The sequence below is a fragment of the Onychomys torridus genome, chromosome 21 (assembly GCF_903995425.1).
Source record: "Onychomys torridus chromosome 21, mOncTor1.1, whole genome shotgun sequence".
NCBI lineage: Eukaryota > Metazoa > Chordata > Mammalia > Rodentia > Cricetidae > Onychomys > Onychomys torridus.
This window is the reverse complement of record NC_050463.1, coordinates 53,007,280-53,151,458: the sequence shown is the minus strand read 5'-3', so window position 1 is coordinate 53,151,458 and position 144,179 is coordinate 53,007,280. Positions and strand designations below refer to the sequence as shown.

The following is a 144,179-nucleotide window of genomic DNA, read 5'->3' as shown; positions in this document are numbered from 1 at the left end:
ACTGACTGATGGCCCATTGGAGGCTACAAGGCTTCTTTTGGTCCAGGAACATAGGAACCATGACACTCAGAGCTAGTTGACATCCAGCTGAAAATGAGGCCTGGAACCAAGGGCCAGTGTGCAGGAAAACACTCACATGCCCAGTTCTTGATATGGACAGCACTTTCCAAGGCAGAAGTCTATACCTGTGGGCAGGCATGGCATGTGCTCTTAACTAGCACTATCAGTTAAACTCAGTACAACACACATGCAGTGTGCCTCAGGGCCAGCTCACCCCAACCTTTGGAAATTATTCTTTTAAAAAAATGAGCTATGAGATTTTTGGAGGTAATAATAAATCATAGTGTCTGTTTAAAATTTAATTTTTAATTAAAATTTAAAGATTTTATTAGTGACAAGGAAAAGCTACCCAGTTAGATGATCGGAAAGCCCTGAGTGGTTCCTTAGTCACATTCTTATGCCCCAGGGTCCCTTCTAGAGTACAGATACCACTCTCTGGGTACCAGTTAGGTTTTGGGAAAGGCAGAGAACCCCCACCTCCTGGAAGTGAATGTAGGCTAAAACATCAGAGATAAGGCTCTACCTGGAAAGAGGTGCTATCTAGAAAGCTAATTGAGTTCCTGGGAGCTTTATTAAAGGATTTATCTCCACATAAGAAGAGTACTCTGTCCTCACGGCCAAGCAACACATGTGTGTTGGACACCCTGAAGCATGGCTGGCCTAGCTGTACTTGCACATGTGTGCCATAGGCTCACTTTCTCTGTATCCAAGGAAACTGCCTAGTTTATACCTTTTACTCCCTGTCCATTTTATTAACCATTTTTCTTCTAATTATAGTTTATTAAATAACAGATTTTACAAGCAGGGACAGCTGGACCCAATTTCTATCTGTGTTGTGGAATGCCAGTGTGCTCTCATTATTCACTGGCCCTGGAGATGAGTGAGGGCTGAAGATGTAGGTTCAAAGAAACATCATTCATGTTACTGATAGAATGAAAAGTCAATATGAGCACTGTGTTTTTAAAGAGGGAAACAGAAGCGCAAGTGTTGGCATACCCCCAGAAGAGGGAGAAGGAGGTTACCATCTTGCTGTCCTCACTAGAACAGAAAGGAAAGACAGGAGGCTGTACTGGCCACCTTGCAGAGGCTAATGATTCGCCAAGGGGCAAAGCACATACTGGTGTGAGTCAGTGCCAGTCAGTTTTGTGTATCTGCAAATTATTTGTACACCAGAATAGCGGAAGATCTCTTTCCAGTGCATCAGTATCAATATTTCACCCTCTGGCATTAAATTAAAAATGAGAGAAATTTTATACTGTCCTTCAAGATATTGACCTTGGTTGAATAAAATGTACAGGAGTTATTTATCTTCATCAGAACTTGAAATTTCTAAATAAAATATTTACCAGCACAGGAAAAAAGAAGGGAAACCACAGACACTCTTCATCTCCAGCTTTCTTGCTCTCAGTGTGTGTATGAGTTACTCTGGAGCTACGCAAATTGAAAAAACTGAATTAATTAAAACAGCTTTGCCAAAAGTTGTTCATCTTAAAATATGTGGAAACAGCAAAAATGACAGAGTCAGGGTCCTTTGCAGAAGTCATTCTTTTTTTTTAACATCCTGCCAAGGTCAATAAAACGCATTAATTTGTAATTCTGTTATTTATTGAAAGAGGTAGAATAAGAATGTGAACCAGAGGTGTAGGCAAAAGTTTTCCTGTGTCTCACACTGTCCTGCAGCTGCTCAGTTCCAAGTAAACACAAAGAGCCTTATATTAATTACAATCTGTATGGCCTATGGCTCAGGCTTCTTGCTAACTAGCTCTTTCATCTTAAATTAACCCATTTTTATTAATCTATATGTTGCCACGTGGCCGTGGTGTTACTGGTCTGCTGTCATCTTGTTGCTCCTTGGGCGGCGAGCTGGCATCTCTCTCATCCGACCTTTCTCTTTCCTATATCTCTGCTTGGATGTCCTGCCTGCTTCTAAGCTGCCTTGCCATAGGCCAAAGCAGCTTATTTATTAACCAATGGGAACAACATATATTCATAGTGTACACAAAGACGTCCCATAGCACAGAGGTGCTAGCGAGATCGCTTCGTGGTTAAAGGCATATACTGTTCTTGTAGAAGACCCAAATTCAGTTTATAGGACCCTTCCCCTGAAACTTGCAGTGTTTATAACTCAACTCTAGGGGATCTGATTTCCTGTTTGGACCTCCACAAGTACCTATAGTCACATGTATATACCCCAGCAAAAACATAAAACCATACACATAATTAAAAAGAAAAATAAATCCTTCTTTTAAAAAAGGATGTGAACCAGAAAAAGTCTAGATTTCACCACCTAACACACACCACAGCCTGGAGACAGATTACAGAACCAACTCTGAAGGTGACAGAAAATGTTTTGTTTTGTTTAAAGAAAAAAAGCATATACACCTTCAAATCCTAACAAATGAACACTGTGGTAGATTGAATAAGTACAATACCTATGCCCATCCATGTATTTGAATGCTTAGTAACCAAGGATTGAACTACTTGAAAGGATTAGAAGGATTAAGTGGTATGGCCTTGTTGGAGTAGGTGTGACTTTGTTGGAGGAAGTCTGTCACTGGGGTTTTGAGGTTTCAAAACCCATGCCAGGCCTAGTCTCTTTCTGCCTCTAGATTAGGATGTAAAGCTCTCAGCTACTTCTCCAGTACCATGCATGCTGCCATGCTCCCTGCCATGATGATAATGGACTAAGCCTTTGAAACTGTAAGAAAGCCTCTAATTAAATACCTTCTTTTATAAGATCTCCCGTGGCTGTGATGTCCCTTCATAGGAATAGAACACTGACAAGGACAAACACGAGTTTGGCAGAAGAGATGACAGGGTCTCCATTTCCAGGGGCTATGTTCTTAAACATCCCCTACCCAGTTTCTACCAGAAGTCCGAAATAGTACCTGTTTGGAGTTGAGTCTGAAATGCTCCCTGCATGTGTTTGAACTCTTGGTCCCCACCTGGTGGTGCTGATTTTAGAGGTTGTAGAAACTTTAGTACTGAGGTCTAGCTAGCAGACTTGAGTTGTCTGGGGTAGGACATAAAGGTTACATATCTGCTTCTGGTTCTGGCTGAGATCTCTGTTTCATGATCTTTCAAGATGTAAGGAGCCACCACAGCTCCACACACTCCTGGTGCCTACCATGATGAATTGCAATCTCCTGAAATCTTGAACAAAAGTACAATTCCCTGCCTGGAGTTCCTTCTATCAGAGACCTTGCCACAATGATTAAAAAGTTACGAATTTAGTACTGAAATCTGTGCATCTGTATTTTCCCCAGCATATGCCATACAAGTACTCCTATACAAGTTTATGATAAACTTAATTTTTTTGTGTAAGGGAAGCACTTTATGGTTTCTTATTGACACATTTGAATTGCCAATATCACTATTTTGGAGTCACCATTAGATAAAGTAATGGTCATGGTGGTGTTAAGACAGTTGATCTAATTAACAGATGGTTTCTAAATGACTAGCATCAGGCAGTGTAGACAGTGTGTAGACGGTGGACAGAAGGAGGTCTCACATCCTGGGTAAGATGGAGGAGACAGTGTATGATTCCATCAAGTTGCATAGATTAGTGGGCAACTTAAAAACCTACAAATTGTTGACTTCTGAAAAATTCTAGTCTTTTTGTTACAGTGCACCACATGTAGCTAAGACCCAGACAGTAAAACCACAGTTTACCCCAGTTGATGCAATTAAATTCCAAATAAAATGAGAAGAGGGGCCTCCTTTGAGGAGAGCAGTGTATTCTTACACTCTCCATGAGTCCCTCCAGCTCCTTGAGTTGGATCAGTGCATTGAGTTGATCTCTCCTTCTCCTGCTCACATCCTCCCCTCCCTGCCTCCCTTTCCCCCTCTCTGTCTCTCTCTGTGTCTGTCTCTCTGTCTCTGTCTCTCTCTCCCTCTCTCTCTCTCTCTCTCTCTCTCTCTCCCACTGGTTGCTTCACCATTCCTGGAGAGCACACCTCTCTCTGGTGCTTTAGGGGAGTCTCTCGTCTGGGTTGTGCCAAAGAACACCAGTCCTGCATATATCTGCCCTCTCTCAAAGCTGGCATTGGCTTCCTTTCTAGTCTTTTCTCATGGACTCGTGTCCTCTTCTGACAGGAATTTCTATCTCTAGGCCTTCCCTTCTGTCTCATACTGGACAGGTATCTTTGCCCCACAGACACGATTCTGTCTCTCTCCTATACACCCTCCACCCATAGCTCCCTGTACTTCCTAAAGGGCTGTCCTTACAATGGTGTTTGTGGTTCTGTGCTATGAGCTTAGGGACCTCCCAGAACCTACCCAGCATGTTTTCTCCCTGATGGTACCCATACACAGACCCACAGCTATCACCTGCTTTTTGCTTTTGGTCCCTGGTTCCTGCCCTTTTCTGTAATGCCTCCATCCCTACCCTTGCCCAAATGCAGAATCTTTTGTTCAAGGATTGATACACATGGGAAGGTACCCTCAAAATCACCTCCTCTATTCCTTGGTCCCTTTCCTGTGGGGTCATTGGCCCTGTTCCCTGTTCCTCCTAGATGATAGCATCTGGCTTGTGTGTGTCCCTTCAACAGCACTACCCAGTCCTCAAGGTATGCCCAGGACAAAGACAGCTAGACAGTAAGGAGATTGGGTAAAGCTGAGATTCTGCACTTGAGAGAATCTCATGAATCCTGGTGATTCAGGGTTTCTCAGGGTGACTCTCATTCTCAGATGGCTTGCAACATGGTGACACTATAGTACCAAGTCCCTAAAACTCTAGCAGTGGGGGCAGGGAAGCCCTGTGAGGCTTCTTGTATTCCTGACTTCAAGTGACATTTCTGCAACTAATTGGCTTTGTCACTTTGGAAGATTGATTTGAAAGTCCATTTCTGCTTTTGGAAACTGGAAGTGGTAGCCTCTGACTTTTATCTTAGTTTATATGGTAGTTTTGAGGCTGAGGAAATGTTATTAATTATGTTGATAAATAAATAATATCCATCTCACACTGATGGACTCCAGTAACTGTCCCCTGTTCTCAGCCACCTCAGTCACACGGGGATGCTAAGGATGGTGTGGGGGCACAGTTTCATTTCATAGGGAAACTACCTCCTAGGTACACAGTCTTCAGGCAGCTCAGCTCAGTCGTGCACTGTATTTGATCAGAACCACACCAGATTCATGGAGTACATTTTCAGAAAAGTTTCCATAATTTAAAGACAATCATGGTAGAACAATTGACAGCAGAGCAAGTAACAAATGTCAGGAACATTGGGAGCAGCTGACAGTGTCCCACTGCCTGACTGCAGGACCAGTAAATGGAGGGGCCAGAGTCTGAATCGCAAGGTGATATCTATGTGTCAGGGACATGAACCATCAACTCAGCTCCAGCCTGAGCTGGCACGGGTAAACAAGCACAGATCTTGAGGACTTCTTTCCAGATTGGTGCACTTCACCTCAGAGACTGAACAATACTGAAGTGTTAGCTCTGCTGACAATAAGCTATGATTAAACATAGAAGTATCTTTTCTAACAGTATAATACATCACATCCCACCAAGAATCAGAATTATCCTAACCTGGGCTTCTCATGGCTCCATTGTACTGGTGGGCAGTGATCATCTAGAGGCCCACATTCTTAAAATGTCAAATATGTTTGAAAAGTACATATGACACTCTTGGAGAAGACAGCCTAGCTGATGTGGGGAAGGGGCAGCAACAGTCTACAGTTACAGACACTATCTGGCTTTTCCTGCTTTTCTCAAAACTAGTTTTGAAAAGAATTATCTTTATTAAATAAACCTCAGGCCTGTCAGACAAATTTGGAGAAGGTTGCTATGCCCCTGCTATATGTCTTTCTAGTCAATTGTAGATTCTCTTTCTCAGCAAGTAGCAGGTGGCAATACACCACCACCTGTGACACATGTTTGAGGATCAGCAGGGAGTGGCAGCCCCAGAAAGGCGCTGGGATCACCATGAATGTCCTGTTCAACAGAGACCAAACATGGCTTTGGTCAACAACACCTGCCCAGGTGCAATTCAGAATGGCCCTGCTGACAGAGTATGCTTGGGATCTAGGCGGAGCAGGGGGTGTCATGACTTGGCCCTTGGTTGAACCAAAGATTTTCTGTGAAATGTTCAGATGCTATATTTGGACCAAGACTGACTCCTGCTCCAGAGACTTACACTTGATTCCTGGATGGGAATGCTCCTGGATGAGATTTTGCATGGAGCAACTCTCTGGTGATAGTCTTTTCAAAAATTTTTGATGTGGCTTCAATTTACCATGCCAGGAAATACCAAGTCTGCTTTGGGATCTGTGCCTCAATGTCAGTGGCCATCTGGCGGCGGCTGCTGCTGCTGCTTCTGCTGCTGCTGCTTCTTCTTCTTCTTCTTCTTCTTCTTCTTCTTCTTCTTCTTCTTCTTCTTCTTCTTCTTCTTCTTCTTCTTCTTCTTCTCCCAGTGTGTCATGCTGTTATTGAGTAAATTGTAGGAATTTGTAAAGCAATTTTCAGTTCCCATACATAAAGCACAGCTGCTGAAATGCATATGATGTGGACTTTGTGGCTTTGTTCTTCTACTCATCCCATTGAGAAGATTACTACCAAGAGCATGCACAGATTGAAGTAGAGTTTTGTTAAGCTTGCAAGAATCTTATGTTTGTTCTAGAAGATTATTTGGTGGTCTTCTCTTCTGGAGAAAAATTATACCTAATAAAAAAAAATCCTGACTACCACCTCATGGTATGCAGAAAACAAGTGATTGGGCTGACATCAGGCAAAGGAGCTAGGTAACTCATGGATCCTACAAACAACCAGGAGGGGCCACCTGTGTAGCAAGTACAGAGCTTCACTATGAAACCCCTTCAGCAATATGAAGAGAAACCAAAGCACCTAGAATATCTTGTTCATTACTCAGACAAAAAAGAAGAAAAAAAAAGAAATCAAAGTAACATATTCTTTCATGCAGGTAAAATCAAAGTTAAACTTCACCTGCATGCAAAGGAGGATCTTACATTGGCAGAAAGAAAAGAGAGCCCTTTGGTCACAGGCATAAGAAGGTGGAGGACAGATTCCAAATACAAGGAACCCCATCCCCATGTCTTTTCTGTCTCTGGCCAGGTATGACTCCATGGGACTCATTTTCCAGCTGGCTCACTCTCTCCTTGTAGCAGCAGCACAATTTCTTAGTCATTCCAAAGTGAAATCTCCTGTCCCCTTTCCCAGGTCACCCTCCCGTGGTGCTCTGGTTGGTTCAAGGTCCTGAGCCCCAGGACAGGAGCAGTTTTTGAAAGGAATGGACAATGTCACAAGAGAGGCATTTCTGTGGAGTCTTTTGTACAGGACGGTAGAGGCTAGTTTTGAAATATGGAATCCTTGCCTTTAAGAAGAAAAATGTCTTAGTAAGACATCAGGGGTTCATGTTGGGGGACTTCAGCACCTGTGGAGAGCTCCATCCCTCCCTTAGGGAGGGGGGCTGACTTCCCCTCCCAGAGGTCCTGCCTGGCCAGGCTTCAAGGAACACAACTGGGAAACTGACAAGCCTGAGTGGGCTGTCCTCCTGAAAATGATGAAGCTTTTCCTGTGGTATTGTCTCAGCAGTTTAGAGTATGATAGAATTTGCTGAAACTGAATAAATAGAGTGTCAATAATTGAAGTCACCTTAAGGGAATTGTGCTGTTCTTCACCACATTGGAAAACACAGAAGAGGAAAACAAATAAAAACACCAATGATGTACTCAGAACATCTTTTCTGCCTGTTGGATGGATTTGTATCCCAAGACATGAAGATTGATTTTCCCAATAGCAGCATGACATTTGAAGACTGTTAAACTTCTGTTTAGCCTTGAAAGATCATTGCTGGTTTGGGCTGGGGACTTCATGTGGAGAAGTATATAAGGAAAGGAATAATTCCAGAGACTAGCAGAATGGCTCTGAGGCTGGAGACTTGCATTTGATCCTAGAAACCATGGTAATCTCTGCCCTCTGATCTCCATTACTGTTTGAGAGCTTCACAGTGGAGAAGTAAGGACCCAGGAATTTAAGGTATTTTTCATATGCTCTGTGGTGGTGAAGCCCACAATCTCCTAAAGAATCCTGTTCTTGAGTATCATTTCTTTTTTTTTTTTTTTTTTTGGGGGGGCATGACAACTGGATGAGGAGGAACCAAGGTCTCCCTCTATGTGTGCTACTCACATAGCAGGGCTCTGGTTGTCCTTCCAAAAATGCCCTTTACAAGCCACACATGGGAGAGTGCACAGTTGCAACCAGGTAAGCAAACAGCTAGCTCCGCTGCCATGGGACCCTCATCTAAATGTCACTGTTAGCCCTGGCATTTCCAGCTTGTGGTGAAGACATAAATCATCACTCTGATCTTCAGGTCTACCTAAGACCGAGCACAAACTAAGGAAGAATGTCACATAAAAGGATTGCATGTTACCCTGTATAGAATCAAGGAAACACATCCTGCATTGTCAGAGTATCAATACAAATGACAGTATAGCCATCTTTATAGATATATGTTGATTGTGCTATGCTGCCTTTATTTTAACACTACCTATTTCGATGTGTGTTTGTATTTATTTGAGGAAAAGTCTTGGCGTACACAAAGAGCTGAGTTTGCTAAAAGTTGCCACATTGCTTCTTCCTAGTGACCACAGTCCTGTTTCCTTTCCCCTCAGGAGCTGGAGTTCCAGGACTTGACGGCAGTCCTCCACTGTATCCACTCCTTCATTGCTGCCAAGGTGGCCTCCTTGGACCCTGTGTTCATGGACAGCCAGAGTATGACGAGAAGATACATGTGCAGCAGCTAAAATGAGTCTGAAGAGCACTACAAGCAATTAAATTATTTTCTTAAGAAACAAATCTTTCCTGCACAATGTTGCAACTTTGTGTGGTTTTATAATGAGCCTATAGTTGTGATACCAATAAAGACATCACTAGTTTCACAGATGGGTCAGACTGTTGAATCTGACAGTGGGGTACAGATCTGACCAGGCACAGTGGTGGTGGGAACTCAGGGTCCTCTGAAACCATCCCATCCCAGCCTGTCTCAAACAGACAGTGATGCAACACCACAGTCTACTGCTTGCATTCGTGAAATCCAAATTTTATTTTTGCAAAGAACCTGGTAGGAGAGTAGGAAGCCACCACTTACTCTTTTTTAGAAGGAATGGGCTTCCCACAGGCACGTTGGTAACTCTCCCTTTGTCACAGGTGGGACTGGCATTTGGGTTGAGAAATTAATAGGGGGATGAGGAATTTTAATTATTTAGTTTTATATTAAATGCTTACATGTTTGTTATGTAATTGAATTATATGTCATTTAAATGTGAAATTCTATTTTTTCCTAATTAATCAAATACAGCACATGCTTTGGTTTCCTTGTCTTTCATATTGTTTATAACTTCAAATCTGGGACTTTTCTATTTTCTTATTAAAAAAATTTAAAGGAATTCTTGAGTTTCCTTTCAGAAATTCAGGCTGTGGTTAGGAAAAGGTGTGACTGTGCTCTTATTTCTCCAGGCTTCTAGAGAAGGGTGAACATAAGCCATCAGACTGAAGAGCACAGAGGCCTAAGGAAACACATGGGCCCTGTGGGAAGCAGAGAAACATTGCTGGGGTCTAGCTATCCCTCAGACCTTGAAGCAGAGAAGGTTTTGGCAATCAGCCACAGACCTCTGACTGCCCTCCACCCATGTTTATCTGATATCTGGGAGGAAGGAAATAGTTTTAACATATCAAATATAGTATGTGTTTCTCTTGTTGAAATTACAACCTCCTTACTCAGTGTATATCCATCATGTATATAGAATATGTGTTGTACATGGCACCCCTCTGAACACTTAAGTTTTCTCTCAGACTATGGGAGTGGAGTGGTCCTCCCATTCCACCCTACAAATTGTATCCATGGAGGACCAGACAGCATTGTTTATGTGGAAGTTCGTTCTCATGCTTCTACTCAACTTCTGTTAGTGGGAATGTCTATAGCAACAAGAGTTAAGAGTTCTGTGAATATTCACTCAGGAAAAAGAATGATAAATTCCTTCTCTCCAAATCCTCTTTTGGGACATAATCTCAAAGCTTAACGATTTTTCTCTATTTAAAAATAAATAAATAAATAAATAAGCCAGCCAGTCAGTGATGCACGCCTTTAATCCCAGCACTGGGGATGCAGAGCCAGGCAGATCTCTGTGAGTTCAAGGCCAGCCTGGTCTACAGAGCGAGATCCAGGACAGGCACCAAAACTACATGGAGAAACCCTGTCTCAAAAACAAACAAACAAACAAAAAAGCCAAACCCACTCAAAATTAGAAGGTATTCTGGACTAGAGTTGAGGAAATGGGGAATTTTTTCATTTAGTTTTTATGAAAAAAAAAATCTCAGTATCAAAAATGGACCTTACTGGATACCAGAGAATATCATAGCATTTCTCAAGAAGATTATACCCTAAAGTGTATTTTTACATTTGTATGAGTGCATAACTCTTTCTGAAAGATACACATTTTAAAAACAACCAGATGCTCACTGCCTTCTGCACACTATTCAGGTGCCAAGTATTGCACCCTGAAATGGCCACAGGCACATTTTAAGTCTGGGCTCCTACAGGTGCCAAATCTTTCACCATTCTTAGAACAAGATACCTCTAGGATCTAAGAATCTGCTCCTGCTCAGCCCTTCACAGTGGGCATTGGATCAGAAATTGTTTTATTTTTATTTGGATTATATAGTTAATCTTAAGATCACCTCGGTTCTATGCTTCTATTAGAAAATGACAAAAATCACTGTGGTCTCTGATTAGAGGCCATTTGTGGTCTCCCGCTGGGTCCTTGGAGCTCACAGCTCACTTAGGTGCAGGTAAGATTAGTCTTGTCCTCTTGCTGCAGGGGGAAGACTCTGAGGCTTAAGAGGTTCTTCATACAACTGGCAATGAGGCAAGCCCAGCCTCCCCAGTGCCCATCACATCCCACTCAGTGTTTGTAGCCCTACCAAATAAACTGTAGACTCTAAAATGATAGCAGCGATTATCTTATAAACATGATCATTTATGCATATTATGTCTCATTTGAATAGTAAGAACAGAAAGCTTTCTATTAATGAAATGTGAGTAATGGTGAAGAATCTCATTTTGAAAATTATTTTAATCCAAGTTATCAACCCTCATTTAATTTAAAATTCAAATATGGGTAGAAGATTATTCCCACCATTTGTAGCATTTCTTGATAATTGTTGATCTTGATATTTTATTCACAGCCTTTCTGAGGAAGACTAGGAACACCAATGACCCTAAAAGGCAAAGACGAGAGACTACAAGTATTCCATTGTGTGTGTCATGGGGAGTGGCACCCAACCCATCTATGTGTCTTGCCTTCAGAGTGGGCTTATGTGGTTCATGCACAGCACCTTGGATTTTAACAAAGTGAAGCTAACAGATGTGAATGAACTCTATCATAGAGGGGGGAAAAGCTTAAGAACTTCATCTCTTAGAAAAAAAAGGCCAGTTGAGACACAATTTCAGCTTAACACTATGGTCTTAAGCCAAGGGGTAAAAATAGGTTTCAATAAGCATTAACTAGATTTGAAAAGAGAGGAAATAGATTAATTTCATAGTGGGTTCTGATAACTAACACTTGGCATATCAGGGTTAAATTTTAGTAAGAATCATATATATAGCAAATAGTTTTGAACACTAGGAATTTTTCAGAGCAGTAGGGGATACTCAGGATGGAACCCAGGGCTTTGTTCATTCTAGGAAAGCACTCTGCAATCGAACATATCTTCAGCTCTCTTTCTGCATCTTATTTTGAAGCAAGCCTTCCTAAATTTCCCAGGCTGGCCTTGAACTCACTCTGCAATCATAGTAGGCTACATTTGCCCAGCCTCAACCTCTCAAATAGCTGATATTACAGGCCTGCAAAATCAGACTTGACTTAGAAACAGATTTTAAAGATCCACATGAGTTTACTCTCATTTTGTGATCTGAATTTTGGTGACCTCTGAGTTCATTTTGGAATCTCCACAGCATTTGATTATAGAAAATAAAAGGAAAAATCATCTTGAGAATACCGGCAAGTCACTCAGAATCTCCTTCAGTAGTGCTTTGAATTTCTTTTCGAATATGTGCCTCAATCAACTAATACCTTTCAACAAGTCTTGAGTTCTCATCTTTACCTTGACTATTGTTTCGGTACTTAGGATTATCTTTACCTTGACTATTGTTTTGGTAACTAGGATTCATTTGTTTCTTTCTAGGTATCTTGGCTCTGCATATTCCTCTCTTCACTCCAGTCTTCTCCATGGGATTGTTTTGGTGCACATGAATGTTTTTAGCCTGTTTGTAGAAAGTTTTTTCTTTCTCCTTCAGCTATGGCAGATAGTTTTAGTTGTTACGGTAACCTAAGTTGGTAGGCATGGTCTTTTTGGATTTGAAGTTCTACAGGCTCTCCTGGAATTCAGTTTCTATTAAGAAATCAGCTATTCTGGTGGGGTTTTCTTCACATGTGACTTGCTGGGGTTTTTGTTTGTTTTCTTTTGCAGCTTTCGATATACTTTGTTATGTATACTTAGCATTTTAACTATGTTAGGACTTGGGGAGTTTCTTTTACGGTCTTGCCTACTGGATGTTCTGTGTGTTTCTTGTATCTATGTGGGTGTGTCTTTCCTAAATTTGGGTAAGATCTGGTCTATGCCACTGCCCTCAGATTTTTGTTGCTTTTCTATGCCTATAATTAAAAAATTGGGTGTGTTTTTTTTTTTTTCTTTCATGGTGTCCACAGTTCCTGAATGTTTCTTTTCTGTATTTTTCATACTTCTTGCTTATGTGGTCTAATTCCAGTACTTTGCCTTTGAGACCTGATATTCTGTCTTCTATTGAATCCACTCTCCTGAGTTTCTAATTGGGTTATTGGATTTTTCAAATCTATCTTCTTTCAACTTGAGTTCTCTTCAGTGTTTCTCTTTATTGCACTCAGTTTTCTATTCCTGGATTGCTTTTATCATTTCATTCAACCTCATGGCTGTGTTTTCTTGGGCATCACTCAGGCACTCTTTGAATTCATTCTCTCTAAGTTCATTAAGTTGTGTTTTCTTTAAACTCCTTAAAGTCTTTGGTGAAGTTTATTAATTTTTTTTTAATATTTTTGTCCTCTGATTCATCTAGGTAATTTTCATGGAAGTACACTTTTATAGGGCTGGTAGTATGAGTGGAGGTCATATGGTTTTAACCTTTCACACTGCTGTATTTTTTAAATGAGGCCTGAGCATGTGGACTTTTTGGTTAGTTGTGTTCTGTTGTGGACACAGCAGACTGGATTGTCACACAGGATATGTATCCTGGCCCAAACTTGAAGCTTTGGAAGGCACAGATTCTGAGTGGACCAAAGCACTGTGTGTGGTACCTGGGCTCGACTTGAGGACTGGGGTATGCATAGAAGCCTTAGGATTAGGAAGATGAGCTCACCAGGCTTGGGCTGGGTTGGCCTAGAAGAGGAATATGACAAAGGACTTGTCAGGGCAAAGTCTAGCAAACAGATATGTATCCTGTCCTGAGTCTAGAGACTAGCAGTGCACAGGCTTCTTAGACTGGATTGGAACACTGGGTATAAGACCAGGGTTCCATCCTGTGACAAACTTTTTAATCATGATTGATGTAGAATGCCTATGCCTATTATCATTGTAGAAGCCTTTTCTCTCCTCAGAAGGGAAGATTGTATTTGAAAACTCTTAAATAGGGGGCTGGAGAGGTAGCTCACTGGTTAAGAACACTTGTTACTTTTTCAGAGGATGAGCAATTAATTCCCAGTACCCAACTGCCTGTAAGTGCAGTTCCAGAAAGCCAACACCCTCTTCTGGCCCTCATGCACATATGTATGTGTGCTTACACAGGAAACACACACACACACACACACACACACACACACACACACCAAAAATAAATTCCTTTTTAAAGAAATTCTTCAATAAGCCTGATATTATGGAAACTTGGTGCATCCATCTGTCACAGCCTCCCCTTCCTACTGTCACTGGTCATGTTCAGGACTCAAGGGCAGGAAAGCCTTGAAGAAAGACAATCGACCCCATTTCCCAGAGCACTTCCATTCTGTCTGCAACTAAGTCCAGGTACTTCTCTCTGGATCATGGAGGAAACATTTGTCCCCAGTCAACAAAGACTGGAAACACAGAGACAGACAAAACAAATGAAACCTTTTGGAATCATAATCATGAGGAAGCTCCGAGGAATCATTTCTGCACTGTTGCTGCCAACCTTTGTGGACATCAAAACCCAGCTTCAGCATTCCAACCTGGACTGAAGATCAGTTGCTCTCTAGAATCTCCACCCTTTGGCATCAGATTAGGGCTGTTGAGGCACCAGGCTCATGAGACTCATGGACTGAGCAGCTAAGGGTTTCTCAGCCTTTCCAGCACACAGACTGTCATTGTTGACCTACCCAGCCCTTGTGTAAGTCAAGCTAACAAATCCCCTTTGTAATATGGACTCACTCTATCATTTCTGTCCCTCTAGAGAACCCTGACTCACCCAGCACTGAAGACATCTAACAGAAAACCTGCATCTCTTGACAGAACAGCAGCAGCATCGTTCTAAAAGCTGAAGAAACTAAATGGCTCTGCAAGTGAGTGGAAAGCCAAATTCATATCTCTACATTTAAAAATAAATCCCCCAACAGCTTTGGCAGTATGACAGCAGTATTAAAAGAACACTGCATGGGGAGGCAGTGGAGACAGCTTTAGTGAACACTTGACTTTTAAAAGAACTATTTTATATTTGGAAGTGGCAAAATAGATTCCACAGGATTTGGCTGGGTGAAGGATGGATATTTTACTGGTTCCTAACTCTTACATTTTCACCAGAGTAACAGCTAGGAAATTTAAACAACATGTATTTACCACCATGAAAAATGTTTCTCTTGTGATAAACTGTTCATTTAAAGCTGAGATACAGAGGAAATGCAAGGCTTGGCATACACAGCCAAGAGGGAAGACACCCCCCTTTCAGGTAGATTTGTGGCTGTTCTTCAGCTCAGCCTTCAGATCCAGCAGGGAGGAGAGTGCACACACAAGCAGGTTTCCTTTGTTTTGGGGGGGAAATTATAGGTTCTACCAGAATCCTGGGGCAGGAAGAGAGCGGTTAGTGACTTTTGCATAGCCATGACCAAAATGCTAGACATAAACATTGTAAAAGAAGGTCATTACTTTGACTCACAGTTTTAAAAGGTTTTAGTCTAGGATAGCTGAGACTAAGCATTTGGGCATAACATCGTGGCAGTACGAATGTGTGACAGAGGAGCTTTTCCACCTCATGGTAGCCAGTAAGCAGCTTCAAGTTTCTGTTGCTTTTCCTTCCCTACCATGATGAACTATAGCCAGTGAGCTAAAATAAATGCATTCTCCCATAAGATGCTATAGTTGGGGTAATTTATCACAGCAACGGGAAAAGAAACCAAGAGCCACCAAAGGTTGTACTTCCCCCAGATCAGTGTGTCTGGAAAGCAGTGCAGGTATGGAGCTGTAGAGTGGTACCCTTGTTTATGCACAGTCACTAAGAAAATAATGAATTCCTCTGGATGCATCCCCATTGACTTTAAACTTAGGACACACAGAACTTGTGTGGCTGTTCTACTATTTTAATTGGTCAGTGTTTTTAGTGTGAAGGGACTAGCAAACATCAGTAAAAGTGCAACCCTGGGACAGATCTGCTTTTATCGTCTGTTTCTGTGAATCCCTTCCCTAGATGCCCAGCTACATTCTTTCATCTCTGAATATCCCACATGCCTCTGCATTATAGTGGGACCAGGCAAATTTGACTAACAGTGAACCTCAAGATCTATCAGCACATGTACTATCCATTGATTTTCAAGTGTAGACTTCATCTTCCATTTACAAAAGGTTTCCAGGGCAGCTGGAATGCATACCATTGATGGGGAATCAGAGATAATGACATCTAACCCCACCCATGGTGCACAGTACACTCAGGTTTGCAGAAGGGATAGGTACTTGGCCAGAAGAAAATAATGCCAGTGACCAGGATACCCCAGAGAACAAACTCCACAAAGAGGGTGCACCCAGCAGAGCTGAGGAGGGCAGACAAGAGCAAAGGTCTGGAGAGGGACAATAAACACAGGACTGCAATGGCTGCCCCTTGCTGGGATGCAAAGTCAAAATGTCAGTGGAAGCCATAGGGGTTAGCAGGGGATGGGGAGCCAGGGTCTTAGGTGCCCTGCATCTGGGTACGGTCTCATCACTTGTCCTCTTGCATCCATCTGTCCTTTCCACATGTCCACTTTCCAGTCCAAGCATCCCAGGTTGCAGAAAACTCTCTTACTGACTCCTGTTCATTTTTACCACTACTGAGTGATGCCTCCCCTGGAATTTCCATAAAAATGTCCATCTGCTGAGGACTCTTCCTGTTGATATGTTTATCACTCTGCTAATATTGTTCTGCCTGAAATACTGAACCTTGAAAATAATTTATTTTATTAAGCAGCCTGTGACTTTTTCCATAAGAAGACTTTGACCTTGTTAGATATTCATTGTTGTATTAAACTTGGAGAAATATTTTTGCCTGGCTCTTTGAAAAAATAAGTTTTGAAACAGGCATGGTGGTGCCTGGTAATTTCAGCACTTAGGAAACAGGAGGAACACCAATTTGAAGCCAGCCTTGGCCATTTCGTGAGACCCTGTCTTAAGAAATGAAAAAGACTTCTACCTCAATTGTTTGTAGATTTTATAGACATAGTGCTAACACAATAGACGTTGATTTCTTTTTAGGAACATGTGTCATCTGTCTTCTTATTTCATTCTGCTTTGACAAGTACTCAGCAAAAAAAAAAAAAAAACCAAATAAAAAAGAAAGAAAATCTGTTCCTTATGTTATCTAATAACATAAAAAATAGTTTTCCCAATGAAAACCTCATTTATCCCATTATTTCCTTAGAAAAGCTGTATGACTTGGCCATAGGAAGCATTATTAGGCTTGTCATCACATGACACAGTGTTGCATCATCATCATCATCATCATCATCATGAGTTGAAACAGTACAAATCAAGTTCTTAATGTCCAGTTCAAAGAATTGAAAAGTACACATAAATAGCAAGGTAATAAAGAGATTTTACTCAAAGGCAAAATGAAAGTAGAAGAGATTCACTGCAGTAGAGCTGCAGGCCCTGAGTGAGCTTTACTCAAGCACTCTGGACTACTCCATAGGACTTCTTTCCACGGGACCTGGAGGAGCTGGTCATCAGAAGCAAGAGCATTGGTGTTTTCTGTTTTGATTGACAGGCTACATAAGACTTTCTTCTCTAGTCACAGTCTTTCCCAAGATGCATCTGATTTTAATAATGTGCATGGCCAATCATGCATAGGCATGAGATAGTAAATAGAGGATTTTCCCTCCCCTAAAATCTCATTTCAGGACACAGTTTGCTTTATTATGCACATGCTACAAACCATTCTAGGCTTGAATGACATGCTGATGTTGGCTCTAGGATGTAGTCTAGCATATGTTCAGCAAATAAATAAATAAATAAATATGTGTTTAGAGAGGTTCTAGTGGGATGCTAGGAAAGTACTAGGGAATAGTGACCAGTTGCTTTGTTTGGACCGGTGTGGTGTGTGTGTGTGTGTGTGTGTGTGTGTGTGTGTGTGTGTGTGTGTAGGGATCCAAGGTTGCTAAGTTATCCTTGTAAACCACCTGGTTCAAAATTAACATGTCATAAAATTTATACATGAGTGCAAGAATCTATTGTTAATTCTATACACAAAGCAATTAAATTCTCAAGGAGTTTACCTGGGTAGGATTTTTTTTTTTCCAGATTAGATCACGTCTCACAGAACTGTCTCCCACATCAAAGCAAGTATAGATAGTCTATTCCAGTGTTGCTTGGGTGTTTAGACAGGGTGCTGAAAGCTGTGTACCCAATGCTGGCAAAGCCATGCAGAGTTTAATGCTGTAAACCTCTTGAACATGTTTTGACCTTAACCCCTAAGGAGAGGCCTAGCAGGACCATGCACAGAATTCGGACCTTTTAGATTCCCCAAGTCTTGGGAATGGTGGTCTTGCAGATCAACCTTATGCTTGGACAAGTGCCCCCAAATGCATGGATATCCTCAGTTGGATAGCTACCCACAGTCCCTCTCTTCCTGACCCATGGGTGTAGGTTTTCCTTGTCTAGGATGTCAGCAGCTTGCATGCAGACCATTATGGAGTCACAATTTGTATCCACATCCCATTGGCAAAAAAGCTTTACATCTAAATGCAGAAACTACCCATCGAGAAACAATATACTCTGTTCACCAAGCACCATCCTTGTGACAGGTATGGAAATGGTTGAAGTTGATTGGTCCAAGGGTTTTAGGCAGGAAGACTGCCTGTGCCTTTTAAAGACTGTTTGTTACTTAATGGGATATAATGAACAATTCTGGGAAATTCTGAAATATAGATCCACAGGATAGGGAGGCTAGCCTGAATGTCACTTAGAATGCCAATAACTGGGGTTAGAGAGATGGCTTAGCATTCAAGTTCAATCTCCAGAACCCACAACTATTGGTTCACAACCACCTGTGACCAGCTCCAGGAGATCTGATACCCTCTGGCCTCCTCATGTACCTTTACTTGTGTGCACATATCCACACACATACATACAGACACACATACACATAAACACTTAAAAAGTAAAATGAATCTTTTAAAAATCAGATTTACTTATTTATGAGCACAGGTGTTTTGACTACATGTGTCAGCGCACCACATGCATGCCTGGCACCCAGGGAGAGCAGAATAGGGTCCAGATCCTCTGGAACTGGAGTTCTGGAAAGGTTATGAGCCTGGGAAATGAACCCAGGTTTTCTGCAGGAATAACAAATACTCTTAACCACTGAACCATCTCTCCACAAAAAGAAGAAAGAAAAAAGGAAGGAAAGAAGGAAGCCCACAACTAACCCATTACAGAATCTTAGCGAGAGAACGTAACTCCTTGCCTATGTAGAGACTGCACTCCTAGCCAGTCACCAACTCCCACTGGGAAAGATCAGAAAAGCACTAAGAAGTGTAAACACAAGGAGTCTATGTCGACATGGATGCTGTGTTGTTCTGAGAAGCATAAAAATGAGACTTGGTTACTCATCATCTTCAACCCAGATAAGATCCACATCATCTGCTATGCTTCCTGGAGAGGTGAAGATGCTGAGCCTTATTCTGGCTCCTGTAGCCATGAATCACCTTGAACCCCAACCAAGAAGTGTAGCCACTCATATGCTTGAACTATGACCTTGTGATACCTGGGTCCAGAAGCCAACACCAGAGGAGATGAGTCAGTTTGGCAGGCTGGCACATGCAAATGAATTTGAACATGATCCAACTCTTCTCAGTGCCTGGGATTAAGGAAGAGCCCCTTTCCTAAGTAGGACTTAAATGGTCCTTCTGTCATTAAGCACCTCTCTATACTCTCCCATATCAGCTCTAGTATACTCAGAATTAGCACCATTCTGCCTTTAATGGGAAGTTGTTTAAAAGCAGGAGATTAAAACCATCTGGAGTCACAACACTTATCATTCATAAAGTTTTCTCTAAGTAGCTTGGAACACACTAGGAATGGTGTAAACCAAATCAAATTTTAGGTGTAGCAGAAAGTACAAACTTTCCTACAAGGCTGTAAGTGTGTCAGTAATTTCTCAGAAAGGAGCTGTGCTGCATGAAGATTTGTTATACAAATAACAAAAGCTTCTTTTCTGTGTTCAGATGTGTTATTGTTGGGTTTTTTGTTTGTTTGTTTGTTTGTTTTTTGGTTTTTCGAGACAGGGTTTCTTTGTGTAGCTTTGCGACTTTCCTGGATCAGGCTCGGTAGATCAGGCTGGCCTCGAACTCACAAAGATCGACCTGCCTCTGCCTCCCAAGTGCTGGGATTAAAGGCGTGTGCCACCACTGCCTGGCCGTGTTAGTTCTTTATAGAGCTCAAGTCTTCATAATTTGTATGTCACACCACTTAAGCAAGGACACACACACACACCACCACCACCTGGCTGCCTCAAAAGCAGTAACTGAGGAGTTTCATCCCTGAACACTTGGCATGTGGGTTGTTGTAACCTAATAACCACTGCCTGGAAATGCTGACATGGGGAGAGGAGTTTCTCTCTTAAAGGAGATGTCCACCTGTGGATCATGTCTCCTAGTCTGCCCTGAAAAATGAAGAATTTGCACAGCTCAGCTCAGGGCAGAGGTAGTGACTCTAACCTCAAGCCCCTCTCCTGGAGGACATTGCCCCACCTCTGTGCTGGTCACCCTCCTACAGCCACTTCTTCCAGCAGCCAGAAGTCCTTGTTGTCCTTTAAACCCAAGCCCTGAGCTCCCCAGGCGTGAGATGAGGTGTGCACCTAAGCTTCTACTTGTGTTTCTCCTTGGCTTCACCTCTCATTTACAAGAGAATCAAGGAGGTATGGAGAAAGATTTCTTCCTCTATATTATCTGCATTCTATCTATACATTGCCAGAAATGGCAGAAATGACAAGGGAAATGGACTGAAAGGGAAGAAGTTGGAATTTAATATTCACTGCAGGGTGTGTGCTACAGAGTACTCAGTGTATGAGTACCCCATGGGCTTATCCCCATCTGCAGCACTCTGTAATGTCCTAATTCCCATTTTAGTGAAAGGAAAGCTGTGATCTACAGTGAGTGTTACATGTGGTTCAGTGCAAATTCAAAATCCCCGAAAGGTTGGGGCCTTGGGTCCAGCCATCAGGAGACAGGATTAGAAGGCTGTGAATCACAGTTCCAAGAAAGGGAGGCAGGGAAAGAGGAGTTCACATAAGCCTAGAGTGATGAGGACAAAGCTATCTTAACAGTGAATAAAGGAAACAGCCCATAAACAGAATGGAAATGAACTTGACAGCATCCACTGCCTGCATGGCATCCTCAGCTGTCCTCACACTGGTCTTTCTATTCTGCCTCAGCACACCTTGTCTCTCATGATCTGCTGAAGGTCCACACGTGCATGATTCATGCTCAATGAACTCTTAGTTCAACATACTATCTTTAATCATGTTCTTTATACTGTCACAGGCATTTTAAAGTTACTTATCTCCTCCTCTTGGGTTTCATGGGGAGATCAACTCAGTATCTCAACCTGTTCATCCAGACCATATGATATTAGAATGAACAGAGATCACCACTGGCTCTGAGAAATAAATTAAAACAGCAACTCCAGCTCCACTGAAGGGGGTTTGAAAATGAGGGCACAAAAGGGCAGAGCTAAGGCAGGCCTCAGCTGCTGTCATGGTGGAGGTAAGCTTTGATTTTCATCTCTGACCCTGGAAAATTATGGATACATAAAAAGCAAAGGGAGCCCCTCACACCACAGTCTGATTGAAACCCTCTTGCTCTCTCCAACTAAGAATCAAGAATTCCAGCACAATTAAAAGAACTTGCTTTTTATATAGAGGAGAACATTAAAATAGCAATGCAATTAACTTAAGACCTAAGCCTGTGTGACCTACAAGTATGGTCTGTAGCTTCCCTAGACAAGTTTTTTGTTTCTTTGGTTTTTTTGTTTGTTTGTTTGTTTTGTTTTGTTTTGTTTTTTTGTTTTTTGTTTTTGTTTTGGTTTTGGTTTTGGGTTTTTTTTGCTAATCTCAAAAACAAGACTAAACCTTGTTTGTACTGTAAATATCTTAACTTCCCTGCAATCCTTGTGACTTAGGGTTTTACCTCATCAGCTGTGATCCAGCAGTCCCATACCATGAGCAGCAGGAACCAGCCCAAGGTTTCCTTTTACATGACAAGACTAGCTCCTTACACATGACTGCTCTGGAGGCACTTAATCCTGACCGGTGCTCTCAGATGTGTCTTTTCTCCACAGAATTTCTCTTCCATCATCCCTGTGCTTAAGGTCTATTTTTAAGGGGCTGGAGAAGTACCATGCTGGTTAAAAGCACTGGTTACTCTTCCAGAGCACCTGGGTTCAATTCCCAGCATCCACATAGCAGCTCAGAATTGTTTGTAACTCCAGATCCAGGGAATCTAATGTCCTCACATGGACATACATGCAGATAAAACACCAATGCACATGAAATTTTTTTTAAAAGTTGGTTTTTTTTTTAAATCTATGTTTAATGTCTTTGGGTAAATTTCAACTCTGCTTCCTACTCACTGGCTTTACCTAAGTAGAGGTCCCTAGATTAATGGAATTCTCAGAGTGCTCCTGGAGACAGTGTGGAGCTGTGTCTTAGTCCCCACTGCTACTGACAACCCATGATTAGAACCTGGCAACACAGACTTAGTGAGCCTTCTGCCATAGGTCCCCCACCCAGGCATGGGACAGTGGTACTAAGGAAACGCCTGAGCTGTGGGCATGTGTCTTCAGACCAGGGGTCCCTGCAGTAGGTCTGCCACGTGCACAACTTCTCTCAAGTTCTTCAGCCTCTGCTAGAGATAGACGCCGTGTGCCTGTCCTAAGAGGACACGGGCAGAGAAGAAGATGCACAGCCCTAGGAGTGCCCTGTGAACATCTTCAAATGCTGTCTTTCTCTCACCCATCTGTGCCACATGCCTACACAAGGTGTCGGGGAAAGGTGAATTACTTCTGAGAAGTTTTTGTAGAAGGAACAGAATGTGCTGGAAAGCAGTCCTGGCGTAGGAGTCTTGGGCCACTTTCAAGTAGATGCAGTCCAACCCTAGACTGGGCTCACGGATCAGTGTGCACATGAGTGGCTCTCCAGCTGGATACTCCCAACTCTTGTGGTTGTTTCACAGGGAGGTGCTGCGTGTCAGGGAGAGGGGAGCCTCTAACTGTGTGTACTCAGTCATAGCTCCACAGGTGTACTGTTGCTTAATCACAGGCCTGACCTCATCCTGAAGAGGCTTCCATACCTGCTGTCTTGGGTTTTCTACTGTTGTGATAAAATATGATCAAAAGCAATTTGGGAAGGGAAGAATAATTTCATCTTATATTTCCAGGTAACAGGCCATCACTGAGATGAGTGTCAGGACAGGAACCTGGAGGCAGGAACTGAAGCAGAGGCCATGGAGGAATGCCACTTACTGGCTTGCTCACCATGGATTGTTCAGCCTGCTCTCCTATAGAAACTGGGAGCACCAGCCCATGGGGGACACCACCACAATGGGCTGGGCCCTCCCACATAAATCACCAAGAAAATGCTCCCCCAGGCTTGCCCACAGGTCAATTTGGTAGGGGTATTTTTTTCAATTCAGATTCTCTCTTCCAAAATGGCTCTTCCTGGCACCAGGTTAACAATCCTAATGATGCATTATTCAATACTCTAGAAAGACAATCTCTAACCCAAAGTATCACAAGTGATACTTTGAAGTTTTAGATGTGCTTTGCTTCATCTGGTTTCAATTTTAAATTTGGAGTAAAAACACTGCTGAGAGAAAAGAGCAGATACCCTTAGGTTCTATCCGAGGAGATCACATGACACAGAGCAGAAGCCCCACTAAAGAAGACTGTATGCTTGTCTAACTCCACTCACATTCTCTGCAGCACAAATCTGTTTGTATATTTCATCGCAGTAACCTCTACCTGCTGTTCATCTCAAGGACACCCAGAGATTTCGGTGGGAAAGGAGGGTCTGCTCCACCTGCTGCGGCAGAGTTCCTGTGCTTCGAGATTTCTCTTACACACAAGTACTTAAGCACACAGGAAACGCTCATCAGGTTCCCATTAGCACATGTGCATCTGGGGTCTCATTGCTGTTACATAAAACCTGCACATTATAATAGGCTATTCAACAAGGAGTAAAGGTAACATTGAACCTTTCCACTATCATTGATAAAAGAAACATCAAGGAATTTTAATTCAAGACAAGAGATGGTCAGAAAACAATGGAAGAGATACTTGACACTACCTGATGAAAACCACTGTGGAGGAGAACCCCAGAAGCCTGCTGAGGTACCAGGTAAGGTGAAAACATTTTGAGGCTCTACCTGGGCAGAGATCTGATGGAGTGAAGGGCCAGGGAAAGGGTCACTGGCAAGATCTAAGGTCCAGGCACTGGGGATAGAGCTGCAGGTGTTTTGATGGCTGGTATCACAGGGGAAATGGAGGCCACAGACAGGTCTGACGCCGAGGATGAGAAGACTTATCTAGGCTACTGCACTGAAAAAAGATGGCAAAAGGAAAAGATCACACTGGTCTCTCAGGAGGCATTGTGGAGACTCAGGTGGAAGAGGCTGTTTCCTGGGCCTATAGCCACGGAACAGATGGTGGGAAGGAACTATAGGGGACTCAAGGTGGGGTGAGGATGTGGCCTGATACACTCGGCTCTAAGCAGCTGTAACAGAACCAGAGGACCGTGAGAAGCAGGCTTGGGACATGACTCAGAATTTACTTTCAAAATTGAGGTAGGATTGATGACAAAAGCAAATCTAGTGAACAAGCCTGAAGGCCAAGGACAAAGTCCAGCTGGAGCCCAGAACATAGAGCATCAACTGCAGGTGGCCTTTAGAGTCCTAAAATTGGATCCAAGTGCAAACCTAGTAGCACACTGAACTGGCGTGACATGGCAGCCATGCCAGGGGCCGCCTCAACAGTTAAGAGTTTAGAGACCAGCTAAGGGCTCTAAAAACCAGCAGGGAGAGTTGTATGTGGGCGGGGGGGGGGGGAGGTGGGGGCGGTCAGAAGAGTGTGGTGCAAGGACCATTGTGTGGAAAAGGACGTCAGGAGCTAGGACATGGTTGACTGTGTCAAAGCTGCTTGAAGTAATCTTGACCATGAGCCATGTGACCTTGGCTGTGAAATGTAGCACTGGATGGTAGGGAAGAACGCCTGGAGCAGAATGACTGAGAATTGGAAGGTTTGTATCAACTGAGGTAAAAAAAAAAAAAATAGTGATTTGCAGTGCTACAACATTAGGCACATCCACACTGCTGTACAGCCATTATCTACTCAAAGCCAAGATTCTCTTTATCCCAAATCAGCTCTGTCCTGTTACAGATCCCCATCCCTCCCATCTCACAGTCTTCCCAAGCAACAGTCTACTTTCTGTGTCTATGAAGTCCGTCACTCTAGGGACATCTTATAAGTAAGATTGCTCAATATCTGTCCGTTCTTAACGGGGTTATTTGACTTGGCACAATATCATCAAGGTTCATCCACGCTGTGGCTTGTGTCTGTATTTCCTTCCTAAAGCTAAATATTCTGTTTTATATGTGTCTGTATACACAGTTATATATACATGTGTGCACTTGTGTGCATATGCGTCTATGTGCTGAATATGTGGGTTGTTTCCTCCTTTGGCCTATCTTAAACAACGTTCCTGTGCTCCTGGGTGTACAAAGATCTTTTGTACAAATGTCTGGATCCTTTTGTTTAATTATTTTGTATTAAAAACTCAGAAGTGGCTTTTCTGAGTCTCACAAGAGTTCTATTTTTAGCTTTTGAGTGCCTGCCATACTGTTTTCCATTAACAGTCCCATCAGTGGTTCACAAAGGTGCTAGCAACTCCACAACAACTTTTGACTGTTTTTAAGAACAGTTTAATTGCAAAGTAGATCAGGGAAAGCACTAGATCCTTAGGGAATGCTCAAAAATGTGTTTAAACGATTCAGTATGGAATAAAATGCTGACTCAAAATAGAGAACAGGCTACTTAATAGCATAGTCCTGAGCAGAAAGGACTTCATTGAGGACTGAGGTCAGGAAAAGGAGAAGACTTGAACTTTTATATAGGCAACACTTTAGGGGAGATATGACCTGCACATCAGCAGGAAATGAACTCACAGAAAAGACTTTTAATCCATCCTCTAGCTAACAGAAACAAATTTCATCTTTGAAGATAGGACTACCAAGTTGATGTGAGATATCTTAGTCACACAAGAATCATGGACTTTTATTACATTTAGTAAGGAGCCTTTTATTCCCAGTTATCATGAGCCAAACAAGGATGTGTAATTGGCCAAGACCCAAGCAAACTGGGTACACATTTCTCCCAACTACCCCCAGACAAACAGATACAGACCACCCCCAGGGAATATTGGGACTGTAAGGAGCACATCAAAGTGACTTGTCACTGCATTCTTGACATTTCAACAAGGTCCCACTGCAGGTTCAGGCAATCCATGAACATAAGCATCAAGACTCTATCCTTATCTGGTATCTCACGCACCAGAAGTCCCATGGAGCTTCCCATAGGAACTGGGGCTCCAAACACAGTGTGGAACAGGAAGAAGACAGGTGAGCAATGGTGCCATCAGTAGCCCCTCCCTACTGCTATTGTTCAGTGGGAAGGGAATTTGGTGGCTGTAAGGGAAGTATGCAGGGGAAGCAGGGGAGGTTCAGAGTATGGAAAGAGAAGGATTGTGAGATAATAGTCCATAGAAGGGGGTGTCAGCCCACAAGGACAAATGATAGTTGTTAGTCAGTGGCACAGCCTTTCAAATGGTCGTGCACTGGTGGGGTCCAGCAGCGTGGTATGTATGACAAGCTAGATCTAATGATAGTGGGAACTCTTCTCCATAAGTGCAGGACTGAGTGTGAGGGAACTGAGCTACCAAGGACACTAAAAGGAGGTGAATTGCCTTGAAGTTCCTCTTGGAGTTGACAAACCTCCTTGGTGGGCAATACAGACCAGTAAGCAGCAAAAACAAGAGAGTAATAATGGAAAGAAATTCTTATTAAGAATGCTATAAACTTTCTTCTCAAAGAGGAACTCAAAACACCTCCCCAGGAAGTGGATTTTCTTATTTGTTGCCCTTTTGTCATTTATAACAATGCATAATTCATATAAAGTACAGCTTTATCAGCCTTACACACGGTCCCCAATTCCATGGTGCAAAAGTGATGTGCATCCAATTTAAGCCACACTTCAAAGGTTATATTTGACCTCCCCCAAGGCTAGTGGTACACAATGAGGCACTTTCTCATGATTTAGTGCATTGTCAGCTCCAGGCTGCCTCTAGGTCACAAAGGACCCCACAGATGCTGCAATGTACTATGCAGCTGAGCTGCAGGGTTTGGTAGCTCCTGTGTATTTTGTTATTTGGGTAACATAGTGGGTTTCACATATGAAAACTATCAAATGTGGAGGAGCATCAATACAAATAATATATAAACCTGAATGCTTCTTGACATTTGAAATGAGATATATCTGTGTGCCCAGCATCCTTCTTTTTATAAATGGAATCACTAGCATATAGTCCCCAAGCTGAGATGGTGAAGGCATCGGGCATCTTTGATAATTCCTTCGCTTCTCACCCCTGTAGCCAGTCATTGCTGAAAATACCAATTGCTGTCCTGTGTCCTGTTCCCAAGTTGCTTCATTTTTAATTATCTAGCCACATTTCCATACTATTGTATTTTCCTCAAGGACTGTTAATGGCATTGATTAATGCAAGTAAAACATAGTTAGTGCTTTGTCACATGAAAAATGTTTATATGTTAGAATTTATTGTTACTATAATCTGTATTAATTACTCTTGGATCTCAGCGTCATCATCCTTTCCCTAGACCAGTTCCATCCTGTACCCTAGCTTCCTCCCAAGCTTCCACACAAAGGCTAAGAATGCCATCAGATAGCATGTGAAACCAAGAGCGGGGATTTCTCCATTTTTTTGTAAACTGCTTACCTAATGTTTCATACAATGTTTTTAAAAGGAGTCTTATTTATGATTTTCTTGTTCCATTACTAAAAAAATTTATGAAATTTACTACTTAGGAGCAAGGCATTTAGAGTAACATGAATCTACTCCCAGTCCGCAGTCACTCAAATCTGACTTCAGAACAAACCCTCTTGTCCTCGTTCAAGTAAGAACTGTGCTGTGCTTTGGTGTTGACAGCCACATCCTTTGGGATAGAGGCCTCCAAAACCACAGAAGCAGAACAGTGTGAGTCTTAGCTAAGAGGGACCTACAGAAACCTAAGTACACAGATGCCATGTGGAAGGCACCAGCACTGATACACTTCTCACTCAGCCACGAGCTAGCCATTCTGAGATTATCCATTGGCTTTGTCGGGTAATAACCATGAAGGTTATTATGTGGTGTCTGCCACCATAGAAACAGACCCATCTCTCCAGGTAAGGACTAGGGAAGATACAGTGTTACCAGCTGTTGCACCTGCAATGTTCAGGGGTGGCTCTCTTCTAAGCAGAGAAACACTGTTTCAGCCCGAATGCCTTACTAGTCAAAGGAGTATGAGCTCTGCATTTGAGGGTGGTGGCAGACCTGTGTGTACCATCACAGGACACAAACAGAGTTCTGTGAAATAACTATGAGCAAACAGATCTAACGTACTTACATTTCATCAGCTAACTTTGTGCAATTTCAAAATAATTAAGGTCATGTGTTTACTGGATTAGTTAAAATGCTACTTAGGAATAAATCATAGACTATGAATTGAACATTTTTATACTGCATAAAACAACATCACATTTGTTCAGGATGTGTTCTCATTGAAGATATTTTCCAAATAAGACTTAATCTGTTCCAGACCCAAAGCTGATCATCACTGATCCTGTTCCCTCATCTAAAAAAGAGAAATAGTGATAGATGTAATCAGAACTCAACCCATATGTAGTTTAATGTATCTCTACTATCTATTGATAATTTGTTATCAGCATGTGGTTGATGTTACAGTGTTCTTCTGTAAATTGTCTGCATTTGGGGAAGTATTTTTTCCTGAATCCAGTTACCTGCATGTATTGCAGATAAACACAAAAAAACAAATCTGATATGAAGCCCAGACCCTGGGCTTTTTTAGTGCCTGAATATGTATAAATGCTCTGCTCAGGTAGTCACTGATGAAAATACTAATCACTATCCTATGTCCTTCTGTTGACATTATCCAAAAGGAGGATAGAATGTCTCTTCCCCCCCGACTCCCCAAGGCCCTGCTTTGCTTAAATCCCAATATATTCCCTTGTTTCTTCCAGGCTCTCCACAGGTTTGAGGTTCAGATTGGCAGGCACAGCCCATTGACACCACAATGCTGCAGGTAACAGCACAAGGGGCCTCCCCCAGTCTGTGCAGGACGCTGAGCAGCAGACACTTCTCCAGAAGGTACCCACTGACTTCTAGTCCCATCTGGTCACAGTCCCCCCTCTCTCCTGATAGTGCTCCTCTAAACTGCAGAGTCTGTTGCCTTGGAAACAAGTACCTGTCCTGGCCATTTACCACCTCTTAGGATGTTCCTGGACAGCCAGCAAGGCTGTTTGCTTACCCTTTCAGGTAACTTCCTTTGCTTTTTCTTCCCAGTATGGCTGAGCACAACATTTTTAGGCCCTACCTCACATTTCAGAAACTAATTTTCCAACTCCCACTGGCCCTGTCTGTAGGGATCCAAATATGCAACCATGCAAAAAAAATTTCCCATTCTACAAAGGATGGAAAAAACATTGTTTGGATATTTTTAGGTATGTAACTTTATCCATATACTAGGTTCCAGTTACATGCAGTGAGAGAAAATGAACCCAGTCACTCCAAAGAAACCCTGGCACCAGCTAGAAAGCATCTCTCAGCAGTGACCACAGAGGTCGGGACTATTAGAGAGAGATGGTTCTGTCCATTCCTTATTCTATGCTGGTAGGTATGTGCCTGATGACATCTAGTAATATGGGGCAGTATCATTGTGTCCTGGAGTCATCAGGTCCAAGCATGGTCCTAACAGCTCAAGTCAACATGCCCAAAACTTTTTTTCTGATCATTTTCATGTTGGGCTCTGTATCTTCTAGAAACTTCTGGATTGAATTCAGACCCTCTCCCCAGAATACCCTATGCCAAGTTCATGCTGGGACACACACTGCAGAGGTACAAGGTGGCTCCCATTCAAATGGCTTCTCCAAGCTTCTTCTCTGAAGCAATGGCTTGTCCATATGTGTTCATATTCCAGCCCATGTGAGGTTCTGGCATGTACTATAACTTCCCTGCCAAAGCATCAAAGCATCTCACACAGTGAGCCATTTAAACATAAAGAATCTCCTCATACTAAGATGGATTTTAACAATGCTTAATACCTACATAGCACCCAGGGAGAAGTAGGTCCCCTCATTCACTTTACCAGGGTTCCTGTAAAGAGACTTTCCAGGTTTTTTATATTTGTAAGATATAAACCAAACCCTCTGTCTGTCAATCTATCATCCCACAAGTCTACAAGATGTTTGGTATACTCATAGGGACCCCTCCACAGGTCACTTGCTCTCCTCAAGCTCTTGTACATATCATCATTAGATTTCATTGTAAGCATGGTCATCATGGCTGCTGAACAGGTTTTAAATTCCACTTGAGATGTGAAATCTCCCAAAGGTCCCTTCTGGCTTTGGCTAGTCCTCTACATGGCTTTAAACCTCTTATGCTCTAACATTCTATAGAGGCCCCTCATCCCACCACACTGTGTTCTATCTGATTTTCAGTGCTGATTTAGTATAAACACCACCATGTCATTCATCCACATCTATTGGCCTGGGGAAAGTCAAGTTCTGCAAACAGTGATAGCACACTACAGAGACCACCTGTCAATTGAATGACAATGGACCCTGCTATGTGAACTCCACTATAATCAAACTTCCTGGAGTCATAGGCAGCCTTCCATGCCAGGGCTTCCCAGGAAACCTCAGCATTCCTCAGCCTGAAATTTACCTCTTTTCCTATTTGGACATTATGAACTTTCACCTTCCTTCTTCTTATGGCATTATGGTGAGCACACCATGACAAAAACATGGGTAGGTACTTGTGTATCTTTCCATAATGTAACAGTTTATTTATTAAGAATAGATCCTTATAGGTTTTGAGGAATAGTCCTAGAGTCCTTGATGTGGAGCTGTTAACAAATACAGATTCTTTCTTTCTGATCTTGGTTATATTAAGTCTCAGATCACATACAACACATCACACAGTAACTCTGTGTGTGAGAGAGACAGACAGAGACAGAGACAGAGAGAGAGACACACACACACACACAGAGAATATGGCTGAAAGGGGTTAAGGAGGCTGCAACAGATTTAAGGAGTCCTAAGGGATCGTACTAGAGAGCTACAAGGGTTAAGGGAACTGAATTACAAGACTGACTGCAGGTCTCAGAGTTAGCAGGATCTGCAACTAATTTGAGCTACAAAAGTGAGGTGTGGGATTATGCCAGCCATAGAGCCATGTATAATACTATAGACTTTAGAGAGAAGATACACAGTCAAACCAAAAGGACAAATAGATGGATATGCTGTTGGCAATTTGAGTAGATTGTGTCAACTGAAGGGACCAAACTGAGCTGAAGCCCAGGGGAGAGTCAGGAGTTGCCTGCCAGTTGGTTCCTTGATACACACACTGGGCAGTTCACTGCCAGTTCTGTGGATGCCAGCCCCATCCCAATTTTCTAACATCTATGTCATATTCTTTATGAGGCCTCAGATGAGTTTGCACCCTTCCTTGGTCTTGTTTTTGATAGGGATTTAAAATGCCCAAGAGCTCATGACATGCCAGTTGACTCTGGAAAATTTATAAAGTTGTAGTTTTTATTATTAGAAGTAAGTTATTTACCAGTCAGTGCCTAGTGAATGATGCTGGACCAGCAGTGGTGCCAACACAAACAACTAGGAGCAGAGCCATCCTGCTGTCTACATTTGTACTCAAAATTAAGCCAAACGCTGTAGACAAAATCACCCAGAGCAACACACTTCCTGAAAGCTACTGTTTCACACAATAGGACACCACTTAGAGCCGGGTACAGCCTGATCTGGACAGGCACTTTCCTGGTCTCCTTTCTGTAGTACCTTCTTATCTTTAGAAAACTCATTTTCAAATGCTGTTATGGAAGCTCAGTGGGAGTTACAGAAAATACAGGAAATTGTAAGCAGCCATTACTTTAAAAACAAAATATTTGGAGCTGGCTCCACATTTATCTAAGCGTAAAATCCTTGCTGTCATGATGAGTGAAGATGCCCAGGCAGGGAAGGTGGATGTGTGAATTTCCTCTATGTTTCCACGAAGTCTGAGCCTGCTTTTAGAGTAGATGTGAGTTGATTGAGGAGAAGGCCCTGAATTCACTCCCAGGCTTCTTCCTGTCCTAGTAAGTCAGTCACTGATCTGTAAGCCTACAGAAGGTCTTCTTAATTATAAACATATATACAGGGAGAGACATACAGAGAAAGAAAGACAGAGACAGAGACAATATGTGTCCTTGGTACCAAAAATTCAAACAATCTAAATAAAAAGAAAATCCTTTCTAAAATATCTTCTTCTTCATACTCCTTTATAAATTTATCATTAAAAAGTAAGCTGGTTTCAACTTAAAAGACTGATTTTATACCATGTATCTCTTGCTCATTCACTACAATATATCCTTATAATGACCCAGACAACTCCTAAAATGTGTCTTTAATTCATTCATTCCCTTTTTCCCATCTTATACTTATTTACCCTCCTATATGCCTATATTATTCATGTACTTATGTATTCATTCATCAATTCATCTCTTCACATATCAATCCATTTCCCCACCTACCTATCCATCATCTATTCACATGTATATCCATCCACCCACCCACCCATTCATGTATTGTGTCTGCCCATATATTCATATGTCCATCCATCCACTCATCCATCTATTGCCATATTCTTTTTTTCACTCATTCAACCATCCACATGTCCATCAATCCATCCATTATCCACTCACTCACATACCCATCCATCTATCCATAGCCAGAATTCTCCAACCTTCTCCATTTCTCCCTCCTTTCTATTATTTCACACATTTCCTATCATGTCAAATAATCAGATAATCCATCCCTGCTCCACTGACTCACCTCCCAGAATTCTAAGTGGAGTACACCACACCCACAGAAAGTATGTGCTTATCTGTTCTGATTGAAATATAACTTCTACAAAGACATAGAGTATGCCTTATACACTTCCCAAGCACAAACCTTAGCCCTAAAGTGGTATGTAATAATTACTTGTTAAATCTAAGAAGAAATACTAGTCATTTATTTTGATGAATCAATGTAAGAAATTGCAACTGAATTGAATTCTAAATAAAAGTTTACCTACATACATTGCATATGTTCTTTTTTTCAATTTTTTTCTTTTTTTTTTTTTTTTTTTTTTTTTTTTTTACTGTCACGGTAGGACATCCAGGTCTATTTACAAAGAGATCATGGATCATTTCAAACTGTAATTTGGTCTAGACAACATGGACTATGTAATTTTGGGGTCTGTGCTTTCTTTATATCCCTGAATTAATCCACTTGATGATTCCACCCTCCTCCATTACTCTAATTCAACAGAACCAAATGTCCTCTTGCTTCCCTCAGAGAAAGGGTGTATGCCTACAAGCCAGGAGATGTTTGGTGATGGTCAGCCCTCCTCTACAAATTATTCAAGATCACTTATTAATCTTCCTTGTTCATATTAGAAAGGTGTTCTTGGTGAGAAGCTCTGTGTTCTGGTGTGTGGTTCCAGAACTTCTAACAGCTAATAATTCTGAGTCTAGCTGAGTGAGGAATATGGGAATGCAACATGTCTTTTAAAACCCCAAGATGTTTCTTTTTTTCTCCCAGAGCAACTGTATTGTGATTTTCTTTCCATGACTATTATCTTGAAGCATGTGAAGAATCTAGCTGAGCAGTGTATTATCACACCCACTGATGTGTATGATCACAGCCTTCCTGGCCTGGGAGGATTTGGTTTGAAACCCCCACACCTGGCTTACAGCCTCCATGTCCCCTGGGAAGAACAGCAAACTAGAGTTCTGATCTCCTGTCCATCACAGTCCTGCCTGCATTTTCTAGAGCTCAAGGACCTGGGAACATTCCATTTCCTGTTGTCTCACATCAGGGGATCAGCTTCCTGCGGTGCTGGGAAATTCACCCCTTAACACTTCACCCCCTAGCAACCTCTTGCAGCACAGATGTCATCATCCTCCCAGAGTGAAACCCTAAGTTGCCTCCCTGTTCTCACTAAGGGTAGGAGAGCCAAAGAAGGGGAGGATGCTGACAGGCCCCATTTTGAGCAAGTCTGTCATTTGGAGGATCACAGACCTGGAAGGAGTGTACGAGTGTAATTTGTCATAACACCATTCAATAAGCACATTACCCCAGAGACAGATGCAAATTCACTTTCCTGCCTATGGATGTTAGAAAGCATAGGCTTATGCAGAGGGGGACACATATGGGAGAGGAGAGCAGTACCAGAGTTTGTAGGGGGAAGACAGAAGCTCCTAGACAGCCTTCAGGAATGTCTTGATGAATGCTTCTCTGCAAGTGTCCTCCAGGGCCTTTATTCATGTTAACATTGACAAGCCATATGGCACCATTCTCCCCATGCTCTTTGAAAGGTCCCAGTGGCAGCAAAGCACTTTCCCATCCATGGTGATCCTCACCTGCAGTCCAAGGCAGCCTGTGGTGCAGGCCCGGGGCACTGGTAAGGATTTGATCTAGACATCAAGAAGTGCTGTTCTAAGGCTTTCAAGACACAGAAAATTAACTGAATGCTGTGTGAAAATGTAGCTCCATTAGTTTTTACAACCAACCAGACAAGTCCTTGACATTATTTGTCACTGTAAGAAAAACTACGGTGTCTTATGTTCTTTCTTTCTAAGAGTGGCACATTTATTTTATTTTATTTTATTTTACAAATCTCCCAAAGCATTCTAATTCCCAGGTTGTCTTTAAATCGATAAATGGATTCTACATTCTAGAACATTCCTGCAGTCCTTAACTCACCAAGTATCAGTGTCTTAATGCCCAATATAAAATTGAGTTTAAATCAGGCAAAGAGATGCCTATAATCCCCAAACTCAAGAGGCACTCAAAACACGAGGATTTCCAGTTTAAGGCCAGTCTGAGTGACATAGTAAAAACTTGTGTTTTAGAGCTGGGTTGAGTTCATCAGAAACATTAGCAAATCTGATGAGTACATGCCGTCTCAGATTCGTTGACATGTCACGCCCCCTCCCTTCCTTTGCAACAACCTCAGTTCTTACTAAAGTAAGAACATTGTTGCTATCTTCTCTGTCTCTTGGGTCAAGGATATGATGATCACGTTTGGACTCTCTTCTTCAGGATTACTCAGTAAACAGGTGAATTGTACCAGAACTTCAGGTGAATTGTACCAGAACTTCAATTAACCAGTGCAAAGAGTTCAGACTACGGTTCACTTCTCCTAATGGCTCCTGGGCCTGATGACACTCTGGATTCTATGGGAGCATGATATGGTGTGACACATGGCTTAGAACTACTTGAGAACTCCTGAGAGAAACAAAGGACCCTTCAACATTCCCACTCCACAGAGCAACTGTGGAGGACACACACACGGACGGTACTTGAGAGTCTGACGTCAAACCAGAGCAGTCAGGTAAGGACTGTGATTAGCTCTACCTCTACAAAAACAGCAGTTTGCTGCTTGTCCTTAATTGAGCAGTTAGTGCCAGCTGGCTTCCTGTGTTTCAGCTACTGGGGAGAAGGGAGCGGTGTCTCCAAACTGATTCTGGAAGAGCTGCACATAGTCCCTGGCAAGGGATTATCTGGTTTCCTGGCTTAGCAGTTGATGTATACAGCTAGAAGTGGGAGTATACTAGGCATTTCATTAAAGAAATGAACACCCACACTAGAGTGTAGCTGAAGTCACATTTTCCTAGAAACTGAGATGGGGAAGTTTTGTACCCGTCCCCCTGTTCACTCTGCCTTCAGCAGTACCAGTTAAGGAGCACTGGAACCAACCCATTCTCAGTTCTGGTGCTCAGGGAAAGTCCCTGCTGTCCATGTAATTGGAGCTTTCTCGTGGGCATGATGGGTCCAAAGCAGAACATGGCCTTAATAATATAAGGAATCATATTTCCAATCATATTCATTCAATCTCTTTATTTGTAGGAGAGAACCAAGAAAATGAGAACCTATAAAATAAACTCTGCAATGATACATGAGTTTGACATTAATTTCCTTCTTTGGTCTACTTTGTCTCTGTGAAGATTTTATATCCTTTAGAGCAGCAGTTCTCAACCTGTGGGTCATGACCCCTTTGTGGGGATCAAAAGACCCTTTCACAGGGGTTGCCTAAGACCATCAGAAAACACAGATATTTACATTATAATTCATAAGACTTGCAAAATTACAATTAGGAAGTACAATGAAAATAATTTTGCAGTTGGGGGTCACCACAACATGAGGAACTGTATTAAAAGGTCACAGCATTAGGAAGGTTGAGAACCACTGCTCTAGAGCAATATGGATAAAATCTCTAAACATCAGGGGAACCTAACACCATGCTGAGAAGATGACTTTGGGTGGGTATAGAATATAGCTGATATGAAATATCCTGAATCCCTAGATGAGACCCACTGTGCAGATTTATCTCTCAGAAAGGTACTTGACTATAGAATATGCCTTTAGACATTAGAAGGGATGTGCAGCCATATCACAGACACTGTAAAAACAGGTGTGTATTTGTCCATGAGCCTGACACAGCATCAAAATATGGCTAGGTCTATTTAATTGAATTGATCAGACTGTAATTATTGGCCTCATGAATGAAAAGTACAAATCCATAAACAAAGACTCTACCCTGGACATAACATGATGCTCACAGTCTGAGATAAAGAAGACAATACATTCTAGAGCTCCCACAGACTAAGGCTCCCACTTCGCATCTGGACTACAGAAACTATCATTGCTAGATGTTGAGGTTTTAGAGGGTGTGGGAGAGCCATTGTCTATTTATTTAATTTCTGTCAACCAATGTCTTTTCTGTACATATGTCTTTGGATTATTCTGGCTTGTATAATTTAGCAAATTGCCTACTGACCTAAGTTTAAGTTTGAACAAAACCAAATGATTCTTTGAATTCTACCAGCAAGTTAATTAATTTTGAATGCAGTATATTGCTCAATTTTTAAGCCTAGGAAGCTTTAAGATGATTCTCAAATGAGCTGGAAGATTGCAACTACATTCAACACCTCCCCCAAAAGGAACACTATATGTAGCTACAATATAATCTTTAACCCAGAATGAAATACCAAGATAATTCTAAAAATATACTTTGTTCTGGTTTCCTTAAGTTCTCCAGTCTGAGTCTGTTTTCTATCCCAGGATGCAATGCAGTGGTGTTGGCAATGCTGTAGTGTTGGTATCACAAATCCTTAGACTCCATGGCTTAAAGATAATCTTCTCTTAAAACAATCATAACCAAGTTTGTAAGTGAATACACACATACATGCATGCATACCATACAAGACCCAGACATAAAAAGTCAAATATTTCACCATCTTTCTCATATGCAGAACCTGAATATGTCAAGTTTATGGAAGTGAGAAATAGAAGCTGGTATCAGGGCAGGAGTATGAACTAAGGAGATTATGGACTAAGAGTACAAAGGTTCATGTTTAAGACAAGTAAGTTCTTAAGACCTAGGGTGCAGCACAGTATCCATAATGCATTCTTTCCTGGAAGTTAGTTGAAGGAGATTTTAAGAGATTTCACCACAAAATCCTAGTTTTGAATAGAGTTTGTGAGAACAGAATGTGAGGAGACAATGTGTCTTAGATAGGTGGCAACTTGATACAAGCTAAAGTCACATGAGAGGAGGGAACCCCAACTAAGAAAATGCCTCCATAAAATTAGGTTTGTAGGCAAGCCTGCAGCAGCACCCCTCCAGGACCTCTGCATCAGCTCCTGCTTCCAGGTTCCAGCCCCACCTGAGGGGGGTCCTGACTTCCTTTGATGATGAATTATGATGTCCAAGTATAAGCCAAATAAACCCTTTCCTCCCCAAGTTGCTTTTTGGCCATGGTGTTTCATCACAGCAGTGTTAACGTTAACTAGAACAGAAGTTGGTACCAGGAATAGTGGAGTATTGCTATGACAGACCTGACCATGTTTTAGGGGAAGATTGTGGAAGAACTTTAGAACTTTCAGCCAGAAGAGCCATTGAGTGCTGATGGCTAAGTGAGTTGTTTTGTTGGAACTTTAAGGAATGTTGAGACCAGAGAAGATGATGGAGACCTGGCTTGTGAAATTTCAAAGGGAAGCAAAGACTCTAATGAGTTATTTATGTGAGAAATCTGTGGTGTCTCATCAGCTGGAGCTGAAGAATCAGCTGTGATTAAAAAGAGAACAGAACCACTAAAGTAAAACCTTTGCTTTGCTGGGACAATTGATGTTGGTCAGCTGGAACTTAGAAATTAGCAGTGATTAAGAAGATATCACCATCATTTAGCCAAAATCCTTCTGGGAAGTGTTTCCTGAGAGAAACATAGAAGCTGTGTTCAGAGGTGGCCAAGGTTGTACCTCGTGCTGGCAGTTGAACTTCATAGTGTAAGAGTCACCCAGGTGGTACTGGTTGTGAAGGCTCGAAGGGATCAGAGAGAGCAGCTGAGGCTTGGCACTATGATAGGCCACTGGTGATGGTGCAGCCTCAGTGGCAGTTGAAGGCCCAGGACTGAAGGGGTCATGCAAAGAAGTTGAGGCTTGGCACCATGAAGAGAGCCTAGGAAAGGCTATTGGTGAAAGTGCAGCCCAGTTGCAGCAGAGACCCCAGCGTTTTGGAGATGGCAGGACTGTGGGATGACCAGCAAAAGTAGCAGCAGCAGTGGAGTGGCTCCATCCTGAGCTTAGAAGACAAGTTGTGTGTTCTGCAGAGGGCAGAGCTGGAGAAGTGACCCACCCCCTTTGAAGGAGCCCATAAAATCATGAGTCAATCCCAGATATTGGATATTTTGTTATTCACACTGTTGGAGTTTGGTTTTTCTTCGATCTGGTTCTGACTGTGCCCTGGTTCTTCCCTCTTAAAGTAAGAAAGTATTTGAGTTACTGTTTTTTAGGAGCTAACAGTTGAGAGATTTTGAACTTGTAAAGCAGATTTTGGATTTTTTTTTATTTTATTTTTCTTTATTAAGAAATTTTCTACTCCTCATGCTATCCACAGAACCCCCTCCTGCCACCCCCAGCCCTCTTTCCCAAGCCACCCCGCATCCCCACATCCCCCAAATCTTGGATTTTTAATGAGACTGAAAGTGTGTGTGTGCGTGCGTGCGTGCGTGCGTGCGTGCGTGGTGCGTGCGTGCGTGCGTGTGTGTGTGTGTGTGTGTGTGTGTGTGTGTGTTTTGAGAAAGGGTTCCCCTGTGTAGTTTTGGTGCCTGTCCTGGATCTCACTCTGTAGATCAGGCCAGCCTCAAAATCGCAGAGATCTGCCTAGCTCTGCCTCCCGAGTGTTGGGATTAAAGGCGTGCTGCATATTTTAAAGGGACTGGATTTTTAATGGGTTTGGATTTGTAAAGAGTGTGGGACTTTTAAAGCTACTTACATTTTTATGTGAGATCTTGGGGATGAATGAGAAAGGAAAGTTTGTGGCTTAATGGTGATATGTGTGTGTCGAGTTGAAAAGAGGTCAGTTGTCCTGGATAGTTTATGTCAACTAGACACAAGCTGAAGTCATCTCAGAGGAGGGGAACTCAATTCAGACAATGCCTCCATCAGATCATGTTGTAGGCAAACCTGTAGAACATTTTCTTAATGAGTGATTGATGGGAAAGGTCCATCCCATTGTGGGTGGTGCCATCCATGGGCTCTTGGTCCTGGGTTCTATAGTAAAGCAGGCTGAGCAAGCCATGATGAGCAAACCAGTAAGCAGCACTCCTCCATGGCCGCTGCATCAGCTCCTGCCTCCAGGTTCTCACAATGTTTCCTTCTCTGACTTCCTACAGTGGTGGACTACAATGTGGACGTGTAAGCCAAATAAACCCTTTTCTCTCTAAGTTGCTTTTGGTCATGGTGTTTCATCACAGCAACAGTAACCCAAAGACACAGTGTGAGAAGGGAATTGGGGAAAGATGCAGAGAGAGAGGATGATAAGTAAGGCTAAGGAGAGATTATGAGAAAGGGATATGAGGCGAGGGTATGAGAAGATGTGAAGATAGGCTGTGAGGAAAGAGTGCATGGGAAGAATGCGAAGGAAGAATCTGAGAAAAACTAAAGAGAGGACATGAGAGGATAGGAAAAGGATGTGAGAAGAGGTCATGAGGAGATATGAAGAGAATATGAGGAGAGGTAAAAAGAGGAATATATGAGGTGATGCTGTTTTAAGCAAATCCAATCATTCTGTCGTCCTTTGCTTTGTACACTAAAGTACTAACTGGTGTCCACATATGGATGTAACTTTTACCCATCACTATAGCTTAATAGAGATAAGAGGGGAAATTGCACCCTGTAGTTAAGAGGAAAAGTTACAGTTTTCTAGCATTCACTCTGCTGCCTTCATAGGGGTCTTTCTAAGTCAGGTGGACAGAGTGTCCCCCATGATGTGACACCTTCTTTCTGAACAGCCAGGACACATAGGAACTTGGCAGAAATACAATGCTAAGCAAACATTGAATGGAGCCACTCCCATCAGAAACTTGAGTGGGTATCAGAGCCAGAGCACAGAGTCTATTTATATGGTAGGTGACCAACTCCCAGAAAACTAGTCAAGATTCACATTTCAGAAGTTAAGACCACAAAGAACGCATCCAGCTGTGCACACCCTACTTCCTCAGCTGAGAAAAGGAAAATGGTCAGGTTGTAAAACTTTTTATTTTCCATTTTCTAAGAGAAATCTATCATGAAAGGTGTAAAGTTGTCTATGGGAGACCATTATTGTGCTGTGTGGCAAACGGAGCTTTTCTTAGCAAAGCCTGGCAGCGCCCTGTTCCCATGACTTCAGCTCAGGTGTGCTGGGTTGCTTATAGACCCTCATGCACTATGATGTGTTCTCCCTAGGATGTCCTGCTTAGCAAAGTCAGGGGTTCAAAACCAGCTGTGTCTAAAACTAGGAAAATAAAGACTTAGAAAGTGGAGCATGACCAATTTTGGATCTTCTGTTTCTTCTGAAATCACTTGATTATAGCCCTCATTCCATAAGAAACACAGCAGGTGCAAGGATTTATTTATCTTTGTAAGTGCTAAATGCTTAATGTCAGATGTTTGCTCCACATAGATGTGTTTGGATAGACAAATGTCCAATTCTCTAGCCCTACATTTCTGACAGAGGACCAGCTCTGATAAGCACCCCAGGCTGTCTGTGCATCTGATGACTGAGTGTCTTTACTAAGGAGTGGCAGCCTTGGACTTGGGAGGGCCCACCTGAGGAGAGGCCTGGGTATTTATAGTAGATCCCACAATGTACTGCTGAATACCTGATTATCTCTTCCCCACTTCAGCTCCAGAATGAGAGCACTTAGAGCCATGGCAGTCACACTGGTGGTAATGGGAACTGGAATTTTCTTCCCTTTCATCTGGAGATGCAGAGAAGTCTGGTGGGGTAAGTAACAAATAATATGTGATCTTTTCATCTTGTAAAGTTGTTTTTTCACACTCAACAAACTGAACATGTTACGGCAGCTGTTGAGAACCAGTTAAGACCCTTTTGTGCTTTTCAAAGAGAATAATGTAATTCTTCAGTTTAGAAGGATGAAATTGTAATTCCTCCTTTAAAAGAACTGATTTTTCTTTCATGATTGCGGAACAAATCATTTCCATTTTACTTGTACCTATATCTGGAAGAAAAGTTCTGAGTATTTTTGTTCCTTTGTTATAAAACCATCTTTCATTAAATGTCTCTAGTACAGTTTCTGGAATTAGTCAGATGTATGGAAAATTACGGCAAGAAAGCTACTGAGATGTCACGGTTAGCATAATCACTCTTTGCAATAAAGAAGGAAAAGGAAGAAGGGAATGGAGGGGAAGAAGAGAGAGACATGGGGTAAGGAGGGAGCAAGCTTCCTGGTGGCAGAATGCTGGAGGGGCATTTGCTGCTCCCCATCTCTCAGACACAGCCCAGCCCTTGGGCCTCAGCACACTCATCCACATCTGAACCTGCTTCCTGCCAGGAGCCATGTTCTGCCTGTTTTTTTGAATGCTTGGACATCATGACTGTGCTGAAGTCACCAGCTGCCTTTGCAAGCTCAGGAGTTCCCGAAGAAAGCCTCCCTCCTTCCTTCCTCCTTTCCTACCTTCCTTCTGGGTGTTCCCACTGGTTACACTGGGAACTGCAGGGCACTCCATCTGATGGGCATACTATTCCCTTTTCAAGTCTGGGTCCCTTCAACTGACCATCACAGGAATTTCTGCTCAGCCTTAACTTAGGAAGTATGCTGCCATTGACAACCAGAGGAAACAAAAGAGGAAGCCATTTTAAATCTTACTCCTTCACGCCAACCCTTCTAACATCTGGAACATAACAGGTGTGCAGCACACAGACAGGGAGTAAATCACTTTATCCTTTTGTTTAATAGTTAATCAAGGCCCTAGAGAAATAAAACAAGATGGAAAAGGGAGAGGTCGAGAGGCTAGTCAAGACCAAGCTGTTGCACCCGTGAGCTGTTCATAAAAACATCTGTACAGCATGGCTTTAAATTTTAGAAATTGTGTTATTTTCAAAAATCAGGATGTGGGTTATCTATAACTCACTGCTCACATGTGTTTTGTTTTGTTTCTCGAGACAGGGTTTCAGTATGTAGCCCACATAGCCTGGAACTCACTATGTATGAAAGGCATGATTTATAAGTCTGTAATATATTTAACTCTCTTGCTTACATTTTTAATAATATATGATAATGTATAAAACAACTTTTGCAATGATAGTACACTTGGAATGTATTTTACCATTCATTCTGATATTTTGAAGCAGATTTATTCCATAAATTTCTTATTTAGAAAATATGCCAGCAGTGGTGCCATGTGTCGATAGGCAAACACTAAAGAGGATGAAACAAGAGAATCACAAGGTTAAGGCCAGCTTTGGCTATACGTCTGGTCTGGTGTAGGTCAGCAGGGAGCATTTGGCTTGGCATATATGAGGCCCTGGGTTTGGTACTAAATAAAAGAAAATCATTAAAATTTTGTTTTGTTTCTTGAGACAGGGTTTCAGTATGTAGCCCACATCAGCCTGGAACTCACAATGTAGAACACACAGCGATCTCCCTGCCTCTTTAGGTTCTTTTGGTGTGGTGGCACACCTGTCATCTCAACCTAGGCAGGAGGATTAAGAGTTCATGGCTAGCACTGGATATATGGCAAGTTGAAGTGAGCCCAGCCTGGACTTCATAAGACCCTGTCACAGACAAACACAAAAGCAAGCAAAAAGTATTTGCTTCACAGTGGTTCAATTTTATATTCTTTGATGTATGAACATTATTTAGTCAGCTGAAAACAAAACAGCAGTCCTTTGAAACAATACATATTCACTGCTAAAATGTATTTGAAACATAGTTTTCATTTGGTCTATTTTACCATAGCCAAAATTAAATGCATTTGGAAGATGACAATGCAGAGGTGACTTTGTGCATTTGGGTGACATCAATGGCACTTTGGGAAGCAAAGCTATAGGACACACACACATCACTGTGCAGAGGCAGATGGCTCCGAAACACAGAGGAAAAGAGTCCTCATCACCTGGAAATTCAGTAATAAAGTACTGAAAATGAAAAAAAGGTTTCATTTTCTCCTGAAGTATACCCACGACCATTATAAATCTAAGAAAACTTTGCTCGGAGCATCTCTTGACAATGCTTGGTAGCACATGCTTCCTGAAGACCAGTGTATTCCTCTCTACAAACTGAGACAGGCTTCCAATGTTGGTGCAAAATTAAGATCCGTGCGAAATTATCTGCATGGTGAACTCAGCAGCAAGTTGTAGCTGTGAAAAGAAAATAAGATGCAAATGAGCAGCGTGAGCAGGAAAGCTGCCTGCAAATCCTGAGATTGGGAAGCTAGCCTAGTGGGGGAGTTTGTTTAAAAGGAAAGCTGGCGAGCTCTGTTCCAGTTCACCAGATTTCTGAAAACAGAGACTATCAAAACAGGATCCACACATGGCTGTGAGCAAAAGCCAAGTGATCTGAGTAGCCAAGGGCAGCCCTTAGGAGCCTGGGACCTCAGTGACTTTGGAGAGGAAACCTTGGTTTCTTTGCTGTGTTTCATTCCATTTTGCTTTGTATTAGTGAACATGTTTGGAATTACATAGCCTGTTTCTTTGTCCTGACACACAGTATCTTCTTGTACAATGACTTCTTGCATTCCAGCTATGAATATGCAAAGGGTGGGATTCTAGAGGCCAGTGTGCCTCCCAGAGCAGATGGCACTTTCAGGAGGTACACGTGGAAAGCCAGATGACAGGTGATATCTCCCAGACAGGGAATAAGTCAAGTTATGCTCTAGAATTTGGATTGCTCTTATAGAAAAACAGAAGAGGCCAAGTTGAAATTCTCAGGGCCATTGTCCTAGCCTCAACCACAAGTCATGGGTAGCCTATGCACCTGCTGGGTGATCTTGAGATACAGAGCATGCCGCAGGTCGTAGAGAAGCCCTATGTCTCCACCTGCTGGCCAGAAAATCCACTTGCAGAGTGTTTCACCCCTCCCTGAGGGGAAGAAAGAAAGAAGGCTCCAGGTCTCCAGTCAGGCACAGACATCCCAGAACCCATATCACAATCCCAGCTGCCAGCTGCCTAGTGGCATTCCCCATTTATCTGTCTCCTCACAGCTTGTTCACCAACCACTGTTTCCTCTTTTCTTCCTCCCTCCATCTCTCCCTCCCTTCTTCCCTTCCTCCTTCCTTCCCTCTTTTCTTCCTTTCCTGAGCATGCCATCTAGCCAACTTCTCAGCTCTGCTCTGTCAATTAGCTCTGGCAGCTCTCATGAGACATCAGCAAACAGACCAAGGCTTGCTGGCTGCCAGTTTTTTCTCTTGTTTATCCTTCCTTTGTCTAATTTATGCAGCCCCAGAAAGTTAACCTGAGATGGGCAGAGGGGAAGATTCTCTCCTCTGTTGTAGATAAACGAGACATCTCTCTTTATCCAAAACATAATTAATTTAAAATCTATCCAGTCCCACAGGGATTTTAGAAGATCATAGATGAGAAAGTATTTCTGCAGGAAAATTTTCAATATAAAAATCTTTGGTTCAAAGACAAAATTTGAAATAAACCTTTCTTTAAAATTTGGTAAAATATTTTGTAATATAGCATTTAAGTATAAGCAATGCATGATCAGTTTAACTTAAATTTCATTTTAATAGGTGTAAGTATCAGGAAATTCTCTCACTGGCAGCTACTATTCCCCAGAATAGTAAATACACACACAAAAAATTTTTTTGCCTTATAGTTAATTCTTCTAGTCAATCATTCAGGTCTTACACACACAAATGCCTCCTACGTCTAAGTCCAACCTCCGCTAGATAGAGGCCGTGCGCCCAGCTCTCTAAGGTTCACAGTGCACAGGATACACCATGAAGAATGGATCAAGTTCTTCTGCATCCACCCAAAGGGTCATTATTTTGTTAAAGAAGAGAAAATGAGTTGCCTGTTTTAAGTAGCTAGTTTGGGGGTGGGTGGGATATGTACACAGATATGTAAGGGCGTTTGTGTCCGTGTCCGTGTGTGTGTGTGTGTGTGTGTGTGTGTGTGTGTCTAGAGGCCAGAAAAGGGCATCAGGAGTCCTACCACTCTCTCCATCATTAGCCTAAGACAGATTCTCTCCCTGAACCTGAAACTAGACTGGCAATCCTCAGTGATCCTCCTGTCCCTGCTCTGTGCAGCATTTCAGTAAAAGGTACATGAAGTCATGCCAGACTTTTTTATGGATATTGAGATCTGAACTGAGTTCCTAATGCTGTATAGCAGATGTTCTTCTTCCCTAAGCCATTTCTCAGTACCAGAGGATGGTATTTTTTAAAATAAGGGGGAAATCGGGCTATCACACCCAGAGCTTTGAGATACTAAACCTAGCCCTCGTAGATTGTTAGGGTCTTGTATTCCACAGAAAGGAGTCTGAGTGTTACTCATCAGGGTCTTTGTGTTGTGAAGGGAGGCACAGTCCAGCAGGTCCATATTTTAAAAGACTGGAAGGAAAGGAAGGTGAGATGTCTCAGCTGTCACTTTTCCCACTCAGTGATGGGAGTGTAGGGGAAGCCAGTTATGAGGTACAGAACTTCTCAAAAAGGCATTAATGAAGTGAAAGGAAAAGAGACCCATTTTCAAGTGTCTCCAACAGCACTGGACTCCAGACAAACTATCAGATGCTATCTTAGCCAGTGTTCTATTGCTGTGAAGAGACACTGTAACCAAGGCAATACTTAGAAAAAGAAAGCGTTAAATGGCGGCGTGCGGGGGGGGGGGGGGGTGTTAACATACAGTTTTTAGAGGGTTAGTCTAAGATCATCATGGTGGGAAGCAGACAGACAGTGTCTGGAAGATGAGTACTTTTCCCAGCTAGTGAATCCAGGACCACAGCTGACTCAGAAATGGAAATGAGAATTGAGTATAACAAGGTAGTGGATTTAGAAGTCAGCAGGGAGAATTAGTAGACACTGTGCCCCAAGCTGGTGTCTTGGGGACTTGAGATCACAAACGTCTCAGATTCTCCAACTGTTTCCCAACATATTGCTGCTGCTTGCATCAAATGGCAAAGGTAGATGCTGTCAGGTGCTGAATGATATAGGCCCTCTCACTGACACAGTGTCTGAAATATGCTTAGTTTACCTTTTTACAATCTGTTTCATTTGTATATAAATGCTAATGCTCAAGAACAGCCCAATAATCCATTCATTTCTAGAGACCATGTGACTGGCATTGTGTCCATCTGCACTTGAGGAAGAAAGCTAAAGCTGGCAGAGTTACTGCACTGTGGATCCATTTTAGTGGTGCCATGTTTTATATCCTAGGGAAGATGATGAAGTCTCGTGTTACCCGTGTCGTGGAAGCGAGCCAGCTCATGGTGGACAATGCAGTCTACAGTACCATGAAGAGGTAAGGGACAGTGTTCACCATTACCCCCTCTTGCAAATGAGGCTCATGTGAGAGGACTCATGATTCCAGTGCTGTTGGCAACAATGAAAAAATAATCCTCCGTCTCCAACTCTCAGCTCAGAGAAACACAGATCAAAAGCCCGTAGTGTATCATAGTTCAGGGTGCCATGATGGCAGAGTCTGACGCCTGGTCAGGAATAACATTCGGACACATCAAGGAAGAAGGGGTGCTGTATGCTTCAGGCTTGGTGCCTAAGCACTGGGATGTCCCCATGACACTACCTCAAGCCTGGAACCAAAGCTGCCTGTCATCTTTTCCTAAAACAACTGATATCATATATTCACTTTCAATTTTTCAAAAAATGTTTTATCATCTTATTGTATGTGTGTACATGTTTTGCTCACATGAATATCTAAGTACTACATGCATGCCTTGTGACTGCACTGGCCAGATGAGAGTATCAGATCTACTAGAACTGGATTACAGACAGTTATGAACAACACAGTCTGGGTGCTGGGAATCCACCCTGGGTCCTCTAGAAAAGAAGTCAGTGCTCTTAACTCTGAGCCATCTCTCCAGCCCCTGACATCATGCTTTTAAATATGTGCTAATGGTATCATGGTGTCTTGTTAGATGTTCAGAAAACTTCAGAAGACATACTAGGTTTTGTCTTCACAAGCTTATTGTTTTATTGGAAGTTGGTGAAAAGTCACAGCATCCCTCAAGGAACAAATTATTACCCGACACCTTCTGATTTGCTTCAAATTTCTATTATTCCAGGCAGAAAATGTTTTCATTATTCCACATTGGCTACAGACAAATTGTTACTTGACTATTTAAAAAAATTGAAGGTGAACAAAAGAGGGAACAATATTCCCTAGATGAACTGATGGGAATCATCTGGGAAGACAGAGAGTTTTTAGTAGTACGGGATGCTCCTGGGAATCTTAGAGCCAGAGGAGTTACCCACTGGAGGTGGGAGAGGTAGCAGAGAATTCATAAACCTAGAAGAGTTTCATGGTGTGGATCTCTTGGTGCGGGAAGGCCCCCGGCTGCACTGTTTGGGGAGGAAGGGGCATGAGGCTGAACTGGCAGTAGGAAGTAGAGCCAGGTCTAAGGGCTGGCAAGAGGGGATAAGGCCTATGCCAGTCATTGCTGGGCCACCTAGATCAGATGTACTGTAGGAAGTAGCTCCAAAGACCCCTGTGTGGGGAACCAGTTATGCTCACCAGCGCTTTCTGGGTTTAAGAGTAAAGACACTAATGCCTCTATTCTCTTGGACCAAGAGTCCTCATCAGACCAAGCAGATGAGCTTTCCTGGCTCAAACTAGCTTTTGTGTATCTGCAGATGCACAAAACAAATTTATATCCATATAGTCACCAGGCAGTCTCCTCTATCTCTTCCTTTCTCCCTCTCTTCTCCTTTCTTTCTCCCTCTCTTCTCCTTTCCCTCCCTCCATCTGTACTCCCTCCCTCCCCTCCTTCACTCTCTCCTCTCCCTCCCTCCCTTCCTTCCCTCCCTCCTTCATTCCCTCTCAGAATGTGGATAAGATTACTTTCCCTATTTTTTTCTCTGCTGAGAGGCAGTGGGTCTGGGGATACAGGAAGCTGTAGATAGCACAAAGAGCCAGGATTGCCTCCTCACCCACTAGGCCCACTCCTAGAGCAACAAATGTGCTCCCTTCCAGCATTCAAAGCGAATTTCTAGTTCACAGTCGCCCATGGGCTCCAGGATACACTCAGCTGGATTATCAGTGCTCAGATCGATGACATCATCTTAGTCTGCCAATACTGAAATATTCCAGGTTCCACTTGGCAGCAGATTGAGAGGCAAAGGGCACAGGATGGTTTAATGAGGATGACACTGCTGGGCAGCATTCTCCACTTCTCAAACACCCCGGGGACTAAAGAGAACATAAATCTGATATATGGCTCTCCTCGGCTTTTCACATGAGGAATGCTGAGCCAGCTGAACAGAGCTCCTGAAATGTGAGTGTAAAGTATCCTTCTGCAAATATAAGGACACACGCCCATCGTTGAATACCCTTCCAGTCTCTGCAGCTGGAGTGTTAATGAGCCCTACACAATGATTGGAGACATGCACTGTGATTGGAGGGTTAACACATGGAGCTGCCTATTCTGCTCCCTAGGGGCAGCAGCAGATGGACAGCTGACTGGGCAATTGATACAAACACTTCATCGAGCCCCTAAGATCACAGTGCATGGCAGGCTGGGTATGAAGGGAGATAATCTGCCAGGGAGGACCAGTCCTCTTGAAGGGCTGTGTGATAGATAAGGGGACAAACCAGAGGAATATAGAGGCACTGGTCCATGATAATGACTGCTCTCATCAGCAAGCTGTGAGGACTAGAATGCCCAGTCTAGGGGTCAAGGTACCAGAGAAGACTGTTGCTGGTGGCTGTCTACCTCAGAACAGAGCAGGGTATTGGCATCACCAATCAACAGGCCAGGGGTTCTTTTGCTCTCCAGATAGGAATCCTGGGCGGGCAAGGGGAAGCACTCCAGTTGCTCTCATTTCCCTGTTTGGCTGCAGAGAACAACAGCAGTAGCCATGTAGAAGCATCAGAAAGTGGTGCCCGCCAGTGTTACAGTCCCTGTGAGTCTCAGGTATAAGGGCCCTTAGCCTTACAAGTGTACCAGTACCTACCAGGCCTGGAGTTTTAGAAATTTAGCCCTTGGCAGAGACTAGTATTACAGCTCTCAAGCTAGGGTCTAAGACCCTAATTGACAGCTCCCTGAGAATATTCCATCAACTGTGGCTGACATGTTCTCATCTCTGGCTTCTTACACCCTTGTCCTTCCTTTATCTGAACTCTCCACTCCCTCCTCATCTTTTCTTCTGCTTTGCTCTTCCTACCCTAGCTGCTCTCAGACTGATCATCTGCTTCCTGGGCAGTCAGGCAGCTGGATGCTCAGCCCCTCCCTAGCACCAATCACAGACATCAAGGCTTGGGTTTTAGACCCGTTCCAGTCTTTAGCCCCAGCACCAGTCTGAGCAGTTTTTCTGCTAGAACATCAGACGTGCTCCTTGAGGAGGCAGACAGGGTTCATGGCAGCAAAAGGCCCAGGACAGACCACCTGGGCTCCTTGTTTCCCATGCTGCAGTGTCCATTGGGGTATTCAATGGCTGGTTCTGTCATAGTGATAGCCAGCTGGCTGTTAGACTGACGGTTTTTCCCCTCAAGGCAGCAAAGGGCAGTCAGGAAGAGTTCATCAACCACTAAGAGAAAGACAAATCACCCTGCACCCAAAATATGTGCCCGTTTACAAAGATGAACATCAGAAGGGGTGCTCAAAATACCAACATTAAGACACCCCATTTTCCCTGTTAGCAATGTCCTTTGCGCAAATCGAGAAATGTCTCTGTCTTTAGAGGCCATGCTCCTGTCTACCATTAGCATCTCAGGAAGATACAGCCCTGCTAGTGACGAGAGACAGTGACCTCCACCTCTGAACTGGGGTCTCCTGGCCTCTGTCAGTTCCCATGGAGCTTTGATCAATTCATGTCTTAGTTTGCATGTTGAATAACCTGTCTCCTCAAGGCTCAGGACTTCATTGGATCTTTTACAAATATGTGGATAAGTAAAAAATAGAAGTATTTGATAAATCATATTTTATATCATGGACATTGGTAGACAGAGTCACTCATTTCCAGTACAAGTGATAGGGGGGAATGATCCCACTTTTCTCCCAGGGTATCCCCAGGGAGAAATGAGGAATATGTACATAGAAATATAGAGGAGAGAGGCATAAACACAGGATAGCCTTGGGAGGGCCTGGGTCAAAACCACCAGCCCCTTCTGTCTCTACTAAAAGGCTTTTAAAGGAATGCCAAGGGGTAGAGCAAAAAGCCCTCCCCACAGTGCAGCCAAGTGCAGACCATCCCAGGCACCTGGTGACCGTGCACATGTTCAAGCCATCCCCTAATGCAGGCCTGCTGTGTAAAGCAAGCTTAGATTTCACTAGGAAGCTTTTGTGGTTCCCAAAGTGTGTGTGTGTGTGCGCGCATGTGTGTGTGCGCGTGTGTGCGTGTGTCTGTGTGTGTGTGTATTTCAACATGCTGCTGTCACTCATACCTACTTTGTAAAAGTTACTCACCTTACATGAGTTAAATGTTAAATTCCCCACCTACAAAACTGTCATAATCATAGTATTTATGTCCTGAGGTTTTTAAGTCTTACTTGTATTGCATATTTGGGGGTGAGCAGCACGCTGTTTGGATATACACAGAGATGTGGAAATGATTACAGCAGACACTGTCAGTCACCTGAAGTAACTGGTTTTGTTCTGTAATAAGAGCAAGTGGCCTCTTTTATCATGTTTTCAGGCTATACTGTGATGCAGCCACACTGACGCACCTGAAACATGACGTTTGCTCAGAGAGCAGTATGCATTTTAGGCTATTAATAATAAATGGAAAATATAAACATTCCATTTAATCACAGTATGAGAAAACTGAAAAGAAGGCTGGATTGTTTCCCCCAAAGCCACAGTGATATAAACTTGTGTCCATCTGGGACAACCAAGAGCGGGAAAGGACATTTGTGCCAGCTGCAGGGGTCTGCCCGGCCTCAGACACTCAGACTCTGGGGGTGGTTGATTTGATGTTCCTCCCCACTACAGCTGAGATACTCTGCTCTGCGGTGACTGCCCGGCCCAGGTGTTGATGAGAACCAAAGAACTGTTCAAGAGAATCAAGATCATTTAGATAGGGGTGCTTCTTAAAGAGAAATGATTGGCTGTTTTCTTCAGCACCCAATATTGATACTCTGTTTCTGTTCTACCCTTTTACGGACCCCAGCAATTCTGTGGTTCAGAACCATCTAGTCGTTGTCTTTGTAAGCCCCTTGGTGCATTGTCTGGTATGTGCAGTCACTCAATAAGTGTTCTATTTATTGGTGTACATGTATATGTGATATGTGTTAGTGATGGGGGAGTTTGTGGGGGGATATCTGTGTGCAGGTTCACATGCACACACATGAGGAGGCCAGAAATGAACCTCAGGAGCCTTCTACAAAAATTACATATATTTTGAGACTTGTTCTCTCATTGGAATATATGGGACTCACCAGCTAGGCTACGTTGGAAGGTGCCCAAGAGATCTACCTGTCTCTACCAACCCCCCAAGCACTGGGATTACAGGCACATTTCACCATGCCCAGATTTTTCCATAAGTTCTGGAGATCTAATTTGAGTACTTACATGTTTGTTCATCAAGTATTCTTGCCAGCTGAGCTGCCTCTCCAGCCCCAGTTAACGTATATCTCCTTATTCTAGGAACCTCAAGAAAAGGGAAATCCTTCCCCCAACCCAGCTTCTCTCTTTCTCCAAGCTGCCAGAGTCCACTAGTGGGACTGTTTCCCGAGCAGCAGAGATCATGGAAACATCAATACAAGCCTTGAAACGTGAACAATCACAGTTCTTCACAGGTAAATGGCCACATGCCACTGCCTCTGCTTAAACCCACACACAATTTCTTATTTGTGTTATTCTGAGAAATACAGTTCCTCTGGTATTTGAATCCTATTTAGAGAAACATGCATTTTGTGGTCTAAAATAAATTGGGAATTTTCCTGTAGCCTCCCACCTAGTGAAACATGGGGAACACATTCACTCATAGGAGCTCTCTGAGGAAATATTCATTCCAGTTGTGTCTTGTCACAGCAAACAGAGGGCTGGACAGGAGCTTCAGCTCCCAGTTTGTAGCCAGGACCTTCGGACTTAGTTACTCAAGGAACGTGACCGCCTCATGGGCTTTCCAAAAATGAGGTGAGTCTGCAGTCTCTTGCTGCTCACATGGTGGCTGCTGTAGAGCACAGTGGAAGAAAGCATGAGCCACCTCAGATCAAAACCTCTGTGGACCTGAGATACTGAAGCAAATGCAGGCACAGCCCAGAGATGCATCATTACTTCTATGAAGCCACACTCAGAAAATCTGCTTTCTTTTAACAAGCTCAGTGAGATTTATTTTGGATACAGTGCCGTGAGCTACTTGATCTCTGATACATGTTAATTTAGTGCTGCTTTGCCTGATACGATGAACTCCTTTTAAACCGGGATCAATCACAAGTCTCAGATCCTACACTGAATAGTTATGTTTAATTGATTTTTATAGCAACCAAAAAGTCATTCCTAAAAGAGTTTTGTTTCAGACCACATAGCTGAAAGACCTTTCTAAGGACATTGGTCCCTACCCAGCAATGACATCAGCTCAGACAGTGGTAGAAGTGATATGGGGTGACCCAGCCCAAGGATGGGAGCTTGCTGACTCCTGCTTTCATTTTGCAAGGCTCTCAGCCCAGACCAGAGTGAGAGCACATTGGGATGACAGACCATAATGTGAAACTGAATACCCTAAAGGGTATTTTAAATTTATTTAAGTAATAGACTTAGCCACTCCAGAACATTTTAAGATATAAAAAGGAAGGTGAACCAATCCAAATAGACTTCCTAACACAAATGCATAATGAAGTAAGATCCAAACTAGTCTTAATAATAAAAACCCAGAGTCAGATATTGAGAGTGAAAGCTGAAAGATCAGAGAAGCAGAGCAGCAGCCACTAGAAAGTTCTTACCTCTACTAATCGAATCCTCAGATTGAATGGGCAGCCAAGATCCTGTCTCCACATCCCTAGTACTGGCATTAAAGGCATGAGCCACCACTGCCCAGCTCAGTTTCTCTTTTAGGCTAGTTTAGTCTCCTGTAGCCCAAGGTGGCCTTGAACTTCCTGATCTTCCTGCTTCCTCCTCCCAAGTGCTGGATTAAAGGTGTGTGCCATCACTGCCTGGCCTCTATGGTTAATTAGTGGCTGGTTCTGCCCTCTGATCTCCAGGCAAGCTTTATTTGTCAGAACACAAACAAAATATCACACACCAGCGTAAACAAACAGTAAGTGCCCTGGGTAGAGGGACCAGATGTTTCTGAATGTAGGATTGTTGACTAACAAAAATTTGAACCTCTGAGTCTTTTAACAAAATTGCATTTGCTATGCTCTGTAAAATAGGGGACACACAGCCCTCACACAGCTGGAAGCAAATTCTGCTCAGTTTACTTACTGTTCCCCGAGGCTTGCTATGGAATACTCACTGTTGAGATGCTTGCTCTGTTTCTCTTCTGTTTGAAAACAAGGTCCATTACTGTTGGATTTATCTTCTAGTGCAGTGGTTCTCAGCCTTCCTGATGCTGAAACCCTTTAAAACAATTCCTTGCGTTGTGGTGACCCCTAACCATAAAACTATTTTAGCTACTACTTCATAGCTGTAATTTTGCTTACTGAATCACAGTGTAAATATTTGTTATGCAGGATATCTGATATGTGACCCCCGTGAAAGGGATCATGACCCACAGGCTGAGAACCACTGTTCTAATGAGTATCTCAATTTCATTAGTATACAGCCACCCAAGTTTTGTAGGGTTATCTGCAAGCCTCTTCATCTTGATTTGTTGAATAACATAAACAGTGACAAAATTGGTAAGAAAAACAGTAAACATAAACCAAAGAGATTGCATCTGAAGGCTCTAATCTAGAGAAGTTTATAAGAGGGAAATAATCAATAGGAGAAAAGAAACAAAGGCTTTTATAGAGGAAGGAGTGACCACTATTAGCAAGGTAACCCGAGGCAAGTTTGTACAGGAGGATAGACATCCTGTCTTAGTATTCTCGTGATGCGCTGGATAATTGTGAAATGGGAATGTTTTTGTTGTGCAGCTATAATGAGTTGGCCCCAGTGATATATGCTATGAATGGGTGACAACTCTAAGTAGTAAGCCTACTGGCTTCTCTTCTTGGAGCTGCATGGCTCTCAGGATGTTTTTCTGAATCATCACAAAGCACAAAAGTAGACAAAACTCCCATGCTCCTAACAATGAAGATGCTCGAGGGGATTGAATGAAAGTGTACGTGACTGAGAAGAAGAGGGCGGTTTTCTCAGAATGGCGACGGAGTCTACACAGGGAGTCCTGATGCAGATGTTGAAGCTATGGTTGGCACACAGTTGGAAAAGTACTGATCTCACACACACTCTGGCCTGTCTTGTTATGTAGATGCCCTATCAGCAGACCTTCTGGGCACAATTGCCAACCTGTCAGGATGCTTGCCGTTCATGCTGCCTCCAAGATGTCCTGATACATGCCTGGCAAATAAGTACCGACCCATCACAGGTGCTTGCAACAACAGGTACTGTGTGAAGACCCTCTACCAGTCATGGGCCTCTCATGGCTTGATCATGACTACAAGCCATCATGCAGTAGGCTCTAGATCCATGAATTGTGACCAGCCATGCCTCTCTTTGCTCCATTCTCACACACGCTAGCTACTTGGCATTTCTATCCTCATGCTGCCCTGCACTACAGATAGAGACAGCAGAGGTAAACTTCTGTGCTCTGTCTCACTCTTATCTTCTAAAATCATAGAATGGATTACCCTCACCTAATATCTTAATCCACATGCTTAGACAGCATTCTTGATGTCTTCAAATCTCCTACCTGTCTCTAGTGTATTACCAGGACTTTCTGCTTCCTCACACCAACCTTGACTAATGTAAGAGTCTGGCCATCTGCCAGAAGGCATCAGGTCCTGTGGCATGTAGCTCTTGCTTCCCTTCATGTATGGGCCCAATGTTAAACAAAAACCATCACAAAGGCTCCCCTACTCCCTGATCTTGACTTCACTTGGCTTCAGAGTAAGATCTCAGCTCAGTGTATTTTTCTGGGGCATCCCACCTAGTCCAGCCAGCCACTTACTCAAGTCAATATTTGGATTACTTTCTTCATGTTTATCAATTTTAACCTTTTCCTTTACCCTCTCCCAATCCTGCACCCCTATACTATGGGGCCCATAATCCTGCCTTAATGATACATGGCACTGCATGTCATGGTTGAGTAGAGCTCCACACAAGAAGTGTGTGGAGTTAATATGGACAAGAGACACTACCTGCAGGAAGCCCCTTGAAGGAGACACTTATACATTCTGAAGAATCTTTTGGGTTGTTTCTGCTTGGCTGCCAGTAGATGTCAGCCCTTTCTTGAGTTCTCCCAACACTCGGTACGGACTGATGTGAGGTAGTTTCCACTGGTTATTATTCCACATGTTCTGGATGATCTTGTTTCCCTGGCTTGAGTTTCTACATTCAAGGTATTAATGTGACCATACCCCACACCATTACTTAATGTTTCACCTGGCAGTTTCCTCTCATCGGGACTCTAGCTGCCTCTGAAGATTCTGTTTCTGCAGTCACCATGTAGTTTAATATCAAGTCACTCCTCTTGTCTTGATTTTGGCACACCTATCCTGAGTTCAGCAGTGTACTTCTTAGTTCCCAGATCACTACTTGCCCAGGCAATAGCAGGATGTTTCCCTCTTGGGGTGTTACTTCCAGATTCCCAGCGAATTCAGCTTTGGTCAAACTTTAGCCTCTGTCTCCAGAGCTTGTGCTGGTCTTGTGTCTCTCTGCTGTATATCCAGCCCCTGGTCACATTTTCACAGCCTATCTTTTTCCAGCCCAGAGTTCCACCATGTGTGTAACTGAAGGGTCCCTCTGGAAATTACTCCTAGCCTTGGCCCAAACTTCATGATCCTGCCTCTAGAGAATTCACCTGATGTATCCTCTCATTTTTCAGCTGTTAGAATAGACACTACTGCTTGCTATCCTATTTCTTCCAGTGGGTCAGGCGGAGGTCGCCTTAGCTTTCTCTTCCTGTTGCTATGATAAAGTACCCTGACAAAAACAATTTAAGGGGGAAATTTTTATTCTGACTTATAGTTCTGGACTACATCATTGTGGGGAAGTCAGTGTGTCATCCTGAAACAGCTTCTCACATCATAACCACAGTCGTGAAAGAAAACACTGAATGTTTGTACTTGGCTGCCTTCCTCCACTTTATTTCATCCAGGATCCCCTGCCTAAGGATCACACACAATTAAGATGGGTCTTCCCACATCAATATAATCTTCCACAGGCATTCTCAGAGACTTGTCTACCAGATGATGCTAAATTCTGTCAGGTTGATGATCAACGCTCACCATCAAAAGGGGCTTCTCACCCATCATCTTACCTGTAAGTCCCTTATTGGGTAAATTGTGTGGTACTCGTAGTAAGGACTGAGAGGAGCTTTGTGTGTGTCTACATAGATGATATTCAATGTACTTCAAACATGAATGTTCACATGCTGAATTCCAGTAGAGCCTGATCATGAACCAAGGAGCCTCATACATGTGAGAACTTATTGCTGGATCCTAGTAATTAGGGGAAGGAGGGTACACACTGATCACAGAGGTCTTACCCCTTCTAGAAAAACAGACAGGATCCAACAGAAACAAAGACCTAAGTCACATGCAAGAAGCCAGTGTGGATCTTACCACAAAGAATCACCGCTTGGACACTGGCTTTTTCCACTCAAGAAACTAAGGTCAGGTGGCTGTGAGAAATGAGATGAAGCAGAACCCTCCTCCAATTACCATTACCCATGAACATGACTTTATAGGCAATCTAATTCTGATTGTTGGTAAGTTCTTACTGGTCTGATTGCTGCTGGCCCCTAGAAAACTCCAGGTGTCTACCCCACTGCCATAAGGTCAACACCTTCCATGACAGAGATGCTTCATTTTAGTCACTTGGCTGCAGCAGCATTTCCCCTTCCCTGAAAACACAGCCCTTAAATACCACTTATCTGGAAGCTTACCTCAGCTAGTTTAGAAACCTAGAACTGCCTACTTAGAGAGTTTCTGAGTCTACAGAAGATATCTAAATTCTCAGCCTTTCAATCCAACAGTTACCTTTCAGAATTGTTTCTCAGACCTGGGTGTGTTCTACCCACCCATGGAGGCTTTTTCTCCTACCCTTGCTGTCATTTTATTATTGAGCCTTTCCCTCTACTAGTGTTTATTAGCAGGAACCTTCAGCTATAGTCATCAAGCCCTGGGAAGTGGTAGCTGTTTTTAACCCCCAGGGTTCATAGAACCATGTCTGCTTCCTAACCCCAATACCATACTGCTCAGAACCCACCAGTAGGAAATGTGGGGTTTTTCATCTTTTAAAAACAGTCTCAGGGTTGGGGATTTAGCTCAGTGGTAGAGCACTTGCTTAGCAAGCACAAGGCCCGGGGTTCGATCCTCAGCTCAAAAAAAATAAATAAATAAAAATTAAAAAATTAAAAATTAATTAATTAAAAAAACCAAACCAGTCTCAGGGTTGGGGATTTAGTTCAGTGGTAGAGCACTTGCCTAGAAAGCACAAGGCCTTGGGTTTGATCCTCAGCTCTGGCCAAAAAAAAAAAAAAAAAAAAAGTCTCCAAGAGAGTATTTAGAAAAAGGAAAGCAAACTACGTAAAATCCAACCAAATGTAGAAGCCTCTGATATATTTAAACAGGCAAAGGGTTCACAATGAAGGGTAGAGAGAAGGAAGTATTCTTCCAGGCAGTAGCAGAACAGGTAAAGATGCTGAGCAGCCATTGTGAAACACAACATGTTCATATATGCTGGGTGCTGCAGAGGGATGGATCCCAAGCATGATACAGTTCAGAACCACGCCTCTGCCCTCAGGATGTAAACATGCAGTCTGATGAAACAGATACCATATTACAAATATTGTGTTAAACAAGTGCCTCCCAGAGCATGGAGAAGGGATAAGAACCCCCAAGAGCTGAAGGGAAGGCAGCCCTTGTAGCAGAAATAGATTACACAACAACCCATGTTCATGAGAGCTTGCAGCTGTTTGGTTGACTTTCTTTGCTTGGATAATCCACAATTCCCTGACTAGGGAACTGTAATTCCTTCTGAGTAGTTTTTGGGAGTAGAGATGTCTACCTACCTTGGGAAGCATCCTTCTACTTAAACTAAATTGGAAAGAAGGGACATGTGGATCTCTAAGGAAAGTGAAGAAATAGTGGGAGTGGGGTCAAGAGCCCTCCCCTGCAAGATGCAGATATGTATAGCACTTCTTAGAGTACAGCCTGAGATCCAAAGCTTAGCCCTGGAGGATGCAATATGACCCATTCAACAAGGATGGTAACAGATGAGGACTGGGCAAGACAGAGCATGAATTCCATCCCTGTGATATCATGCCCAAGGCTTGGCCTCTGGAAAAGAATATGGATGAGAATGTGACCCATTCTACCAGTCATGCATGTCCTCTGGGTCCCAGTAATGTCTGCTATGACTTGTCACCATGAAGTGACTCTTCAGCATCTAACCTCCTTGTTCTTGGCCCCAGGCATGAGCCTCAAAATGCCCCAGTGTAATTCAGCATGTGTTTCCAAGGAGAGCTGTCCTGGAGGGTTCCCGCAGTCAGTGGCTGACTTGACTGACCTCAGGATACTATAGTTCAGCCTCTGGAAAGCATGTGATGAGCACTGATGACCAGGTCCCTTGTGGTCTTATCACTCTCTCACCAGAGTTGACTTGAGGGACTCTAAACTTTGCCTAGTAGACAAGCTTGCCAACTATACCTCCTACACAAAGATATGTGCCATGGTCTGCAGGACCCTACTAAGGGCCAGCATGTCAACTTCCCTATAGTGCTGATCTGTATATTCACTCTTCATGGAGGACATTTTCTGTTTCATACAGAGTAAAGACTCAGAAATCATTCTTAGTGGAAGTGACAAACTCTGAAAAGAAAATTTGATGGATTTGTCTGTTACCATAGAACTCCCAATTCCATCTGCACATAGAATGTAATTTGTTTTACAACTTTCTATAGTCATCCCCTAATAGTTAAATTAAACTTTGAGTTTGCCTTCCAAACACATTGTGAAATAGGTTCCTAACTCCTAATAACTGACAGCTTCAATTAGGACCATTCCAGAAGGACTAGCAAGCAGGAGGTGGGATGTTCTAGGGAAGCCTGACAACTTCTGTATGCACATTGAGACCTTTTCCTACATGTGTGTCTGTGGGCACACATTTGCAGGCACCTTTAATCCATACTTCTTTCCTTTGTGTTTTAACATAAACTTATGAAATTGTGGAGCTTTCCTAGGAGGAATTAACACAATCAACCCCTTTGGGGAAAGTCTATGCATTGATAGTTAAGCTGCTTTAGAGAACAGTTGTTAGAAATACAAGCCTGTGTAAAATGTAAATCACGCTTTAGAATTCAAAGAAGATATCACTTAATGTGGAACTAGGTATTAGAAATTGAAACAACTCCTATTGGTGTGGTGGGACATGCTGGTGTCCTGTAGGACTCTGAGACCATCACTTAGGTACTAGTGGCTCCAGAAGATATATTTCTAAAACTCTTGAAGGTCACATTCACACCAACTGCATAAAAGCACATCCCTCATTCTGAGAGATCCCCATGTGCTTCTTGACGACAGCAATGACAAGCCCACCTCTAGGATGGTTTAATGTTCTCCAGTAGAGCAGCTCTTGCCAGAGATCCCTCTAATCAGGATCAGAGCTTCCTCACTCCTCCAGACCAGCTTCGAAGTATAGTGAACCCCTTGGACCACCCTAGGACTGCATGGCTGCTAAGATGTGCTGAGCTACTTACTCTGTGTGCCTGCCCCATGCAAAACAGCCACCATCCCCCTACCATGTAATTCCACCTTACTGCTAAGAAAGCAACATGCATGTAGAAGTGAAGATCAAAGCTAATCTCATATCTGACCCAGGGCTATTCTGCTACTTTCCCCTATGTGTTGGGGCTGGGTAGATGGTCAGAAAAACAAACCCAATGACATTTTCTAGCATAGTAGCTTCATGTTATCTATTCAGCTGGAGATGTATGGCTTCTTCCTAGTTAGAATGGGGAACGCTGAGAAGACTGCAGTGCCTGATGCCTGTGCCTAAGTCCTGGTCACTGGCACTATGACGGAAATAAGGCTCCTGAAAAGCACTTTCAGAAATGTTTCTGCTTATTGCTGCTGTCAATAATGGCCATCATTAATCCAAGCCTAATAAAGGGAGAACTAAAGATAAATGCAGGGTGATACATTGAACCCACTGAGGATGGAGGCTCAGCACCTGCTGACAGGTGTCTCTGTGTGGTCCCCCACAGCCCAAGGGCTCCAGAGCAGCAAGAGGTACTCAGCACTGTCCACCTGGGGTCTTCTGAAACAGTTGATCCCCACTGACACACTGTGTGTCCACAGCAACAACCCAGTGTTCTTGCGCACCTAAGACCTCCTAGTGAACTGTTGGAATAGAAAAGCCAACCAGGAAAGAAATTACAGTGAGGCTATGTGAACATTATGTTAGTATTGACGGGGTGAAATAGGGCCACCCTGAGAGCTGTGCTTTATGGAGATCCAGTGAGGAACAGCTGACTGTAACAAATCATGTTTCTAATTAAAAGCACTACTCCAACACCTACCTTTGCAAATCGAGCCAGCTGGTGGGTTAGTTGTCAATAAAGTATTAATAATAGAGTTGTTTCCCACTCACTGTCTTTCCAGATATACAAGTCATCAAGCCTCCTTGGAGCATCATGGCTTGTTGCTAACTAGACTTTCTGGAATGTTGTAGGTAAAGCAGCAGACAGTCAAACGATGAAGCCTTTCCCCTCTGGGGTAATTTCAAACAGTTCTTTGTAACTCATAACTGCTACCCCTCTTCAGAGCATCTTAGTCACACAAAGGAAGGGTACAATGTCTATCCACAAGAGTGAAGATAAGGAAAATCAGTGTTGAAACACTCCAGAAGATTTTAAAAATCACTTGCCTGGCCTAGGGGGATGGCTCCACTTGTAAGGTGCATGCCACACAGGGCGAGGACTGGATTTGAATCCCCAGAGTCTGTGTAAATGCCAGATGAATGTGGCACCTCATCTATAACCCCAAGCTCAAAGGGGCAGAGACAAGGGAATATCTAGAATGAACTGGCAAACTGGATAGTTTTCTAGACTACCCAAAATAGTGGGGCATTGGTTCAACAAGAGACCCTGTTCAACATATAAGATGGAGAGGAATAGAAATGAATCCCTGACGTAAACCACTGTTCACACATGCAACTGCATACACATATGCATCCACACACATCACACATGCAAAAAAAATCACCTCACTACAGTTCTGTATTCTAAGGGTATATATATCCAGATAACAATTTTCCTTCCCCCCCATTTATTGAAAATAGATTCTTTTCTCATATAATAAATCCTGATTACAGTTTTCCCTCCCTCTATTCCTCCAAGTTCCTCCCACCTCCCCTCCCATCTGAATCCACTCCCTTTCTGTTTTTTTTTTTTTTCATTAGAAAAGAACAGGCTTCTGAGAAATAACAAAATGTAAGATAAAACAAAAAACTATCACATCAAAGTTGGACAAGGTAAACCAACAAAAATAAAAACACCAAGAGAATGCATAAGAATCCAGAGCCCCACATGTTCATATGCTCCAAGTCCCATAAAATACTAAACTGAAAGCTATAATACACGCGTGCGTGCACATAGGTACAGACCTATGCAGGCAGGCCCTGTACTTGCTGCTTCAGCCTCTCTGAGTGAGTTTGAGCTTTCCTTAGTTGATTTAGAGGACCCTGTTCTCCTGGTGACCTCCATCCCTTGTGGCTCTTACACTTTCCCTCTCCTCTTCTGTGGGGTTCCCTGAGCTCTGAGAGGAGGGATTTGGTGGATACATCCTATTTAGAGGTGAGTGTTCAAAGATCTCTTTCTCTCTGCAGAGTATCTGGCTATGGGTCTCTGTATTTGTTCCTGTCAGCTGCTGGAGGAAATTCCTCTGATGATGGCTCAATAGGGAATTGATCCATACAGCAGAATACCACTAGGAGTCATTTGTAACTACTTTAAAACAACAACAACAACAAAAAACCAACAAAACAAAACAGTATTTGGTTTTACTCTAAAGCTGTGGGATATCTAGTCTCTGGTTCTTGATCACCCAAGCAGTGTCAGGTATGGGTTCCATCTCTTGGAGTGGGCCTTAAGTCAAATTAGACATTGGATGGTTAGTCCCACAGGCTTTGTGCCACCAGTGCCCTAGCATTTTTTGAAGGCAGAACAGGTTGTGGATCAAAGGGTTTGTGTCAGGCTTGGTGTTTACTTTTCTCTTTTGATAGCCTACACACCACAGGAAAGACCCAAAAACTTTTGTGTGAAGGTTCTATATAGACACCAGCTTGATCTCTCCATGTTCAATGAGTGGTGTGTTGTCTTCAGCAATAGGGTCTTGTTGTCAGTTTGTGGAGATGAACATCTTGTCTTGGCAACAACCTGGGTGTTTGGGGATTTCTATGGAACCCCTTTGGCAAACAACGCAATTACATATCACAAAGCCACCACACTAGAAGCTTTTTGAAGACAAGAGATGGCCAGTGGGATTCCATCCCCCTCATCATTTGGAGACTTCATTAGGATTGCCTTCACATATTTTAGGAAGTTTGCTTTGCACTAGGTTTCTGTACCATCCCTTAAATGCCTCTCAATTAATTCTAGCTGTCTCTGTCCATATTTCTTCCCTCAACCCAGTCTCCCCTCTCCCTGCCTGCCTGATTTTCCTGTTTTCATCCTCCCAACACCCATTCCACCTACAAACTTGTATTCATTTCCCCTCCCAGAAAGATACATGTATACATGTATCCCCCTAGGCCCTTTCTCTATACTTAAGCTCTGTGGGTCTACAGATTGTAGCTTGTTTATCATTTATTTAATGGCTAATATCAATTTATAAATGAATAGATATAATTATCTTTCTGGGTCTGGATTATCTCACTCAAGATGACTTTTTTTCTAGTTCCATCCATTTGCCTGCACATTTCATGATGTCATTTTTAATAGATGAATAATACTCCATTGTGTAAATATGCCACATTTTCTTTATCCATTCTTCTGTTGATTTAGTTGGCTTACAATTTCTGGCTATTATGAATAGAGCAGCAATGAACAGGACTGAACAAGTGTCCTTGTGGCAGGATGAAGTGTCCTTTGGGGATATGTCCAAGAGTGGTATAGCTGGATCTTGAAGTATATAGATACCCATTTTTCTTAAGAATGCCATACAAATTTGCACTTCCACCAGCAATGGATGAGTGTTCCCCTTGCTCCACATCCTTGCCAGGATGAGCTGTTACTTGTGTTATTGACTTTAGCCATTCTGACAGGTGCAAGATAGAATCTCAAAGGAGTTTTGATTTGCATCTCCCTGACGGCTAAGATGTTGACTCCTCAAGTTTTTCTCAGTAATTTGAGTTTCCTCTATTGAGAATTCTCTGTATAGATCTGATTTTTTACTTGGATAATTTGGGATTTTCTTATATCATTTTCTTAACTTCTTTATATGTTTTGGATATTAGTCCTCCATTGGATGTGAAGTTAGTAAAAATCCTTTCCTATTCTGTAGGCTTATGCTTTATCTAAATGATGGTGTCCTTTATCTTACAGAAGTTTTTCAGTTTCATGAGTTCTTGTTTATTAATTGTTGATCTCAGTGCCTGGGCAGTAGGTATTCTCTTCAGAAAATCATCTCCTGTGTCAATGAATTCAAGGCCATCCTCTAATTATCTTCTATCAGGTTCAGATATCTGGTTTACTTTGAGGACTTTAATCCATTTGGAGTTGAGTTTTGTGTAGGGTAGTATAGATCTATTTGCATTTTTTAAATGGTTTTTCGAGACAGGGTTTCTCTGTGTAGCTTTGCACCTTTCCTAGATCTCACTCTGTAGACCAGGCTGGCCTCAAACTCACAAAGATCCTCCTGCCTCTGCCTCCTGAGTGCTGGGATTAAAGGCGTGTGCCACCACCTCCCGGCCTATTTGCATTCTTCTGAATGTAGACATCCAGTTTGACCAGCACCATTTGTTGAAGATGCTTTCTTCTGTGTATTTCTGGCTTCTTTTTTTTAAATTGAGTATCTATAGGTGAGTAAATTTATGTATGGGTCTTGAATTCTATCTCATTGGTCAATGTGTCTTTTTTTATGCCAATACCATGCTGTTTTTATTACTATAGCTTTGTAGTACAATTTGAAATCTAGAATTTTTGAAGTGCAGCTTGAAGTCTGAAATGGTGAGATCTCCCTCCAGCAATTCTTTTATTATTCAGGATTGTTTTAGCTATCCTGAGTATTTTGTGTCTCCATTTGAAGCTGAGAATTATCCTTTCATGATCTGAAGGAAAATGTGTTGTAATTTTGATGGGGATTGCATTGAATCTGTAGATTGTTTTTGGTAGGATGGCCATTTTTACCATGTTAATCCTACCAATCCATGAGCATGGGAGATCTTTCCATCTTCTGATATCTTCTTTAATTTCTTTCTTCAAAAACTTGAAGTTTTATCATACAAGTCATTCTATCATCTTTAAAGTCTGGTAGAATTCTGAACTAAAACCATAGGCTTCTTTTTGTTAGGAGAATTTTAATGACTGCTTCTATTTCACTAGGGTTTATAAGTCTGTTTAAATCACTTATCTGATCTTGATTTAACTTTGGCAAGTGGTACTTATCAAGATAATCATTAATTTCTTTTAGATCATCCAATTTAAGGGGTTACATGTTGTTATGTCCTCCTTTTCATTTCTGATTTTGTTAATTGGGATATATTCTCTGCCTTTTTGTAGTACAAATCTTAAAGGGTCTTACTAATAAAAACAAACCTGGAGCCAGGTATTGGGGTGAATGCTGAAAGATCAGAGAAAGAGAACCAGCCACAGCTAACCTCACCTCACCAATTCCTCAGCTGATCTCATTTCCTCAAACTGGAAGCCTCTATGTCTTCATCTGAATGGATCTAACAGCCTAAAAACTTAATCGTCTCTAGTTCCTGGTCCTCATACCTTATATACCTTTCTGCTTCTTGCCAATACTTCCTTGGATTAAAAGTGTGTGTCACCATGCCTGGCTGTTTCCAGTGTGGCTTTGAACTCACAGAAATCTGGATCTGCCTCCAGAATGCTAGGATTAAAGGTGTGTGTGCCACCATTTTCTGGCCTCTATATCTATCTAGTGGCTGTTCTGTCTTCTGACCTCAGATAAGTTTATTAGGATACACAATATATTGGGGGACACAATACATCACCACACCTTTTAGTTAATTTGGCTAAGGATTTATCAATGTTACTGATTTTCTCAAAGAACCAACTGTTGGCTTCATTGATACTTTGTATTGTTCTTTCTTTCTATTTTGTTGATTTCATCCCTGAGTTTGATTATTTCATGTGATCTATTCTTTCTGGGAGTTCTTGCTTCTTTTTGTTCTAGAGCTTTCAGATGTGCTGTTAAGTTGCTAATATGACATATCTCCAGTTTTGTTACGTGGCATTTAGTGCTATGACCTTGCCTCTAAGAACCACTTTCAGTGTGTCCCATAGTTTTTGTATGTTGTACATTCATTTTCGTCCAATTCTAGAAAGTCTTTAATTTCTGTCATGACCTATTTTTTATTCAGTGTAGAGTTGTTTGGTTCCTATGAGTTTGTAAGCTCTCTGTTGTTTCTGTTGTTGATATCCAGCTTTAATCTGTGCTGGTCTGATAAGATGCAGGGAGTTACTTCAATTTTCTTATAACCGTTGAGACTTTCTTAGTGTGTGAGTATGTGATCAATTTTGGAGAAAGTTCCATGAGGTGCAGAGAAGAAGGTATGTTCTTTTGTGTTTGGGTGAATGTTCTGTAGATATGTTAGGTCCATTTGGTTTATGATGTCTGTTAGCTCCAGCATTTCTCTGTCTAGTTTTTGTCTGGACGACCTGTCTGTTGGCAAGATTGGAGTATTGAAAACTACCAATATCACTGTGCAAGGGTTAATATGTTATTTAAGACGTAGTAGTGTTTCTTTTACAAACTTGAGTGCCCTTGTGTTTATGGTATAAATGTTAAGAAATGAAATATCATCTTGGTGGATTTTTCCTTTGAGTATGTAGTGTCCTTCCCTATCCCTTCTGATTAGTTTCAGTTTGAAGTCTAATTTGTTTAATTTATTAGACATTAATTAGACATTGTTTTGTAGATCCATTTGATTGGAATTTTTTTTCCAGCCCTTTACTGTGAAGTAATGCCTGTCATTGACATTGAGGTGTATTTATTGGATTCAGCAGACTAATGGATCCTGTTTTCACATCCATTCTGTTAGTCTGTGTCTACTGGAGAATTGAATCCATGATATTGAGAGGCATCAACAATCATTGATTTTTGAATCCTGGTGTTTGTTTTTGGTGGTGGTGGTGGTGCTACTGTGTGTTTCCCTTCTTTTGATTTTCCAGGTCTGAGATGATTTATTTCCTGTGTTTTCATAGTTGTACGTTACCTCCTTAGATTGGAATTTTCTTCTAGCACCTTCAGTTGGGCTGAATCTATAGACAAATATTGCTTGAATTTTCATTTTCTCCATCTATGGTGATTGAAAGTTTTTCTGGATATGGCATCTGTGGTCTCTTGGAGTCTACCGCACATCTACCCAGGCTTTTCTGGCTTTTTTGAGTCCCCATTGAGAAATCAGATGTAATTCTAACAGATCTGCTTTTATATGTTACTTGGTCTTTTCCATTGCAGTTTTTAATATTCTTTCTTTGTTCTTTATGTTTTGTGTTTTGACCATTATGTACCAAGGGGACTTCCTTTTCTGGTCCAATCTGTTTGGTGTTCTGTATGCTTCTTATACTTTAATAGGCACTTTAGGTTAGGTAAACTTTCTTCTATGTTTTTGTTGAAAATATTTTCTGGGCCTTTGATCTGGGTTTCTTCTTCCTCTATTCCTATGATTCTTAGATTTGGCCTTTTCTTGGTGTTCCAGATTTCCTGGATATCTTATATCAGGAGTATTTTAGATTTAACTTTTTCTTTTACCAATTTATTTCTTCTATTGTATCTTCTGTGCCTAAGATTCTCTCTCCAATCTCTTATATTCTGTTGGTGTTACTTTCCTATCTAGTTCCTGTTCAAATTCTTAATTTTTTTATTTCCAGAATTCTCTTTCCTTTTTCATGTCTTGGACAGTTTCATTCATTTTCTTCCACTATTTATCTGTGTTTTCTTGGATTTCTTTGGGGGATTTATTCATTTCCTCTTTAAGAATCTCTATCATCTTTATACAGGCTGTTTTAAGGTCTTTTTTTCCTTGTGCTTCAGCTATGTTGGAATTTTCAGGGCCTGCTATGGTGTGGTTCCTGGGCTCTAGTAGAGACTGTTGTCCTGGCTGTTATTGGTTTTTAAACTCTGGTTTCTAGGCATCTGGGACTGGAATGATTTTCTGGTCTTGTCTTTGTTGGGTGGGGGCTTTGTTTTATGTTTCCTCTCTAGACTTCAGAAGAATGTGATAGCTGTGTGCTGCCTGGTAAAAAAATTTCTGTGGATCTGATAGGTGTGGCCACTGGGGGGTTCCAGGTCAAATGTGTTTGTGGGTATTGGGAGCTTACACTTAGGAATGGGGAAGGCTAGGGATCTGAAAGCGTTCACAGGAGGGAGGAGAGCAGAGTGTCCAGCCAGGATCTACTTATTTCGCCTCCTTGGAATTCTGGCAGAGAGTGAAGAGGGGTCACCCCAGAAGGTCTGCTACAGAGCTGGGGATGAGAATAGAGGATTGGATCTGGAGAAATAGAGAGGAGAAGACCTGCAGTCAGCTTCCCTGCTTCCTTGCCTTGCTCAGCTGATGTGCTCCCAGGGAATGCCTGCTGGGGGCTGGGATAAGAAATGAGTCAGGGAGGGAGATTAGGAGGGGACGGTCTGTGGAATCCATAGGAGATGTGGGCAGGGAGCAGGGAAAGCTGCAGCAGGTGTTGCAGAGTTCAGAATGAGACTGTGAGTTGGATTTGGAGGAGAAGAGGGAACAGTGAAGATCTTCAGTAGCTTTACCTGTTTCCTGGCCTGCTCAGGTGTTACCACGGAATAACTACTGGCATTGGAGGCTGGGATAATGGGATGAGTTGGGGAAAGGAATTGGAGGAGATCTCCCTGATCTGCAAAGGATGGGGTTGGAGAGGAAAGGGAGCCTGCAGCAGGTGTTCGGCTGCAGAGCTGGGGTGGGGATGAGACTGGTGGATTGGATCTGCAGGAGCAAAAAGAGAGATGAGGTTCTGCAGTCAGCCTACCTGCTTCCCTGACAAGAGTGCATATAACAATTTTCAAAGTCAAAATCTCAGGCATTTTTATTATAATTCCCTTCTCTGTGGCCTCACAGGATGACAATAGTCACTCACCCACCTCTAACTCTGAAACTTTGTTCTTCCACACCTCTCTAATCTATATCCCCTTCCGCCAATGACTCAGACTGAGTCACTGATCACAGTTCCCTCTTATAAAGCATGAGGTAGACACACAGTGACCACCTTTCCCCTCTTCAATAAAGGAGGCTGGAGAACCTTGTACATGTGAACTTGTAGTCACCAACAGAAATATATTATGAAAATTGTGTCTGGGTTTTAAAATTCTTCCTGAGATATACAAGAAAACAAACACACACATGAGCTTTCGTTAAAATAACTTATTAAGGCTGGGGAAGTAGCACTGGTTTGCAGAGTGCTTGCCTAGCATGCACAAGGCTCTGGGTTCAAGAATCAACACCACATACATTAGACATGGACATGCTAATACATGCTTGTAACCCTAGCACTGGAGAGGTAGAGGCAGGAGGATTAGAAATTCAGGGTCGTCAAATCTTAGCTTAACCAGTCTGGGCTCCAGGAGACCATCTCAAAACAAAAACAAAACATATATTGGTCTATCATAAATCAACAAAACCCAGGTGGTAGTTCTACTTGAACTTAGAAAGCATCTACTTTTCCCTAGGATAAGTAGCCAATAATTAATATTTCAGTTTCACCGCTTCTGAAGGTGCCAAAATGTGTCATCGTTTAATTACACCCTTTCCCCCTTGGCTAGGGAGGCACTGTCCCTAAGCTTGGGAAATCAGTAAAGTGATCAACACACACCTTTGCCTTAACATGGACCTTAAATATGTCTTTTCTAATTATGCTTTAACCAAAGAATAAAAGCACAGATTAGTTTGAGCATAGAAAATATCCCTCTTTAGCCTGGGTGGCGGGGTGCATTCTTACATCAAAGCAATTAACTCAGAAAAAGGCCTAATTTTATTTTTAATTCAAATGTGCATATTAATATGTGTTCCCTTGGCAGTCCTCTCACTTCTGAATTTAGAACACTTTGGTAATTTCCTGGGTACCTTATTTCTTGTAGAAATATCATCATCCTGATCAGCACAAGGGTCTTGGATGTGTCTTGATTATAGTGTCTTGATTAAAGGTGCTTAAATGTGACAATATTTCAAATTGTCCCTTTGAATGCCCCAAATATCTGTCCTCTGGGTAGGAATCCATAGTAAGTTCTTTGGAGAGAAGCCTGAGGGTGGTACCTGGTAAGGGGCAGTATAAAGAGGCTACCAGCAGTCAGAGATCCTCAAGGTAGGATTACCACTCAAGGTATTCTGAGGCCACAGAAGTCAGTTCCTTCCATGTACCCCAGGGAAGCCCATCTGGAAGACAAGCTGGTAGGGCTTATCTGGAGACTTGGAGATGACATCTTGGTGCATTGTCTTCAGTGAGTTGTACTGTATTGAGACCCCAGTGTTTTATTCTCTTCCATCTCAGACACATCCCCTCATTTGTTTCCACAGAGATCACCCCAGATGGGGAGCCTCCAACACAGCCCTAGCAAGATGGCTGCCTCCTGTTTATGAAGATGGCTTCAGTCAGCCCAGAGGCTGGAACTCTGACTTCTTATACCATGGCTTCCCACTGCCCCCAGTTGGTACTCATTTAAAACCTTTTTCAACTGGACAGGAACAAGTTTCCATAATGCTAACATACTCCCTGAAGCCTTGGAGAACAATAGGCAACTACTGGAATGATTTAGTATCCATAGGGATTCACACAACCCCTTGTGTTGCCAAACTTCCTAAGAAGTTGGAGCCCTGAGGTGTAAGACTTATCACTGAGGCTCTGAAGGTTAGCCATAGTCAGCTAGTGAGGAGAACAACTGAGATGTAAAGTTACTGTTATCTAATTTGACAGCTTTCCTCTTGATAAACACTTTAATATTCTCAAATTCTTCTATTCATCAGTAAAAGACAAGATTCAGCCAAAGACATGCATTCATTAATGAATTCACTCGTGTACACTAAATATGTGCAGATAGATGCTGGCTACAGTTTCGCTATCAGAGGCACATTGATTTGGGAAATGAATTCATTTTCTACTGGTCCTTTAGTCCAACGTGTGCCCTTGGGTCCATTGTTCTACTTCATCAAAACATGGTCCATTTTGGCCCTAGTTCAACTCTTCATGTCAATGGAGAAGTCAACATTTGTTTTTATGCCACATTCCACAACCCAGAATTCTCAAAATGTGTGATAGCAGATACTCAGCTTAGCATAGGGAAAATCAGTACCAGGAAGGAGGGCCTGACCCAGTCAGATGTGACACCCTTACCATCACAAAGCTCTCCAATAGAGATTCGGTTTTTTCAGGTGTCTTTTTATTGAGAGGCTCAAGTGTTCCTAGCAGTTAGTGGGGGCCAGAAAGTGGAGTTGGGGACCAAGGTTCTCTGAGAAAGCATGATACTCATGTCTACACTTAAACAAGATGTTTCTCTTGCCTATCATGTGTTTGACAATAGACCAGTTCAAATCCTGAGGTCTTCTGAGCTCTGTACTAATACTAAGATTTTACAAACTCATGTCTGTTTATATATTATTTATAAGAATTATCACTTAAGTATATTTATAGGTAGCCTGTTCATCTCTTGATTTTATTCTAACAGAGTAATCCAAGATTACCAACTCATACAAATTTTTAACTCCGGTTCTATAGGCCAAAAGCCTAAAGTTAAGGTGTCTCAGGACTGTGTCCTTTTAGAGGTCCTTGGGGGAAATTCTTCTCCTTGACTTTTTCCAAATTCATTTGTGGATGGGGTACATGCAAGGCAGGCACTTTTACCACTAACCATCTCTTGAGCCTTATCGTTTCTAATTAAGGTTACACACGATCTTTCTTTATGGCTCTTCTACCACATTGTAATTTTATATCTCTCCATGTCTTCCACCCAAGTCAGGGCTCTTTGACAATAGTCAAGAAAGCTCCCAAAACTTGAAGACCCATGTGACCAGATTGACTATTCTTAGAAACCTCAAATCATCTCTGTATCCCAAGGTCTTTGCTCTACCCACCCAGGCAGGTTAGATATTATAAGGCAGACATAACAAGGTGTTGTTCTGCCTATCATATTCTACTTCTGATCCCCATATCCACCCATGTTCACTCACACCATAGGTCCCACTTCTATCCAGGAACTCAAAAAGTCTAATGTCCAACCCAAATCCTGCCATTGTTAGTCCCCATATAGGGAGAGGCTATGGGTGTGAACCACCTGGAAACAAATTCTCTTCCTTCTCGACCTGTGTCTGGCAAAATGGCTTACCTGTTAAAAGTGTTTGCCATTCAAGCTTGAGTTTAGTTCCTGGGGCCCACAGTGGATGGAGAGAATCAAACTGTGAAATAAGGAAACCTGCTTTCTGTTCCCAAAATATATCTTCCTAACAGTCCTGGAAACAGTCAGCACTATCCTGGGACAGGGAGGAAGAAAAGGAACAAAGAGTGAATGGATGCTTCCAAACTATGAGGAGATCAGACAAGTCTTTAGGTAGCTTGGTCAGAGCCCTGCAGTTCAGGGCTGAGTCATGGGGGACATGTTCTTCCCGTACTTCCCGCAAAGACCTGGGAACTGATAGCTTTCTGTCCACTTACAGATTATATATGATCTTCCTAAGGTTCTGAGAAGTGACCTAAAAGGCCCCAGACATCACAAATCAGGCGCAGGTTTCCAAGCCCAAATGTGTCTATCTTTCATCACATCCACAGTGACAGGTCTTCCCAGGGCTCTCTGGAGCTGTGAGCAAGATCCTCACTGTGAATGTAAGACCCCCAAGGTCTCCATTATTGGCTACGGTGCAATCTTTCAACATCATTGTAATCTGTTCTCTTCACCCAGGTCCGGGAGGTGACAAGGCACCTCATTCAAGTTTCGAATGAGGCTGTGACAGAAGATGACCAGTACTCCGATTTCCTGACGGTGTGGGGACAGTACATCGATCATGACATTGCTCTCACACCACAGAGCACCAGCACCACAGCCTTCTGGGGAGGTGTGGACTGCCAGATGACCTGTGAGAACCAAAATCCCTGTTTCCCCATACAGGTAACTTCCCTAACCTCTCCACTAATTATGAAACGACATATGCCTTTTTAAAAATTAAACAGAAAAAAAAACCTGAAATGAAATACAAAGTCTCCTCCCCATGTCCTGTCCACAAGAGCTACCCACATATGCTCCTTGGATATCCAATGCACTCCTGCGTATAACACTATTTTGTGTGTACAAATGATCCCACAATTCACAAAGCCCTGCCAGGGATGGTTACTCACAACAGTTATTACCCCTTACTCCACAACAGCTAATCAACAAAAATTTATTTTATGATTTAAGATTCTAAAAGGGCCCAAGAGCCTGAGGTGATAGCTAGTCTCCGCTTTGCCACAGCTTCCCTCAAACTCTTCCGGGACCACTGCGTGCCTGCCTTTCTACCGCTCCTCAGCCGCCTGTGGCACTGGGGACCAGGGAGCTCTCTTTGGCAACTTGTCCACGGCCAATCCGCGGCAGCAGATGAATGCCTTGACCTCCTTCCTTGACGCATCCACTGTGTATGGCAGCTCGCCTGGCATTGAGAATCAGCTGCGCAACTGGAGCAGCTCTGCAGGGCTGTTGCGTGTCAACACACGCCACCAAGACAGAGGCCGCAGCTATCTGCCCTTTGCATCTGCTGCCTGCGCTGCAGAGCCTGGTGCCCCACATGCCACCCGCAGGCCCTGCTTCCTGGCTGGTGATGGCCGTGCAAGTGAGGTCCCTGCCTTAGCAGCAGTGCACACACTTTGGCTGCGTGAGCACAACCGTCTGGCTGCTACATTCAAGACCATCAACACACACTGGAGTGCTGAAACTGCTTACCAGGAGGCTCGCAAGGTGGTGGGTGCACTGCACCAGGTATGTGCCTAGGCATGGGGTGGGGTGAATAGTGGGTGCCCCTAAGATGTGTCTATGAGGCCACTGTGGGCACTCTAGGACTGTTGGACAGGGTCACTGAGGGCTTACCAGTGGCTTCCAGCAGGACCACCATGGTCTCTGAGTTTCTGGCAGGATCACCTTGGGATACTCAAGTGGGGACTTCTGAGACACAAGTGTGTATGAGCTAAATGCTCCTAGTACTAGGGTCTCTTCTTGGTGCTGTTGTCCCAGCACTGCATCATCCAGAGTAATCATAGGGCCTCAGACTTCCTGAGCCACAGCTGTGCCCAGCAACAACAGGTCCCTTCATTGGCTGCTGCCTGTTAACTGTAGCCCACAGAGCCTCACAGATTATAGCTCTGGATACTCTTCATAGCAGCCCTATGAGGTGGGCACACAGCTGGTTTCTGGCATGTTTGTGTTTTGGTAATCCTAATCATTCTGTTGAGTTAAATTAAGAGTCAGTTTTAAAATCTTTATTTTATGATTCTTTTTAAAAGTCAGAGGATCTTAAATGGAGATTGCTGTTGGTCATTTATCAGTTGTGTGACAGAGAAAATCAAACTGAAAGAAGGGAGGAGGGAGGGAGGGAGGGAGGGAGGGAGGGAGGGAGGGAGGAAATGAGGGAGGGAGGGAGGGAGGAAGGAAAAAATGCAGTACTGATTCCATAGTCTCCCTGGGTTGTTAGGGGGAGTGAGTTATTTTACTCTATACCAGTAGTTCTCAACCTGTCTCTACCCCTTAAGGGTCAACTATTTACATAGTAGCAATGAAATAATTTTATGGTTGGGGTCACCACAACATGAGGAGCTATATTAAAGGGTCACAGCATTAGGAAGGTTGAGAACCACCGCTATGTACTAACCTTCTTCCAGTGTCAGGTTAGAACAGGGTCTGTGCTAGGCACTTGACATCACCCGTGTCCTCACAGAAACCCTGTGGGGAAGTGTACTGGGAAGTTTTGTGTGTCAACTTGACTCAGGGTATAGAGTCATCAGAGGAAGGAGCCACTGCTGAGGAAATGCCTCCTTAGACCAGCTATAGGGCATTTTCTCATTTAGTGATCAATGGAGGAGAGGCCCAGCCCATGGCACCATGGTGGTACCATCCCTGGGCTGCTGGCCCTGGGTTCTATAAAAAGGTGGGCTGAGCAAGTCATGGGAAGCAAGCCAGTAAGCAGCACCCTTTCATGGCCTCTACATCAGCTTCTGCTCGGGGATCCTGCCATTTGAATTCCTGCCCGGACTTCCTTCAGTGATGAACAGCAATGATGAAGTGTAAGCCAAATAAACCCTTTCCTCCCCAACTTGCTTTTTGGTCATGGTGTTTCATTGCAGAAATAGAAACCCTAACTAAGACAGAAACCCTAAGACAGGAAGATAACTTTAATCTAACTTAACAAATAAGGAAGGGAGTGCATTCTCCTGTGTGTAGTTGCAAGGGGGCAGCCCAGCAGTGCCTTCACTATCTTGGCCTCAGGTGCCTGAAGACCAGGCATAGCCCATGAGTTGCTGGGAGTAAGAAGGACATGAAGACAAGTGTCATCAGGGGCTGGAACATCTTTACCAGCCCTACAGAAATGTTCAAATACCCCAGGTCCTGTGTGTACACAGAGGTGCATGCACGTTGAGTGTCTATCAGCTCTGATTAAGGAGTCATGTGCACTGTGTTACAGAATCTGTGCTCAGTATTTGTGTGTGTTGTGTTTGGGTGTTTGTTTCTGTGAGTTTGAATTGTGCTCTGTGTTGTACGTGTATGTTTCTGTAGTGGATTGTATTTGTATTCGTTTGTGTGTGCCTATGTTGTATTGTGTTACATAAGAAAGTAGAAATGAGATAGACAAAACTTATTTGAAACTGAGGCTTATAATAAATTCTGGGTGCAAAGTGCTTCACTGGGTAGCTATAACCTTGCTTGACAGGCATATGTAAACAGACACTTTTTTATTAATCACTGTGGGTACCCCTAGCAGAACCTCACATCAGTATCCTTGAGGGCAGAACCAAAACAATTTTGTATAGTAGTTTTAGGACAAGACCAGGAGCCCCAAAGCCCTGATTTTTCAAGAAGTTAGCCACACATTGTGACCTCTGTGTGTAGAGTGGGGTGTAATTCCATGGCAACAGGAATCTCTCAATCTTTCCCTCCCTCCCTCCCTCCCGCCCTCCCTCTCTCCCTCCCCCCTCCCTCCCTCTCTCCCCCTTCCCTCCCTCCCTCTCTCCCTCCCTCTCTCTCTCTCTCCCTCTCTCTCTCTCTCTCTCTCTCTCTCTCTCTCTCTCTCTATCTATCTATCTCTCTATCACACACACACACACACACACACACACACACACACACACACACACACACACGCACCTGAAAGCCTTTTCTCTGCCTGACATGGAGATGAATCTATGATGATTCTCTCCCTGATTATGACTTCCAGGCCCAGATAATGGTGGTGGATACAAGTTAGTTCTCTTAGTAAAGTTTCTTCTTAGAAATGTTCTGCAATAGTGGTGGTGTGAGTCCTTTGGTATGCCCAGTAGTTGTAAAATAGAGGGTTTAGTTCTGCATCTCTGAGGATCTCAGCTGGCCTGAACATTAATCATCCAGTGGCTATTCTCAATAAGAAAGTGAAAACTGTCTAAATGAACAGTAAAGATGCTCTCAGATTTCTGCATTACCCTCATCAATCTAGTGTCTCTTCTCTACTTGTTTTTGTTGTTGTTGTTTAATATTCCTATGGGTTGTGCCTCTACCTGATGGGCATGTCCCCTCCCACACCTCTGATTGCATCTGTGGACTGTGTCTTCCTTTTGGAAGCTCACCAATTCTGTAGTGTTCTATCATAATAAAGCCCAGGCAGACTTCCTCCCTATTTATTTTTAATCTGTTGGCCTGCAGGCACCCTTGCGCTAAAACCTTCCATGCTCAGAGAACACCTGTCTCCCTCTCTATAGATCATCACCATGAGGGATTATATCCCCAAGATCCTTGGTCCTGATGCCTTCAGGCAGTATGTGGGCCCCTATGAAGGCTATGACCCTACTGTGAACCCTTCTGTTTCCAACATCTTCTCTACTGCTGCCTTCCGCTTTGGCCACGCCACAGTCCATCCACTGGTAAGAAGGTTGGATGCTGACTTCCAGGACCACACAGACCTCCCCAGGCTGCAGCTACATGATGTCTTCTTCAGGCCCTGGAGGCTTATCCATGAAGGTATGCCCATCTCCTCCTGACTTGATCCTACAGCTAAGCACAGCCAGGGTAGCCCAGCATGAGGCTTTACCTTCCATGCTGGTTGGTTAAGCTAATGCTATCTAATTTATCAGTATTTAGAGGAAATAAATTTATTCAAAGCCTTTTTCACATATGCACCTAGGTGGCATGTCTCTGTGTGTTCAGGTGCATGTGTGTGCAAATATAGGCTGGAGGACAACCTCTGCTGTTATTCTTAGAAAAGCAATCCACTTCCTTGAAGAAAGGTATCTCACTGACCTGAAGTTCACCAATGAAGCTCAACTGGCTGAACAGCAAGCCATGGGAATCACCCTGTCTCTGCCTCCACAACACCAGAATTATAAGCACATACCATCATACCCTACAATTATTCCCCTGGGTTCTGAATAGCAAATTCAGGTTCTTGTGCTTGCCTTGTATCACACTTTACCGACTGAGCCACTCTCCCAGTGCAGTGATCAAGGTTTTTTAAAAGGTGAAATTTCCTGAGAAATGCTTTGACTCACATCTGGAGCTATCCAGTACTCAGGATAAATCATCCAGGTATAAAGTGTGTTCTCGTTCTAGTTCGTGTTCTCTCTCTCTCTCTCTCTCTCTCTCTCTCTCTCTCTCTCTCTCTCTCCCCTTCTACCCCCTCCCCTTCCCCCTCCCATTCTCTCTTGGCAGACAGATGAGTAGAAGTGTCCTGGCGGTTCTGCCTTACAGATGGTACTGCCATTCCTTCATCAACAAGCACTATACCTGTTCTCTGACGGGACCAGCACTGTGAGCTGCAGGAGGCTGGCATTTGCAAAAACAAACAAACAGCAACAAAACTGTGATTCTCTTCTTCTACTCTGGAGAATTGTTTTCATGGTTCCCTACATTTATTTCTTTCTACTCTTCTCTCCATGGTCTTTCTCTCCCTCTGATGATTTATTTCTAAGCTGTCTCAAAAGTAGGCACAGGAACAGGTTGGAGGGTAGAGATGATGGCAGCTGACAGTGTGTTCCCTCACCACTGGTAATCAAGTTGCTATCATTCAGAACATGAGGAGAGAAGTTTGGGGTTTTCCCTGAGTCTTCCTACCCAGTTCAAACTATATGATAAATTTGCCTTTGGTGGGCACCAAGGGTAACTGGCCCCATAGCTGATGCTATTGCATGTAATACTGCTAAGGGATAGGCAAGACATAGAAACTGGCTGGTTCACTTCCTTTGAAATCTTCTATGAGGATGACCCAGGCTTTAGTGGGTAGCAGAGCAAGGTCCTTGAGAAACTAAGTGTTTGCCAGACCAGGCAACATCTTACTGTTCCAGATGATGGAGTCCAGAGAATATTTCCTTGGACTCTAATCCAGGGGTTTTCAACCTGTATGTTGTAACCCCTTTGGGGTCAAAAGACCATTTCAACAGGAGTCTCACCTAAGACCATTGAAAAACACAGATGTTTCAATTTATAGATGCTACAATTCATAATAGTAGCAAAATTATAGCTATGAAATAACGATGAAAATAAATTTATGGTTGGGGTCACCACAACATGAAGAATTGTATGATTAAAGAATTGCAGCATTAGGAGTGTTGAGAACCACTTCTCTAAACATTCTGCTGCTGAAAAATAAATGATGAATCTCAGTAAAGTGACCCTGCCTATGTCTAGTCCTCAAGATGTTGAAGGTGCTTCCTCGGCACACAGTTGCCAATAACTGTTGTGTCCTAAGGAACCTGGAAAGCTTTCACAACTGCAAAAGGTACTTTGGGGAACCTGCACAGATGTTTAAGAATAAATGTGCTTTATAACTGAACATCTACCCTTTGTCCCCAGAACTCAGCAGGGACCTAGGGACCTCTGACTTCTGTATGATGTTTTTCAGGTGGTTTGGATCCAATAGTAAGAGGCCTCCTAGCAAGACCAGCCAAGCTGCAGGTACAGGAGCAGCTGATGAATGAGGAGCTGACTGAGAGGCTCTTTGTGTTGCCTAATGTTGGCACCTTGGATCTGGCCTCGATGGACTTGCAAAGGGGCCGTGACCATGGCTTACCAGGTTTGTCAGGTCTCTAGATGGTACACCTCAGTATGCATTAAGGGGAGGTCTATCTGGTTCAGTGTCTGGTATAAAAAATATACCCACAAATCTATTGCACTGCCAGGTTCAAAGGAATAGATTTGTGGTTTTTTTGGTTGGTTGGCTGGCTGGTGGTTTTTGTGTTTTTAGATGAGGTTTTGCTGTATAGCTCAGGCTAGCTTCAAACTCATCCTTCTGCTTCAACCTCCCAAGTAACTAGGATTATAGGTATGTACCAGGCCTGTACCTAACTACTATCTGTTTGTAAATGGACTCCCCTGCACCCTGTGAGCTCCATGGAAAAGTCTATGTCCCTTTCTGTGATTTGCACTTGAGATGTCTTTTCTTGTATGTCCTGGGGACAATTCCCAGTCTTTGAAGGGCATCCAACTGCAGAACTGCACTCTCCCCCAGGATCCTGATGGAGTCCCCACCACAGAAGCCTGCAGAGCACCAGGGTTCCCCAGAAACTACTACATTGATGATGCTTTATCTAACCCAGTGGCCCACTCACAGGGGCCGGTGGCCAGTGGTCTTATGTATAAGCAGCAGGAAGAGTCCTGGTTGCAGGTGCTGTTACCGTGGCTGCTATTCTGAAGTTCTGGTTGCAGAGTGCAGCTGGTGTGTCTTCTGTATTATTCTTCCCTCACCACAGCCTATATACTGGGACGACATAGAAAAGGGTCCCTTCTGCTTGTGCTGAAACACCACACACCTTCTGTGCTTCACCCTGAACTCCAGGTGCACTCACTTCTCTGACCTGTGCAGGAATAGATCCATGGCTTATGGCACCTGAAAAATCTCTTTCCCAATTTTTGAGTGTAATTCACTCACTTTTTGAGCTTCAATTGTCCTGAAAATAAATGATTCTTCAAGTAGGTATTTAATGAAGTAACTGCTATATTCCCCAACCTCTGTGGCAAGCAGTGGGAATATATGTTTTTTGAATATATAAATCAGATTCACTGATTTTATTTTGTTTGTCATGAGATCATGGGATGTCTGTCCTAAAGCAGAGGGTAATGAATTGGAAATGTTATGGGATTCCTTAGAACTAGGGAGACAGGAGAGAAGGAGGCTGTCATCTTGCTAGATGGCTCCTGAGGAAGATAACAGGAGGTGACCCACCTGCAATAAGAGAACTAAGAGGGGACTTGCCAATGAGTTACCACTCACCAGGTCCAGCTGTGGACAACAGACCTTGAGTTAAGGTACATCAATCTTGTTGGCCAGGAAGCTCAGGAGCCATGGCTCTGAAAAAGGTGGTGTGATGCTTAGCTGCATTAAATATAAATATACACACAAAAACAAACAAAATAACAACAACAACAACAAAACCCAGCTACGTTAAACAGATACCATCTTCTCCCGAATCAGAATGGAGGGAGCTGCCATCATTGAGAATTGACTTAGTACCATTGGATGGCAGCGTTCATGAACCAGCTTTTAAATTCTCACTGATGTTTTTCTTCACTTTGGCATTTATTTACTGTAACCTACTGCCTCTGTGTTGTTCCCTGTAGCTAGAAGCTCCCAACAACCATTCCATGGCTCAGCAAGGCTCTTCTAGCACCCCTTCTTGACTCTCCAGAAGATACATGATCATTTCTTCAGAGTCTACTTTATTCATGGGGTTCACTCTGAGTCCCCAAAGTTTTTATACAATTAATGCCTTGTCATTCCTGTGGAGACATGGACTGGACCTCAGGGCATTTCTCTGTGTGTGTTTATACAATACTTGTTGAGGGTCTAGGTGTGGAAGGGAGTGGAAATAACACAAGGCAGACTTCAATGGAATACAGATGGCAGAGTGGACAAAGGGAATGGCAAGGAACTGCACTGCCTGCTGAGTCCCACAGCAGACTGTGACTGGCACTTATGGAGAAAGTCCAGATGAGGATGAGGCCAATGGGAGCCCACAAGGAGGATACTGCAAAATCAGATCATGAGTCTAGTGGAGAACACAGCCTAGTCAGAGTGTAGCATGTAGAGACAATCAGAGGGTGAGAGATGCTAGGGCCATGAGGCCAGGGCAGCAATGCTGAGCTCACCCTCAAGCAGGGGGGATAGTCTATAATATTAGAGACAGTCAGACAAGGGAAGATAGGCATGCACATATGTGTATTCTGTGTGTGTGTGTGTGTGTGTGTGTGTGTGTGTGTGTGTGTGTGAGAGAGAGAGAGAGAGAGAGAGAGAGAGAGACTATGAGTGTGTATAAGAGAGTATATGTGTCTATGTGTCTGTGTAAGAGAAACTCCATATTTGTGAGTGTGTGAGTTTGTGTATAAATAAGAGTATGTGTGTGTGTGTGTGTGTGTATTAGAAAGGGTGTGTCTGTGTTTGAGTGTGTGTATATGTGTGTAAGAAAGAGTATGTGAGTATATGTGTGTAAGAGAAAGTGTGTGTCTGTGACTATATCTGTGTATGAGAGTATGTAGTTTTGTGTGTGTAGAAGAGAGTATGTGTGCGTATATGTATAAGAGAGTATGTGTCTATGAGTGAGTATGTGTATTAGAGTGTGAGTGTGTGTATGTGTATAAAAGTGTGTGTATCTCTGAGTGTGTGTATAAGAAAGTATGTTTGTGAGTGAGTGAGTGTGTGTGTGTGTGTGTGTGTGTGTGTGTGTGTGTGTGTGCTGGTATGCTCTTGATCTCCATGAGCTCTCAGTGTTCTTCTGGAGCATCAACAGCTTTGAAGAGAGTGTAACCTGTCGCCATAGTTCAGTAGGAGAAGACTGAGCCAATAATAGTATGAATCCACTAAAGTATCTTGACTTGGTACTCTTTCAATCCTAATTCACCCCAAAATACACTCTTTATAAGAACCCCAAATCTGTGTTGCATGGCCTGTCCTGTTGAACTCCATAGGGCTGAATGTCATGCCACAGTGATGCAATGGTCACTCAGCAGCAGGGAATGGCAGACAGGGCTGTGTCTCTGCAGCTCTGGCTTCCAGGAGTCAGCAGGACCCATGTGTGGACTAGTGAAACTTAGGTCCCTGTAAAAACAGGCCTCTCCTCTCTTTCTTGTGCAGGCTACAATGAATGGAGAGAGTTCTGTGGCTTGTCACGCCTGGAAACGCCAGCCGAACTGAGCAGGGCCATTACCAACAGCAGCATGGTCAACAAGATAATGGACTTGTACAAGCACGCAGACAACATTGACATCTGGGTGGGAGGCCTGGCTGAAAACTTCCTACTGGGAGCCCGCACTGGTCCTCTGTTCGCATGCATCATTGGGAAGCAGATGAAAGCCCTGAGGGATGGAGACAGGTAAACACCTTTGGAAAGTCTCTCCGCGTTCTGAGCAAAGCACTCTGGGCATAATACAGTGTTCTACATAAGGCTTGTATGCAGCGGCTAGATCTGTGCTCAAGTGCCTATGTGACCTGGGGCAGGTTTTTTTCTCAAACATAACATCCCGACTCTAAAACAATGTTGACACCAAACAAAAGGACCACAAGACATATAGAATATCCCATTCACTTAGAAATATTACTATTATTTTCCTACATCTCCAGTCATGTGGATGAGAAAGCACATAACACAATTCAAACTGTGACCGTCTGTGGCTTCCATTGTTGGCCATTCACTGATACTGTTGACACTGGACAGGTAGACCTGCCTTGATGCAGATGTGGACCCCAGCTGGTACCCAGGAGCAGTCTGTACTAAACAGACTCACTCCCACTCCCCACCATGCCTCCACCTCCAGCCCCACGCAGCTGGCTAAGGCTCCTGCCTGCCCTTGCACTTGCCCCTTCCTCATTTCAGCCTAGAATTTGAGCTCCTCATAGCGGGTTAGAGAAGCGAGCACATTTCTGTGGACCCCATGGGCCGACAGCAGATGGTGATCAGGGGAATGTAAAGTGAAACATTAGAATTACGGAACCATGAAGAATAAAACAAGCAAGCATTTCTTTCTTTCTTTTAATAGTTCCCCTCCCCGATACTAAAAGATACTCTTTCTGCCTGCCTCCCTCCATCCCTCTCTCCCTATAAGATTGCTTTTCAAGAGTGCCTCAGCTTTTAGACACAGCCTTAGGATTCTTTCCTTGCCTTTGCTAGAAATGTTGCCATTAATTTCTGGGATACAGCATTTCACAGAGATGAGACAACTGGAAGAAATGTTGGGAAGTTTTATCTCCCTTGAAACTATATCTTTAGACAAATCATGTGGCTTGACATAATTAGGGAATGAGAAGACACAAACTTTGGAGGCAGGTCATTTCCTGGATTCCTTTGAGTATGACATGGCCACTGGGTCAGGTCCAATGTCAAAGTTCAAGAGCCTCTGGCAGATGCTGGAGTGATGCAGTGATTCTTCACTCTAGTGTTTATGACTGAATGTCTGCAAAAAGCAAAACTTCAATCAGCCAATTGATATAGAGGAGACTCCTTCTCATGCTGTCCAAGTCCTTTTGCAGATTTCAGTTCCTTCTCACAATTTAAGGGAATGTGTTCCCAAATAGGAATGGAGGCAGTCTTAATATGGTACAGATAATAATGTAAGAAATTGGAGCTTTGTCCATGATGTTCATATTCTGGGAAGAACTAACATTATTTTCTCTCTTTGCTGACCCTGGCCTGGAGGTAAGGATAAGAACACTTGGACGTTGGACTGGATGGTACCCTTTCCTGTGGCTGATTGCTATTGTACCATTTGTTTCTGAGACAGGGGTGAACCCATACAGGCATAGTGTAGCCAATCCTCTACACGTTGGGCAGTTCACACTGCCCTGCAGATGGTCCATGCCACAGACAGGCTCATACCCTTTTTTTCTCTTCTGTATCTACAGTGCCTGGTCCTCACAGGCCCTGGATGCTGTGGTTACCCTCTGATATTGAGTGAATGAAGAAAAGGAAGTAGCACTGTATGCTACTCCCACTCACGTGCCCTCTCCCGTGCAGGTTTTGGTGGGAGAACAGCCATGTCTTCACAGACACTCAGAGGCAGGAACTGGAAAAGCATTCACTACCTCGGGTCATCTGTGACAACACTGGCCTCACCAGGGTACCTGTGGATGCCTTCCGTACTGGAAAATTCCCCCAGGACTTTGAGTCCTGTGAAGACATCCCTAGCATGGACCTTGAAGTGTGGAGGGAGACCTTTCCACAAGGTGACTCTGAGCCTCTTGTTATATTACTATGACACTAAAATCAGTGTAACCTCCCAACATGGCTGATTTGAACCCTGTACTGCTGAGACAGTACTGGTGAGACCAAGCTTTGCCTTCCCCTGTAGAATGGTAGCACCCCAGTGAGGACTAAGAATCAGACCAAAGGTCTGCAATAGTTGACAGACCTATACCCTGTCCAGGGTCACACACTACTTGGTAGCTGCTGAGCCTTGGCACTGGCAACCTCCAGAATTTCCTTCTCTGTCATGGGCTCTGTACCCATGAGATTCCAACAGCACTATGGAACTCTGCCCACTATGGATGAGTATAAAGTCTCCTGGGATCATACTGGCTCAGTCTTCCTGAATGAGAAGCAGCAGATGAGCTCTTATTTAAGAGCAAGTAGTGACTGACATTTGGCTATGTAGAAGAGATGTAAGATTTAGCAGGGACCTAGAGATTCCTGAGATTTAATTAGCAAAGTAAATATTCTCACCTTGGTTTTAGTTCTGTACTTCAGACAGACCAAATTATATCTCATGAAATACCACTGACACAAAACATTTATTCTTTTTGCATGTATGTTCATGCATATGTGTGGCATATGTAGGCTTTATGTATTCATGTTGGCATGTATTTGGGCACACATTTGTGCACACATGCATCTGGAGGCCTGAAGTTGACATTGAGTGTTCTTGATCTCTTCATCTTACGTTATTAAGGGAAGGTCTCCCACTTATTCTAGAACTGGCTGGTCTGGGTAGCCAGATTGCTCTAGGAATTCCTTGCCTTTGCCTCCAGTGTGCTGGGATTATGGTCAGACTGCCATGCCCATCCAGCTTTTATGTGGGTTCTGGGCATCTAAATTCTGGTTCTCACAGTTAACACAGAAAGCACCTTACTGACCAAGGAATTGTCTCAACCACACCAAGTGTTTACTCTTTCATTAACTCTATGACATCAGCTTTGAGCCACGTAAGTCTTGGCTTTAAACAGGAAATAAAGCATTGACTACATGGCAGGCACTTCTTCAGGGCCTAGCACCCATTCACCAGAAGAAACACAGAGATGCATGCTATACACACACACACACACACACACACACACACACACACACACACACACACACAAACCACTTCCATCCCAGACTAAGAAAGGGCCAAGGAAACACCCTCTCTGCAGCCTCCATCTCCAAATGTAATGCTATGCAGATACAAGGTGTTGGTAAATAAAGTTTTAATTGAGGGGTACAGCTCAACCCACAGCAGGGCTGATGATCTGGAGTCTTTCTTTCTTATGGCTTCACTGAATTTTGACATTCAACATTTCACAGATGACAAGTGTGTCTTCCCAGAAAAGGTGGACAATGGGAACTTTGTGCACTGTGAAGAGTCTGGGAAGCTGGTACTGGTGTATTCTTGTCTCCATGGATACGAGCTGCAAGGCCAGGAACAGGTCACATGCACCCAGAATGGATGGGACTCTGAGCCTCCTGTCTGTAAAGGTCAGTAGTGCCACATGGTGTGAAGGTTAACAGAAATTACAAAACAATCTGTGTTTCCCCAAAGGAGACCATCAGATCCTTCACCAAAACATTTTTCTGAGCACAGGTGTATCCCTAGAGCTGTCCCGGCACTGAAGGAGAAGTGTTGGCCATACTCCATTGCTTTCTTCAGATGGCAAAATGTGGAGATAGTCACTTCAAATCTAGACTCATGGTGATTTAGACAAGGAGAGAAGAAAAGAAGCCAGTTAGTTCTCAACAAGGTTGGGGAAAGAATTGAGAGAGCCCATTTCCCAGATGAAATAACAGAGAAGGTTCTCACTCCAAGCACCCAGAGAGAGACCCAGAACTATCGCCCACTTTGAGCATCACCTTCCCAACTGTGTTCTTGGCCTCCTCATGCTGAGAGAATCACTTACCAATCCTTCCCACATCCAGTAATAGGAGAGCAGAAGGAAACTGGCTCTTTCAGGCCCTGAAGTAAGGACTCCCATGGCTTCCACCATCCTCGTCTCTCTTGTGACTGCGCAAAGTAGGGATTGCCCCCAAGATGCTTAGGAAGTTGGCAAGAGGGTCAGCCTGTGGTGGAAAGAGCATGAGCCCTGGTTATTTTCTGCAAAGAGACAAGTCGGTGAGAAAGAATAAGCCTGGGCTCTAGACTTATTGGTACAGTATCTTCTATTCCATTTAAAAATCTTCCTCCTGTAAGCAGTTCTTCTGCAAGAGGCAGGGAGCAGTGAGAGAAGGGACAGGAGGCCTGATTTTAGAGAAGATATGTTACTCATCTCAATGTCCAGCAGTCACATGAATGATAGACTCCTGAATGGAAGACAGATCTGTATGCCAAGTGGTCCCATAGGAATGGATGCCAGAGCCAGCATTCCATGGCCTATTTGCTGTGGCATACATTCAGCTAAGTCTCTGAATGCAGAGGTGATGTCATGAAAGAACTCGGCTGGTTTGCAAGCAGAGATAAAATCAAAACATTTTTGTTTTTTGTTTGTTTGTTTTTAAGAAAAGTAGAAAGGTTACTCTGAACAGCATTGTGAACATGCCAGACACTTCTGAGATTCCCATGTCCAGTGTCTGAGGGTGAGCTTTAGTTTATATCTCCCTTCCCACAAGGATGAACATTCCCTTGAAGTCCAAAATGTTTTGTCCTTGAACGATTGCAATGATCTTCACTTCTAACCCCAGAGTAATAAAGAGGCAGATGGCCAAGTCTCAGCCCTAGCCATGGGGGACTCTTGTGTTCTGTACACCGTGGCAGATAGTCACATTGGGTTCCCCCAGTGCACAACTGTAGCCTGAGAGACCAAGACAAGGAAGAGAGGAAGCAGAGCTAGGAAAATAGCCAGCAGCAAGGTGAGCTGCCCAGGAATCAATGGATCCAAAGGCTACCAGGTAAGAGATGGAAACTATTGCCAGAAAACACCCATCTGGGCTGGACACCTGGATGTATACCCAGTCCCGCTCTCCCAGACTTGTACCAGTAGAAAGTGGGCTGTGAAGGCCCAGAGTTGACAGACTCCCCAGTTCTCTTTTGGTTCTAATCATGAGCAACAGTGGGCTGGGGAACAAGGCGAAGGACTTTATCACTGAGAAGGCCATCTGAGATTCTCTGCCAGAAGACAGAATCCCCACAAAATGAGTGACAGAGGTCCAGCTGTTCTACACAGTGGCAACATCTGTGTGCACCTGCTGTTTATGACAACTGCTACTTAGATCACTCTAAATTATCACATTCTGTAGTAAATCTCCATTAACATTATGACAGACCTGGAAGCCTACATGCTCTTTTGGCTTAGCAACTAAACAAACAGGAAATGCTGACTTGACCAGGACTACTAGTCCTCCCCACTGGCAGTGTCTCCGTAGGGTTTGGTACAGTGGTGTTCTGTGGCTGATCAGCCCTGGTATGGTGCACTCTCAGCTTGTACACTTTACTTCATTTAGTCTAAAAACCTGAACTGCTACATACTCATTTAGGCTATTTGTTTTAGGATTTAAAGCTGCAAAGGGAAGCTTAGCTGAGGGAAATTCTGCATGTCTCAGTCTGCTTGAGCTGACCACTAATTGTACTGAATATGAGCTGACATAACAGTTCACAGGTCCTCTCCACTAGACATGTAAGAGCAGCATACCCCTTCTACTGCCACTAGGCAGTTTTATGTCATAGAAACCTTTTTTTTTGTCCCCAGCCTACACCCTTCAGCTGTTTTTATCCTGACTTTTCATTTTAGCAGTCCCTGGCTCTCTAAAAGTTAAGGAAGTTGTGGTCAGCAGGTACCGAGGACTTAGTGGCCATCGGCTTAATTTCTGAGCTTCCCAGGTGCTCCTGTTGGTAGGAACATCAGGTGACATGGCCTCTACCTGCAACAAGTGAGCTTATAATGTGGATTCTGTGACCAGAAGAAATGCCATCCTCTTTTGAGACCAGCAGGCTTTCAGGGCCAACAGCTCTGAGATCGAATCGGCATTGTCCATAAGATACTGCAAAGCCACGTGTGTTAAGGGTGAGGTACCCACTGAGCAGCACTAACCATGTCCTTTTTCCTCAGGACAGTAACTCAGCAGCTTCACACCAGAATATCTCTTTCAGCAGCTAATTGCTCTGCCCCTTGAGGTCACTCAGCTTACTTCTGCCTCCAGCCCTTCCAATGTACATTGAGAAAGGTCATGGGATCCAGTTCATTGGTTGCCTATTTAAATTAATGAATGTACAACATTAAGAACGAGGCCTAATGCCCTTATAACAGTGAATGTATGCACACCATGAAATACCACGCTGACTATATTAAGGAGGGTGTAAGATGAATTGCTAAACAGTCTTATTAATTTGAAAAAAAAAACCAAGCCAGATATTGGGGTGAAAACTGAAAGATCAGAGAAATAGAACAAGCCACAGCCAACCTCACCTTGCCAACTCCTCAGCTGATCCTGTTTCCGAGAATCCTCAGACTGAAAGCCTCTGAGTCCTCACCCATGAGGTTCTCAGATTTGAACTACTGCTAAAAGCCTCTAGTTCCTGGCCCTCATGCCTTATATACCGTTATGCTTTCTTCTATCACTTCCTGGGATTGAAGCGTGTGTCACCACTCCTGGCTCTGTTCCCAGTGTGGCCTTTAACTCACGGAGATCCAGAAGGATCTCTGCCTCCCAAGGGATGGGACTAAAGGTGTGTGCCACCATGCCTGACCTCTATGTCTAATTTGGTGGCTGGTTCTGTTTTCTGATCCCCAGATAAGTTTTATTGGGGTGGACAAATAAAATATCACCACAGGAGAGTCTGCTAGTACTATAGAACCAAGTTCACCTAAGATACACCACTGAACAAAATCACAACTGATAGAGGGGCATGTGTGATGAGAATCCATTCTGATTTGTTTGGAGGAAATGGCACCTATTTGCATATGTTGCACAGATGAGGTCTCCGTGAGCTTGCAGGACCAAGACCTTATAATTGCAGGTGTCTCTGTAGAGCAAGATGGGAAGAGGGAAAGAAGAGAGACTACTCTTCCATGTTTTCTGCCTTATTGTTTTTATAATATTCTTATATGCAAACCATGAGGGTAGATAGAGGAAACACTCTAGGTGCAGATGTGTTTACACATACAGGTGTCTTCACTAAATCTTACCTCTAACTACATATATCCAAAGAAGGACTTACAAGGAAGCAAAACATACCTTTAAAAAATGATAGAAACTAAATATTTTTGGCATGAAATATAATTGGCATGAATAGGTATCTAACTGATCTCCAACTAGTGTGTGCCTATCCATGTGACTCACTATGGAACGGAGAGCTACAAGCTTAACTATTTAACACAGAAAATCCAAAGATAATTATTTTATCTTCTCTATTCAAATCCCATTTACTCACTAAAATCCAGCTGTGATGCTTTGAATGAGTTAAAGTCTCAGGCATTTGAATACCTGGTCCCCAGCTGGTAGTACTGTTTGGTAGAGGAAGCATGTCACTAGGGACAAGCTTTTAGAGTTCAAATTCTTGTGGCATTCCAGGTTTACTCTGGTGCTTGTGGCTCAAGATGTGAGCTCTCAGCTGTTCCAGCTGCCACACCTGCCAGGGCCACTATGCTTCCCTGCCATGATGGGCTATTAACCCCCTGGAGTCAGTCCAGAGGAGCCCTTTCTTCTATAAGTTGCCTTGTTGTGATGTTTTACTACAGAAGTATAAAAGTAATGGCTACATGTGTTAGAACTAGGGAGTGGGCTATTGCTGTGCCAGACATGATCATGTTGGTTTTGGGAGAAATGTGGAAGAAGATTTTGGATATTTAGATTAGAAAAGTGGTTTAATATTGCAGTGGAGCTTTGTGGACTTTGGGGGCCCATCTCAATAGATTCTAGATGAACACGATATTATTGTGAGATTTGTGGCAAAATTGTGGCTGCTTTCTGCCTTTGTCCAACAAACTTGCCTGGGGCTAAATTTAAAAGCAATGGTTTAATGTATTTGTTGAGGATTTTAAGACATCCTAATATTGACTCTATTAAATGGTGACTAGGAATCACTCTAATGCATGTCTACAATGAAAATGAGAAAGTAAGACAACAGGGAATGCAAAATAGTTTGAAGAGACAGAATGCACCAGGAAACTTAATGTTGTAACCCAGGCTTGTGATGAAAGAGGTAGGAAGACAAGGAGACGCCTTGTCTGCACTGGGGTAAAGGGAAGGACTGTGAAGGGATTGTCCTAGGAGATAATGACAATCAAAAGCTGCCACATGTGTGACTTGAGGGTTCTAAGGCTCATCCTAGGCTGGTAGCCAAACCTGGCAGTGTCACCATGTGGTGCTGCATCTAGAGTCATCAAAGAGGGGGGAGTAAATAGTAAAGAGAGCTGCACACAGGAAGTAGAAACAGCCTGCGGGTGGGGAGGATAGATCTTGCAGGCAGCAAAGTTGGAAGGGCAAAACTGTCTAAGCTTTTGACATCAAACATGGAGCTACAGGGTTTGGTATTTTCCACGTTGGGTTTTCGTCTTGCTTCGGTCTATTGTTTTCTCACTACACTCCCGTTCCTCCCTTTTGGAATGGCAATGTACATTCTGCGCCATTACGTGTTGGAAGCTTGCAATTTGCATTTTGAGTTTACAGGGGCTACAATCTCTTACCAGTAAGAGATTGCCTTGAGACTTGGAAAAGACACAGACTTTTGACTTTTAAACTATGCTAAGACCCAAAGACTACGGAGACTTTTGGAGTTGGACTAAATGCATTCTGCATTATGATATGGCCATGACCCTCTAGGGGCTAGGGATTAGAATGTAGTGGTTTTAATGAGATGTGTCTCATAGTCTTAGGCACTTGAGGACTGGCCCCTAGTTTGTTTCACTGTTTGGGGAGGCTCATGAGGTGTGGTCTTATTGGACTATGTCACTGTGGGTGAGCTTTGAGAGCTCAAAGCCTCCCACTTCCAAGTTGTCCTCTGTTTGGTAGCTTGTGTTATGTGTCAGCTCTCAGTTGTTCCAGCCACCATGCCTACCTACTGCCATGCTTCCCACCATGATGGTGATAGACTCTTATCCCTCTGGAACTATAGGCCCCCCCACCAAAACTTTCCTTCTTTAAGGTACCTCAGTTACAGTGTTCCATCATAGCATTGAAAAAAATAACTAATATGCCATCCATGTAAAACTGATAGGAAAATCCAACCAGTGTGCATGATAAGACTTGTTCAAGCTGTGGGTTCCTGTAGATAGAAGCTGCCTGTCATAATTGTTACACAATGTGTATATAAGAGATGAGTGTATATATTTCTATGTCTGCTTCCAGGAATAGACAGATCTACGAAGATGTTTTCATGGTGATCTGAGAACACAATCTGCTGCTCCTGAAAAACTACAAAATATGGGGCCTGGAGAGATGGTTCAGTAGTTAGGAGCACTGACTTCTCTTCCAGAGGTCCTCTGTTCAATTCCCAGCAACCGCATGGTGGCTTACAACCTTCTATAATGAGATCTGGTGCCCTCTTCTGGCATGAATGCATACATGCAGGCAAAGCACTCACCAAAAACATTTTTAAAAAATAAAATAAAATAAAGATTTAAAAATGAATTAGTTAAAAATTAAATAATTTTAAAAAAGAAAAAGAAACACTACAAAGTCTTATCAGCACACAAAACCTTAGTCCTCCATGCAGGTTGCCCTAGAGTTCTAATAAGGTGGCTAACTTCAACATGTTTTCTCTTATCCTTTGTAGGAAGTACCGAGCTCCTCTCGAGGCAGACTTGTAGCTCACTCCTCAGGGTTAATCCTCTGCAAGAAAGCCCAGAATGTACATGATCCCAAACTCACTAGCCTTCTAGAGTGATTTCTGTTCAGAACAAACTGATCATGTTGAATCTGAGGTTGACAGTTGTCCTAAAGAAAGATTTGTTCAAGTCCTAAGCCTCAGTATCTCAGAATGTGGCCCTCTTTAAAAATAGAATCTTTACAGATACTTCCAGGTGTCCTTCGCCCAGGGTCCAGTGTCCTTACAAGAAAAGACACCAAGGAAGGATAGTTGGAGAGGCTTGAGAAATACAACAATGAGTCTACAAGACAGCACATACCCAGAGTTGTTCTGGAAGAGGCAAAGGAAGAGCCTGTGGAGAGGCATTGTGCTCTGACACCTTCATTAAGCTTCTACTCTTAGGCTCTCAGATTATGGTAATTCCTTGTGGCAGCCATGAAAAATGCATACAGGAAAAGTTATAAGATCCCCAGGATTCACTGAGGAGAGAAGGGCATGATGCCTGTCATCTATTACCTTCCACACGCAGTTTGCCATGAACACTGTGGCAGAGCTGGGTCCATAGTAACAGAGTCCTCACACAGGGAGGCAGGAAAGGCAAGTTTGGCTTTTATAGTCTGTGACTGAATGACAGAGCAGGGACACAGGTAGACCAAGAGCCAAAGGGATGCAGCTGGGCCATGAACCATAGGAGCTGGTGAGATAGGCCTGGCTGCAGCACCAGCGCTAAGGTGCCCTGCAGGTGACTTATGAGCACAGGGAGTATGAGGTGACAATACAACTGGGAAGGATAAGACGCTGATGTTCCCGACACCAAGGGTAGTCCTAGGTGGTAGCTGGCCTGGAAAAGAAGGGTGTGCTACTTGGGGTTGGGGACATAGGCTCTTCTTTCTCTACTACTGACTGTGTGTTTGTTGTTCCTGTAGATGTTAATGAGTGTGCAGATTTGACACACCCACCTTGCCACCCCTCTGCAAAGTGTAAGAACACCAAGGGAAGCTTCCAGTGTGTGTGCACAGACCCCTATGTGCTAGGTGAGGATGAGAAGACCTGCATAGGTGAGTGGCTTCCTTGAAGTGTCATCAAACTTTAGTGATGTTCCTAGAGGGTGCCCCAGATCTTCCCAGGTACCAAACTGAGGCTCTCCCTTCCTAGTGGTGAGGAGACAAGGCTATCCTGGAGAAATTCGGGGAATGGAATCCTGTCAGCTTCCAATAGTATGTCTAAAACACTTTTTAGATGCAAATGGTGCTACAGAATGTGTACAGCAGAATTTGAGGCTGCTTCTGTCTGCATTTACAGTTGCAAGCCCAAGATAACTAATTCAGAAAGAAACCTGCCACAATGAACCATGAGACCCTGAAGTCAGCATCCTAATTCTCTATAGGCCCAGCAATATAGCTAACTTCGTTTTATCCCATGAGACAGCTCCAAGAGCCCAGAATAAAACTCCTGATGCTGTCAGTCAGCCAAAGGGCACCTGTCTGCAATTCAGATGTTTGTTTGGCCCGGGATGCCTTTGGCATTCCCCTCTGAATGCTTACCACTGAAGCCAGAAAATTGCTGAGGACAGAATTTCTTCATTTGATGTATTATTACCAAAAAGGACATGTTTCAGAAACATGCAAGATGGACAAGGGCCTTTACAAGTGTGGGGCTGAAGGTCTTAACCAGGGCTGACATTGATCTTCAAGTCATTCTGGAGTGAAAAATGTGTGGAGGTTTCACACCCTGCACAAAGGATTCCTAGAGCAGAGCTTAGAGCTGAGCAGGGTACACAAGCCAAACCTGGAGACTCCACAGTCATGGACAGGCAGAGGCACAGTCAGTGGCCTAATGGAAGGCCAAATCCAAGCTGGGGAAGGACAGAGAGGCCTTGGTAAGGCAGTTCCATCTAAATAGTTTTCACTTGACATATGGCCAAATGTAAACCCCAGGGGTCAGCTGTAAGAAATACCAGTGTCCCCAGCTTTCAAGAGGGTCAAACCCTGAGAGATTTTTAGATTCTATATAGAAGGAACATCTGGAGTGCAGGTCCCAGTTGGAAAGCCAGTATAATCACACGAGGCTGCCAATCCTCAAGCTACCAGGCCTCAGCACGTCCTCTCTGACTCAGAGTCATCCCTAGCCAGCACTGACTCAACCCCCTGCACCTCTTGCTGAGACTAGTCCACATAGCTTTAGGGGCATAGGCACCTTTCAGTGGTGGACACAGTACAGTGTGTGACATTGTGACATTTAAAAACAAGTTCTCTGTTGGAGGATTTCTAACAGTTCCAGGGAGCCAGTGATGAGCAGCTGGCAGAAGAGTCAATAACAAGGTTGTGACAGCAGGGACTTGGAGAAAAGGCCACTGGCCACAGACTGACAGCTCCTCACAGGAAGTCAGTGGGTTCAGAACTTGGCAGGAATACAGAAGGAATGAGCAGCAGCACCTGCTCAGACTCTGGTATCGGGTTTCAAGCCCCTGGCTAGACAGGTCCAAGGGTTCTGCCCTTTGCTCTCTAATTCCCAGTGAATGGTTTGATTTATCTCTGTGTTGTAGAGATCACTGGGTAATTTGCTATCTGTCCCCTAGATCCCCACAAAGTTCTAACTGCACGGGGCTTCAGTCTACCTTCCCCAATCTCACATTCTTTGCAAATCCCATATGCCTATGAATACAGTATCTGTATCATGTTCTTCAGGTGCAGCTGCTATGTGCCCACTGTCTTGTCCCATCTGACTCCGTTAGGAGCCTTAAGCAGCTCACTCAGAAAGCTCACTATCTGTCTTCCAAGATGAGAAATGAAGGACATCCCCATCCCCAGCCCGGCCCTGGAACTGTGCCGGTCACTAGAACTAACTCTCTCTCCCAGTTATGGGGCCAGTTCCCACCAGCTCTCCGCACCTCCGATTCACTCAGAAAGTACATATTATCTTTTCTTCCATGATTTGTGCTAGGAGCCAGCCAGGTGGAGATCTGTAGCCATGCTGGCCAGATCTGCTGACTTATGTTCTCCTGTACAGATTCTGGCAGCCTGCCTCGGGCATCCTGGGTCTCCATTGCACTGGGTGCACTCCTCATTGGTGGGTTGGCCAGCCTCACCTGGTCTGTAATATGCAGGTGGTAAGTCCCTCCTTATGCCCATTTCCTATACAGTCATTTCCTCTCCTCTGGGCGTGGCTCTTCCCAAAACTCCCTTATTATGAGGGCAATTGAAACCCTAATCTTAAGTACCATAGACACAGCACAGCAGGCAAGACTCTCAGGCGGGATTTAGTTAATAAAGGTAGGGCAGGTTGTAGCACAAACCCTAATTGGTCTTAATAATAAAAACTCGAAGCCAGATATTGGAGTAAATGCTGAAGGATAGGTAAAGGAGGCAGCCACTAGAGAGACTTCTTACATCAACCGAATCCTCTGGCCAAAGGGAGCTGAGCTTCTGTCTTCTCCCACCTTATATTCCTGTCTCTGCCCAGCCATATCACTTTCTGTCTCCACCTCCCTAGTGCTGGAGCTAAAGGTGTGTGCCAACACTGCCTGGCCTCGATGGCTAACTAGTGGCTGGCTCTGCCCTCTGATCCTTAGGCAAGTTTTATTTGTTAGAGTACAAATAAAATATCACCACAGCAGGTGATGTAGGGCCAGAAAAGAGCTAGCCTCATTCCGTGGGAAGGACCTAGGCCATGCACATTACTGATGTATGACCAGAGTAGTGACCAGCTGAGGCAGTTACAGTTACCCACCAACCACTGTGGTAGGGCCTTACAGAGTGTCATAGGAGCCAGTCAAGATGTAGCTGTGGTGTCTGAATAAGCAAGATTAGCCTCCCAGATAATAGGACAGGGTGGAGGACGGGCACACATCCATACTGTGTAGAGAGCATCACATAGGGGTTCCTGGGAACTGATGCATTATGGGAGGATCTTTGACTAAGCAGCTCACAAGTATGTGGCCAGGGTGACCACCAGTTTATCAGTGTCCAGCCTGTTTGGGTCAAGTGTCAGGTCTGACACTCTCTCCTTTCCCCATCTTCCTCTCCTGCCCCGCTACCCCACATTTATCCTTCCCTTCTTCTCCCCTTTCCTCCTCCCATCCTGTCTCTAGAAGAAAGACTTCCCTTTCACATGCAGAGCATTCTTTCCCAAGCACACAAACCGTTAACCACAGCTTACATATCCTGTTTCCCTCAGGTAAAGACATTTACACACTAAGTGCTGCTTGGAAGCCTGTTTTAGGGCTCCAGACTAATTGAGAGTCCAGGACTAATTCCTGCTTTATTTTCTTGGAAAGGCATTTCTTATAACCACGGTTACCAGTCTCACAGAAACCTGTTATTTTGTTGTAAGAGAAATTGTGTTCATGACAAAATCTCTCCTGGAGAGAAATGTACAGACAGAGGCAGCCCGTGGTCCATGGGTAGAAGAGAACATGACTCCCTTCCTCAAGTGCCACATAACCTCTTTCATGCACATGGGAGTGGAGAGCCATGGGCTGGATAAGCTGTGTGGTGTGACAGTAATGTAGCCTTACATGTCTACAGGACAGCTTATAAGCTGAAACAAACATGGCAGGCCGTTAAAAAGAATATGAGCAGTGAGTAGCAAACTTCTGCTTCACAATTTGATTTCTCCTTACAGGCATTGCAATTTGATTAACACAATTTTTATATATATAATAATTAAAAGCATGAGCCAGGCAGTGGTGGAGCATGACTTTAATCCCAGCCTGGTCTACAGAGTGAGTTCCAGGACAGCCAGGGCTACACAGTGAAACCCTGTCTAGGAAATGAATGAATGAATGAATGAATGAATGAATGATAAATTAAAAGAGGCAGGGTCAGGCATGGATGCAGCTTTCACAAGCCATGAAGAATGGCTTTTCTAGCCACTGTGCCCTGGGGCTCCTCTTGACACTGGAAAAAAAAAAACAGGCCCCACTCTCCATTGAGTCCTCTGGAGTCATAGGCTGCCAGTTAATGACCTGCAGGAGGCCAGAGAGGAAGACATTCTCTGTGGTCCCTGAGTGGCTTCCCTGACTTTAAGTCTAGAGAAGTGGTTACTGTTTACACGACTGTGTGCAGCTGCTGTGGAGCAGGATGTACACAGGCCCTCGAGTGGTCTTCTAAGTTCTGATAACAGTGACTAGATCTAGTGTGTTTATCCACAGGACACATTCTGAAAGGAAATCCACATTGCTGATCGCGGAGGGAAATGTAAGAGTGACCACCCAATCAGGATTAAAAAGCAGTCAGGAGAGGGGGATTTCTCCACACAAGGCTGCAACTCAAGACCCCGGACAGGTAGGGTATGTGTCGCCCCAACCCCAGGGATGTCACTGTGACATCATCAGCGTTCTTGCAGCTGTGTGCAGGGGCGCTCCAAGCAGTTATTCAATACGATCTCTGTTCTCTTCTGTCCTTCCCTCATGCTGGGTTTCTTTCTCACACTAATTATAAGACTGACAGCTTGTCAGAAGTTGAACCTACTTTATAAAAAGCACAGTTAGCATTAGTAACTGTCAGGTCCCAAAGAAACTCCGAGACAAATGGCTAACTGTGGTGCTATTAGCATAACAAAGCGCACGCTGGCCTCCAGGCCTTCTCAGCACAGCAAGTACCCGCTACAGAACCCATGCTGGCATCCTAGCTCTTCTCACTCCATCCCTTAAACTTCTCCATCTCCTGGGCTTTCCTTCTCCCCAGCTTCATTTCTATATAACCCTGCCGTGTCAGCCCTGTGCCCTCTTGGTTCTTGGTCCTCTTAGCCCCTTCTCTTGGTCTTCCTCTCTCACCCCACCCCTACTCTACCCCTTCCCCCCACCCCATCCTCTCATGGCCCAATTCAGTCTACTGGCCTTGTTTAGTCTACTACTCTCTCTCTGTGCTCTGGACTCTTCCAGATGCCCCCGTCTGTAGTCTCCCTCGTATTTACAATAAAAACCTCCCTCAACCATGTCCTCGCTTTATACACCTAGTGCTGAAACCCAGAAGAGGCATGTATGAGCCCCCTTCCACATGGCGGCTCAGCCACTCCTAACCAAGATACTAATTCAACTCTCCTAAAATAAATATGGATCATTTGTTTCTGCTGGCTTCTGCCACCATATTTGACTCCAAATTCTGGAGTCTGTCTCCCCAGCTGCTTCTTCCCTCTACCTGCTCTCCTTGTCTGTCCTTGTCCGTTCACTAAGTGTTCTCTCAGTCCTTTTGGCTCTTGGAGCTTGCTGTAGCCTCCTAGGTGCCCACCATGTGGGCATCTCTCTGCTAAGACCACTGACTGACGCTTCTCACTGTTGCAATGGTTTCAACTTTCCTAAAGCTGTGACCCTTTAATACAGTTCCTCGTGTTGTGGTGACCCCCAACCATAAAATTATTCTGTTGCTACTTCATGACTATAATTTTGCTACTGTTATGAATTGTAAATATCTGATGTGACCCCCCCCCCAAAAGGAGTCAAGACCCACAGGTTGAGAACCTCTCCTCAATTGTAGTCCTCCCTTTTCAGCTGCTTTCTTGTCTACCTGCTCTAACTACTCATCTCTCCTCTGTCTACTATTACTATAAAAGCTTCACCCATATGCCAGAATGTTCCTCTTACCTCCCTGGCCCCCCATGAACATGGAAAGTGATGCCTCTTCTGTGATTTGGGACATTTCTCTCTCTGCTTGGGGATGCCTGGATTGAAATTCTTGTCACTGGGGCATTTACCCCATTGCTAACTGGAAGGCCAGCCTCCAGCAGTCCAGGGTATGCAAAGATATATATATATATATATATATCCATGAAAGTGGTCAGGGCTAGACTGAGGGGAAAAATAAGAAAACACACATTTTCTGATGGTAACTTTCTCTTTTACTTCATCTTAAAAAAAAAAATCCTCTCTCTGAAATTCTCTGTATCCAGTTATATTCCGCATTGTTACATTCTCCATACAGCCACATACCTACACAGCCATACATCTCTATATACAGTTACATGTTGTAGGTATTCATCCCAACAATAGCTTTGAAGTATCAGCCTTATGTGTTTCTCACTTGATGTTGTTTTTGTTGTTTGTAGTTCCATTTTTGTTTATGTTATTACCTTTCTTTCTCCTGGACAATTCTTGGTAATCGTTCTTACTGTATAGTTTGTATTAGGTTTAGAACCTTATTTAGACAAAAAGGGGAAGTGTTGTGGGTATTTATTCCACTAATAACTTTGGAGTACCAGCCTTAGGGTGTGACCTCTTGGAGGGTTACATGACTGCTTAAAATCTGATGAGAGGGTGCATGGTGGTTCTCTTGGGGTGATCAGAGACTGGATGGCCAGATCCATTCTCTGCCAGGCAGAATGGAGGACAACAATGGCTGTTTACTTGGTTCTGTATTGGTGAGTGTATTTTTTCCCCATTTCATATCTTAATAAATCCTAGATACCCCTTAAAGAGACTCTCATGGATTTCACATAATACTTACATCTTTTTTCTGTACAGCTTCATCTTCTTTGTCTCCACAGTTACAAATCTCCACACAGCTACATTCTTTACATACAGCTATATATCTCTTTATATAAATACATCTATCTTTTATACCCATTTCTTCTCTCTGCTACATTCCTTCACACACTACTATATCATTTACTCACTCTCTCACACTCCTGCACACAGCTACATCTCCTTCCAGCACACACCCACACACTTCTCAATAGCCAAACTCCAGACAATTATATGTTACATTTTCAGGGTCCAACCCATTCTTATAACACATGACAAGTCACACAGCTTTTTTCTCAGGCTAGGGAGGTCACGCTGACAGTCCAGAGAGTAACACTTGGCTGTGCATCTAGCCTGAGTGATCAGGGCTCCCAGACAGAAAGTAATATTGAAACCTAGGATTTAGACAATAAACAATTAATTGGCTGAACCTTGATTGGTCAGGAGTACATGCAGAAAGCCAACTGCTGAGAGAATTGTGTCTACTAAAGCTGTTTTGTGCCTGACTTTGGTTTAACAGACACTTGGAAACTTGTCCTTGTGTATTCTCTGCATGAAAGCTAGCCTGTTTTGAATTTGTTTTGAGATGTTAGCTAAATGTGTGAAAAGGCTGTCTTTGTGACTGAGAACACTGTTACTTTCCTATGTCAGTTATGAAAAATATCCTAGTATTATTTCTATTGATCAGAATTATACAGAGTAAGCAGAAATCATCTCCCTGACCATCCATAGCTATAAGTGTGCCTAATAGATGGAATATTTACATGAGATAAACACACAAGCATTAGGAAAAATACCCGTAGTTGTTATTAGGGAAGAATTGTAGTAGCACATGAGAAAAATTACAGACAGAAGCAACTAGTCATTTATAGTCAGTGACCCCACAGCTTTGCCAAATGGAGCTTCCCATCAGAGTAGTCATCTAGTGGGTTGACCTGCTGAACACTAGTTATTACCTGCTGTATACTCCCACAGCCTCTGGTAAGGCCATGGGTACCAGCAGCTCTCAGAATTGCCCTTTTCTCCCCACATGTCCCCACATGTCCCACCTGGTTTCCCCCCCTCCCCTAAGAGCTATTACATTCTGAAGCTTCCTTACATCCCCCTGCGTCTCTATGATATTGGAATCCTCTCTCTTGTGGAGTCCCAGCTTGTGATCCTTACCCCTCAGGGTGACCCCGTTCTCCTTTGTTTCTCTGCTCCCTCTTGGAGCTTACTGGAACCTTCCATCTGGTGGAGTTCCTGTGTGTAACCCTTTCTCCTTTTCTCCTCGGACTCGGATTTCAGAAACAGCTTGACCTCAATACAGCTCAATCAAGGGCCCAAATTGGTACACTTGATTTTCAAATTCTCTCATATAGTAACATTGTTGAGGATCTTCAGCTTGGAGGGGAGGGGCATTCCAGACCCTGCCACTCAGAAAGCCTGACAAAGGTCAGCAAAGGTCAGTCCCTCCCTAGGGGGTGGGGGGAGAGACAGACAATGCCTACAGATTATTTAAGACCTGGTTGCTAGACCCTGTGCTCACTCTCTCCTGCTTTCCTGGGAGTTGCTTTGCTCTGCTCATATTAAATCTGGACTTATTAATTTGGCCTGATCTGATTTACTGTATCAACAGAGAGGACAGATAATTAAGGTATGGAATCATTTCAAGCATCTTCTGCCACTGCACAAATAAATGCTCCAAAATCTCTTCTATCTAAACTTTCTCTGCTCTGCACTCTCAAAAGTCTCTTATCACTCTGCCTTTTCTATTAACCACTCTTAAAAACCTTTTATCTCTATGATTTCTTTGCTCTCTGCTCTCTTAAAACTCTGGATTTGTAAGTTTTTGGGGTATGGTTTCAAAAACTGTAAAATCTGTAATGAAAAGTTAGCCATTTATTACAAGTTTAAAGCTGATAATTTTTAATCTATATATAGCTAATCTTAATCTACTACAGTATTCTATATATATGGTTTAACTCTTGTTTTAAAAAAATAGATCTATGACAGTATACTGTAGATGTAACTTGAATTCAACTCTTGTTTAGGAAAACAGTTGTTTTTAAATAGCAACCATGTAGCTTGCCTCCATCCTGGCTGATGACCTCATCATGGAAGCAACCATGTTGCTGGCAGCCATCATTACTAAGGGTAAAAAGGGTACATGCCAGTGTAACTTCCACACCATCTTGATTAAGATGACCACATGGTATAAAGCAACTAAAGCAATAATCATGAAACTTCTTAGTCCCACTGAGCCCTCTGCTTCTCACGGTATCTCCTTTTTAAAGTAAGGAGGCAACAGCAAGTCTCCAAAATTTTAGAATTAGGATGGATTTTTGTACGATGATAAATTTTTAAGGTTATAAAGGTATACTCAGTTTAACAGAAATGAACTTATATATAGCTAACTACTGAAGTCTTTGCTAATTGCTCAATGTTAGTTATGCGGCGCTAGGAACATGTCCTGAACACGACAAAACCACAGAAGAGTTTTATTAAAGAGGATAGAGGTGACAGGCCTGCGTGAAACACATGTGGGTGAGGAGATAAGGGGGCTCATGTAAGATGGCACCGGCTTTTTTAAAGGTTGGGCTGCGCATGCGTACAGGGACTCCTGTGGCTACTCCACGCATGCGTGTAGATTACATGGCTGCGCGCGCGCTTTACGCAACCACATAAGGCCACAGAGTCCCGGTCCTGCGAGATGTCTGACCCAGAGTTGGCTATTCTACACCGGAAATAGTTAGGCGGTCCGCCGGGCAAGCCCAACCGTGTGAACATGTAATTATCTATCACTCAACACCAAGCTTCTAGAAAATTTTAGACAAGGAATAACATATATTTGATGAATAAGGAATATTTGATAAATAGGTTTATAAACTCCTAAAGTTACAAAGGTCTACTTACATTAACAAAAGCTAACTTAGAGATTTATGTCTCTAACCACTTATATTCTTATTGTGTTTAACACCAGGCTTCTAGAAAATTTTAGACAAGGAACAATATGCTTGATGAATAAGGAATATTTGATAAATAGTTTATAAATTCCTAAGGTCTATTCAGGCTAGTAGAAACTGACTTGAAGAGCCTCTTTGTCCTTGTTACTATATTTATGGTTTAAAGTTTTATTTTGACACTAAAGAATCCTCAATTGAATCTTCAATTAAAATTTTTAGGGCCCAAACAATAGGAATAAAATTGTAAAATACTAACCTTATATAAGCTACCAACATGTTGTAAACTGTTAATGATAATTAAGACATGCCAGTTAATGGTCAGTTACTTTATAAATGATCAAATTCTTTAATGTGCTCAGAAATTTGATCATGGTCATGATAAACACAAACATAATTCATTTATAGGGACAATCTTTATCCTCCAGCATATGTTTTCAAGGTTAAGCCTAAAGTAAGTAACTAAAAACAAATAAAGTTTGCTTAAAATCAGTTATATTTAAGAGACAGTCCCCAAACTCCTCAGAGATCTGCTGAATATGGCATTTTAAATGTTTAATAGAAAAATCTTTCTGTGATAGACAGAAATGCCAGCTCCTAGAAGCCACTGGAAGGTCTTCAAAGACAATGATGGGGCACAGATGACTCTACTTGGATTGTTGGTAATGTTAACCACTGAGAAAAACTGCCCCATGCCTGGCTCACTACCAGGGTACTACCCAAACTGTAGATGATTTTGGGTTGACTTCCCTACTCTGTCTCCCCAAAGTAGGTCAGTTTTCCCAAGTTCCCCCTCCACAGGAAAATCTCTCAGACCTTCTGGGTCTGGCAGCTGAGGACTTCACGCTGTTCTGTGTGATATCCAGAAGACCAACAAATTTTGTCCCCAGTGAAGCCATTGAAATTACCAAAGGAGAGCCCAGTGTAACCATGCAGATAGCAGGTAAATCTCCGGCATTTAAATCTGCATTTAAATAATGCAGATTATCTAATCTATCCTCAGATCTTTGATAATGTTGGTGGCTGGCTGTATCTTTATCAGTGTAATAGCAGCAAGCAAACCAGCTCCTTCCCCAAGGCTGCAGCTGCCCAGTCAGTCCATTTCAAGTGTAAAAATCAGGACAATTTACCTTGCTGGCAGACTTCACACTGAAAGACAAACTCACAAAACAGGTTTCAATGTAGCTCTTTACTATTCCTTTATTTAAAGGAACTAACTTTACAGTGACAGATCTTAGTAATCAACCACCTGTGTCTCAGGGTAAGTGATGGGATGGAAAGAAAAGGTTTGAAATTTATGTAAGCTGTGAAGGTCTAAGGAAGTAATTGAAGGTTGGTAAAGGGCTGAGGATATGAGAGCTTAAGTTGTGAGGGTCAAAGTGATTTTAGGGTGTGTGAAAAATGAGAATGTTTCAAATTTAGCATTAATCAATTGAGTCCTGATAACCTATTAATCTAGCTCTGGTAAAGCACTGACTACTATAATACTATCATAGTCACAGCTCAAAATTTAAATTTCCTTTGGTTGTCTTCTAAGTGTAGACTTAAAAGTGTGTCTCATCATGCTGAAAACATCTCTGTTTAATTCATACATCCAACCCTCTTGACAGAGGAAAGAGTGTTCATTCATAAAAATCATAGCTTTAGCTACGACTCAAAGACACAAGTGCCTGTTTACAGACACTTACAGTGTGGATTTCTGTGTGGATTACAAACAGTGGTAATGACAATGTATCTAAAACTTCCACCTCTCTAGTAAACTTGAAATTCATGTAAGCTTCAGGGAGTCATGATTTGGATCCATCTGTCACAGGTTAAACAGACTCAATCAGTAACTTAGGCTTCCCACCTGCCTATTCATGAAGCTTCTCTCCCTCTCTCTCTCTCCTCCCTCTCTCTCTCTCCTCCCTCCCTCTCTCTCTCTCTCTTCTCTCTCCCTCTCTCTCTCTCTCTCCCTCTCCTCCCTTCCTCCCTCCCTCTCTCTCTCTCTCCCTCTCCTCCCTTCCTCCCTCCCTCCTTCCCTCCCTCCGTCTCTCCCTCTCTCTCTCTCTCTCTTTCCCTCTCCTCCCTTCCTCCCTCCCTCTCTCTCTCCCTCTCCTCCCTTCGTCCCTCCCTCCCCCCCTCTCTCTCCCTCCTTCCCTCTCTCCCTCCCTCCGTCCCTCTCTCTCCCTCCCTCCTTCTCCTCCCTCCCTCCCTCCCTCTCTCTCTCCCTCTCCTCCCTTCCTCCCTCCCTCCCTCCCTCCCTCCCTCCCTCCCTCCGTGGCTCGCTCTCTCTCTCTCTCTCTCTCTCTCTCTCTCTCTCTCTCTCTCTCTAATCTTGGGACTCCCTGAGTGTGAGGAATTTGTAAAGAAACAAAATAACCACTCTATGGATGAAAAGGGGAGACAATTATTCCAAACTGCCAAGTGTCTCTCTCAGGAAAGCAGAGAGACATGAAGGGGAAAATCTGCAGGGCTATAAGGGAAGGGATTCCTGAAGGAAAGGGAGCCAGTGGGCTGGGAGGCTTTGAAATGTATAACAAGTATTGTGAGTGGGAACTGAGGCAGTCTGGAGGCTAGCATGGACCTTGATATGGTGATAGGTACTACAGGCATATGTGAAGGAGAATAGCTCCTTTTAGCAAATGGGAACTAGCTTCTCCAGTCCCTGAGGGAGTGCTGATTTTTGCCTAAATGCTAGACCTCAGGAAAAGGAATTTCCTGGGACCTGACATTCAGTCCTTTTGTTGTTGATAAGGGGTGACTAGAGGTGTTATCTCTTCTATAACTGCTCACATGAAATTAGGGCTTCATATGTTAGGAACCAGGAAGACTGGAATGCCAATCAAAAGGCCAGGAACATCTGGGTTTTTCACTTACTGCTCAGGTTCTGTGGGGCTTCTTGGGGTAGTGAAGTATAGCCCACTTTGGTGCAGTTAGGGGCTCAGACTGGTAGGCGATGGTAGGCCTGGGGAAATTCTGCCAGAAGCATCTGGTTTATGACCATAGAGCAATTTTGCTAATTCTTTCTGGAAAAAAAAACCTGAAGAGATAGTGTGATCATTATTATGAGGAGTATGGAAATCAGTAGGCCAAAGAGATGTAAGAGCCAGGGGGCCAAAATGAGAATTCTGCAAAAGAATTAACCCCTGGAAGCCAAAGCATCCCCTAAGCCCATCTCTTATGGAGTCTTTAATCCCTTTTTCCACCTGCCTGGGCTGGTTTACATAGTAACAGCATTCTTCCAGGAAGATGTAAGTGCCTCCCTTTCAGCAGTTAGTAAGCAGAAGGCCTTTGGTTTGGAGTGATTACAGAGATGAGGTTGATTCCTGGATGCTATCTGCTAGCTGGGTGGATACCTGTTGAGATAAGATATAGGCTATGACCCAAGCTGCCTATAGTCAGACTAATTCTGACCAGGACAGGGAGGGCTATGGCCTTATTGATCCCTGTGTGAGACTTGGAGGAGAGTATAGAATTCTCCTTCCATGTATAGAGTGAGTTGGGGGAAGTAACGGTGGGGAAACAGGGACCGTGAGTGGATTTGTTTATACCTTAGTAAAACTTAAATGGGCACAAGAAGAGAGTTCCTTCCAGGGCTAGTGAGGTTCCTGAAATTGGCTAAGTTAGCACGTGCTGATGAGGGTCAGGACTGACAGTGGTTATTGCATAGTAGTCCCTGCTGTCTCCAGAGAGTAAAGAAGCACCAGAGGTGATGAGGGCCAGGAAACGATTTTGGGGTTACAGAACATAGAGTTTAGGGTTACAATGGGTGAGCAGGAGGGCACAAAGGAGCCATGAAGTTATGTTAAGGGATCCACTGTTACTGCCAGAGGGGTAGAGGAGACTCAGGGGTTCATTTAGAATAGTCTTCCAAAGGCCAAGTTAGGAGATGTCTCACACAGCTGGGACTGGAGAATAATCTCAAACCACTGAATAGCCCCTACCACTAGAAAGGTGCCAGGTGCTTCCTTGAGAGATCTAAAAATTATCACAGCCCTTCTGTGAGACAGGCTAATGGCTGCCTTCCTATAGGTGTAGATCTGCCCCCACAACCCCTTGGACTCTTTTTTTTTTTTAATTCCAAGAGTTCTAGAGAGGGTGGCCATACCTAAGTGTGGGCACATGGCAGAGTTGTGGAGGCTGTATGCCTCATCCTGGTTCAGAGTAATGAGCATGGGTGTCCAGGCCAGGTTTGGTCTTAGAGAAGAAAAAGGTACTTGGGATTGTCACATAAATTGAAGTTGGCCTGTTGCTTTCTGCAGATGCAGAAAAAGTCTGCTTGGGGATCAAAAGTTAGAGAAGCTTTGAGCTACAGCCAGAGGCAGGACAGAAAGAATAACCTTATTTTGGATGGATATATCTGGAACTTCCAGGCTTGTCCTAGGTCCTGCTGTGTGGGAAGTCAAGAGAACAAAGAGAGTGCCCAAGCAGAGGGTGAGAAAAGAAGCCATTCTCAGAGATGGGTAGTAGGCAGGAGAGCTTAAGCTTTAGAGGGCCCATAGACTGGTGGCTGTATTTAACAGATAAGCAGTCACCCCTTTGAACTGTGACAGGTGGATCCAGGTTGCAACTCCTTGAGGTTTAGCCGTCATTAGTGTGTTAAGGATGACTAGATGTGGAACCATCCTGCATGGGTTGAAGGCCCATGGGTGAGAGGCTTTCAACTACAACCAGTCTCCTGGTGATATGGTTTGAGTGATAGAATCAGACACGTTCCCAGAGAAGGTGTCTCAAGAGAGGGTAAATAGTCCCCGAGATTTCCTGAGAAAGGGACTGCCAGACATTAACTCACAGTCTGAGGAAAGAGGGGGCTCAGGGTGAGGCAGGGAAGGAGGGCACAAAGTAGAAGTTGAGTCTAAGGAAGGTAAAGTTCAGAAGATGGTATTGATAAACAAGTCTTAGTAAGTCCATTGGTCCTTTCTACCTTCCCAAGGACTGGAATCAATAGAGAATGTGGAGGTGCCAGTGCACCCCTAAGGCCCTCAAGACTGACTTTAGAAATGAATGCTAGGCCATTATCTGATTGTATGGAAGTCAAAATCTGGGTAAGACATCACTTATGAGGTGGGAACCTTTTCTGGAGTCTAAGTTATAGTATGGAAAGCTTCTGTCCTCCTTAGAAACTGTCTTATCAGCATAAGGTATTTGTGTGTTTTGTTAGGAGGCATGTGTGTGAAATCTGCCAGTCCTCCCAAGAAGATCACCCTGTGGTTGGGTTGAAAGGAGGAGGTTTTGCAAGACCCCCTGTTGGGAGGTTTGAATCACCTGGGGGTGATAGCCTTATAGGCAGAATGTCTGGGGAAGAAGAAGGGTTGAAGCAATCAGAGGTTGAGACCCAGTGTGAAAATATTTAATTCCTGTCAGGAAAAACTTTGTTTGGTGTTTAGGGAGATGGTCCCTGTCTTGTAGAAGAAGCCTGAGGATCCATGACCACTCTCATAACTTGGAGGGCCTGTCATTGGGACTCTCAGTAGGGTAAGGATTAAGCTTGGGGCAGTAGGAATGTTGGATGGCCTCTTTAGCAGTCTTATCAGCAAAGCATTTCCCAAAGCTATATCATTAGTAGGGCCTAGTGCCCCCAGCTGTGAAGAACTGCTGTCTTCATGGGAAGATAAGAGGCTTCTAGCAGTTTTAGAATTAGAGGCCCAGTGGGTAATAGATGTGCCTCTGGGGGTGAGAAATCCTTTCTCCTGCCAAATGGAAACATGGTAATGTACCTATGGAATCTACATAGTAATGTAGAATACAGAGATCACACTTAAAATCTCTGTATGTATTGATGGCTTTGTCTAGTGCTAAGTTGAGGTCTGCCTTCTGAGAAGTAGTGCCTAGAGTGAAGAGGAAGATTCTACACCCAGGTTGGAGGAGACTATGGCATAGCCTGCTTGACAGCAAACAGTAGAGCTGAGAGATGAGCTTCCATCTATAAACCAAGTACAGTCAGGATGTGACAGAGGGTAAAAGGAAGTCGTGGGTTTCTATAAGGGTATCAAATGGCTCTGGCAGGAATGGGCGAGGGTGGTGACACCGGGAAGGAAAGCGGCAGTGTTCAATGGAGAGCAGGAACCGAATGAGAGATCAGGGTTTTCTAGGAGGGTGATGTGAAAAATCTGAAGCTTAGGAAAGCGCAGAGTGGAGAGACTTCTGTGTGATAGGAGATCCTTGAACTGGTGTGGAGAAAGAGAGAGGACAACCCAAAGTGAGCTTAGAAGCCTCCTGGGCCAGTAGAGAGGCCGCTGCTAGTGCCCACAAGCAAGGCTGCCATCCCCTAACTGTTGTGTCTAGCTGTTTGGAAAGGTAGGCAACAGGGCAAAAGATGAGTCCTCTCATTTGTCCCACAACTTCTAGGCCATTCCCCAGTTTTCACTAGTACACAGGATAAAGGGTTGGTAGAGGTCAGATTAGGAGTCTGCTTCTCAGAGGCATGACAGGTTTAGTGCGATCTAGAGGCTCGGTTAGGGTGTCCCTAGCTGCTTCATATGTGGGGAGAACAAGGAGAACAAAGTTAAAAATCCAGGTTCTCAGGTACCATGCCAGGTCAAGGAACCTCTCAAATCTCTTTCTTGGTGGTTGGAGGTATGAGGGTCTGCAGGTACCATCTGTGATCAAGAGGAAGTTCGCAGTTGTTAGGGAATGCTTGACTTGAGAGATAGAAAGTTCAGCTTTAGAAAGGGAGATTCTGTATCCTCTTTTTCCTAGAAAGTTAAAAAAGATGAGTAAAGTGTTGTGACAAGTGAGAGTGAGGGGCTGTACGTAGTAGAAGGTCATCAACATATTGGATTAAGTGGTTTAGGAACAGATCTAGAGAGAAGAGGTTAGTGGCTACAGCATAGTTGAAAAATGTGGGCTATCTCAGAACCCCTGGAAGAGGACTGTCCAAGTAAGCTGGGATGCTGTGCTGGTGTCAGGATTCTCCCAGGCAAAAGCAAAGACATTGTGTGAATCTGAGGGAAAAGGCAATGTTCAAGAAAGTGTTCTTAAGGTCTAGGACTGTAAAATGAGAGGTAGAGGAGGGAATCAGAGAATAGAGTATAATGGTTAGGGACTACTGCGCATATAGGAACTGCAGCTGCTGCATTAATAATCCTGAGGTCTTGGACTAGGTGGTAAGAACCATCAAGATTTAGTACAGACAGGAAGGAGCGCTATAGGATGAGTGAGTGCTCTTGAGAATATCAACAAAGCATTGTATGATAGGCTTTAATCCCTGTCTATGTTTTAGAGGAATATGGTATTGAAAGAGACCAGGGTAGGAGGTAGAGTTCCCGAGCAGGACCTTAATAGGAGGAGGATGAGAGGTCACCAAGGGAGAGAATGTGTTGCAAACTTTTGGGTCAATGAGGGAGTCTGATAGTGGGGAGGGTGAAGCATTAGTATTAGTCATTGAATAAGGGTGCTCTTCAGAGGAGGAAATTCCAGAGAGAGTTGGTTGAAAAGGAAAAGTATAACTTAACCATGATATCTCTGCCCAATAATGTGGTAAGAAAGGAGTAAGCTATCAGGTGGCCCTAGAAAGGAAAGAGGAGAGAACCTGTAGCCAGGACGTATAGACCAAATAGCTCCTGAATCAATTAAGAATGACATAGACTTACCCACTACCTGGACAATTATCCTAGGCTCCTCCTTGGTAATCTTGATGGTTCTGTTGAAGGTGGGGGTCCCAGGGCAGTGTTAGTCTTCAGGCACCAGGTCCAGAAGATGCAAGGGACTTTTCTATGGAGGAGGAACTTGTGGGGACTGACCTACCTTAGTGAGGCAAAGAGGTGCAGTCGATTCCCCAGTGTCCACAGTTTGGGCAGGGTCCTGGAGGCTGGTGAAATAAAGGACAGCTTTTCACCCAGTGGCCAGCTTTGCTACTTTAAAGTAAGCTCCACATGGACTTCATTTGTGTCCCCATCCTATTTGGAGGAGACCTTAGGGCTTCCTCTAGGAGCTGGCACTTCTATCTTTTCCTGCTCCCCTACTTCCATTAAACACCTTAAATGTCTTATTCCACAGATCTCTCTGGAGGGTGGAAGGCTATCATCCAGCCTTTTAATTGTTTTTTAAATATCAGGAGCTAACTGGGAGATGAAGTGAGAGTTGGAGACAAGCATGCCATCTTGAGTATTCAGATCTAGATTTGTGTACTGTAGGAGGGCCTCTGTAAGTAGGGGGAGGATTTTCATCTAGCATCTAAGTGACCACCGCCTGACCATGCCTCCTCACCCAAGAGAGAGTGCAACCCTCTTCCCCTCTCCTTTTTAGAGGTCATGTATGCAGACAAGAAACCACACCCCAAAGCTATGGGCAGAACAAATTCCCACAATACCTCTCTGTTTATCATAATGAATTACCTTATGGGAGGCCAGCCAGGAGGCAAATAATCATTTGTCTCAGGCTACTCTGCCAGGAGACTAATTCTCAGCATTAACCTGATAATTCCAGTGGGGGTCCATCCAGGGAACTGCCTCTGCTCCCAGTAGATATGAATTATCTTTGTATTTGGCCTCACCTTGGAGAAGCGACAGGGAAAGGAAGCCAATGGGCTAGGGTGAGAGGCTTTGCCATGTATAACAAGTACTTGTGAGTAGGGACTGAGGCAGCCTGGAGGCTAGCATGGATGATGCTATGCTGATAAGCACTACAGGCATATGTTAATAGGAGAGCCCCATATGTCCCTTGCCAGAGATAAGAAAATGACTTCTAGCAAGTGGGAACTAGCTTCTCAAGTCCCTAAGAGAATGCTAGCTTTTATCTAAATGCCAGACTTTGGGAAACAGAATTTATTAGGACCTGCCATTTCCACACCCACTACTGGGACCACAGGCCCAGAAGTTTCAAGTGCACACCCAAGATATATATTTTTCTCTTAAGATCCTTAACTTTACCTTCTATCACTAATCTATATCTGCCCCAGAAGATTCCCAATCAACTGAAGACTTCACACCACTCCAAACTGGAACTAGCAAGCCCTGGACTTGCTGAAAGCCAATGTAAACTAGATGCTTCTGATGAATCAGCACGTCCAGGTCCAGACTGCACCAAAGCTGCCTGTACTTTGCTAGACCCAGGTGGTCCTGAAGAACCTGGGTAGCAAGCAATACAGATGTCCCCAGCACTCCTCTCTCCCTTCCTGGGCTCTGACAAAACCTTAATTTTAGCTAAGAGGCAGTTGCAGAAGAGATTATCTCACCCCTTATCAATAAAAAGGCTGGAAAGGCTAACTGTAGTAGCTATTAACATACCAAAGCAGCTCATGGTAGCCTCTGAGCTTTCTCAGCATAGCAAGTACCTATTACAGAGTCCATGCTGGCATCGTCTCAGCTCTTCCCACCCTATCCCCTTGCCTAAACTTCTCCAGCTCATGGGCCTCTTCCCTTCCCCCAGCTTCTCCTCACTCCTGCCCCCATAGCCTAGTTCATGCTGCTATCCATGTTTAGTCTTTAGTCTGCTACTTTCCTTTACTGCTCTGGGCTCTTCCAAGTGTCTTTGGCTATACTCTCCCTCATATCTACAATAAAAACCTTCATCTCAACCATACCTTGGAGCAGTCATGTCCTCGCTTTATACACCTAGTACCAAAGCCCCCAGAGTAAAAGATGTGTACAAGTCAGTTTCAAAACTACAGGAAAACATGATCTGAGCTATTACTTGGAGGAAATTGGTCTTCTAGAGCAGCAAGGTTCAGTTCCACACATATACGTGAAGCTATTCACACATGCCTGTAACTCTAGCTCCAGGAGATCTGAAGCTTTCTTATAGCATGGGCAGCCACCCACACACATATGCACTGAGACAGATATGCACAGGAATAAAAATTATCAAAAGTAAGATTATAACTAGCATGGGGAAATCAGTATAAATTTGGTTATTTACCCTTTACCTTATGTGTACCCCAGGTGATGTTGTATTTATAGGTCATATATGGCATAGGTTTTGCTTCTGTTCCTAGACACAGCTAGCAAGTGATGGTACCCAGCACCTGAGATGCATGAATCTCAGGAGATACAGGATAGGGGGATGAAACTTCAATCATACAGGAGGGCTGCTCCCCAGAATATGACCACAGACCTGTTATAAGTATCAGAGTTGCTGAAAAACTGATATACAAAATGATCTCACTACAAGAAAACTAAGTGTGTGAGGTGGCAAGTTAGTTAACTAGCTTGATATGCTTACTCCACAATTCCAGCACATATGAAAACATCAGAGCTTACAATACGAATATATTAGATTATCCTCCAACTAAAAATAAAATGTAGGGCCAGAAACAAGGCTCAACTGGTAAAGGTACTTGCTACCATGCCTAAGGATCAGGTTTGATCCCCAGGACTCACGTGGTAGAGAGAGAGAACCAACTCCCACACATTTTAATTTAAAGTCACCTATCACATGAGGGGTCTGACCACCTTCCCCCTAATAGTCACTGCTGGGTAGAGCCATAGAACCCCATCCCTTAAGGTGAGCAGAGACACCCTAGAGTCACCCAAGGCTCACTGCAAAGCTGAATGTGGCTGAGCCTGTCTCCTGGGGCTCTCCCTGCTAGAACTGAGGATTTTGCTCAGCTAAATACAATGGTACTTTTGAGTTTAAATTCACAACTCAGTGGCTTGATTGGCACCTGAAATGGTAATGGGGACAATGCTCACCATACTTTCTCTCCAGCAGGAACCTGCCTATGGATCCCAGGTCCTTCTGTGTGAGTAGAAGTCCTCACTGCTTTGGAGCCAGGCATTGACAAACGCAGGTCTCAAGCTGCTTGGAAAATTCATGACACATGTTGGAGTCAGAGGCTTAAGGAAGCAGAATGGTTAATCTCATCAGCAGGCTTCAGTAACTTCTATCTCATATTTTTCCACGGAAGCAGTCCAGGCCAGACCTTGCTAATACCTCTCCTACACATCGAGGCTAATGGATGAGTGGGTGGAAGGCTAAGAGAATCACACATGGCTGAAAGGCCAGATTGAGAGAAGCTGGCATAGACTCCAGATCCTTCAAGACACTTTTATGTTCATTCAGAATCACCAAGACTCTTCTCCAAATATAGTCGGTTCTCTCATTATGTCCTAGTCACCACAAAGCACAGATGAATAAATGCCACAGCCTTAGCCTGGTCTGGCACAGGTATCCTCCTCATCTGGGACTGCATTAAAAACGTATGTACATATCTGGATAAGCCGTGGGAACCCATGGTTTCACTTTAACTATCTTAGCTCTTTCATTAACGCTCATTCTCCATCTGTAATCCTTCCTTGTCCTCTCATTCTTCGTCAGACACGTGGCATGCTTAAGCTGTAGAGAGAAAAGCTTTGTTTTTGCTCATCATTCTGGAGGTTTTCATCCATGACCGATAGGTCTCATAGCTTTGGGCCTCCAGTAAGACACAACACTATGGTGAGGTCACGTAGTGTAGGAAAGCTGCTCAACTCAAGGCTAAAACAGGAAAAGGGCAGGAGACCCACAGTCTACTTTAAGGGTCTGTGTCCAGTGATCTTCCCATTAGGCCTAACTTTTAGGGGTTCCACGACCTAACTATAAAGTGGTTGGAGCCACTATTGATACAACTATGGAGGGTTCTCCAAAAACTACAACTAGAATTATCTTATGACCCAGCCATACCACTACAGAGTGTGGATCTGAAGGACACTAAGTCAGTACACCACAAAGACCCTTGCACATCCCATGTTGATTGTTGCCCTATTCACAAGAGCTCAGAAATGGAACCAGCCTAGGTATCTATTAGCAGACAAAGGAAATGTGGTTCATGTACACAATGAAACCTTATTCAGCCTTAAAGAAAACTGAAATCCTGACCTTTGTATATGAAAAAAGATAGAAATTATTACATTAATGAAAATAAGCCAGATTCAGGGAGACAGCATATATTTTCTCTTATAACTGTATATGTGGGGAGGGTTTAAATCCTGGAACTAGAAAGGGGCCATGAGAGGGTAAAAAAAAAAAATCTCTGGAAAAAGAGAAAAAGACAGAGAGAAAAGGGATCAGCAAGAAGACCGGAGGATAGAGGAGAGATTAGAAAAACCTATGAAGCAAGCTGGTGAAGCCATTTTAATATCTAACAAAATAGACTTCAAACAAAACTAATCAGAAGAGTCAAGGAACAACAATATCACTGTGTGTGTGTGTGTGTTTTCAAAAGAAAAATCATCAAGAAGATGACATTTCAATTGTTAATGTCTATGCTCTAAACACAAGGGCATGCAATTTCATAAAAGAAACACTATTACAGCTTAAATCACATATTGACCCTCACACACTGATAGTGGGAGACTTCAATACCCCAATCTCATTAACAGGCAGGTCATCCACAGAAAAAATTAACAAATGCTTTAGTTAACTGACATTATAAACCAAATGGATCTAGTGAATATACAACATTTCACCCAAACTCAATATAATATATCTTCTTCTCCATACCTTGTGTATCTTCCTCAAAAATTGATCACATACTCAGACACTACATCCTATCAGACCACCACAGATTAAAGCTAGATATCAACAACATCAGAAACAATAGAAAGCCTACAAACTCATGGAAACTGAACACCTCTCTACTGAATAAAAAATAGGTCAAGGCAGAAACTAAGAAAGACTTTCTAGAATTTAATGAAAATAAACACACAAAATACAAAAACTTATGGGACACATTGAAAGCTATTCTAAGAGGCAAGTTCATAGCACTAAATGCCTGCATAAAAAACTGGAGAGGGGGCTGGAGAGATGGCTTAACAGTTAAGAACACCGACTGCTCTTTCAGAGGACCAGAGTTCAATTCCCAGCACCCACATGGTGGCTCACAACCATCTTTAATGAAATCTGGCACCCTCTTCTGTATACATAATAAATAAATCTTTAAAAAAAAAAACTGGAGAGATCTCATACTAGCAACTTAACAGCACACCTCTAAGCTCTAGAACAAAAAGAAGAAATCACACCCCAAAGGAGTAGATGGCAGAAATAAACTGAGGGCTGAAATCAATAAAATAGAAACAAAGAGAACAAAAACAAAAACAAAAACAAACAAACAAAAAAAAACCAATGAAACAGTTGGTTCTTCAAGAAAATCAACAAGATAGACAAACCCTTATCCAAACTAACTAAAAGACACAGAATATCCAAATTAACAAAATCAGAAATGAGAAGGTGGACATAACAGTCACAGAGGAAATATAGAGAATCATAAGGACGTACTTTAAAAACATGTACTCCACCAAATTGGAAAATCTAAAAGAAATGGATAATTATCTTGATTGGTACCACTTCCAAAGCTAAATCAGGATCAGATAAGCAATTTAAACAGACCTATAACCCCCAGTACATAGAAGAAGTCATTAAAATTCTCCTATACAAAAAACCCAGGGCCTGATGGTTTTAGTGCAGAACTCTACCAGACTTTCAAAGAAGAGTTAATACCAACACTTCTCAAATAATTCCACAAGATGGGGAGAGATCTCCCCTTACCCTTTGACCCCTACTGCCTGCAACAGACTAGAGCGCTGACCCTCCCCCTTATAACCTGCAGCACTCAGGAAAGTGGGCCCTGCCCTTCACCTAGGCAGCACAGAAGAGCTGGCCTGGTGGTTGGAGGTGAGGGTGACCCACCCCCAATGTTGTGAGCAAGGGAGAATTGTTCCCATAAGTCATCTGATATGTGGTAGCATGGACACAGGAGCCATGTCATCCTCCCACTCCCACCCCCACTCATCAATGAGACAGGTGGAGGAGCTGGCCCTGGGATCATAAGAGTGGGAGGGCTGTCCCTACCCCTCACCAGCTATACCACTCTGGAGAGTGGCCCCTGTACCTCACCAGGGCAGCACAATACAGCTAGCCCTGATGGTGTAGGTGCTGGGGAGTTGAGGGCATGAAAGCAGGAGAACAGGCCCCACACCTTGCCCAATGCTGCAAAAGGTGAATTAGCTGGACAATGCTAGAGAGTATACCCTGGCAGTGAAGACAGGGGAGAGCTGGTAGAGGGACCAACCCTGCAGGCCAGAACCAGAGTTACAACTTGGCCTGCCTCAACATCCATCCCATCTATTCTCTGCTGGCACACAGGAAGGGACCTGATCCACAGACCTAAAGCTGTAGGATCTCCACACATAGAGAAACAACAGGTTATCCAAGGAGAGTCCCAGTGATGGCCCAGTATCACTAGTGTAGTAGAAATCAGAGGCCTCGAACCAGACCCGTTGGTGACCCATGACTCTTTGCAATGAACACTTACAAGTAAAGATATATGGACAAAGGGGTTTACTGCGTGACTCACTGTGTTACACTGCAGCCTCCATGATGAGATTTTTAATTTTTTCCCTTTTTCTCTTAAATTTTGTTTTATTTTGGGAGGGGGTACAGGAGCGGATGCCAGATGCAAAAAGACAGGGAAATGAATGGGATCATGATATATGAGGTAAAACACATATAGAATAAATAAAAAAGAAAGTGGAAAAAAATTAACCCACAAAGTAGAAACAGAGGAATATTGCTCAATTCATTTTGTGAGATCACAGTTACATTGATACCCAAACCACACAAAGATTCAACAAAGCAAGGGGATTACAGACAAATTTCTCTCATGAACATTTATGCAAAAATACTCAATAAAGCTCTTTAAAACTGAATCCATTAACATGTAAAAAAGATCACCCACCATAATCAGCCCAGAGCTGCAGAGAATATTCAATATATAAAAATCAATAAATGTGGGCTGGAGAGATGGCTCAGAGGTTAAGAGTACTGACTGCTCTTCCAGAGGTCCTGAGTTCAACTCTCAGCAACCACATAGTGACTCATAACCATCTGTAATGAGATCTGGTGCCCTCTTCTGGCCTGCAGTCATACATGCTATATACATAATAAATAAATAAATTAAAAAAAAAAGATTAAAAAAAATTCAATGTAATCCATTATATAAACAAATTTTAAAAACCCACATGATCATTTCATTAGATGCAGAAAAGACCTTTCACAGAAATCCAACATCTCTTCAGATAAAAGTCCTGGAGATATTAGGGATACAAGGGACATACTTCAACATAATAAAGATAATTTATAGCAAGCCTATAGCCAACATCATCTTAAATAGAGAGAAACTCTAAAACAATTCCACTAAAATCAGGAACAAGACAAGGTTATCCACTCTCTCCATACCTGTTCAATACAGTACTTCAAATCTGAGCTAGAGCAACAAGACAACTGAGGGAGATCAAGGGGGTGCAAACTGGAAAGGAAGAAGTCAAAGTATTTTTATTTGCAGATATGACAGCATACATAAGTGACCTTAAAAATTCCACTGGGGAATTCCTACAGCTGACAAACACATTCAGCAAAGTAGTTGGGTACAAGATTAACTCACAAAAACCTGTAGCTCTCTTATATACAAATGACAAACAGACTGAGAAAGAAATCAGGGAAAAAACACCTCTACAATAGCCTCAAATAATACAAAAAACCTTGGGGGTAACTCTAACCACACATGGGAAAGACTTATATGACAAGACTTCGAGTCTTTGAAGAAAGAAATGGAAGATGGGAAGATATCCCATGCTTGTGTATCAGTAGGATTAATAAAGTAAAAATGGCTGTCCTACCAGAAACCAGTCTACAGATTCAATGCAAGTATCCTCAAAATCACAACACAATTCTTCATAGACCTTGAAAGGACAATTCTCAGCTTCATAAGGGAAAACAAAGCAAAAAGTTAGCTAAAGCAATCCTGAATAGTAAAAGAAATGCAGGGAGTATCACTATACCAGATTTTAAAGTTGTACTACAAAGGTATAGTCATAAAAACAGCATGGTATTGACATAAAAACACATGCATTGATCAATGAGATCTAATTGAAGACACACACATAAATGCACACACCTATGGACACACCTGATCTTTCATAAACAAAACAAAACAAAACAAACCTAGAAATACACACTGAAAAAAAAAAAAGAAAAGAAAACATCTTCAACAAATAGTGCTGGTCAAACTGGATGTCTGAATGCAGAAAAATCCAAACTAATCATGTCTCACAAAACTCAACTTGAAATGGATCGAAGACCTCAACATAAAACCAGACACACTGAACCTGATAGAAGAGAAGGTGGGGAATAGCCTTGAACTCTTTGGCACAGGAGATTTTCTGAACAAAAGACCATTAGTGTAGGTACTAAGATCAACAATTAATCAATGGAACCTCATGAAACTGAAAAGCTTCTGTAAGGCAAGGGGCATTGTCATTCAGATAAAGCAGAAACCCACAAAATGGGAAAATATTTTTACCAACTCCACATCTAATAGAAGATTAGCTAAATTCATAAAGAACTCAAGAAACTAGATATAAAAAATAATCTAAACAGAGAATTCTCAATAGACGAAACTCAAATGGCAGCAAAATACTTAAAGCAATGTTCAACATCGTTAGCCATCAGGGAAATACAAATCAAAACTACTTTGCGATTCCATCTACAGGCTGGAGAGATGGTTCGGTGGTTAAGAGATTTCATCTTACACCTGTCAGAATGGCTAAGATTAATAACACAAGTGGTAGCTTATGCTAGAGAGTATGTGGAGAGTATGTGGACTAAAGGGAACATACATCCATTGCCAGTAGGAGTGCACACTTGTACAGCCACTACGGAAATCAGTATGGCAGGTCCTCAGAAAGATGGGAATTGATCTACCTCAAGATCCAGCTATACCACTCTTGGGCTTATACCCAAATGATACTTGATCCCACCACAACGACACTTACTCAACCGTGTTCACTACTGTCCTAGTCATAATATCCCAAAATTGGAAAGAACCTAGATGTCCCTCAACAGAAGAATGGATAAAGAAAAGATAGAACATTTACACAATGCAGCATTGCTCAGTTGCTTTAAAAACATGACGTATTTGCAGACAAATGGAAGGAACTAGGAAAAAAATCATCCTGAGGGAGATAATCCAGACCCAGAAAGATAAGTATGGTATGTATTCATTTATATGTGGATATTATTCATTACATGATAACCAAGCTACAATCTGTAGACCCAGAGAGGTTACAAGCTACAATCTGTAGACCCAGAGAGGTTAGGTATAACTATAGGGACTGGAAGGGGGCACATGTATCTATCTCCCTGTGTTAGGGACCCAGATTTCAGGAACCAAACACGAACCATGGAAAGTAGTAGCTAAGCCAGAGAACAAGTCATAAGCCCACCTCCCTTCCCCAGAGCAGTAACACCTGTTTGCTAACTGGAGGCTCCCAAAGATAAGAACATTCCACAGTCAGGTGCCATGGCAACCAAATGTAAAGAGCATTCCATGGTCAGGTAGCCTAGCAACAGAACAAATGGCCCCTGACCTTAGCCCACATCTTGCAGTTGCACGACCTGCACATCTCCCACGTTCTGCACGCCTTCCACATCCCTTCCCCTTCCTTCCTTCCTGCCCCTTCCCCTCTTATGCTATATAAGCCATGTGGAGGAAAATAAAGATTGGCAGCTTGATCAGAATACTGTCTTGCTGTCAGTCTCTTGTGTCCCCTGTCCTTTCATTTGCTCCCACAGGTGGGTCGCCCCCATTGAAACCCCGCTGGCTGGGGCATCCCTGGGAGGGGGAAACAGCATAGATTAGATTAGAATAGACTAAAGCAGTGAGCACAGGGCTGACATGGGTTTGCACTGGGTCCTCTGTATATATATTACAGTTTTCAGATTAGTATTTTCATGGGACTCCTGAGTGTGTGAATGAGTAGGTCTCTGATTCTTGTGCCTTCTCTTGGAGCTCTTTTTCTTCTGTTGGTTTGCCTTGTCTAACTTTGATATAATGGTTTTTGTTTTATCTTATTACATTTTATTTTGTCATGTTTTGTTTTATCTCTTAGAAACTTGTCCTTCTCTAACGAGATAGTAAACGGGAGTGGATCTAGATGGAAAAGGAGGTGAGTGTTATCTGGGAGGAGGAGGAGGGGAAACTGGATTCAGGACCTATTATATGAGAAAATAATATATTTAATAAGAGGGGAAAAAGAATAATTAGAAATCTACTAACTTTGTAAGCTAATTTTAAAAACTAAGATAAAAGTTCTCCCCACCTCCAATGCTGCCCCTCTTTAGCCTGGCCTTTGGGGACATCTTTATTTCAAACTACAACATGTTCCTTACCCATTGAAAGTCTCCCAGGAGCCCCACTGTGTGTGACAGGTAGCCTTCAATCCCTTCATTTCATACCGATGATGACACATCTTAGTACCTGACTGCTCCTATCCCCTGACACAAGACTAGAACTCCTAGCATCCTGCAGGAGCAAAAGGTGAAGGGCTATGATTCTGGGCGGGGGGTGAGGGTGGGGGACAAAGGACCAAGAGGTAGATCCCATCATCCAGAGTTTCTTTGAGGCAGCTTTTGCTCTGTCCATTGTCCCACAGTGCCACCTGCTGGCATATATAGGGGACTCTCACAGTTGCTGAATTTTCTTACCATTGTATTGGCTCTGCTGGGAAATACTGACTTGTGTGCTGTTTGAGACTCACACACAGAAGCCTTTCATTTCATCCATTTGTGTGTGTGTGTGTGTGTGTGTGTGTGTGTGTGTGTGTGTGTGTGTGTGTGTGTGCGTTCTTAGAGTTATATATACATGGGTAGTTTCTTATTTGGCTGAAAATCTGAAGACCTTGGTTATCAGCAGACTCTTGAGTGTGATATGAGCTGAGGGCTTGTTGTGACCTACTCTTAGCCACACTGAAAGCTTTCCAGGAACCACATCAATACATGCTGAGAGCACACACCTGTTTGTTCCCCCCTTCTACAGCACCTGCCATACACCTGCAGGGGCAGATAGGCTGTAGGAATGACAGAGACATCCTCTGTCACAGATGACACAGTTTCTTCCTCACACTAGATTCCAAGCTCCAAAATATACTGAAGTATTTCAAGCCTGAAACTGTAAACTCTGAGCTTCCTTCCCTTGAGCCCAGCACTGGTTGTTTCCTAGCTCACTGTCCAAAGCACAGAATCTAGTTCTCCACTGCACCTTCTGCAGTGGCCTCAGGGCTCCAGGCAGGCCCAGTTCCCTAAAATAGAAGCCATACATAAATGCATGGCCTTCCTGGGCATTATAGAGGCCCTGTCCAATCAGATGGATGGAAATGAACTATCCAGAACTACAGGAAGAAAACCCAGCATGGAGTCAGGAAGTGTGTCAGCTCTGTTCAGGAAAGTGCGAAGAAATTACACGATAGCAGGAAGAGCCACCTGGACTTTGTGGAGGAAGTAAAAGAGTCCAACACTGAAATCATCCCAGTGCACATCTGTGAAGCATCCACTTCACAAGGAATGTTTGCATCATCATTGCCACCTGCTCCTATGGGCTCAGTGCAGACTTGCTGTGTGTCCGACTCGGCCTGTGAGTGTTGCGCGTTGCAGTGGCTGGAGAACACAGCACAAGCTCTTTCCTCACATCTTTCTCCCTGAGACAGTCATAGAAACTTGAATCCTCAGTCCAGCCGGCCTTCGATCCTAGGAAATTTGCCCCTAACTTCATCCCCCAAGACTGCTTTGCGACAAGCATGTCCTCCCTGTGTCTAACCCACCAGCCTAGCCCACGCAGGTTCATCACCAGCAGTGCACCCCAGGCCTTCAGTGATGCATCTCCACAACAATTCATTTCTTTCCTCAGACTCGGCACAGAAGCACAGCACTCCTGAATCCTCTATACTCATTGTTAAGTCCAACATCTCCCGTTCCCTCTTCCCCACAGATGATTGCACTATGCTTTTCTTTTTCTAATGTGTCTCTAAGTCTAAAAGTGGCAACCATGAGCCTGGTACCACAGGAGTGAGAGGAATAAACAGTCCCCTGGTCCCCACATGTCCAAACCTGATGCAGAGGAGGTTTCTTCTCCCTGTGTGGGTATCCCTCACCCCTCTGTCCTTCCTCCCTTCCCCACAGAAGCAGCACAGGACTCACAGGGGTTGAACTGGAGATGACCCACTCCTACCCTCACTCAGCACCAACACCAATGTCTAGCACTGCCTTTGTTCTAGAACCAGAGGGCATAAGTGCCATTAGACACAGCTCAGTGAGGCCAGGTGGAGTAAATCTTCTCTTAGGAGCTAGAGGGTATCCCACACTGGAACATAAAGGAACTAAGAAAGAGGTCTAGCTTGATCTGAGGGACAAGCTGCCGCTCCTGGAAAATACTAGCCATAGGCCTTGGGTAGGAGAGGGACTGGATAGGCAAATCTGGGTAGAGTGCAATCCTCTAGAAGGGATGGGGATGTCTTAGTCCAGGAACCCTTGTTTTCCTAAACCAGTAATTCCAGTCAGGACAGGGCTGGCACATTAACCTTGGGGTAGATGGTGATGGGAAGACAAGGAGGTGGGACACCTTCCTTTTGATGACCCCACAGAGTAGGACACACTCTACTCAGGCCTCAGCAGTCCTTCGGTATTTGACTCCTGCAAGCTTATGTCAACAACATCAAAGAAGAACCATAGCCTCACAAGGTGGAGAAGAAGCTCAGTTCCCAGCTTGGTGGGACAGCTAAGGAGCCAGTGTCTCAAGACACTGCAGAAGGCTTATCATGATACTAGATAGAAAATTGAAGCCAAGAGCCACAGGCAAGCTCCATGCAACCTCAGAATATGCAGACCCTTACTCAGAAAGAACAAAGCTTGGCAAATAGTTGGACTTGCTGGGCCTGGGCAGCCATCCGTGAGGAAGGAGGACCCTGCCTGTACATCCTGCCTGTACAAGTAGCTCCAGTCAACAAAGCATTGTAGACACGGGGAACAGAAAGACTCCATTATAATTTAGCTCTAGAAAATTACTGCTAAATCTTACTTGCTCTATATTTTTTTGAGATGCCACTGAAGGCCTAGCTGTTGGATGTTACTATAAATATTTGATTATATTTAAATATTTTTGTTTTTAATTTAGAGAAAGAACATTCTGTATCTGTCTACACAGTGACAAAAATATTAAAAATAAGGTTTCTATTAAAGTAATTGTATACTTTATCACAACTGAATACATCTAATAGTATTTTCTGTAAGGCTTCACCTTATGAATGTATATGAAAGAGGAAAAGGCCCACACTACTTCTGGGATGACAAAGATACGTCTCTGTGGGTAACTGTTTCAACTGATTGTGTTATTGCTGTTGGAGTTATGCAAATGTCAGAGAAAGCAATTTAGGTGGACCCTGTGTCCATTTAGGTACCACCTGAACAGACATGGTGTAAGAAAACGACAAGCCATACCATCCCCCCTCTGACTCAGTTTCCTGCAAAATACATGTACCCTGCCCCCTTATCCCATAAGCACACCAAAAGAAAATCTGAAACACTCCCAGGGGCCTGTATGACTTTAACAAACAGTCATAAGACAGTAATAACTGGACAAGAAGTCAGGGGTAAGGACCCCTCACACAGTGATAGCCACAAAACCTTCCTGGCTCTGAGCTGAACTCCGAGACAGCTTCAAGAGCTTTCAGAGAGAGTCAGCTTTGCAGAAGAAGTGTGCAGCCATCTGACTTCATCTGAAGTGGTATAGATAGACCAACAGTGGTCACAAGGCAGGGAACACATTATGCTTACTCCATTTTTTTTCCCTCTCTAGGAGAGTCCCGTCAGAACTGGCTGCTGGAGCCAATTCAGTTTGTTCCTCCTAGGTCACTGAAAACAATGCAGATACTGTGGGCTCTGTGGACACCACCCATCACTACATCCACATGCCACCAAAGAGCTCAAGTGACTGCTGGTGTCTGCTGTAAAGCCACTCACTCTGCACATACGTGGGGTTTGTGCGTTAGTGAGTTGAAAACTTCACAAAGTGGTGGACAGGGAAGGACACAAGCTTAGAATTATCTTCTAGAAGAAATGTCTACGAACATTCTACCAGGAGGGTGAATCTCAGGTCTGTGTTTGCCACTACGGTGAGGAGGCCTAGAGTCAGGAAGGGGCCACAGGTCAGATGTGGGCTGAGGTCATGTGACTGAGTAAAGAGTAAAGAGCAACTAGGAACTTGTATAACAGGAAGGGATGAAGATCAGAATTCAGTCCTCCCCTGTATGATTGATACCAGTGGGAGAAACTGAACGCTGAGCCGATGCCGGGAAACATTTATCTGCTTACAAATAGAGATTGTGCTGAGTGGCCTGTACTGCCACAGGAGACATGGTGACTTCCGGGCCTGAGCTGCAGCTGAGGGCCATGTCTTGGTCCGTGGCCTGACCATAGCCAGGGTCTCTGTTGACACCATCGAAGAACATCCCCCTACAGAGTCAGGCCAACATGGCCTCTACCACTACCCTGAGATCTCTCTGGTATTATCAACAGTGAGTTGCTCTCTTATAGATTTACCTGTTTGCTGAGGGAGCAAAATTCTAAGGGACATTTCATGTACAAATCAGAACTCTGTGGTTCTATAGCAAGCCTGGGGCCTCTGAACTCTTTAACGTCTTCATTCTTACAAATCACTCCACCCCAGGAACATCCTAAATGTTAACAACACTGAAAATGGTTGAGGAGAGCCTTTCCCTGCCGCCTCATCCATCGGCTCCCCTAGTTCCCATGGGGCCAGTGGAGACATCTGTTAAAGATACCTAAATGCTCATCATTGGGCCTAAAGACCTCAAACCAAGCAGCTGTTGGATTCACTTGATACCATCAGTGGAGCTGTTAGCATGCAGGGATGGACACATTTGCTCTGTGAGTTCCAGAGACACTAACTCTTGTTAATAGAGGGAGTCTAGAAGTCACCACTATAAACGAGACAGACTTTGGATGTGGTCATGGTCTGATCTGACCTTTCATGATAAACAAATTTTTACTTGTGAACTGTGCTTGTTCTAAACTTTCAGTATTAGCTGTAACTCTAATGTCTTTAGTGTTACTATGGAAACATTGCCTGCCTGGTACTTCCACTTGATCCTACTTAGCCATTCTTCTTCTCTCCTAACTGGCCTTCCTCCCCTCCATCTTTCCTCCCTGTCATACCCCTTTCTTTCATTACTGACACGGAATCTGTCACTTACTAACTGTGAAGTGCTGGGCACAGACAAGCCTCTGATCATATACTGTGGTGAGTTAAGAAAACAGAATTTGCTTAAAGTCACCCAGCTAGTGGGTCTTGTGCTGAGTGCAGCCTGACTGTCTGGACACTGGTGAGTCAGTCTGCACCTCCTCCCAGGAGCCGGGCCCTGGGGCATGGGGCACAGTGAGGTGGATAAAGTAAAGGGCTAACAACCGCGTGCGTGGGGAGCTCTGGAAGCAGAGCCTCCTTCAGGTGTGGAAGAGGAAGTACGGTTATCTGGAGGACAGATGTGATTGGTCAGAGCATTATTCAAAACATTGCCTTGGTCTGACCTGCTGCCCCTCCTCAAGTGACTTCCTCCCAGCTCAGAAAGTCAGCTTTTCCCCAAGGAGCAGGAAAAGGTGATTTGCTGAATAATCATCACATGTCACAACTTCCCTTGCACATGACACTTCACCGAGCATCTTCCCTTATCTGTGACATTCAACACCTTGAGTTGTAGCCATTATACTGAATCTTAAGGTGTGAGGTGGACACACACATACACATGCATACATACTAGGCTTGTAACATGATGAGCAAGTAAGGATCCATGGCAGCTAGAGCAGGGAGTGGAGAGGCTGTGTGGACAAGAGGGATGATCCTGGGCCCATCAAAAGAGAAGCAAAAAGGAGAAAAAGAAAAGGCAGAAGAGAGGAGGGTGTGGGTCTCCTTCCTCCTTGGGGATCATTGGGCAGGGATCCATGATGGAGGAGGGAGCAGAATTGGGAAGCAGAGTCTGGATGGCTGTGAACAGGATGGAAATAGCTTTCTGGGAGACAATTTCAGTGTCCCGGGTCAGATTTATTCCAGAGTGAGGAGAAATATAGAGGATGGAGACAGAGGCTGGGGCATCACCTAATCTGTGTTTAGCAGTGCAGTTCTACCATTCGGTTGCAGCAGAATACCTAATTATCATATGGGCAGCCAGGAGACAGCATTTACAGGGATCTGTGTCAAAGGTCATGCTTGAGAAGGGTCAGGTATCCAGGCTCAGGGGCAGCTTCCAAATAAAGGCAGGCAGAGAGCAGAAAGCCCTGCTGGAGTGGAGAGGGAGCTCTTGATTATGTGCCAATCTCAGAGAACTGTCCGGACATGCTGGACTGCAACATGAAGCATTCCCATAGAGGGAGAAGGGCCGCTGGTTGATGAGCTTTCCCCCAGACAAGACATGGCAGGTTGGGTGGGTTTGTGCTTCAGAGGTCATGTTATGACCAGGTGACTTTTGCTGCCTCTCCCTGAACCACAAATTTGCCATGCAAATGGCAAATACGAGACTCTAGTCCATGGGTGAAGAGCCCATGTTTCTTACAAGTGTGACGGGACCAGTCTATTTTCTCACTTTTGTATGATCAGTTATTTCTCCTAAGATTTAATTTGATTTTTAAAGGAGGGACATTGTCTCAGTTATTCAGATGACCCTCTTCAATGGCTGATGGAGTCAGGTCCTCTACCAGAGTCTGAGATCCAGGATTCTGGGCTTTGTTCTGCCTGGGTTGCTAAGCACCATGGTGCAGTGCCACCTACTGGCCCCGACCTTTTCTCAGAGAATCTCAGCCTACAACCACATCCTGCACAGCATGATCTGTGGTCAGCTTGGAGCAAGGCAGGGCTTCCATGACAGTGATGCTTAATGAGCCTAGGACAGCCTCAGAAAATGCTGCTGAGAACACTTGGGGGTGGGATGGGAGATGCACACAGACAAGTCTCACAGGACAAAAGAGTATTTATGGAAAGAATCCTGTCTTCTATGGATGCTTAAGCAGTTTAATGGTAGGAGTATTACCTGGACCCCCAGGGCTAGGTGGAAAGTTGGGCCAGCTCCCTGGATGTAGACTACTGGATTCCTAACATCATAGGCCTCCCTGGTTGGCTTCATCCAGGGCTTAGAGGTCCCGCTCCTCTCTGTAAGGCCTTTTCAGCCCCTTCTTCTAAATGAGGGTCCCAGTCTCCCATGGTGCCCCTCTGCTTCTGCAGGGGTTGGCAGGGATGTGGTCATAGATGGACATCTGATCAGTTGTCTGAGTATTCATTGAATCAGTCTTGGAAGTTGAGTGGCCCAACCCAAAGAAATGGGTCTATTTCTTGGCATGTGGTTCCAGGCTTAATACCCTCATCTCATCCCCAAAGCAAACCAAGTAGCATAGGGAGGGGAGGCAGGGCCGCTGGAGACAGGTCTAGAGAAGGAGACACAGTCACCTCAGCCTCCTAGAGGCATTGTGGGACTGGCCCAGATACCAGCAGAATGGAACAGCTCATATCTGCTCTATCATATGAATACTCTGCTGGAGTATCTGGGGGCTAGGGCTAGGGGCATTTGGAAACTCTAAGACCATCCCAGGGACCCCAGCTCCCCTCTAAGTGCAACTCCATCCTCATGCTGATTTCCCTAGCACAATAGGTGGCTTGCCCAGACTAGGCAGAAACCATCCTGCCCACATAGCTTGATTTAGAAGTTGGGTCAGTGACCCTCTAAGACCTGGAGTCCATTAGAGATGTTTTGTCCTCTATGGTTTAGTACTAGGAAAGCTGTTTGGGGCAGGAGAAGGGACCAGACTGTCTCTGTGTGGGCTAGGAGACCCACCACACACAGGGGTGGCTCAAACCAGTTTTCCCAGAATGAGATCCAGAGGGTGTTACACTTCTCACAGAATGTAGCTCAGCCCGGCGGGTATATGCCCAAGTGAGCTACAGCTGGCACAGCCATCATTGCCATAGAAGCACCATAGTGTAGGCTGGTGGGTAACAAGAGACCTCTCTAGAAAATCAGCCATGGTGATGAAACAGAAACATATGCTAGAACCCCTTTTCCTTGAGGGTGGAGAAAATTTCACAAGATTTCCCCATAAACTCAAGGAAATCCATTCCTTCTCATTTCTGGAAGTGATTTCAGGGCATGCCAGAAAGCAGTGTGTTTTGCTCAGCAGCTCACTCTCTGTAGATGCAATCTGGACCAGTTCAACATGTGGTTGTGGGTAGCTGCTACTCTAGAGGAAAAGGGTGTGTGTGTGTGTGTGTGTGTGTGTGTGTGTGTGTGTGTGAACATCTGCCTTGGGTATATACAATCAAAGTAAATTGGATAAAGTCACACAGGCAGAACTCTGCCTTTGAGCTCCTGACTCCCGTTTTTAGCATTTGAATTGAGTATCTGCCTTTTGCAAATATTTCCTTTTAGCCACATCCAAAGCTAGGGCCAGCCCAAAGCAAAGCTTTGAAAGAGGAATGGAGCAGCTACCACACCGGCTAAGTGCCTGAAGCCCCTGTACTAGGCAAAACATCCTTTTGGAGACAACCTGGCTCCCAGGCCAAGTACCTGGCTCCTAGATGCAGAACTTTGCTTCCTGTACAAATGAAGCTCAGACCTTCCCCTACCTTCAGACCTGGCGGCATGGCAGAGAGATTGACTGAGGACAATAGGGTTTTTTGCATGACCAGGTGCAGTAAGGACTGGAGTGGGATTCCACAGACAGATACAGAACTGCATGGCCAAAGAGAAGAGGGGAAGACAGAGACTCTGTAGAGGGTAAAGCAGATCTCTTATAGAGTTTATCAGGGCCAGGGGTAAGGAGCCAGGAAGGATAGATGGAGGATGAAGGAGCAGAGGATGAAGATGAGACCAAAAGCATAAGAGCTCAGTTATTACCAAGGCTATGAGGGGACCGAAAAAGTAAGTACAAAGAGGAACTGAGACTCAGGATGAAACTGAAGCTATATAGATAGAGTTTTGTCTTAAGGGAATAAAGTAAATGAACAAAAGAGCGTAGTATATGTAGATTCCTTTCCCTCAGATACCCCACGCCGGACATAGTGTCTTTCCCAGGACTCTGGGAGGAATTTTCTCGGGCTGGCCTTGGGAAAATTCTGTTACATATCCCTAGGTGCCACACCAAAGAAAGCATGGCAGTAAGAACCTGGTTATAAACACACCTAAGAAACTCGCCATCATCCACAGCCTTCTCCTCAGAGTGAGGACACAAGGGGCTGGGAGCAGGGGGAAAGAAGGAGAGGCAGCATCCCCAGTGTTCACATGGTTCTGTGGCTTTGTCCTGCCAACCTGAACAGATCTTTAGGACAATCCTTGAGCTCTTCAGGGTGACAGCTGTAAGCCATGCTTTCCTTCTGACACTATAATAGCTGTGTCCTTTGGTTAAGAGAATATGTGGCATTATGATAGATATGCCCTCTGTTTAAATGAGCATATGACATCATGGTAGATACCCCCTCTGTTTAAGTGAGTATGACACCATGATAGGTGTGCCTTCTGGATAAGTATGTGATGTTATGATAGGTATGCCTTATGGTCAATGGAGTAGGTGACATCATGATAGATATACCCTCTGGTTAAGTGAGTGTGCACAGTACAACACATTTTCTGATCAATGTGGGCTAAAGAGGACCCCATTTCATGCTAAGGCCATGTGATATAGGCTAGAAACTCTCCAACTCATATATCCTCCCACATCTAATCCGCAGGGTTCACGTAAGCCCACATGTTCCAGTTGGACATAACATGTACTAACACCAAGGGCAGCTCCTTCTATGGACCTGGAAGGGATCACAGTTTCAGACAGATTGCAATAGTAAAGAAAAATGAAGTTTGCAGGTAAACGGATAGAACTAAAAAAGATTATACTGAGTGGCTTAACGCAGACCCAGAAAGACCAACATAACTCTCTCATTCATGGTTCCTAGCTTTAAGTCTTCAGAGATGAGTATATAACCTGGAGGAACTGCAGAAACCAGAGAAGTAAATGGAATAATGGTGGTGGAGGGGAGCAGTTGAGGGTGGACTAGCTGGGTGCAAGTGATTTGAAGGAGGACATAGAAAACCGGGTGATTAATTAGAGAAGGGGCAGATACATATAGAAAAAGGAAGGAGGAGAAAATTACAGTAAAGATGTCTGAGAAAGTCATAAGAAATCATATTATTATCTATATAAAAGTACACACAATACACACATTATTATGAAGTAGTAGTAATAATAGTCATCGTCACTGTCATCCACATCTGGGTTGACAATGCTCCCCACAAAGAGCCACAGACTATGAAAGAAACAACAAAACGAAACAACTAGGCAAGAGAAGCCCCTACACAGATCTTTAGAACAATCCTCAAACTCCTCAGGGTAACAGCTGTAAGCCATGCTTTCCTTCTGGAACTTCTCAAGGTTTTCCATAGTTAATTCACCCAACAAACAAGAACACTTTTATTGGGAAAAGAAGTGGTGGGGTAGGGGTAGTAGAGCACAAATTAAAACCAGCCCATGTGTCCTCAGAAAAACTAGCTTTGGCCCACAGCATGGCCAGCTGTTCACAGTGTCAGTGATGACACTGTCTGTTTCCATCCCACTATTCTGTTCTGCTCCTACTGCTCGGTGGAAAACAGTGACTACAGCTGGAAGCTTCAGCAAAGAGTATGTCTCCCGTGTGAAGAACAGGTTTGGAGGCCAAACTTCAAGAAGACAAGGACGTGGCTCTGAGAGCAGCCTTCCTGCCACAAGGCTAGTCTGGGAGTTCTTGTCACAGAGAAATGGAAACTTTGGAAAGAGACTGGGCTTGACGTCACACTCAGGAACTGCTCCTGCAGCTTCCTTGAGAAACCATCCAATTATTGTCTCCGTACTGAGGCTCCTCCCTCCTTCCTGTCTAACACCTTGTCCCCAAAGCAAAACTTGAGTGTCTCAGCCTACGTGTAAGTTGATATGGGTGTCAACTTGATGTGAGCATGTAAGAGCATTCCCAACATAATTTTCATACTGTCCTTCTCTGGGCCTTGGTATAAAGAAGCAAATAACCAGCACAGTGTTGGTGATCCCTTACAAGGGCCAGGTGTGGCCTGGCAGGGAGCCTGGCATTGTGGCATCAAATCACTCAATAGAGAAGAGCCTCTGCCCTGCAGGAACAGTCATATATCTACCTCAGTCCCTTATGGCTCAGCATCGGATGCTCTGCTTGCAAAGGGTTCCTTGCTTTCAGCTAGCCACCTGCTCTATTCACTGTGTACCCAGGCATCTGGCATACAGCAGGCATTTACTTAGAGTCTGTAAACAACCCAAGTCCTTTTTCCAGAGTTTACCAGCTCAGGTCCAAGAGACCAAATTGCCAAGTGGAGGGAAAGGGGACCCTGGCATCTACAATGGGACCTGCAGACACCTGGTGCTCAGTAGAAGACCGACCTGAGCCATGAGCAACAACAGATAAGAAGACCCCCCACACATGAAAGATACTCTTCTTAAATTTTTCTATTTCTATTTTATGTGTATAAATATTATATATATTATATGTATGTATATATATTTTATAGTATGGATATTTTGCCTACATGTTTGTCTATGTACCATGTGCATGCCTAGTCAGAAGAGGGAGTCAGATTCCCCAGCACAGGAGTGACAGATGGCTGTGAGTCCTCATGTAGGTGCTGAGAATAGAATCTGGGACCTCTGGAAGAGCAGTCAGTGCTCTTAACCACTGAGCCTTCTGGCCGGCTCCCCAACATGAATGCAACTGGAAATGATCATATTAAATGAATTAAGTCAGTCTCAAAAAAGACAAATATTACATGTTTTCTCTCGTTTGTGGGCTTTAGGCTTTATAAATTCATAAAATCATATATACACAGAAGATGTAAAAATATAGAGGATCAGAGGAAATTAATGGGGGAGGCTGGTCAAGGGGAGAAAATATCAGGGGGATATTCTCAAAGAACATTACTCACTTGCATGAAAATAGCCTTATGTAACCCAGCAACATAATAAAAATGAAAGGAACTCTTAGCAACTGTGTAGGGTATGCTCAGCTTCTCACATACCCTCACTCCTGCAGGGCCCCCCACAAAGCCAAGAGCTCAGAATCATTCACAGTCCTCACTTCACAGGGGGTCAGCCTCCTAGCCATAACTCACTGGTATATCAAAGAACAGCTCCCAGATCCATGCTTAGGGCCGCAAGTGGGCTCCAGAGGCTGTCATGCTGTGTTGAAGGCAAATTGTTGTATGAATTGGATTCGTCACCAAGAAGATTCCCCTGGCATGTGAGAAGGACAGTCCTCACCCTCTGCTTTACAGTAACTAATCCGGTAGACCATGCCCTCCAACCACCCTGCCTACAACACTAAACAAGCTTGAGATACTATGGAATCCTCAAATGCTCATGAGAGGCAAATTGTAGCACAGACCATATGTATCCAAGAGATCTTTATTACCAGTAACCTCAAGAGAATACTGTACTAAACCCACATCGGGTGGCCTCACCTTGATGCTGTGTATGGCACTCCTACCTGGCTTGCTTGTTTCTCATTTATCTGCAAAGGTAGAGAGACAATCATCTGGGCCCTTGTAGCACATTTCCAGCTCAGGACTCTATCCACACCACCTCCTACTGTGTGCTGAGTGTGTCTATGATGGATAATTGCCTGGTGTTTCCTCAAAGACCCAATGTGATCCCTGGAGGGGTTCTGAGCCAGCTGTGGATTTAGGTACATTGTAGCAACCAAAGACACAGCCGTGTTTAACCCGGCCCCTCAAAATGCCCGGTTTATATGTTTAGCTGCTCCTCAAACCTCATTTTCTTCCCTCTGTCCCTTCTACTTCCTATCTCTTTCTTAAACAAGACTCCCAGTCCCTCTGAGTTCCCAGTTAGTGGGATAGGACAGTCCCAGCACTTTTCCAAGGGAGCACTCCCCAGCTTAGCTTCATCCAAATCCTATAAATCAAGAGGTCCATTTCTCTAGACAAAATGTTTTGCAGCTCATTGGGCTCACTGACAGACCAGGAACCCCTACAAACCCAGCTCTTCTGTTAAATGGGACCTGTCCTGCTGCCACAGATTGGTGGTTCTAGATTTTTCTAAAAAGTCATATGTTCATCCATTCCTGTTTACTGCCTTCTGTGGCAGTGTGCTTACTTCTGGTAGATTTTCTCTCACTTTGAAGAGGTTGGCCTGCACATCAGAAATCTCATGCAGGGGAGGGCTTCCGTCATTCCTCAACTCTCCAGACACAGGAAGCATCACATTACTGCACAGTTTTCAGTTCAGTTTTCCCTCTCAGGCCTGACTGCTGAAACACAGCTGTAAAAGATCAGGGATTCCTCCCACTGTTAGAACTCTAGGATCCTCTTCGTCAGTGGCCAGCCCTCCAAGTCCCTCCTGCTATGAAAGGCAAAGCGTGCTATTACAGCACACAAGTGCCACCATCTTACCAGGTAGGACCTGGGCATACTCTGCCATCTTGTGGAAGACCAAAGGCACAGCAGACTCTGTTCCCAGTACTAGAGAAGCAGGGCTACCCGGTAATCTGTGTCCCTTGCTATACAGGATGGAAATGATTCAATGTTCAGCTGCCTCACACGTGACTATAGCCAAGGTTTTCTCCGGCTGAGAGTCACCGTGTTGTTGGCTCTCCTAGATCTGTATCCTGTCCCACTCCATCCTGAGAGCTGGAGATGATGCATTTGGGGCTCTCGCTTCCTGTCAAGGGCTCTTTCACTGTTGGAGCAGCAGGGGCTGAAGTCAGAGAAAGGTTGGGATTTCTTGCATCCTGATGGGAACAGCACCCAAGATGCTCCCTGCCGCCTCATCCCTGCTGTCACCCTGCTTGGAACATCTACCATTGCTTTAGCTCCTGGAGCTTTACCCACACAACCTTTTTCAGAGCCCATGTAGCACACAGGTGATCCTGAGCAAGGCCAGGCCTTGTTCAATTGTGCCCCTGTATCTCCACCCCTGTGTCTGCTCCACAGAATAACTATGAAAAGAAACCACAACTTCTGTCTCTTTTGAAAATGTCCTCTTTTCCTGTGCTCTCTGCCTCCCTCTTCCCCAGGTGTCTGTAGATGTAACCTCTGGTGCAGGTAATGGAGAGCAGAAGAATGCTCCGAGAGCTTGGTCACTCTGTGCTTCCAGGCCTCTTCCCACACAAAGACTTTCCTAGGCCTATTTCACACCCAGCAAGAAACACTTCAATAGTCTCTTGGGGATAGTCTACCACCGTCTGTACATATGTCTCAGCTCTGTTCTTTCCTTGCCAACCTCCAAAGACATACACCCTGGATACCACATCCTGGGGACTGCCCTAGCACCTGGGAGAGACCCAAGCAGCGAAGACATTGAGGAAATGAGGCCCAGGGCCCTTGCTTCTGACAAACTGCAGCCCAGGCTGAAGAGAAATTACCCTACAAATAGAGTTCTATGTTAGCCAGCCTCTGTCTTAGTTAGGATTACTATCACAGTGATGAAACACCATGACCAGAGCAACTTGAGGAGGAAAGGGTTTACTCAGCTTATACTTCCATATCACAATTCATCACCAAAGGAAGTCAGAACAGGAACTCAAGCAGGAAAGGAATCTGGAGCCAAGAGCTGATGCAGAGGCCATGAAGGGTGCTGCTTACTGGCTTGCCCACCATGGTTTATTCATTCTGCTTTCTTATAGAACTCAGGACCACCAACCCAGGGATGGCATCATCCCCAATAGGCTGGGCCTTCCCTTATCAATCACTAATTAAGAAAATGCCCTACAGGCTTTCCTACAACCGGATCTAATGGAGGCATTTTCTCAACTGAGGCTTCCTCCTCTCTGATGACTCTAGTTTGTGTCAAGTTGATATAAAACCAGCCAGTACAGCCTTTTGACCTATAAAGTCTCTCTCTTTAACCCAGACCTGGGGCTTGGAGCCCCTCTCCTGGATATGCAAACCCCACATTCCTTGCAATCCTGTGTGAAATGTTTCTATTCTGGAATTCTGGCCCTTGATCTGGAGAACTCCCAGTACCCCTTGACTTCAGCAGGCCTCTGGTTGTCTGGCCATGGCCACTCCCATGAGTGGGAGCCCCAGTGTCAACAGAAAGGTGCCAGTTGGTTCAGCTTGGCAGTAACAAGTCCATCGAAGAGAACCATGAGGCTGCCAGCCCCAGGGTTTCCATTCTCGATAGGTAGACTATGCACAACCCAGAGGTGTGGCTGAGAAGCTATTTGACATTCAGTTATGGCCTTAGGAGCTTTCTTCACAAATCTAGACTCAACAAGACATTACTGGGAACCACATTCCAAATCTTCGAGTAAATACACACTTCACACAAGAGGCACATACTTTGAATCAATATAAAAATGATATTTCGAGTATCTTTGGCTAACCACAGAAAGGGCAGCATACCTTCCAGGACCAAGTAGCAGGAGGATACTACATCTAAAGGGTAATGGGACAGACAGCTCATCATGGCATTTCTTCTCCCCATCTCCCAGAATCTCTACCATGCTGAGCTCCATGGGAAAGCTGGGCTTTGGGGGCCAGGCTGAGAGTTCCCTGGACATCAAAACATGCAAGGTAATAACCACATGGAAACCACCATAGTGAGAAACACATTCCTCTAGGTAAATCAGTACAGTCTTCAAGGTTTGAAGAAGCATTCAGCCCAAGGCTGTTCACTTCTGCTGGACCTGTACTTTGGAGTTTCTGTGTCTCTTTTGACTCAAGAGACTATTTCTTAGGAAGGAACCATTCCAGGCCTTGTTGCCCCAAACACATGGCACATGGTCATCCCTCGCTGGCCCCAGCCCTGCTTAGTGGGCAGATAAAACGTCAGGTGCTGCTACTTGAGTAATACCAGCTACCTCAGGAAACCAAGCACATAGATCCCCCTGGAAAATGAAGACACACTACTGACATCTGCGAGGGGCTTGTTTCTGTCTCCCTGCCTTCAGGGAAGGGCTTCTACTAAGTGCCTCACATAACTGCACCAGCAAATTCTGGAAGGATGCTAGGTCCTCCCAAATTAGCTGGAAGCCTCATTAATGCTCCCCCTGCCCAATGCTTACCACCCCGTTATTGTTCAGGGGTACCTGCTTCATTTGTGCGACTGCTGTGACCACAGTGTCCCTGCCTTCCTTGGCTCCCCTCCCTGGAAAGTACCACAGCTGAGACTTTGGCCCTCTAGTCCCACATGGCTCACAGGGGTTTGGAGAGGAAAACAAGAACCTTTTGTTGGAAGGAGGCTTGGGAGAGCAGGGACCTCCCTGGCTCTATGTTCTGGCTGCCCTGCCAGGTCACCCTGAGCTGCCTGGCCACACACTTCCCACGCTTCATGGCCCCTGTGGACACTGCACTGGGAAGAAGGGTGTTGAGGTTACCCCAAATCACTGAGTCATTCCCTAAAGATGCATTTTTTGTCCAAACCGGACTGTCCCCCTGTATATAGGCACAGAGAGACACATACTCATGTACACACACACACACACACACACACACACACACACACACATACACACACACAGAGATACACACAAAGACACACATTCACAAATTCACACACAAGACATACATAGCCTATACACAGAGATGCATACATATACTTGCACACTCACATACAAACACGCCACATATAAACATATACCATATGCATACAAATGAACACAGGCACACTTACATATACACCACAAATACACATTTACCCACACACCATACATATACAGATGCTCACAGACACTCACTCACATACACATACATATACACACAGAGACATGAAACATACACATGTCACATACACATACACACACCCCACATACACTAAAATCCCTCTCTCTCTCTCTCTCTCTCTCTCTCTCTCTCTCTCTCTCTCTCTCACACACACACACACACACACACACACACACACACACACACAACTAATGAAGACTTTGCCTTTCTCTGCCCTTACACACACACACACACACACACACACACACACACACACACACACACAAACTAATGAAGACTTTGCCTTTCTCTGCCCTTAGGCCATTAAGGCTGGGCCACTGTGCACATGGAGTTTCCCACAGGGGTGTCCATTTCTACACAACAGGAAATTCAACTCCAACTCTGGGTCCAAGCAAGATCCCATTTCCCAAGAGACAATTCGGTCTTTCCCCAAGCCTCAGAGGCTCTAGCTGGTCCCAGGCTGAATCAGGGACCCACATTTTCCCAGTATCAATGAGTCCCTGGAAAATGCATTCTTTTAGCAACCTGGCTAATACCAAGTCATCAAAGTCCCTAGACTGTGCCTTTGCACCCAGAGTCACTCAGATATATCCACATGACCATCTGGAGCACCTTGCTCACACCCTAAGATACAGGTGGGAAAACTGAGAACAGCAAAGTCTACCAGTCTTGTCTAACACCTCCTGTGAAACAGCAAAGGAAGACTGTAAACCCACCGGGTGCTGGGTTTCCACATGGGAACCAGCTGGATAAGAATGAAGCTAAGCGAGGGGTAGCTAAGTTAGAGAAGCATGGCTGAGCCATAGTGGGTGGCTGAGGTAGGGTGGGTAGCTGGGACTGGAGGGAGGCTGGGCTGGTGAGCAGCTGGGCAAAGAGGTAGCTGGGCAAAGTTGCCAGAACTCAGTTCTAGATAGAATACTCCTCTCTTGCTCCAGGTACAGACAGAAATCTCAGTTTGTGGCTGGCATCCTCAGCTCCAGCCTTGTCCATTGTTAAGGTCTGTACTGTGTCCCCAAACGCATAAGCTAGGGTCAGACCCAGGACCCAGGAGTGTAACTGTCCTTGGAAGTAGGAGTTTATAGAGCTGGTTATGTTGAAATGAGGCCACTCTGGCATCCAGACCCAGGGAAACTGGAGTTTTAAGAGATCAGGACACAGACAAACACAGAGGGACAACCACATGAGAACACACAGAGAAGATGCCTGCACAGGCCAGTGAGGGGGCCTCAGGAGACCAGAAACTGCCAGCATCTTCAAAACATCTGTGTTGCTTGGTTATGACAGTTTGTGTTGAGTTGGATGGAGTTGCGTGGGACTCTCAAGTCTTCCTGTGTTGAGATTAATCCCTCTCTGAGATGTGAGAAGGAAGAAAATCAACCCAACCCAACTCAGGAAATTCTATGGGATTTAACAATTGGACCTGTGGGAAGTGTCTGTGGTTTGATAAGTTCACTAAGATAGAGCTGTAATTGAGTCATGATAGCTTCATAGGAAGAGGAAGAGTCCAGGACACACACACACATTCTCATATTCTCATATTCTCTCTCTCTCTCTCTCTCTCTCTCTCTCTCTCTCTCTCTCTCTCTCTCTCTCCTCTCTCATATACTGCCCCCTCAGCTCATGATACCCTGTGGCTTCTCCTAATTGCCAGCAAGAAACCATCACCAGATGCAACCATGTGGCAGAATAAAAATAAAGCTTTTTTCTTTGTAACTCACCCATCTGTGGTATTGTGTGATTGGCAACGGAAATCAGAGCACTGCCCAGCCCATGTGTATGAACGCCAGCATCTTTTAAAATGCTAATGTGCTGTGAGGCCTGAGCAGAATCGTACTTTGGTGAGAGGTCTGGGAGTGTCTGGACTCTGAAGCTTTCCCTCCAGAACTCTCAGTGGCTGACTGATCCCCACCTAGGTTGGGGGAAAACCCTTCCCACCACCTGCATGCACCAATACCTACTCAGTCTCCAGCACCCAGAGAGCAAAGGAGCCAATTGCTGTGTCTCCACAACAAATTGGTGTTGCAATGTGAATAACTGGAACTCAGTGACTCCTTATTTACCCTGTGCACAGAAGACATTGAGGACAGATCTGGACCTTGAGTGAGGAAAAGCACAAAGGTGGACCAGAAATGAGACTCTAACAAAGGTTTACTGAGACTCTGTATTCAGGGCACAGGGCTCAGGGCCAAAGGTTCAGAACAGAACTAACACAGACTTTCTGATGAAAGCATCCATTCAGACAAAATACAGACAGCTTTCCCTTTCCTTTCTGACACAAACTGGATTTTCAGTCTCATAGGCAGCATCTGAAAACTTGTATTTCTCAGAGACAGTGTAGATCTGTGCCTCAGATCTGGACAGAGGTGAGGAGAGGTTTGGGGTAGGATCACGTATGAAGATTTATCCACTGAAATAACTCTATCTTGCAACAAGCCACTATTTAACTGTTCTAGCTTCCAGACTGCAGGAAAACACACTGTCCTTCTGTGATAGCTAATCTTGTCAAGTTGACTATACCTGTAGCTGGAGACACTTGTGAGGGGTTTTTCTTGATCGGATCATTTGAGTATGGAGACTCACCCTAGATCTGGGCGACACATTATAATGGCGGTCTGTGTGAAAGGACATAAAAGGAAGCTGTTGCTGCTTACTTGCTTACCCTCACTCCTGCTGGCAAGTTCACCTACCCTGCTGCTGAGGCATGCCTTCAATGGTATTAGAACCTACTTCTTTGGGATTCCAAAACATACTGAAGACCAGCTGAGACATCTAGCCTCATAGACTGAACAACTATTAAATTCTTGAACTTTCTCTGGAACTGGAATTACAGTCAGTTGTAAGCTGCCATGTGGGTGCTGGGAATTGAACCTGGTACTCTGGAAGAGCAACCAGTGCTCTTAACCTCTGAGGCATCTCTCTAGCCCCCTGGATCCTTGAGCTTTCTATTACGAGACAGCCAATGTTGAACTAGCCAGACCACAGCCTATAAGCCACTCTAATAAATTCCCTTTTAATATATATAAATTAATCCTATCAGTTCTGTTTCTCTAGAGAACCTTGACTGATACACTTTCCTAGGGCCAAACAGTATTTGCCAAGACAGCAGAATCCCATGGAAAGACGAGGAGTCTGGTTTTGTGTGTGCCTGGCTATCCGAGACTACAGTTACATCGCTGCCTTAATTCTAGGTGGCTGTGAGGCTAGGTTTGCATCAGTTTTGCTGTTATTGGGAACCATAGTCTCAGGCCATCCTAAGTACAGTAGTGGTCCTCTGCCTTAGGTCCTCATAGAGGGGAATGGGAGCTGGACAGGAGTACTGTGGCCACATGGAGTGAATACAATCATCCATAGTCCTCCACCACTTGCAAGGAACAACCACCTAATAGATTGCATTTATTACATCAAGCTGGCTGGCTATGGGTTGTTTTCTAGATTGTTAGTGTTTTACCACTTCAGAAGCAGATGGTTCATTCACAACAGATTCCTACAGATCTCCTAAATAGAAGACAAACCCAATAATCCCTGCATTCTATTTTGGCCCTTGTCTCTTCTTGCTGTCTGAAACAAACAAATAATGGCAGGGGCCTCTGCAGCTGCCATGAGGACATGAGCAAGGGCCCATCATTATGGTGATGGACCAGCTGCCATGCTACTCTAAAGCCCTGCTACACATGTTCAGATTCTTGAGGGAAAAGCACATTCCTGTCTTAATACTCAGCTGAAACAATCCATCTTTGTGTGGGAACTTGGCAACCAAATAAAGTAAACAAATCAATCAAAGGTAAAGGATTTCAGCATAGAGGCAATGTTGCAAACTATTGAGATCAGGTGACACACTGGAAGGAGGGTGCTCTTCCTGTGGTCTGTGAGGTCTTCAAAGGCAGCAAAGGCATGCATGGCACTGGGACCATGGATGTGATGTGTATATTTTAACATGCAATATAAGGATCTCATCAGCCTACCAGAGCCCCTCTCAGTAAGGCCAGCAAACCCAAAGTTGTGCATTTATTCAAAGAGTGGGCCTCCCTTCCTGGAGACAGGGCTGTGAGACAAGGTTCTGAGTAGAACAACAACATGACATGTTGACTATGTAAAATAAACCATATTGTCCTCTAAGCATAGGAGTATCAAAGGGCTTCAAGAGAGTCAGACAATCTTGTTCTTGGTTCTGTATACCAACACCCCTGGCATGCTGTACAAGGTGCACAACTGCACCTCTGGTCTCCACCTCTCACCCTGAAGGTGGTAATCACCACAACTGACCCCAGGCATTTTCAGGATTTCCTGGTGGGTAAGATCAGCTCCAGGTGAGAAATACTGTACTGACTATTACTAAGGAAGAGCCAGGGAGTGGCACTGTGGTGGTCTAGGTAAGAGACAGGGCCAGCTACATCAAAGCAGAAAATACCATAAGAGAACCCATGTTATATATTCTTTTTTTTTTTTCCAGAGCTGAGGATCGAACCCAGGGCCTTGTGCTTGCTAGGCAAGGGCTCTACCACTGAGCTAAATCCCCAACCCCTTTATATATTCTTAATAATAACCTTCTAGAACTGAATGGCCTATGAACTGTGGAGGATGGAGAAGAGCAAGAAAGCAGAAGCTGGGGTTATTGGTTCCACTAGCACATACTCCCTGCATTCATGGACCACATCTGTGAAAGATACCCCTGTGCATGAGGAAATACAAAAGTGATGCCATAGAGTGAACCCAGGCCTCCTAGCATAGTGTGGAACAAAGTTTCTGTGAGAGTGGCCAGAGGAGAGCAGGATGATAACCCTGGAAGCCACAGAGCTGATGGTAGCAGCAAGGCTTACTGTATAATAGGAAGCATAGGTCGCTACCATGCCTAAGATCTGATGATTGAAGGACCAACAGATGGCTGAGATGGGAGGTGTGGAAGGGGCAATGTGAAGGGAATCCAGACATCTGTCCTGGATATGGTGATCCAGACATTCAAGTGGAGGTAGCAGCTGGGCCACAGTGGGTAGGAAGCTCACAGGAGGCTGAGACTGGCCTGGGAAATACTTTAAAAAGTTTCCACCCTGTTGCTACCAGGCATAGTGATACATACTTCATCTGCCTCGGTCTCTCCTAACTCTCTTGAGTTAGGTAAACACAACATAGCGCATAGAGGTCAGAGCTCCTACCATGGATATCCATGTTTCCTATGCTGCCAATATGGCAGAATGGGCACATGACCACAGGATGGGCAGAAGTTAGTTGCGCTACCACCATCTGTTTACCATGTCTGAGCGAAGGGCTGTGGATCGAAATACAGAGACAAAAGACAGCGAGTCATTCATGCCAAAGGATGCCCAATGCCAATTACTGAAGAAGGGAGGAAATCTTAAATACAGGCTTACAGCACAATGGAGGAACCCTGGAGGGCAGAAGTTCACTACTGAGTGTTCTACATTCTTGCATCTAAGCTGTTTACACCAAATGCAGGATATACAGACAAAGAACCTCTGGTGAGCATTCAGGAGGGTGAAGACTGGCAGGGAATCAACATAGGGAGGACATCAAGGTCAAGGTCGGCAGGCAGGGCGGCAGTTACCCAACTTGGGAGTTCCAGGGCACTACAGGTCCCCCCATTTTACTAAACAATGAGCTTCTGACTTAGATTGAGTGGAACGTCAGCAGGTTGCCTTACCCATCATGGGGACCTCTGTCCAGGCCATACAAGAGCTCTGTCTTAGGTTGGCAACCGCCCCCAAGCATTACCCATCTCTGAATACTCATTATCATATAGGCTCAACCACGTGAGCTGTAGAGTTAACTGCTGCCAAAGATCTCAAAGTGATGCTGGGTTTGCAATCTGTGTGACACCAAAAAGACCAACGGAAGTCCTAACCCACCCATAGCCAGTAGGCTAAAGGCAATTGAGCCATTCCCTTCCTTAATGAGCCTTACTGTAAATTGGAGTCCTTGTAAGATGGTATCCCAAAAGCAAATGGAACTTGAGTCTGTAAGTTTATAACATTCAAAGCCAGTCGAAATGTATATAACTACTGAATTAAATTTATCAATAGAATGAAAGAGTAATTAACTATGGTAGCTACTTTTGCTGCCAGGGTCTCCATTGTGCTAGCTGTAGTGAAATGGCAATCCCAGAACAGAAGTGGCTGCCACTGCTATAACAGCAACAACAGCAGCAGAGGAGTCAAATTCTCTTCTGGAGCATGTGAGTATCATCTGTGTCTAACTGCCACAGTCCCCTGGCATGGATACAGCTCCAGGAACATGAACCATCAAGGCCCATTTTTCTTGATCCCAACATGACTTAACCTGGCAGCTCTGTAAAAGAACAACTAAGAACCATAAAGAAAAAAAAAAAAAGACAGAAGACAAGGAGCAGAACTATTGGTCTCATAATGGCTACATTCAGGCTCACAGATTTTAAGGAATCTTCAAAAGGGGTTAGATGAATTTTAGGAGGCCAATAAATGTTGCACAGAGCCACTCCTGAAAAGTAGGTACTACACCAGCTTGCAGAGAATTGTAAAAAATGAAAAGGCTTAGCTGGCATGGTAGTGTTCAGTGACCTTCAGAGTTATCCTTAATCTCCAAGGTGTCTGGGTGACATGTTCTCAAACATACTTGAAAGAGCAGTTACCATACATGACCATCTGAAGAATCCAACCACATGGTTACAGTTCCTAGGCTTACATAAATGTTTGCCAAGGCTGGCCGTATTGGGCTCTCAATCTCCATTGGCATCATAAGGGGATAGTTTTTTACGAAGGCCCAATAGATCTCTGCCATATTGGGATTTGGCAGCAGCTGCAGGGCACACACAGCACTCAGGAACCCAAAGAGGAACCTCACTGTCCTGCGGAAAGACACAAACAGAACTCTGGGCCCACACCAACCCCAGATCACGTCCCTTCCAAGTGCCAGTAGAAAGATCCTTCCATCACAACTGAGGGTGATTTGCAACAGGAGCCCTCCAGTGCTTATCTGTAGCGGACATTCCAGCAGAATCACCAATTAAAAAATTTAAAATGTATAAAACAAGGGAAAGAATAGAATGTGGAGAGGAGAGATGAGCCCCTAGCTCCCCCTTTTTATTTTAGCAATATATGTTTTTAAGGTATGATGGCAGCATTCTACTATAGCCTTTCCTTGAGGATTATAAGGAATACCAGTCTTACTAGCAATAGAAAAATCTTGGCAGAATTTTGAAAATCCCATACTGCTGTAGGCAGGACCATTATCAGTCTTTATGTATTTAGGCACTCCCATATAAGCAAAAGCATGAAGACAATGATTCTTTACATCCTTAACCTTTCCCCTGAATGGGCAGAGGCAAAAATTAGAGAGGAATATGTATCAATAGACATATGGACACATTGTAATTTTTTAAAGGAAGGCATATGTGTGATGTCCATTTGCCATACAT

General features: G+C 43.8%; 2 protein-coding genes and 1 long non-coding RNA gene across 3 annotated transcripts in view; 2 read left to right on the top strand and 1 right to left on the bottom strand.

The window, feature by feature from the left end:
- The window catches only part of Sntg2 (syntrophin gamma 2), a 111,717-nt gene extending 102,291 nt beyond the window's left edge, over positions 1 to 9,426 (top strand). Inside the window, exon 13 of the mRNA XM_036170282.1 lies at positions 8,695 to 9,426. Coding sequence (XP_036026175.1) covers positions 8,695 to 8,826 — 132 coding nt within the window. The 3' untranslated portion in view covers positions 8,827 to 9,426. The remainder of the gene's footprint in view (positions 1 to 8,694) is intronic.
- A 31,009-nt stretch (positions 9,427 to 40,435) lies between these two features.
- On the top strand, positions 40,436 to 113,398 carry Tpo (thyroid peroxidase). Its single transcript, XM_036171173.1, has 17 exons — positions 40,436 to 40,507; positions 41,149 to 41,249; positions 46,646 to 46,730; positions 52,030 to 52,181; positions 54,797 to 54,929; positions 70,273 to 70,402; positions 72,645 to 72,851; positions 73,194 to 73,694; positions 76,658 to 76,916; positions 78,793 to 78,963; positions 82,018 to 82,255; positions 83,894 to 84,102; positions 85,436 to 85,606; positions 92,792 to 92,923; positions 94,875 to 94,974; positions 97,018 to 97,150; positions 112,899 to 113,398. Exons 1-17 carry the CDS (start codon positions 40,500 to 40,502, stop codon positions 112,935 to 112,937), a joined length of 2,769 nt encoding a protein of 922 aa, XP_036027066.1. The 5' UTR covers positions 40,436 to 40,499; the 3' UTR covers positions 112,938 to 113,398.
- On the bottom strand, positions 85,408 to 112,980 carry LOC118571844. Its single transcript, XR_004943405.1, has 4 exons — positions 112,880 to 112,980; positions 109,995 to 110,058; positions 86,026 to 86,185; positions 85,408 to 85,809 (listed from the first exon to the last, which is right to left on the bottom strand). It is a non-coding gene; the product is annotated as an uncharacterized LOC118571844 (long non-coding RNA).
- Positions 113,399 to 144,179: the final 30,781 nt, after the last annotated feature.

What these genes read in the sequence shown, in the direction of transcription:
- Tpo (XM_036171173.1), top strand. An exon ending in ATCCCTGTTTCCCCATACAG is followed by an intron (nt 72,852 to 73,193) that starts GTAACTTCCCTA and finishes GCTTTGCCACAG; the next exon opens with CTTCCCTCAAACTCTTCCGG. An exon ending in CCGTGACCATGGCTTACCAG is followed by an intron (nt 78,964 to 82,017) that starts GTTTGTCAGGTC and finishes TTTCTTGTGCAG; the next exon opens with GCTACAATGAATGGAGAGAG.